The 125,016-nt window shown below is 45.9% G+C and overlaps 9 protein-coding genes, 2 long non-coding RNA genes and 1 pseudogene across 16 annotated transcripts; 8 read left to right on the top strand and 4 right to left on the bottom strand.

The window, feature by feature from the left end:
• Window positions 1–3,502: 3,502 nt before the first annotated feature.
• On the top strand, window positions 3,503–4,146 carry LOC136461546 (uncharacterized). Its single transcript, XR_010760349.1, has 3 exons — window positions 3,503–3,546; window positions 3,864–3,971; window positions 4,072–4,146. It is a non-coding gene; the product is annotated as an uncharacterized lncRNA (long non-coding RNA).
• Window positions 4,147–4,901: 755 nt separating this feature from the next.
• Window positions 4,902–6,585, top strand: LOC136461545 (protein argonaute 1B-like). The gene is made up of 8 exons (XM_066460817.1): window positions 4,902–5,034; window positions 5,121–5,183; window positions 5,255–5,318; window positions 5,403–5,538; window positions 5,655–5,728; window positions 5,812–5,906; window positions 5,995–6,026; window positions 6,149–6,585. The coding sequence occupies exons 1-8, from the start codon at window positions 5,027–5,029 to the stop codon at window positions 6,361–6,363; spliced, it is 687 nt and encodes a 228-aa protein (XP_066316914.1). The 5' UTR covers window positions 4,902–5,026; the 3' UTR covers window positions 6,364–6,585.
• Window positions 6,586–14,965: 8,380 nt separating this feature from the next.
• On the top strand, window positions 14,966–17,563 carry LOC136457451 (cationic amino acid transporter 5-like). The gene has a single exon (XM_066457477.1). It carries the CDS (start codon window positions 15,176–15,178, stop codon window positions 17,030–17,032), a length of 1,857 nt encoding a protein of 618 aa, XP_066313574.1. The 5' UTR covers window positions 14,966–15,175; the 3' UTR covers window positions 17,033–17,563.
• Window positions 17,564–22,929: 5,366 nt separating this feature from the next.
• On the bottom strand, window positions 22,930–26,392 carry LOC136457450 (uncharacterized). The gene is made up of 2 exons (XM_066457476.1): window positions 25,739–26,392; window positions 22,930–23,540 (listed from the first exon to the last, which is right to left on the bottom strand). Exons 1-2 carry the CDS (start codon window positions 26,320–26,322, stop codon window positions 23,444–23,446), a joined length of 681 nt encoding a protein of 226 aa, XP_066313573.1. The 5' UTR covers window positions 26,323–26,392; the 3' UTR covers window positions 22,930–23,443.
• Window positions 26,393–30,709: 4,317 nt separating this feature from the next.
• On the top strand, window positions 30,710–33,017 carry LOC136460131 (uncharacterized). Its single transcript, XM_066459953.1, has 3 exons — window positions 30,710–31,493; window positions 31,557–31,798; window positions 32,814–33,017. Exons 1-3 carry the CDS (start codon window positions 30,710–30,712, stop codon window positions 33,015–33,017), a joined length of 1,230 nt encoding a protein of 409 aa, XP_066316050.1.
• Window positions 33,018–37,039: 4,022 nt separating this feature from the next.
• LOC136461544 (uncharacterized) lies at window positions 37,040–50,522 on the top strand. Of its 2 annotated transcripts, XM_066460815.1 has the most exons (11): window positions 37,040–37,173; window positions 39,221–39,349; window positions 39,902–40,014; window positions 40,161–40,341; window positions 40,451–40,551; window positions 46,535–46,618; window positions 46,728–46,776; window positions 46,861–46,952; window positions 48,088–48,205; window positions 48,366–48,442; window positions 48,538–50,522. In XM_066460815.1, the coding sequence occupies exons 2-11, from the start codon at window positions 39,257–39,259 to the stop codon at window positions 50,165–50,167; spliced, it is 2,538 nt and encodes an 845-aa protein (XP_066316912.1). In that variant the 5' UTR covers window positions 37,040–37,173; window positions 39,221–39,256; the 3' UTR covers window positions 50,168–50,522. The 2 variants fall into 2 exon arrangements, with proteins under 2 accessions (XP_066316912.1, XP_066316913.1); XM_066460816.1 differs by lacking the exons at window positions 37,040–37,173; window positions 39,902–40,014.
• A 7,967-nt stretch (window positions 50,523–58,489) lies between these two features.
• LOC136457449 (polyadenylate-binding protein-interacting protein 9-like) lies at window positions 58,490–62,486 on the top strand. Its single transcript, XM_066457475.1, has 10 exons — window positions 58,490–59,143; window positions 60,044–60,157; window positions 60,249–60,293; window positions 60,632–60,704; window positions 60,790–60,902; window positions 60,995–61,054; window positions 61,216–61,263; window positions 61,381–61,449; window positions 61,966–62,027; window positions 62,140–62,486. The coding sequence occupies exons 1-10, from the start codon at window positions 58,889–58,891 to the stop codon at window positions 62,195–62,197; spliced, it is 897 nt and encodes a 298-aa protein (XP_066313572.1). The 5' UTR covers window positions 58,490–58,888; the 3' UTR covers window positions 62,198–62,486.
• A 1,268-nt stretch (window positions 62,487–63,754) lies between these two features.
• On the bottom strand, window positions 63,755–65,875 carry LOC136457447 (uncharacterized). The gene has a single exon (XM_066457472.1). The coding sequence runs from the start codon at window positions 65,151–65,153 to the stop codon at window positions 63,819–63,821; it is 1,335 nt and encodes a 444-aa protein (XP_066313569.1). The 5' UTR covers window positions 65,154–65,875; the 3' UTR covers window positions 63,755–63,818.
• Window positions 65,870–70,793, top strand: LOC136457448 (DNA repair protein RAD51 homolog 3-like). Of its 2 annotated transcripts, none has more exons than XM_066457474.1 (7): window positions 65,870–66,104; window positions 66,720–66,779; window positions 66,860–67,086; window positions 67,304–67,435; window positions 67,530–67,596; window positions 69,229–69,878; window positions 70,733–70,793. In XM_066457474.1, exons 1-6 carry the CDS (start codon window positions 66,002–66,004, stop codon window positions 69,405–69,407), a joined length of 768 nt encoding a protein of 255 aa, XP_066313571.1. In that variant the 5' UTR covers window positions 65,870–66,001; the 3' UTR covers window positions 69,408–69,878; window positions 70,733–70,793. The 2 variants fall into 2 exon arrangements, with proteins under 2 accessions (XP_066313571.1, XP_066313570.1); XM_066457473.1 differs by lacking the exon at window positions 70,733–70,793 and adding an exon at window positions 67,742–68,026 and having other exon boundaries at window positions 69,229–69,304.
• A 556-nt stretch (window positions 70,794–71,349) lies between these two features.
• LOC136457446 (alpha-1,2-mannosyltransferase ALG9-like) lies at window positions 71,350–76,622 on the bottom strand. The gene is made up of 10 exons (XM_066457471.1): window positions 76,224–76,622; window positions 74,559–74,646; window positions 74,295–74,454; window positions 73,965–74,185; window positions 73,595–73,890; window positions 72,823–72,934; window positions 72,600–72,738; window positions 72,147–72,343; window positions 71,974–72,063; window positions 71,350–71,893 (listed from the first exon to the last, which is right to left on the bottom strand). Exons 1-10 carry the CDS (start codon window positions 76,502–76,504, stop codon window positions 71,753–71,755), a joined length of 1,725 nt encoding a protein of 574 aa, XP_066313568.1. The 5' UTR covers window positions 76,505–76,622; the 3' UTR covers window positions 71,350–71,752.
• A 6,305-nt stretch (window positions 76,623–82,927) lies between these two features.
• Window positions 82,928–99,311, top strand: LOC136460129 (phytochrome-associated serine/threonine-protein phosphatase-like; annotated as a pseudogene).
• On the bottom strand, window positions 86,587–90,927 carry LOC136461543 (uncharacterized). 4 transcript variants are annotated; one of them, XR_010760348.1, is made up of 5 exons: window positions 90,314–90,927; window positions 90,005–90,082; window positions 89,135–89,205; window positions 87,403–87,512; window positions 86,587–87,323 (listed from the first exon to the last, which is right to left on the bottom strand). It is a non-coding gene; the product is annotated as an uncharacterized lncRNA (long non-coding RNA). The 4 variants fall into 4 exon arrangements; XR_010760346.1 differs by having other exon boundaries at window positions 87,403–87,421; window positions 90,314–90,924; XR_010760347.1 differs by lacking the exon at window positions 87,403–87,512 and having other exon boundaries at window positions 90,314–90,454; window positions 90,778–90,910.
• Window positions 99,312–125,016: the final 25,705 nt, after the last annotated feature.

Below are 125,016 nucleotides of genomic sequence, written 5' to 3'. Positions count from 1 at the left end.
TTGGACCTGGGTACTGATTTCGAGGCCACAGTAGCCCAGACGTGGCTCCCCACGCTGCGTTGTCCTCGGGAGCAGGAGTTGGCAGCACAGTTGAGTCATGGGCGTCCACCATGTGCATGGTGGTTAGTACAGTGGCGGGTAACCCCTGCCCAGTCCGGGCGACGTGCAGGTCATCGTGTGATGACGTCGTGGGGAGCTGTGGCTCTGCAGGTGCCGAGGCCAAGCCATCGCGGGGGGCCCCGGCGGACGTGGGTCCTCAGGCTGCCGAGCCCCTAAAGCAAACTGCCGAGGCCTTGGAGGGAATTATTGGTCCTGGGTACTGATTCCGAGGCCACAGTAGCCCAGACGTGGCTCCCCATGCTGTGTTGTCCTTGGAGCAGGAGTTGGCAGCTCAGTGAGGCATGGGCATCAACCATGTGCATAGTGGTTAGCACAGTGGCGGGTAACCCCTGCCCCGTCCTGCCTCCTGTCCCGTCAGCCATTCCGCTGTACTGTGCCGAGCGTGCGGCCGATGTCAAGGGCAGCAGTTGGCTGAGTTAATGCGACACGATGTTTTGTCGGAGGGACGGGAGAAGGAAGAGGCAGCGGAGTGCTGCCGAGCCCGCCTCGCGCAAGACGGAGGGTCAGTGGCCCGGCCGAGGCCTTTGGCGGGGAGTCGCTCGAGGTCAGTGGTGAGGGGGCCTCGGGCGAGTCGGAGAATCGGCCGAGGCTAGCGGTGAGGGGGCCTCGGGCGAGTTGGAGAATCGGCCGAGGCCAGCGGTGTTTAGCTGGTTTCGATCTTTACGAAGTCTAAGCAGTCATTTTTTGGGTCTTGCTTAGGGTACCCCTTCTCACGGTATCCGACACATTTTGGTAAGAACATTAAATAAACCTCTCATTTTACCTCTAGGATCAAGAATGAATGCAAATGAATACAACAGAGGTATGTCCTTCTAGTATTTTAGGTATTTAAGCTTCATAGGATAGACAATAAAAAATAGATTCTGATCCTTTGAACTTTCATGCAAATGAGTTATAATATCTAGCAGATGGTGCAGAATAAGTGGACTAGTTGGATAGTAAACACCAGAAAAAGTGACTGTGGAGTCATAAAAAACTTCCAGGAATTCAAGTATTTTATTAGCAATATACCAGTGACTTGCAGTTAACAACGTTGAGCCATAGTTGGAATTAATGAACACAGAAAAAACATTCTTATATGAAAGCAGGTGTTTAAGCATAAGATATGTAGCATTCCATCTAACATCCATATCCAAACCAAACTTTCTAGGTCTAACACCCTTAGCAATGCAAAAGTTCTTGAACAAAGCAATCCTTTGATTAGATGAATTTAAAAAGTTAATAGCAGTTCTGAAATCCTCAGTGTAAAGGTTTGAACCTTTTTAAGCCAGATTTTACTATCAGATTAATAATATGGCAAGCACAACGTTGATGCACAAAATGATACTTAACCTTATTAGGATCTGAAGGTGTAGGTGCAGGTTCAGAACCCAGATAACCAGCAAATATAGGTGTCAATGTTTCCATAGCCTTAGCATTGGAAGAAGCATTGTCAAGAGTAACAGAGAACACCTTGTCAAGCAAACCAAATTCTTCAATCACACAAGCAACTTTTTCTGCAATATTCTCACCAGTATGTTTTACCTCAATCAAGCAGAGACCAATTACCTTTTTCTGCAACTCCTAGTCAGCAGACACATAGTGAGCAACAACACTGATATAGTCTTCCTTTGCATTACCAGACCAAATGTCTGATGTCAGACCAACAGAAGATGCACCAGACAACACACAGTTCTTAATTATATTACGTCGTTCATTAAAAAGTTTGCCAAAATCTCTAGTGGTGGTCTGTCTAGAAACCTTAACAAACCTAGGATTATGAGCTCTAACAATGTATTCTTCCCAAGCATCAGTCTCACCAATTCCTAAAGGTAGATCAAGTTTAGCAATCAAACGACATAATTCAGATCTAGCAACTTCAGGTTTATAATCCTAGTTATAAACAGAACCATCAGGATTGTATGAAAGACTAGATTGAACCCTAGCACATTGATCAGTTTTAATCCTACATGATTTTTTGTGTCTTTTTAAGTGACCAGTGCCAGCAGCAGATCTAGCAGACAAGGTAGATTTGCACATCCTACAAACAGCCTTGGTGTAAATTCTAGAACCATTAATAACCTCATAGATCTCCTCAAAATCAGCCCACACAGACGATTTGCGCTTACTAGTGTTACCTGTACCAGCAACCGAAGGAGCAGAGCCGTTGGAGTTCGCAGTCGCCGTCGCCCCTTCGCCACCGTCTGCGTCCACATCGATCGGAGTCGGAGCAGCAGAGTCATCCCTAAGATCGATACCGAACAACGCAGCAGCGTCGGCTCGAGTGTCGTCGTCGTTCTCGCCCTCTGGGGCCAGGCCAACCGGTAGGAGGCCATCCTCGTCGGCCATGGCCACCTCTCTAGCCCCGTTCCTCGACGGTGCAGGTGGCCGCCTTGCTCGCTCTAAGCCGTAGCTAGAAGACGATGCATTGGCTACCGACCTGCGAAACAATGGAAGAAGAAGAAATTAGAAGCATACATTGAAAGAAAAAGAAGAAATTAGAACATGGTTAGGGTTAGGGTCAGGGTTAGGGTTAGGGTTAGGGTTTCACCTGCGCAGCCGGAGCCCGGTGCCGGAGAAGACGACGAGAGAGAAGACGACACTCAGTCAGCAACGACGGCAGACGACGGAGGAGGGACAAACAGAGACAACCAACTCACATAATCAACGAGATCTAGAGGGGAGATAGGGAGAGGGAGAAGGGAGAGGCGGAGAGGGAACAGGGAGGGGATCAGGTAGGAGGAGTAGAGAGTTGCTCGCCGGCGGCAGGCAGATCGTCGAGGTCACCTCACCGGAGTCGGGGAGGACGGAGACCGTGAGACCCGAGAGTGAGGCGAGGCAAGGAAATGAGCAAGGGTTCGGGCCTTTGGGGTGTGAGAGCCGCCGCGGCCGCGACGTGCGCTTATATATGAGGAGGGGGGAGGCGTCGAGGTCACCTCACCAAAGTCGGGGAGGACGGAGGCGAGACCGCGAGGGCAAGAGCCAAGAGCGAGACGAGGCGAGAGAGACGAGAGCGAGACAAGAGAGACGAGAAATGAGCTAGGGTTCGGGTGTGAGAGCCGTCGCGGCCGCGGCGTGCGGCTTATATATGAGGAGCGGGGGGGAGGCGGGGCGGCTGGGCCGAGCAGCGCGCTGGGCCACAGAGAGGCCGAGAGCGGGAGGGGAGGAGGCCAGGAGGGGGAGGGCCGAAGGGGGGGGGTGGCCGGGCCGCTGCCGGGCCGGCTGTCTCAGGCTGGGCCGTGCCGTGCTGGCCCACGGGCCTGAGCAGCGGCCCAGGCACGGCCTGCTCCCTCGGGCCGGGCCAGCCCAGGCCCGCATGTCATCGGGCCGTGCCGTGCTCGTGTCGGGCTAAAAAAACGGGCTTCGTGCCGTGCCGTCGTGCCTCGGGCTGCATGGCCAAGTATACTGAAAGTGTGTCCCCAAGAGCGTGAGAAAGACATATTGCAGGTGTGATTGCTATCATATTTCTTGGTTTGACTAAGGAATAGCAGTAGTAGTAGTACTTGCAGAAGCTGCAGCAGTGCATTTTATACATATACATTCATAAAATGAGAGTTGCTTGATGAATAAATTATTTGTGCAAAATTATATATCGCGGTGAAGACTGCCATCTATTATTATTGTTGCATATATAATGATTATATATAAGTGACATGGAATATTCTGTTTCTTTTGTTGTTTAATTAATTAGCTGTTGCCTTCACAAAAGTAAACCAATGAACTGACGATTCTAAATCTATTGTTTGCCTTACCTATCTGATCAGACTGTTCATGACAATGCCTACTCCGAGGATCCATATGCCCAGGAATTTGGTATAAGGATTGATGAGCGTCTTGCATCTGTTGAAGCTCGGGTTTTGCCTGCCCCAAGGGTCAGTGAGTTTTCATCTTGATTTAAGTTTAGCAGCACAAAACAGTTGATTTGCATCTTTGGGCATCCTCTGACCTGGTATTCTTCTTTCTGTGTAATAGCTGAAATACCATGATAGTGGCATAGAGAGGGATGTATTGCCAAGAGTCGGCCAGTGGAACATGATGAATAAGGTATGTCTCATTATGACTATGCTGTCAAGACAAAATTGCTATTTGTTTGAATTTCTTCAGCTGTACTGAGTTATTCCCCTTATGAAAATATTAGAGGTGAAAATTAAACATGATAAAGATGCAACCCAAGCTAAATAAAATCTCTAGTTTATATTTACACCAAAAGTATGAAGTTAGACCTGCAACCATGATATAGCTGCCAGCCTGCCACCCTTGAAGCATGATAGCATGCTTCCAAGCCATTGTCTGATCATTGCATGGACAATACAATAATGAGATTGTCTATGTAAGCTTGATAGCTGCTAATGACTAGTGAAGTTCCATTTTCTGGGTTCGGTAGACAACTTCATATTGTTTCTGTCATCCCCTTATCTCACAATTACATGTGCTTGTGTAGTTTTACATGGAAAATATTTTCAGAAATTTTGCATGATTTACTTGCAAAATTCTATTGTGAGCATCTGGTTTATCTGAAATTTTGCTCTTGTCTTGCCTCCGTTTGCAATCACCCTGGTAGTTAATTCGTGACTAATATTTATGCCACTTCGCCACTGAAATTGGCCATTTAGGTTATACTCCTATGCCTTTAACATTATTTTAACATAAACTTAATCGGTTTTCAACCTATTCCCTTTTGTTTTCCCCTGATTGGTCATTAAGCCCTATTGTGACAAAGAAATACCAGAATATATGTTATCTTTTTCAGTCGAAGTTTTACTCTTTTTTTCTTACTGTGTTTTTCTCCTAGGTGGTTGCTTCTCAAGACTGGCCTGAGGTTACCAAGTATGCAGGACTAGTGAGTGCGCAAGCCCGTCGCCAAGAATTGATACAGGATCTTTTCAATGTATATCAAGATCCCCAAAGGGGCACCGTCTCTGGTGGCATGATCAGGTATGATCTTTATTAAGATAAATGAGATGCATTCACTCCTACACGTTTGGATTCCTCCAGACGCATAACTTTTGTTGATTGTGCAGGGAACATCTCCTTAATTTCTGGAGGGCAACTGGACAGAAACCAAAGAGGATCATATTCTACAGGTTTGTAGCCTTTCATAAGCACCTTTTCTGACTGTGATTCCCTGTATATTAAACACTTTTATCACTTTAAGGGATGGTGTCGGTGAGGGACAGTTCTATCAAGTTCTGTTGTATGAACTTGATGCCATTAGAAAGGTAAACTTGATTTGAGTGCATTAGTTTGGTAACTGTCTTCACCTTTATTTTTCTCTGACCACCCTAGCGAAACTATGGATATAGGCCTGTGCATCATTGGAGTCCGATTACCAGCCTCCAGTTACTTTTGTCGTGGTCCAGAAGCGTCATCATACTAGGTTGTTTGCTAATAATCACAACGATCAACGTGCTGTTGATAGAAGTGGAAACATACTGCCTGGTTAGTTTTTGATGTGTCTTTTGTTACATTTTGGGCTTTTAAGTTATGTGATATCTTTTTGTGGATAAGCTACCTTGTACAATCTGAATGTCCTTAAACTGGTTTTTTTAATATAGGCACTGTGGTGGACTCAAAGATCTGCCATCCAACTATGTTTGATTTCTACCTGTGTAGCCATGCTGGCATTCAGGTTGGGTTTCCCTGTCTCATCGCTGAATTTCATTTATTTTTTGTACCACGCTAATGATGGAATTTCTTTTGGGGTCCTTTCAGGGAACAAGCCTCCCTGCCCATTATCTTGTTCTGTGGGATGATAATAAATTTACCGCTGATGGATTGCAAACTCTCACCAACAACTTGTGTTACACGTAACATTTTACTGCTCCATCCATCTGTTCATTTTTATCTGAATTCTTTTTAAGCACCGATTTCTAAACTGAAGATCAACCTTTTCAGGTATGCCAGGTGTACTCGCTCTGTATCAATCGGTAAGCCCGACCTGACATTGAGTTTAATTTCTTGATCACCTCACCACCCACCCACCGTTGAGGTAGGGTGGGGTGGTAATATTACGGAACAGAATGTTGACCGTTGTTTGGATTGCTTGCAGTTCCTCCTGCATACTATGCTCACCTGGCAGCGTTCCGAGCTCGCTTTTACATGGAGCCAGATACCACTGACAGTGGGTCTATGGCAAGCGGTGCAACGACAAACCGTGGCCGTGCACCAGGGGCACGCAACACCAGGGCTGGTGTTGAGAATGTTCCTGTGAGGCCATTACGTGCCCTCAAGGAAAATGTGAAGCGCGTCATGTTCTACTGCTAAGGTGCAGCGAGCAAGCAATTATCGTGCTTTACCTAAGACTAGAGTATTTTTCCAAGTACCTGCACTGTTATGGTGATGCTGGCACACCGTTATGCACTGCCAAAGTTAATAATCAGAGCTGTGAATTGGAGATACCTTTTATATTGTGCTACATGTATGGTACTTGTAAACTGGTTGCGGTACTCTTATTAAGATGGGTTTGTCGTGGATTAGATTGCACTATTGGAAGCCGTATGTGTGTGCAAACGTGCTGATGCTGATTGGTCGGTCCTTGTTGGTCTGTAATTCGCGTCTCCTTGTAGCATGTTTGATGGCCCGCATATGTCTATCGTGGTCAGACTCTAGGATGCGACTTCAGTCCGTTTGGATGTCACCGTCAACCTCTGAGCAGGCTAGCTATCGGGATACAGCGTATTAGTAAGTAAATATGATATGGGGTTCGCCTGATGATTTCTGCGGCTTATAAGTTTGTGAGAGAAAAAATATTATAACATGACTGATAAGTTGCCTTATTTTTGTACGTTAAGTTGTATAACAATATATTAGGCGTTCTTGGACCAGTGCCACCTTCGAGCCGTATCACCCTTATAATATGTTAGAATCTTGTACAAAAGAAAACAAAACATATTGCTATCTGTTCAGAAGTATTATTACCGAGAACTTTGTTGCAAGGCAATACACTCAAATGCTCAGTTGAAGAGATCGAGCGCGTTCGGCCGAGAGTCAATGACGACTACATACTTGGCTTCCTGGAAGTAAGATTAAAAATATTCTTTCAAACATATCATTAATACGTTAGATTCTTTCAATTAACATAGTTTTGTACAACAGAGGCTATCATGTCGTCTACGCCGTGCGGCTGGTCGTTGTGGTTGTAGGACAGACACGATGCAAGACGTGTATATTCCTTCCGCAGGCAGAGGAGGTTTGGGTTCCTCTAGTCAAGCAGCTACAGGGGACGGGGACGAGGACGAGGAAGACAACGACGACGTGGACAAGAGGCACGAGGAGCTTGGCCCCTCTCAGCTCTATGACGCTCCCTCGACTCATCCTACACCGTCTCTAGGCACTAGGCGACGCCGTCCGCGTGACCCTTACACTCCATGTGCGAACGCTCTCGGTCACAAGGGTAAGGGCAAGAGTAGGAGGTAATGAGGGATGTGGTAGTTGTTAGTATGCACTATTATGGATTTTGTATTTACTTTTCTGTAACTATTTGGGACTGTATGGACATTGTGGACTATTTGGAATGCGCATAACATATTATGTTGGTTGTGATGTTCGTTGTAGTTGCATTTTTCTCCTTGGATGATTAAATATTTAGAATATATAATGATGTCTCTGTTTATAACTGTGGATGCTCCTAAAACAATGGAAACTCTTGCGATTTTTTTCCGTAAAACATTAATCATACTACACTACTATAAATGCACAAATGTAGTACACAGATTAACTATAAATTTATTAGAATGTGTATAATTCAAACGTACCATACATAAGCTTTGTAGATGAATCTATTGTTACCAAGAAACAGTGAACGAATCTATGCTTTTCAAACAATAAAAATAGACTTTTCAGATACAAGGACAGCATCGATTTATCACCACCGTGGATTTCTCGATTGCTTTGAGGAAGCTCTTTATGAGAGGTTTCTAGTTGAGAGCAAAAGTGATTTCACCAAAGAGGCACCACTGAGAGGATACGATGAAAAAAAGAAGAGTGGCCAAAATGCATGCATGGTGAGAACTGCCTAGTGCAGATGTTTACCGAGGGAATAGATGGAGGTCATAGTTTCTTCAAATGCCCGAGAGCATGGGTAATTGCTATTACTATTTGTTTCTTCAATATATTTCTCTTGTATATAACTTACACGACATACTTATTGTAGTCTTCCTTGGGCGAAGAAAACTATGGGTTCAGTAGGTGGGTCAATTCTCGACCTATTTATCTGCATGCGGAGTACATCTACTACCTATAGGACCGTATCTTCGATTTAAAAAGGGAAGTTAGCAGCAGTTACAAGGACGACGGATAGGACGACAACAACAATAGTGCCGATTCATAGGAGGCACTCTGCAATGATCCATATTGCACCTGCCCTAACCACAACAACAAGGGGCCTCCCCCGTTACCCCCGCCACCACCACCAACAACAACGGGAGGCTACTATGGAGAAGGTGCAACATAATTTGCTATGTGGCCACACTACTAGGATGACTTTATCTTTTTCACATATCATATCTATGTGTTTGTTGTTTAGTTTAATTACTTAAGGCATGTTAGGTTTAGTCAAAGGAAACTTTGTACCTAGGTTCGGTACATGTAGTCACATCTCATTTTATGTGTTTCGTGTGTTGATTTATATAATGTCGTACGTCATTAGGTTTTTTTTGCAGCAAGTGTTCACATTTCAATACGTCCGTATCATTAAGCGGAATATTAAGACCATAAATAATGAAAATAACCACATAATGAAAAGTTCAATACTATGCCACATTACACAACATATTAATACTAGAAGTACGTGTCGACAGTAGACATAGGGGCAAATGCACTTCCAAATCCTCAGTCTGAAACATACTGAGTAAGCAACTCATCATCCGAGTACCAGTCCTCTACCACAACCCTGTTGCTGTGGCTAGGCTCACCTACATTGCTCTGACCTACCTATCGCATGTAGTAAGCGGCCTCCGCTTCATCTGCGACCGCTGCGGCCTGAGTGAAGAACATGTCGTCATTCTCCTCCGCCTATAAGCTCACCTCTACTAGAGCGATGAGCTCGCTCAGTCTGCCAGTGTCGTCCTCAGCCTCCTTCGCCTACATACCCGCATCTGCTAGAGCGATGAGCTCGCTCAGTCTGCTAGTGTCATCCTCAGCCTCCTACGCCTGCATGCCTGCCTCTGCTAGAGCAATGAGCTCACTCAGTCTACCAGTGTCGTCCTCATCCTTGTTCCCCTCATCAGACAACACAATCGGTGATTGAACGGTGCGACCAGCTCGTGATCTATGCTCATCTAACTTCTTCTCCTCATACCTTGCACGAGCCACATCTGCGGCATGTTTCTCGCTGCAACCAATCCCTTCATGTATAAAATGCAATCAGTTAGCAATGCGATTATATTATATTTAAAATCAGGCAACGAAAAAAGGCTTTCAAGCATTCACTGGTATATAATGTAGCAACATGCTTGTTCAAGACCTGCATCTGTACTCTTGTCTCCTCCCTTGCCTCATTCCTTGCCCTCTTCTCCTCTAACATCATCCGCCTCTCCAATCCCTATTTGTTAAGCCCAACATCGATCGGGTTATAAATACCGCGTTGTCTAGCAAACTCATGCATCTTTTCTTTGTGATGTTTAACGAATAGGTTGACGTAGTCAGGTCCATATCCCCTCTTCCATGCAATTAGTTGCCTCTTCTTTAGTTCATCCAAGAACTTAGCTTGACCATCATAACATTCCCACCTGCATTTCCTAGTGCTCTGTTCAAAAGAAATATTATATCATATATGTCTTAACAAAGAAACAAAATACGATTTCATGTTTACCACAAAAATAACGAACCTCAACATACTCAATCATATGGCCGCAATAATGGCCTATTTCAAGCTCTGAAGGGACTAGGCCATAGTTGGATTTAACACCACATTCGCACATGACATGAGGTGCTTTGTAGATTACTCTTTCTTTCTTCTTTTCCTTAACCCTCCGCGGTTCTTCTGGCCATTGGTTCTTAGGACCATACAACCATTCTTTGAAATGACACTTCGCCATTGAAAACACCTAAATAATGAGACATTAGTACATGAACACATATAGCTCAAGATTTGAACACATAAACTTTGCACTTACTTCATGCTTGTTTGGACACATAAACTCCAATGTATTCTCAGGGTTTATCACAGCTCGATCTCCGCAATCGCATAGAGAAGGTTCCTCGAGTCGTCTAACTGTGGCTAGGTGCTTCTCCTTAGCCGACATTGATGGAGGGTTAGGGGAGGTGGAACCCACCGCTTGAAGTGCTCACGTGGATGTCTCCCTCTAAACCAGTCGTCGAAAAGGAGGTACCTAGGATCAAACTTGTCTGCACCGTCGATTCACTGAAAGAAAAGGCACCTCTCATGGTCCTACACAACGAGATTCCAACAAAATATTAGTAGCATACTTACACAAGTAAAAAAGGATAGTGGAAATAATTTCTTACATTAAAACGACTGCATGTGTAGAAGCAACGCGCCGCTGTGTCCGGATATTTTGATTAAAAAACATGGGCCGGAAAACCACAGTCACGGTTAGGGACGGGGAGGTCAGGAGGGACGGGGGCATCTTTGCTAGACGCGTCGGGGTATAATTCTCGAGGACGACCCCGTTTTCGCCAAAACTCCTCCCGAAATATTTCTTGCATCTAACAAAACGGATGTAATTTAACACATAAATCAAAACATCACAAATAAATGTCAATGAGAACCATAACTACAATACAACTAATTTCGTTCTAAGAACCGAAAGCAGTTAACATTAAACCCTAAACCTAGGGTTTCCTATTTGATGGACAACAATGAACCAAAAGTGATGACGATTATTACGTTCAAAAATCCGACTAATATATATCGAATCGATGCAAAAAAAACTAGGAGGGGAGAGATGATACCTTGCTCTCAAAGATCTACGGATCAAATCAAGGTTTTCAAGGTCTAATATGCCGATTCGTGAAGTGGGGAGAGAGAAAACCCGAGAGGGAGGAGAAAGAAGAGGAAGAACGCTCGGGCAGGAAGGTTGGGCCGGGGTTAAATGACAGGGAACTCGGCGCCAGTGACTCTGGCGCCAAGATCTATGGCGCCAAGATCAATGGTGCCGAGCTCGGCGCCAGAGTGACTGGCGCCGAGCTCCCTGTCATGTCATCCACCGAACCCAGGACCTCGGCGCCAGGGACGCTGACGCCGAGACGTGTTAGCTCAACGTCAGCATCAATCGCGCCGAGCTAAGAATCCATTTTCTAAATTCTTTCCGCTAGGGGTCTAATTGTGAGAAACTTTTAAAAAAAATTAAATTGTAAAAAACTCGGGCGGTGCTACGACCGTGGCCCTGCACCAGGGGCACGCAACACCAGGGCTGGTGTTGGGAATGTTGCTGTGAGGCCATTACGTGCCCTCAAGGAAAATGTGAAGCGCGTCATGTTCTACTGCTAAGGTGCAGCGAGCAAGCAATTATCGTGCTTTACCTAAGACTAGAGTATTTTTCCAAGTACCTGCACTGTTATGGTGATGCTGGCACACCGTTATGCACTGCCAAAGTTAATAATCAGAGCTGTGAATTGGAGATACCTTTTATATTGTGCTACATGTATGGTACTTGTAAACTGGTTGCGGTACTCTTATTAAGATGGGTTTGTCGTGGATTAGATTGCACTATTGGAAGCCGTATGTGTGTGCAAACGTGCTGATGCTGATTGGTCGGTCCTTGCTGGTCTGTAATTCGCGTCTCCATAACTTGTTGCCAACTAGTGGGCAGTTATTACAAAATCCAGCAAACATGACTTGCTGTAAAATGAAACTGGAATTAACAAAAAAATATAGAACCAAAATTGACAAACAAAAATAGAATTGAAATTGAAAAATAGAAAATAAAAACTAAAGTAGACAAAATGAAAAAAGACTGAAATTGATAAACAATAAAAAACTAAAATTGACAAATAGAAACTAAAAACGAAAGAAGAAAAAATGAAAAAAAACAAATAACACTGAAAATAAAATTACCAAGACAAAACTGAAATTGACAAAAAAAAATGAATTGACCAATAGACTATGAAAACTAAAGTAGACATAATGAAAAAATTCCAAAGAAAACAAAAACTAAAAGTACAATAAACTAGAATTGATAATGACAACAAATAATGAAATCTAAAATTGACAAATAAGTTGCTACATGCTTAATACATGAGTTGTTACAAGCTTAATACATAAGTTGCTACACGTTTGCTAGTATATATAATTTGTTGGAAGGTTAATATATAGGTTGTTACACGCTTAATACATAAATAGTTATTACATTTATAACATAAATTGCTAGTATATCCAAACTATTTTGAAACACATCTTATTTCATAGATCTCATCACAAGGGGCTCAATAATACAAACCAGTGAAAAAAAACTGAAACTAAAATTACCAGTCACTAAAAAAGATATTAATGACCAGAAAACAAAACAGATAATTGAGAAAAAAATAAGTTATTATATAACTAATAGGTAGGATTTATGAGTGCATTCAAACTAAAAGGGTGACTAAGAACTGAAACTAAAAAACACTAAAAAACATGACTGAAAACATAAACTAAAAAAACTGAAAAAAGTTGACCGAAAACTAAAACCGGGAGGTAAATTCTTTTGTGGTAACTTATGTGTGCAATAGCTATACTTTTGTAACAACTTATACATCGTAGGTGAGGCAACTAATATGCAGGATTTAGGAAGACATTCGAACCTAAAAGGGTGACTGAAATCTGAAACAAAGAAAAAATGAAACAAAAAATAACTACCAATTGCAAAAAAAAAATTGAACCTGAAACTAAAACTGAAGCACAGAAATAAAAACATGACTTAACAGACCATGTACAGCAGAACATTTTTATGCGGTTCTGAAACTACCTCACATGCAGACCTAGTATGAATAAGAAAGACCATAGGAAATGAAGCTACCAAACACAGTTTCCAAAATAAAGACTTGTGCGCACTATCCATGGATTTGGCAAGTTTAGCTGGCCTTGGTAGATCACTAAAAAGTAATCAAATCGGCATCTTTATGCAACTTGCCACAAAAAAGATAACTTGCCACAACAAGATTACTGAATTAAATTTAATTTTTAAGTAATTTGCCACAGAAGGATAATCTGACTTGCTAGACAATATTGGCTACACTCTGTACACTATACTAAAAATAGGAACCTAGGGGATTGCAGAATCATCATCAATTTATTAATCAGTACAGATCCTAAGCTGAAATCCCATAAGTTAACACAGCTAGGACCAGACCAGGGGTGACCAACGACTTAGGATTACGATGCCCATAAATGAATACAGAAACCAGCGTAGTTTCCTCATGCGAGTGGAATCAGCCTGCGAAGACGTAGAAGGAACATCACCAAAAAGCAAAAAAGCGTCAGTGTGGAGATGAACAGAATCACTGGGTGTGAGAAAAAATAAATCGCAAACAGGAATGGAACAACGACGGTAAGGAGTAGGAAGAGGGGATCACCATGTCGTGAAGCTGGGACGCCGCCGTTGCAGGGAGCGGTGACCGGCACAGCGAAGTGGAGCTCCCCGCGGGCGCGCGCGGGGGGCTAGGGTTTGGCTGCGCGGTCGCTTCTCCCCCTCCATATTTGCACCTGCCGCCACCTCCGTTCGCCAGCTCTACTTCCGACAGCGACGGATTGGGTGCCCGACTGGATAAGAAAGGAATGACGATTTGGAATCTGGGTGCGTTGGGAGAGGGACTTGGGGGGAGGCGAAGGCCACTATTGGGCCGGCCCGTCGCGAAGGGGTGTCGCACGCACCGCACATAGCGCGACTGGTCGCCTAATAGAGATTGCGCAAAACAAAAGATGATGGTCTATGATTGTGGCTCACGGGCGTACTTTGAACCCGCCATTACATCATTGATTAGCCCTTAATTCACCGTTCACTTTATAATAAGGCCATGTTTAGTTCCCACCAAAATCCAAACTTTGGCACTATGCAAAAAGAAGATTCTCCGTCACATCAAATTTGCGGTACATGCATGCAGTACTAAATGTTGACGAAATCAAAAACTAATTGCACAATTTGGTTGTACTTTGCGAGACGAACGTTTTGAGCCTAATTAGTCAACGATTGGACAATTATTACAAAATACAAACGAAACGCTACAGTGTACTATTGTATCTACAGTAATTTTGGGGGCGCCGAATCCGCGGGTAACTAAACGAGGCCTAAGCCGGTATGCTTCTGCCGTCACACACACACTTGATAACAGTCTGTACCCGTCTTCTGTCAGAAAAGAACCTATTTATTTTCAGCATCATGGCTACTTTTAAAATTCGATTCCGCACGATCATTTTCGGCAAAATCCATCCCCGAGGGCAAGCAGCTGCAGCTCCGACGGAGTGACCGTGCCGCCGGTATCGGCGTGTGTGAACAGGCCAAAGGATACCGAGCACGCGGCGGGCAGTGCAACGGCACGGCACGCGTGATGTGATGGATGTCGCGTGATCCGCGGACGGCGGACGCCACTTGCGACGGCCCCCATGACCATGGGCGAGTTCTAGAGGCTTCCTCCCCGCTGTCCCGCTCGCCCGTGTCGGCTTCCTCCGCGTCCGCGGCCCCGCATGTGGCTCCAAGCGCTACGGAGCTCGACTTGCACTTGCCGGCGTGCACCACCTCCGAGCGAATCTGTTGACCAGCGAGCTGAGCTCGCTCGCACTGCCCAATCGGTTTTCCTGAAAAAATGCTGGGCACTCGGCGTCGCGCTGCAGTTCTGAGACAGGACATGGGGCCCAATCGGTGTTTGAATACTGTAGGTAGCTGCGTGCCTGTGCCTCCCTCCTGGTCCTGGGTGGCTGGGTATTGGAGCGCAGAACTCCAAGCCAAGACGTCCCGCTCGGTGAGGTGAGACGGTGACCGAGAGACCTGCCGAGCGACCAATCCGCACTCCCATATCTCCACCACGCTGCCGCGGCCGAGGCTGCAGCAGCTCGCCAGTCGCCACACACACTGCCCCAGCTACAGAGCTACTCCACCTCCACAAGAAGCGGGAGGGAAGGTTTGGCGTGAGTGCGGCCATGGCGCCCGCGGAGATGTCCTCGCCGGTGGAGTACGACCAGGGCGCAGGCAAGGACGCGGCGACGGTACCGGCGAGGAGCTACTGGCGGTGGCACAAGGACGACTTCTTACCGGAGCCGTCGTTCGCGAGCTGGGGCGCGTACCGGCGGGCGCTGGGCGAGACCCCCGCCCGCCTCCGGGACCGCCTCGCGGGGCGGTCCACCGACGCCGCGGAGCTGGGCGCGCTGCGCCGCCGGAGCGAGCACGAGATGCGGCGGTGCCTCACGTGGTGGGACCTCACCTGGTTCGGCTTCGGCTCCGTCATCGGCGCCGGCATCTTCGTTCTCACGGGGCAGGAGGCGCACGACCACGCGGGCCCCGCCATCGTGCTCTCCTACGTCGCCTCGGGCCTCTCCGCCATGCTCTCCGTCTTCTGCTACACCGAGTTCGCCGTCGAGATCCCCGTGGCCGGCGGCTCCTTCGCCTACCTCCGCGTCGAGCTCGGCGACGCCGCGGCGTTCATCGCCGCCGCCAACCTCATCCTCGAGAGCGTCATCGGCAAGGCGGCCGTGGCGCGGTCCTGGACGTCCTACCTCGCGTCGCTCATCAACAAGCCCGCCAGCGCGCTGCGGATCCACGCGCCGGGGCTCGCCGAGGGGTACGACGAGCTGGACCCCATCGCAATGGTCGTCATCGCCGTCACCGCCACGCTGGCCATGCTCACCGCCAAGGGCACCTCCCGCGTGAACTGGGTCGCGTCCGCCGTGCACGTGGTCGTCATCGCGTTCGTCATCGTGGCCGGGTTCATCCACGCCAACCCGGCCAACCTCCGGCCCTTCATGCCGCACGGCGTGCCGGGCGTGTTCCGGGCGGCGGCGATCGTCTACTTCGCGTACGGCGGCTTCGACAACATCGCGACCATGGCGGAGGAGACCAAGAACCCGTCGCGGGACATCCCACTGGGCCTGCTGGGCTCCATGTCCGTCATCACGGCCATCTACTGCATCATGGCGCTGGTGCTGAGCATGATGCAGCCGTATACGGCCATCGACCGCAGCGCCGCCTACTCGGTGGCTTTCGCCAGCGTGGGGATGCACTGGGCGCAGTACGTGGTGGCGCTGGGCGCGCTCAAGGGGATGACCACAGTGCTGCTGGTTGGCGTGCTGGGGAAGGCTCGCTACACCACCCACATCGCGCGGAGCCACATCATCCCGCCCGTGTTCGCGCTGGTGCACCCGAGGACCGGCACCCCCGTGCACGCCACCGCGCTCATCGCTGTCTGCAGCGCCTGCGTCGCCCTCTTCTCCAGCCTCGGCGTCCTCTCCAGCCTGCTCTCCGCCAGCACGCTCTTCATCTTCATGATGATGGCGACGGCGCTGCTCGTCCGTCGGTACTACGTGCGGGGCGTGACGACCCGGACGCACGCGCTGCGGTTCACGGCGCTGCTGCTGCTCATCATCGCGTCGTCGATCGGAATCGCCGCGTACTGGGGCACGTCGCTGGAGCGGTGGCAGGGCTACGTGGTGCTGGTGCCGGCGTGGGCGGCCGGCACGCTGGGCATCCAGCTGCTGGTGCCCGCGGCGCGGGCGCCCAAGGTGTGGGGCGTGCCGCTCGTGCCGTGGCTGCCCTCGCTGTCCATCGCCACCAACCTCTTCCTCATGGGCTCGCTCGGCAAGGACGCCTTCATCCGCTTCGGCGCCTGCACCGCCGTCATGCTCGTCTACTATGTCCTCGTCGGCCTCCACGCCACCTATGACGTCGCACACGGCGCGTGCGGCGGGGAGGACGACGACGGGGACGCGGCCGCCGATGAAGAGAAGAAGGTTGTTGCCGCGGCCGACGTGGAGAAGGCTGATGCGGCAGGCGGCGCCCTTTGATTAGTCGATCAGGCGGCTGACGCTGTTTGAACAAGATGCGTTTCGTCGTTTGTACTACCACCAACCATACGATGAGACGGCAAACGTGCAGGCACAATTACGCCTGTGAGTATGTGACACGTACCAAGCGTGTTTAGTTAAGAAAGTTAGAATTTTGGGTATTTTTGTTTTTATTTGTCAATTAGTGTTCAAACATAGACTAAACATGGACTAATTAGGCTCAAAATGTTCGTCTCGCAATTTTTTACCAAATTGTGTAATTAGTTTTTTTTCGTCTATATTTAATACTCTATGCACGGATCATAAACATTTGATAGGTATTGTAGCACTTTTTGTGATGTAACTAAACACGCGCCAACTTCACGAGTGTCCTCAATATCTCTGATCAGACTATTACAGAATGCAGACCTTCTTATTATCCTCAGTGAAATTCAATCTTTGCATTCGTAGAATCATAGGGCTAGTGTGTCTACCCTGTTCTTACACGCAGGAGCGAAAGCCAGGATTTAGATATACTAGTAGAGGACTAGGTCACAGAGTGTCCATAAAAACTATTCAGTACCATCACCAAATCCTAAGATTGGCTTAAAAAATTATCAACTTTAATATTGGCTTAAAAAACTATAATAAATCATCTTTAACCTCTTCAGCTTAGAAAAATGCTAAACGTTTAAATTGAAGATAAAAATGGACACAATTCATAGATCAACAGTTCACATCGTATTTTTTAGACATTTAATATTAGACAATCAAGAGTATTTGAGAAAAACAATCCTCAATTAGTTGAGAAGACTTATTTACTTACAGTTTCTAGTGATTTAGTAATAACTAATTATGAGAAGTACTTATGAAGACTGTGCAACGTTAGGAGAGGGGTAGGCCCCTGCCTGCATGCACCCCTTGTCTCCACCCCTGTGCATATGCATAGGCCATGCCTGAAAACTATTCTGAAACAACATTTTAATTTTGTCCTAAATCATATTATCTTAAGTTCGATTAAATTTATAGAGAAAATCATCAACATTAATAGCATAAAATAGGTATAGTAACAAAAATATGTTCCTGATAAACCTAATTATTCTTATTTAGTAATATAAATATGATCAAATTAGAATGACAATTTTTTTATGGAAATGGCACTAGAATAGTTATGCAAGCAGGTCAAGGATAGATTAGATAGCATAAATATCTGATTTAGCAAAGTAGTTGTCTCCTAGGTAAGGGTACTTTGGATATGTGATCTCTTTCACATATTCTTGAAAAAAAACAAGAGAAATTATTTTACCAAACCTTTTTAAAAAGGTTTCAACTTTATCAAAAAAAAAAACGTTTTCCTAGCGGTCAGACCAAGTCATTTTCAGAGAAACCAGAGCCCTGTTAAATAAACCGTATTTTTTTTTACAATTTGACCCTTTTTTAAAAAAAATTACGTTCAACCCTGGGAGACTTAAACTCATCTTTAGACCCTGGGCTCAGCGCCATGAGTCCTGATGTCGAGGTAAAACGTCTCGGCGCCATAGATCTTAGCGTCGAGGTGTCTAGTCGTGCACAGTAAGGAATCCTAGGTGGTGTTGACGTGGTCGGTACCTCGACGCCAGAATACATGATGCCAGAATATATGACCTCATATTTGACTTGTTCGGCTTGTTTTTTTAGCCAGAACAGCATTTTTCTTTTACAACCCGGGCCATGTTTAGTTTCACCAAAATCCAAACTTTGGCACTATGAAAAAAAAAGATTTTCCATCACATCAAACTTACGGTACATGTACTAAATGTTGACGAAATCAAAAATTAATTGCACAGTTTAATTGTATTTTGCGATATAAACATTTTAAACCTAATTAATTAACGATTGAACAATTATTATCAAATACAAATAAAATGCTATGACGGTACGAGATTTTCGGCGGCGCCGATTCGGCAGGCAACTAAACGCGGCCCCGAGCTCGGCGGCATGTATCGCCGACGCCGAGCGTGCATGGCGTGTTTGGATCGAGCCCTCGCAGGCAGATGCCTGCCACGCAGCTCATCCTGTCCCCAGACGTGGGAAATGGAACGCCTGGGACTGACGCACGCTCCAGACAAGTCCGGCCAGTCTAAAACCAAACAGACCCAAGCCTACGCTGTCTCCGTCCACTGCTGTTGTGCGCTACTGCTAGCCTACTGCTCTACTCCAGCAGGAGTAGCAGAGCGCGGGGAAGGAGGACGGGCACCATCGTGCGGTCAGCCATGCAGAATCGGGAGATCAACGAAGATGGCGTGTTTCACCCGGTTTCCAACGTCTTGGAATCGGTGTGACTCGTTTCACCGTGATGAAACGATCGTCCTCTCGCTCCTCTAGGCCTGGTTTAAATTGCAAATTGCAATCTGAACACTATAGCATATTTTGTTTGTATTTAATAAACTTTATTTGATCATGGACTAACTAGACTTAAAAGATTCATCTCGTGATTTATAACTAAACTGTATAATTAGTTATTTTTTTTATCTATATTTAATATTCCATATATATGTCTAAAAATTAATATGATAAAAAGAGAGTAAAAAAATTTAGAATTTTGAGACAATCTAAACAAGCTCTAGATTTGTTTGACGTGTCATCATTTCAGGAAATAGAGTATACCTATAGGTTATAGCTAGGCTAGTTGCTAGCTGTACTGGCCGTGCACAGCAGTATGATGTAGTCAAAGCTTTCGTTTCAAATTATTTACTGTTAGTTGATTTGATGTTTAAAAAAATAATGTTGTAACCTATTATCTATGATCGTATATGAACAGAACAGGTTGTTTGTTAGTGAGCGGTGACTATATATGATTTAAAATTAGAGCAAGTTTTGGAATAAAAAAATATTAGAGCAAGTTTTGATGAATGCAAATTTAGATCTAAACTTTGACTAATATATAAAAATCATTAATATTTATGATAAACAATAAGTATTATTAGACTAATTATTAAATATGTAATAAACTTAAAAATTTAGCTAACCCAAAGCGGGCACTTGAGCAGCTGATAGATGGGACATATGCATACTGTATCTGACGTTGGTGATGGAAAAAGGAAGTGAAAAGAAAATAGAAGAGACTGGACATGCGCACACGCAAGTGAAGCAGCCTGCTGGACTGTGCTACTTGGAGCTGTTTGTGCTGCGCTGTCCATCACAGCCTATGGGCTAGCGGGTGTTTAGAGTTTAGTAGCTGATTTATCGAATATTTAGATATATACATAAAGTATTAAATATAAATTAATTATAAAATTAATTACATAGATTGTGACTAATTTACGAGACGAATTTTTTAAACCTAATTAGCTTATGATTTGATAATATGATGCTACTGTAAATATATACTAATAATAAATTAATCAGACTTAATAAATTCGTCTCGTGAATTACTAAGGACTTATGTAATTTATTTTATTATTATTATTTGAATACTTTCATGTGATATTTTGATATGATACTCGACGTGATATTCTAAAACTTTACTTCTTAAATTTAAACCTCGCCTTAACAGAACAAGATGAAAATAGTTGTGTGGGTAACCCTTTACATGTTTTGCTTTTCTCGTAAAAGTTGAAATGGATGGGTTATATTGAGAAGCATGACAACTAGTACAGCTAGCGGGCGCAAAAAAAAAAACTAGTACAGCTAGCAACTAGTACAGCACCGCCATCTCTGGCCGCAAGAACGAGGGCCCGACCGCCATGCACCTGCAGCTGCAGGTGCATACACCTTCACATGCACGTCATCTCCACTGTCTCGCAGCATGCAAATGCCCGCCCAGTCCCGTCCCTTGTGTGTGGGTGTGTGGGCCCCACGACTGATTGCGGCTCATCGCCTCCGTCGACGGCATGTGCTCCTATTACGGTAGCTCTAGTGTAGATGCGCAGCGGCGACACGAGAGGCATCATGGTGCGACATTGTTTAGTTGGACGAAATTTATGATTTTAGTTACTGTAGTATTTTTGTTTTTTTTTTGATAAATAGGACTAATTAGGTTTAAAACGTTCGTCTCGCAATTTCCAACCAAACTGTGTAATTAGTTTTTTTCTATATTTAATACTCCATACACATATCGTAAGATTCAATTCGATAACTACTATAGCACTTTTTGGAAAAACTTTTTTTTGAACTAAACCTGGCCTGAGAAATCTTGGGCGCTAGATTTTCTTACGTCAACCTAGCCGACTCCCTCCTTTCTTTCTTTCTTTCCCAACGCAAAGTGCGCAGTCGAGCAGCACCCAGCAGGGGCAGGCAGTTCGGGCAGGGCTCGGGCTCGGCTCGTCCCCGGCTTCGATTCGACGATGCATCGGTCGCTGTACATCCGTGGTCGGCGTAATATCTGTGGCGCCAGATCGGCGCCATGTGTTCTGACGTTAAGGTACCGTTCACGTCAACACTATCTAGGATTCTCTACAGTGTACGGCTAGGCACCTCGATGTCAAGATTTGTGGCGTCGAGACATATTATCTCGGCGCTAGGACTCATGGCACCGACCCTCAGGTTCAAAGATGAGTTTAAGTTTCCCAGAGTGCCAAATATAAAGTTTCTTTAGAAAAAAAAGCCAAATAGTAAAAAAATAGGCTTTTTCAGCTATTAGAATAGTCTTTTTCTCCGACAATAAATTAGTCCTACAAATCAGTCGCAGCAGCGATGAGTCCTGGCGAATAGAGCCAGCAACCAGTGTCGTCCAGGCCTTGTCGCCGAGGCTTCAAAACTATATGGGCCTGTTTGGTTCCTTTAGTCCGCGGACTAAAGTTTAGTCCGGACCCTGTTTGGTTCCAGGGACTAAAGTCCACTAATGCAGTTGTATAAAGACAATATTACCCCTGTTGAGATGAAGATATTACAGCTGCTGGTCACGGGTGGGATGGGGAGTAACGAGGGGCAGGATTGTCTCCAGAACACTTTAATCCAGTTTAATCACCCCCTCATGGACTAGAGGACTAAACCCTTTAGTCTAAATTTTAGTCCATGTGTTTGGCATTTTAGGGACTAAAAATAAACATTTTAGTCCACATTTTAGTTTAGTCCAGGAAACCAAAGAGGCCCTAAGTAACTGTACTTTGAATTTCTGCATGAACTATTTGCAGGGAAAGCATAATAACTACTAAGAATATTGCCTATATATAATTATTGTGCATGTGTTCTCTGAACACCACATATTAAATAGGAGCCCGATATCACGCACTCTGGGAGCGCACGACCCGGCTCCGTGTCTACCTCGCGCCTACCCCGTCTTCTTCTCCCTTTCCGCGCCCCTCCGCCGCCGCCCTCCCCTGCCCTCCACCATCCGAAAGCCGGCGACTCCCGCTGCTTCACCGTGCCACCCTCCTCCCGCCCCTCGACCCCTGCCCACCCTAATCCTAGGGGAGGGCACCGGCGGGCTTTGTCGCGACGCCCCCGCCGCCAGCCCCGCCCAACCACCTTCTCCTGCCGCCCCGGCGGGCGGCGCCCCTGCCGACGTCTCACCTGCGCCGAAGAGGAAGAAGAAGGCGACCAAGGTTCTGGCGAGGAGCTCACCGGTGTTAGGGTTTCCATCTCCTTACCGGCGAGCATAGAAGGGGGATTTGAGGGAGGGGGCGGCAGTTTCAGTCTAAACGCTACAATGGCAAACGATTAGAGAGCTGCAATAAACAGGCGAGAGGATTTTCTTTTGTAGGACCAAGGGCAAGAGCAATCAACTATTCTCTAAAATATTTTTCAAAACGAAACTCATATAAACTTTAAATATGAATCTTTACACATTTTAGAAATTGCTTGTCACAGCAAAAAAAACGGTTTGACTTAGAACAAACCAAATGGACTATTTGTAAAAGGATCATTGTAGGTAAAAAAAAGGACAGCAAGTGAAAAAACAGGTTTACATTGTCTCTAATCTGTTGTGGTAGTAGTCAGTAGATAAAGGATGTATCCAGTGCAGAACTCCCGCTCTGTGCAGGGTCTGAAGAAGGGTATTAGTGGCAAGTCTTACCTTTGCTTGTGCAATACCAGAAGACCGCTACTCGAACTCAGGATCTTCCGGTCATAGGCGGTAAGACTCTACCGCTTGCACCAGTCCCACCCTTCTGATAGTAGTCAGTAGATGACTAGACAAATCTCAATTCTCAATGGGAACTTGGACCGCAAAGGGCACAATCATTTCAAACGAAGGGACAGGATAGGAAACACCCACAAACCCTTCCAGGTCTGGTCCTTCAGCGCATATGCCCGATGCAGCCTTCTAAATCCCAACTGGATTTTTCATATCAAAGGCACAAAATCCTTACAGATTCTTCAACGTTCGGTCTTTATTTGGTAATTTAAAAACAAGATGGATCTAGCAGCGAACTCAAGGATCCACGGCCTGAATCCCCGCTTGATGGCAGGATCCTCCAATGGTTCGGTGCAGCAGCTCAAGTCAAGTAAATATCAAGCTTTCAACTTCTTTGAGCGGTGCTGCAGGGATACCTTCCGTGATTTCTGCTTCAAGGCTATTCCCTTCTTCGGTGGAGAGTGTCTCACCCTCCTAATAAAAAGAACAATACCGAAATGGATCAGAATACAGCATATGAGCACGAGATACATATAGATTGGCTTTTGTTCAACGAAAGCAGATAATATAACCAATCGGAACAGTAAAACTTGCAAATCTGTATTTTCTTTAACTCCATAAGTATATAAAACACTCAACTCAAGCCTCACATGATGCCTCTCTTGCTGAGTATGAAGAGAAGAAATCCAGTTCCATAAATGCACTAATATAAATGTAAAAGTGCCCTCTTGCTGAGTATCAAACATTATAACCAGTTATCTCCTAAGATGTCAATATCAGGACCGCAACATCAACCCGATGCTGCTGCAAGAAACCACAAATTCTACCCGGCTGCATTGGATTTTGTCAAACTAAGCAAGAAAGTAATGTTCATGCCTGGGCAATTACCATAATATGCCTACCACAAAAACTCATGTTCTGTTATCACACAATTCAAACCTAAGAGCTACATGTCAAGAGAAGCTCAAGCCTGTCCTGCAATAGGTAGAATCCATTTAAACTAAGTTAATGGTTGTTTCAAGATAACACTTGAAAGAACAGCCTCAAGGATGTAAAACTCAAGTGTTACTGCCCCTCATGCAAAACTCAACCTAACAAGATGCTCTCTCCAAAGGTAGCATCATAAGACCATCACATGTCATCAAGGTGCCATTTCAAATCCAAACAAGTTTAAAAAAATGTACATCTAGTGGAGATACCATTGTCAGCTCTCTATACAACACAGCACACCAGCGTTGCTATTCAAAAACTGGTGGTACCTGCCCAGCCCAGTTCTCCAAGCTTTCCATGTCTGGGGTTTGAGTATGCGTCTAACCCTGACCACCAGCTTGTGATTGTTTAGTGTCTGAAAACTCTGACCAAAGTCTGTGGGGGCAAACAAGTCGAGGTTCTGATTCATCGTTAATGTCAGAGGCGCTATTGTGTTATGCTATTATTGATGGCTTCCAATCATCCAGTGTCTTTTATTTTGTTTGTTGATCTATCATGCTACATTATTTGATGTAATTCCAATCAATGAATTTTATTCAGGTCATAGCTCTGCTGCATCGCTGATGACCGCATAGACGGTGGCTTAGCTCATGTAATTTCTACCCGGTTAGAGGGTTCTTCTTCCTGAATATTTATTCAGGAAGACTTTGTCGTTTGTGGCTGACGAAAGAAGTGAACAAGCTTGGAACCAAATCAACTGCAAGTAAGTCGTGGTTTTCAGATTCACATCACCTTATTGTGCTTCTGATTAGTATCTATGTTTTTTTTTGTTCTTTTGCTCAACTTTATTATCTACAAAAACTAGTGCAGTTCATTGATACCTTGCGGTACACTGTTGTCTGCTTTCTGTGCTATCTTTTTCATTATGTGCAGTACACCATTGTTTGCTGACAATTTCATTTTCTAGACCTAAAGACCAGTTGATACCTTGCATATTTGTTTGGACCTGTATTTTCACTAATTATCGACAGGCACATCATGTTCTGGAATGGAAGCATTCTCTTGTCTATGTATTACAAATATCTTAAACTCTCTGAATTATGGTGTATTTAGCCATGAGAGAACAACTCATGCCGCTGTACAAAATAGCAAATCAAGCAATCTTTTACGTTTTATGATACCACGATAAAAAAAAGAGCTTATTTCTTTGTAGTTTGTAACAATGCTTCTCACACAATTCAATTACTGTACTCTACATTGCAGGTTAGTGGCAGCAAACAGCAAACCATGTCAAGATCTTGCAAGGCTGAAGCATCTATTGGCCTAGGAGTACAAAGTGAAACACTAGCTGATACAATCATGGATAGACAATATGTTTCAGTTTACTACCAATGATGATTCGATTACAAACTTTACTTGTGTCCTTCTATCTGAGCTTAAGATAATTACTATTTCAGTAACGTGTTAAGTTGCTAGGATGATATACTAATTCACATCTCCATTTGTTTGATTTGCATTTCTGATCATATTATTCACTCAAACATTCGGAACTAGTCTGATACTGTACTTCTGAACAACATTTTACAAGTGGATAATCGTCGACTGGTTTGCTTGTGCACATCAAAATACAAGTGTAAACACTTTGCAGGAGTATATATATTTCCGTAATGCCCAATCAGGGCCTAGGCACACAAACATTTTATTAATCACTGGTGAGAGTGGAGAGGTGCGGGGATCCTCACCTCGGTTTCTCGGTAGCCAGGCGCATCCCGGTCCACGGGAACTTGGCCCCCTCGTCCCCAGCTTCCTCCTTCACCTTGCCCCCACCCCTCCTCTTCCTCCCCAGCCTCCCAGGGTTCCCGTACACGGCCTTCCCGCAGCCGGCCCTGGAGAAGCCCTCCCTCTCGTCCTCCATCCAGTGCTTCCCCTTGCCCTCCCCCTCCACCTCGGCGCCCTCCACCGCCTTCCTCCTCGCGGCGGCGGCGCTGGCCTTGCGCTCCCGCTCCGCGAGGATGGCCCCGATGGGGAACAGGTCGCGCGAGACCGCAAGCGGGGCGCGGAGCGTGACGTAGGCCTTCTTGTAGTCGGGCTTGGCGGCGAGGAAGGGGCCCCGGCGGAGCTTCTTTCCCTCCATGTTGAGCGTGCGGACCTCGGCGACGGAGAAGCCGTACATGGACTCGAGGCAGCGTCGGATGTCCACCTTGGAGGCGGACGGGACGGTCCGCACGGCGAACTCCTGCACGGAGGAGAGCGGCGCGGGGGGCAGCATGAGCTTCAGCGGGAGGTTGGCGAAGTGGATCACACGGCGCCCGAGGCGGCTCCCCATGGCTGCCTCCGCCGGGCGGTGGAGGGTTTAGACGCGGCAGTGGATCAGGAGTTCCCGACTGCTGTTCTGCTTCGAATTAGTGGGAGAACTGCGAGCTGGTGCCGCTGCTTGGACCGTTTCCGTTGGTCCTGGGCCTGGGCTTGTGCGGCCTGGTGGGCCGAATAGATCCGCGAGTAAGATTTCGGCTCTCTCCCTATAATGCGCACCGTGCACGGTGCTCCCCTTTCTGAAAATCTGTTTTGCTTGGAACCACGTAGCTGATCTGTTGGCCAATAATCCGAGCTGCAAGGGCCAAGGGAGGGGTCACGGCAAGGGTGCTGGTACTAGCAGCGGCGCCACCGTTCGTCTGCACCGGAAGATGACGCTCGACGAGAGGACGGCGGCGCAGAGGTTCCTCAGCGCGGTGTACGAGGACGCGCTGCGGTACATCGCCTTGACGGAGGAGGATGTCGAGGAGGAGTACCGCCTGGCCGGGAAGCTGCACAAGTATGACCCGGACACGGAATGGATGAAGCGCTAGGATGTAGTACCCACCGCCCAGCTTCATGGCCCCAAATCTCGACGAGTACATGTGTACCTGGAGGAAGACGAACAGGACTATGCTATTGGGCTAGCCGGTTGTGTTGGTATGTTGGAGAAGATATGATATATATAGTGGGAATGTGGGATTGATTCGCATGCACGCATGCTCCAAAATCAAATAAGGTCATGTTTAGTTCGCCACCGATTCGGCGCCCGCCGGATTTTCTGGCCTATAGCAACTACTGTAGCGTTTTGTTTTTATTTAATAATAATTGTTCAATCGTCGACTAATTAGGCTTAAAACGTTCGTCTCGCAAAGTACAACCAAACTGTGCAATTAGTTTTTGATTTCATCAATATTTAGTACTCCATGCATATACCGTAAATTTGATGTGACGGGGAATCTTCTTTTTGCATAGTGCCAAATTCAGGAATCGGGGGAACTAAACATGACCTAAAATTAGATTGAGCGTCGGTGCTGGAAGAAGACGGTAGACATAGGAAAAGGGATAAGAACATAAATTTAAATGTCAGAGTATAGTGGATCTCAGTCACTGTTTTATGGATGACCCGCTGTTTCGGCGTATTCACTTCTCTGTAAAAACGGTTCTGGCTGTAGTAGTTTGGAAGCTGCAGCTGTAAAAGTGTCCAAGGCGCTATCCCAAAATTAGCTTAAGCTATGGGCATGGAGTTCATTTATAAGTAGCAAGCAACATTGCTCTTTGAAGATTCTTTTGTACTTCATTATCTTACAATTGCATATAGTATGAAGAGTAAAATGCACTGTAGGTCCTCAAACTATTGTCTCCTTCCCATCTACGTCCTCAAACTATTAAACCAACTATCTAGGTCCCTGATCTATTTCCGCGGCACACGCACGGTCCAGATGTAGCCACGTCAGCCACATAATCTGACGTGGCCGTGCCAGAGTGACAAGATGAAGGGCGAGGTCATCGCATTTTATCAACCCCCCCCCCTCCCCGAACGTTGTCTTCCTTACTTTCAACTGCAGCCACCCTCTCCCCCAATCTCTGTCAGCCGAGAGAAGGCAAGGGCAGGCCGGGGCGGCGGCGAACTCGCGGGCCGGGAGAGATCACGAGGGCGGGCTGAGGCTGCGGCGAACTCGCGGCCCCACCAACGTCGGTGTCAACGAGCTCCGCGGTGGGTGCCGCCCGGCCGCACTGAAAGGTCCTAATATGGCTAGAGGGGGGGTGAATAGCCTATTTAAAAATCTACAAATTAACTAGAGCAATTTGATTAGTATGACAAATAGCGTAATGCAAACTTGCTCTAGCTCTACAAGGGTTGCAAGCCACCTATCCAATAATTCTAGTTGCAATGATTACTTAGGCACACAAACTTGCTACTCCAAAGAGCTCAACTAGATGAATGTAAATAATAAAGCAAGCTCTTAATTCTAATTACACTAAAGAGCTTGTATCAACTAGTTTGCAAGAATGTAAACAAGTAAGTAGGGTGATTATACCGCCGTGTAGGGGATGAACCAATCACAAGATGAAGATCAAGCCAATCACCGGGAGAATGTAAATGATAAGAGACAACCGATTTTTCTCCCGAGGTTCACGTGCTTGCCAACACGCTAGTCCCCGTTGTGTCGACCAACACTTAGTGGTTCGGCGGCTAAGAGGTGTTTCACAAAACTCGTCCACACGATAGGACACCGCAAGAACCGACCCACAAGTGAGGTAACTCAATGACACGAGCAATTTACTAGAGTTACCTTTCGGCACTCCGCCGGGGAAGGTACAACTCCCCTCACAATCATCGAAGGCGGCCACGAACAATCACCAACTCGTGCCGATCCTTCACCGCTGCTCCAACCGTCTAGGTGGTGGCAACCACCAAGAGAAACAAGCGAAATCCGCAGCGCAACACGAATACCAAGTGCCTCTAGATGCAATCACTCAAGCAATGCACTTGGATTCTCTCCCAATCTCACAATGATGATGGATCAATGATGGTGATGAGTGGGAGGGCTTTGGCTAAGCTCACAAGGATGCTATGTCAATGAAAATGTGCAAAAGATATCCCTTGAGCCGGCCATGGGGCTATAAATAGAGCCCTCATCAAATAGAGCCGTTGTACCCCTTCGCTGGGCAAAACACGCTCTGACCGGACGCTCCGGTCATACCGACCGGACGCTGGCCCTCAGCGTCCGGTCGCCCGATGGACGCCACGCGTCACCTGCTTCAAACGCTGTTCGTCAGATTTCAACGGCTACGAAGCTGACCGGACGCTCCGGTCAAAACTGACCGGACGCTGAAGCCCCAGCGTCCGGTCGTTTCCAGTAAGCTCCCCGAGGCATATTTTTTCGACCGGACGCGTTTGGTCCACCTTGACCGGACGCAGACCAGCGTCCGGTGCTCAACCCCAGCGACTGTGCCGTCTGACAGCTCGACCGGACACAGCCCTTCAGCGTCCGGTCGCTGAGTGACCCAGCGTCCGATCAGTAGACCGACGCCAGCATCATTTCGACCAACTCCATTTCAACTCTAACTTCTTCACCCTTGCTTAAGTGTGCCAACCACCAAGAATTTTGCATCCGGCGCAATAGAAAATAGACATTTCATTTTTCCAAAAGCGCCGAATCCCGCCTCGCAAGCTCAGCGGGAGGGAGTGAGGGACCCAAACCCATCTCAACCCTGCAAACACCTTGTGCACATGTGTTAGCATATTTTCATAAATATTTTCAAGGGTGTTAGCACTCCACTAGATTCTAAATGCATATGCAATGAGTTAGAGCATCTAGTGGCACTTTGATAACCGCATTCCGATACGAGTTTCACTCCTCTTAATAGTACGGCTATCTATCTTAAATGTGATCACACTCACTAAGTGTCTTGATCACTAAAACAAAATGGCTCCTACATTTTATACCTTTGCCTTGAGCCTTTTATTTTTCTCTTTCTTCTTTTCCAAGTTTAAGCATTTGACCATCACCATGCCATCACCATTGTCATGATCTTCGCCATTGCTTCATCACTTGGAGTAGTGCTACCTATCTCATAATCATCTTGATAAACTAGGTTAGCACTTAGGGTTTCATCAATTAATCAAAAACAAACTAGAGCTTTCATGCACAAATTGTGGCGTGGTGGCACCATGGCAGGGCGTCGACGATTGAAAGGGGAGCTGGCTCCAACCTATGGTAAGTGCCCTAGAGCTATATCCTATACTCAATGCTATCTATGCCAGATCAATTTGGAGGCGTAGTAGTTGGTCTGGTAGGCTTGCTTGATATGCTCCGATTCGGTGCTTAATTTTAGGGTTGTTTTTTGTTCTTTAGGGTCTGACGATGAAGAGTTTTCTGTGGAAGTGCATCATAATGGATTTTTCTGTGGGTCTGGTGTTGATCGAGTGTACCTCGATGGCAAGGTCGATTGGTTCGACAATATCAAAGTGCAGTACTGGTCTTTTAATGCAGTAGATGAGATATCAGTGGTGCTAGGTTATGATATGGGTGTTCCAGTGTGGTGGTTGTTGCCTAAGCAGGACTTATCAACCGGTTTGCATTTGATTGCATCAGATAAAGAAGCACAGATAATGAAGCAAGTTGTATTTAAGGTCAAGAATTATGTGCTTTATATGAACCATTACAATACTGTTGATGGCAACAACTGGGAGGACATTGTGTACAACCCAATTGCAACCTTACCCAAAGTGATTAGTCCTTCAAAGGTGCCTGCCCCTGCTAGGACAGAATGTGCTGATGGTGATGATAGTGAATGCAGTTCAGATGTTGATTTTGTTGACAGTGACTATGCAGTTTGAGATGATGATGATGACCTTTTTTTGTGATGATGTTGATGAAGGTGTGGTTGATGAGGGTGATGCAAAGGGGATAATGGTCAGAGCAGGGAGGAAAAGATTTGGCCCAGTAGACAATGAACCAGTAGGCAAAGAATGGGATGAGTTGGACTCTGATGAAGAAGAATTAGAGCTACCAAAATCTGGTGAAGAGGGTAGGGCTGGGCAGAACATGAGAAGTTTCAGACCTGAAGATTTGCAGAACCCAATTTTCAAAGTTGGCATGAAGTTTGATTCAGTAGAGATGCTTGGAAAGGCAATTACTGAATATAGCATCAAGAATAGAGTAGAGATAAAGATGCCCAAGAATGATAGGACTAGAATCAAAGCTCATTATGATGAAGAATGTCCATGGTACTTGTATGCTTCAGAAGACAAAAGGGTGGACTGTTTTGTCATCAAGACTTATGTTGGGACTCACACATGTCAGAAAAAATGGGTATTGAAAAGGTGTACTGCAAAATGGCTTGCCAACAAATATGTAGAGAGGTTCAGAGCCGATGAGAAGATGAGTTTGTCAAATTTTGCAAAGACAGTGCAGCTGGAGTCAAATTTGACCCCATCTAGAAACAAATTATCTAGAGCTAGAAGACTGGCTTGGAACTTGATATATGGAGATGAAGTGCAGCAGTACATTGAGTTGTGGGACTATGGGCAGGAACTTAGGAAGACAAATCCAGGAAGCACTTTGTATTTGAAATTGCTTGATGGTTGTTTCAGTTCATTGTATTTCTCATTGGATGCATGCAAGAGGGGATTTTTAAGTGGATGCAGACCTGTTATATGTCTTGATGGTTGCCACATCAAGACTAAATTTGGGGGTTAGTTGCTAACTGCTGTAGGAATAGATCCTAATGATTATATATTTCCTGTTGCAATGGCAGTGGTTGAGGTGGAGTGTCTTGCTTCTTGGAAGTGGTTCCTAGAGCACTTGAAAGAAGATCTAGGAATAGAAAATACTACACCTTGGACCATCATGACAGATAAACAAAAAGGTTTAATCCCTGCTGTTCAGCAAACCTTTCCTGACTCTGAACATAGGTTTTGTGTTAGGCACCTCTACTCCAACTTCCAGGGGCAGTTCAAAGGGGAAAACCTGAAGAATCAGCGTTGGGCTTGTGCAAGGGCAAGTACAGTGCCAAGATGGAATCAAGAGATGGACAAAATAAAACTACTCAACAAAGATGCCCATGCTTGGTTAGAGAAAATGGCCCCAAACACTTGGGTTAGGGCATTTTTTAGTGAGTACCCAAAATGTGATATTTTGCTGAACAATACCTGTGAAGTGTTTAACAGGTACATTTTAGAAGCTAGAGAACTTCCTATCTTAAGCATGCTGCAAAGGATCAAGGGACAACTCATGGCCAGGCACTACAACAAACAAAAAGAAGTGCAAGAGAAATAGGGAGGGATGCTGATCTGTCCAAAGATCAGGAAGAAATTGGCAAGACATGCAGAGATGGCCAACACATGCTATGTAATACCAAGTGGGAGTGGTGTATTTGAGGGTCATGATAGGGAGTGGCAATTTAATTTAGACATTGGAGGAAGGCATTGCGATTGCAAGAGGTGGAGCTTGACAGGTATACCCTGTAGTCATGCAATTTCTTGCCTGAGGCATGAGAGGATACCTAAGGAGTCAGTGCTGCCCTGGTGTTACTCTACTAAAGCTTTTAAGAAGGCATATGGATGCTACATTCACCCATGCAATGATAAGTCCACTTGGGAAAAGGTTGGTGGCCCACAAGTTCAACCACCTGTGTATGAAAAAGGGTTGGAAGGCCACCTAAAGCTAGAAGGAAAGCAGCACATGAAGTTGGTGGACCAAATGGGCCAAGACTAACCAAACATGGAGTAACCATGCATTATAGTCATTGTGGAGAACCTGGGCACAACTCAGCAACCTATGAGAGAAAGAAAGCAGGAGAACCAGCAGTGAAAAAATCAAGGAAGAAAGCTAGTCCATCTATGCCAGATCAACATTCCAGCCAATCAAGGAAGAAAGTGTAACACAACCACTTATATCAACTTTGGAGAACCCAATGGTGTCACAACTGCAAGATGAGGCAACACCTTCTTCCTAGCTCCTAGCACTATTTTTTCTCCTTTGTAAGACTAATAATTGGATCTTATTGTTGCAGGCTGCCCAAGCTGTGAGGCAAACTGCAGTGAGGCAACCTATTCTAGATTATGCCTACATCAACTCCAATCTCCCACCAGCAAGACACATGCCACTTACAACAGCATCCAAGATTGTGAGGGCCAGCAGGGTACCTGCAGAGAAGAAGAAGAAGGTAGCCAAGGCCAAATCCAAGTCCAAGAAAGGGACAAATGGAGAGAAGTGAAGACAGTGTGGTGTCTTACTTTTGTGTAGCAGCTACTGTTTCTTTTGTACAGCAGCAATGGCTGCCTTTTGTCAAGCAGCTAAGCTTGCCTTTTGTGCAGTTATCATAGATATATAGATCATTTGCAATGCAAACAGTAGTGTGGTAGAAGGAATGGCCTAAACTATGGTATGTAACTACAGTGACTGATGGTCAAAGAACTAATGGCCTAAGCTATGATATGTAACTGCAGTGACTGAATTGACAATGAAATTCCAGTGATCTAGTCTATGTCACCATGTTATCAACTTCTGTCATTTGGTGCAAGAGAATTGCATAAAAGCTAACTGAAACATACTTGCATTGATACAAACTCATATTCCATTCATTGAACATGAACATGGTTATTACAGCTTGTAAACTGAAACATACTTGAACACATGGTTCAGTAGAGGTACTAAGCTGCCACTTCTACATGAAAAACATGGTTATTACACCAGAACAAGAAAAACAACAGCAACTACAAGGCACACTGCTACATTTTTTCCTAGGTCTACCAACTTCTGTAGCTTTTCAGTTACTCTATCACTTCCATTCTTTAGAGACACTACATCAGCAAGCAAAGGTGTCAATTCAGTCTTGTTTGCTTCCACTACTCCCTCTGAGCGTCCAATTGCAATCTTGATCTGCTCAACTTCATTCATGGAATCCTCCTGCCTAATGCCGGTGTCAGCAGTCCCTCTCTTCTCCACCAATTCCTTGGCAATCAGCAGCTTCTCATACTTGTCGGGAAACAAATACCAAGGGCAAGTTGTAGAGTCCTGCAATTTATACAGTAAGACTACAACAAGAGTATCATCGCCGTTGAACAGGGAGGGAACAATTGAAGAGGTCGGCACTTGCATCTCTCTCATGGAGCTGGCACTTGAAGAAGATGGCCCCCGGGACCTTAGATCCTGGACCCGAAGTGAGCTCGAGGATCTCCTCGCCGCATTTAGGGCACGACACAAGGGGTAGCCCAGTGCGTGCGCCCAATCTCAGGGGCCTAACCCTCTGCGCGGATGACGAACTGCCGAGCGACATCACAGACTACGTGGAGGCGCTGCGGACCGAAGAATGCGGGCGCAGGCGGCCGGACCGGAGATAGCCGCCGCGGGCAACGAGTAGCAAGCGGCGGGCGGCGAGCAGCCTGAAGAAGATTGGGGAAGAGAAGGCCGGAGTACCAACTAATGAACAGAACATTGGCGGGGGCTTTTCTGCTAAATTGGCATGACCTCGCCCTTCATCTGCCACTCTGGCACGGCCACGTCGGATTATGTGGCTGGCATGGCTGCATCTGGACACTGCGTGTGCCGCGGAAATAGATCAGAGACCTAGATAGTTGGTTTAATAGTTTGAGGACGTAGATGGGAAGGAGCCAATAGTTTGAGGACCTACAGTGCATTTTACTCTAGTATGAACGAGTAGTGTGCCATTGTCATCTCCGGTTACATTAGGTTTTTTAACGAGAAGGTAGGAGCTATGCTGCTCAATTTAGACGAGAGATTTAGTACAAAGACAAAATAAACCCGGTTAGACAATATAAGGATCTTGTAAAAGTCCTTGAAATGTTAAAGAATAACATAAAAAAACTTTTTTCTAAAACCATTGTCTGAATCGGCTATACAAGATCCACAATAGAGATGCAATAGAAACAAATCGTAAAACATCGGCAATCCCTTTCATGGCATTTGCAAGAATCAAAACATAACGTGGAGAGTCATCCCAGCCAGCAATGGCATAGGTGAACCTTAAGTCAAAATCTAATGACGTTCTAGGTTGTGTGCTTCCTCCCTGGGGAGGCATCTTTGTGGCGAACAAGAACCCTAGTTAGTGTAACTTTTTTTCTTCTCCTCCAACATATTATCAATACCTTTAAAGTGGATAGGAGATTGGGGGTGAATCTCCCACATTTGAGGGAGATGAAACTTTTGGATATATTGGCAATATGACAAGCAATCACAATAATTTATACATATTTTTAGTATTGGAAATGAGCTTAAGTTATCTGTTGTGAAGTCGCTCTGATAATTTCAAGTTTTGGATTAAAATAATAAAAAACCGTGGCATGCCATTTTTTTTCAACGGTCGCAAATTCCCCCGCACTCCACCACTGACACTTGACCTCATTTGCCACCACTGCCAATTGCAACCGGTGGGTGGTCGTGCGGGAGTTGGGGAAACGGGGACGGGGAATAGGGAACCCTATACTCGCCATATCCGATGGGGAAACTTTCTTCCCGTTTATATCCGTGTGAGAATAAAATTACAACCATCTCTGTCCTGTAATTGGGGAATTCTCTATGGGAAATGGAAACCGGGCCTATTGCCATGTCTAGTGGACGAGGGTTGTCTAGGGCGGCTAGTTGCTTGGCTGCGTGGGCGATGAAGTAAGGGTGTGTTTGGATGCCGCCTTCGCCTGAGCTTGCCTGCCAGGCAAACGATCGTAGCCCCAGACGATCGAAATCGAACACCTGAAGACGCTGCTTGGGAGGCAGCATCCAAACATGCCCTAAATGTCGCAAGATCCATTTGCTGTCGAGCGATCGATTTTTTTACAGTTGGAGGCGCATGCAAAAATGAGAAGTCAGAGAGGACTTTTGTACCGCGTGGATAAAAAGCACAATCGCGGAAGAGTTGCTGCTGGAGACATTGTTTTTTTTTACCTCGTGTCAAAACAGGTTATTGAGAGCGCATTTTTTCTGGACTTGTATGAGACGCTCTAAGGGCGCGTTTAGATGTAATTTTTTTTGGGTTTGGGCTACTGTAGCAGTTTTGTTTGTATTTAGCAATTAGTGTTTAATTATGGACTAATTAGGTTCGAAAGTTTCGTCTCGTAATTTCTCACCCAACTATGTAATTAGTTTTTTTTCGTCTACATTTAGTACTTCATGCATGTGCCGCAAGATTCGACGTGATAGCTACTGCGCAAAAATTTTTAGAAACTAAACAGGCCCTAAGGGCGCGTTTAGATGCAAAAATTTTTGGGTTTCGGCTACTATAGCACTTTTGTTTGTATTTGGCAATTAGTGTCTAATTATGGACTAATTATGTTCGAAAGTTTCGTCTCGCGATTTCTCACTCAACTGTGCAATTAGTTTTTTTTCGTGTATATTTAGTATCCCATATATATACCGCAAGATTCGATGTGACGAATACTATGCAAAAAAAAAAAAAATTGGGAACTGAACGGGCCCTAAGCAAAGCTACTACACGAGATGGCACCGTAGAGAAGCAGCCAAGCAGCGGCATAAATCAAAGCTGAGGAACAGGCTCCCAGAGCCCTTCTATGCTCTTCCAACGCAAGCTCTCCGATGAGAGAGGACGCCTTGTACAAGGCTGCAGCAGCCTGAAAGCCTGCTGATCAGAGTGCAAATCCTCGCAGTCACTTTCCCCACCCCACCACGCTACCCTCCTCCTGCCTTCAATGGAAGCCAGCCCACTGATCCCGGTTGGCGGTTGCGTCTACGCACCCGAGCCACTCACTGACAGCTGGTCCGCACAACCTTCCGGCCCCGGTTTTCAGTGGGTAATAGTAACCCCCCATCCAACCGCTTGCGTGCGGGCCTCACTCCCGAACGGCGAACGGGATATACGGATGCGCCCCGGAAACGACAAGCCATCCCTGTGTGTACGAGCACCCGACATGTGGTCCCTCCACACGTAGGGCCCCACGCCCCGCGCGAGGATGGCATGAAGCAATGCGCATCGCCCAAAAGTACACGGCCGCGTCAGATGAGAGAAACAAGAAAAGACCTGACGGCCCGCAACGGGCACCGTGGCGCCGTCTAGCCCAAGTCATCGTGAGCTTGACCCCACGCATCCTCTAGACCCACGTGTCGGCGTGCCACCCGGGGGGCCGCGTATCTCGCTCGCTGGGTGTGGGTCCGGAGTCGTGGTGCCAATTATTAAAGACTTCGTTTCTCCTTGTCTCGGAAGAAAAAAAAACAAAAAGGCCAGGACGCGAAGGCTCTCTCCTCTCTCTCTCTCAGTTTTTATTGGGAGAAGGAGGGGGGAAGCAGCGGCGGAGGGGATAGAGAGAGAGAGAGGGGGGCGGAGGACTCCGTCTCTGGAGGGAGAGCTCGAAACCCTAAACCCGCGGCGGTCCGCGGCGGCGATCGCCTCCGCTTCTCTGGACGTGAGTTCCCCCACCCGCTCCAATCCCCGATCGCAAACCCTCCCATTTCGCCTCGCGCTAGGGCTTTCCGGTTCTGGCAATGTGGGGCTCGGGGGCATTCGGCCGCGGTTTCCCGTTGTTTGGTGCGTTTCAGCGGCGGGCTCGCTGTTTTCCAGCATTGCCGCGGTGGTTGATTGCTCTAGGGCTTTGTTTGTGGCGGGGCGGGGGTTTTGGTGAAAATTTGCTGGGTTTTTTTTTTTTTTTTTTTTTTTTGCCCCCGGTGGTTTTGAGTGTGCTTTGCTGCTGAATGCGGCGGTTGGCCGCGATCACTCCCGTGGTTTTGGTCGCGGTGGAATTTGGATTGTTTTGGCGGGCGATTTTTTCTGATATTTATTGATTATTTAGGGCAGCTACGGAAGTTTGTTTTGATTGCAATATCTGTGTATTTAGGCTTGCCTGTTGACTGTTGTTAATCAGCTATTGTTTTGCTTTGTCTGCAAATCGATGCATCACAGAGAAAATGCTTCGGTTGTCTTGAGTTTTGGTATTATTTTAGTGATGGGTTTTGGTGGGACTGGTCACTGCTATTCCTTTTAAGTATATAATAAGTCTTTGACTCGGAGCATTGAAGACTAATTTAATTTGAGTACGAGATTAGTTGTTTTTTTTTGTCATTATTAAACTCGCATTATCATCTGGTTAAGAGACCATCACTAGATTTTAGAGCTCCTGTTTAGGTGTACTTTTGCTGCATGCACCTCTCAGAGTTCAGGATTTTCATATGGGCCCCTGATTTGTTGAGGGCTTGAGGGTAGATAAGCATGTGTCTTTTTGTTGTTGTTGTTGTGAATGCAGCTTACAAAGTTCTGGAACTTAATGAACCGTGTAGGAGATTCCCTGAGAGGGAAAGTACAGCACGCAACTAGCACATTTTGGACTATTACTCATGTGCATTATGATGATGTAGCCTGGTGCATCTTTCCTTCAGGCTTTTGGAGCTCAGGAACTAATGTTGCACTGCCATTAATAGCCCAATCAACGAATATTCTATCGGTGCCAGCGAACAAATAGGAGTATTTAGTATAACGGGAGTCCTGTTTTGGTACACAGTAGAAATTGTTCGTTTATTTATTGATGGAATGTAGTGCAGAGATGATTTGGCGCAATATTTTTCTTAGCGTGATAATGATTACGCCAAGAATAGATAAATGTGATCTGTTTATTCTAACAGTACAACAACTTGCTAAGATTCGTAGTTGCAGACTAAATATTTGCTTTCCTTTGAAGAAAACATCACATGCTTTGTACAAGCAAGCAATAGGTGAATAACTACAATTATTTGAAGCAAACTTTTAATATGACGTATGGTTCCTGGGGTCTCACTTATGGAATATATGCCAATTTATAGACAAAAACTTACTCAGAATATTTTGATATTATTATGGATGGAAAAAGAGCACTTCTTGGTCGAGCAGAAAGTTTATTACCATACCAAAGTTATGCCTAGCTTTAATAATTAGTTGACATAAAAGCTATATTGTCATATTCCTTGATTAAACTGACATAGGTCGTTTGTGTTCAGAAGTGCTGGCGTTTAAGTCGTTTTCTTTAGCTGCTGTGTGCATGTACAAAACACTTGTAATGTTGTTGTTTTCTCGTAATGAAATTAGGTTCTACTTCTACCGTTGTGGGAGAGAAAAAACCTTGGTTAAATTGTGCATATTTGGAAAGATACTTTTAGTAGGCGGTCCTCACATGGTTACTCACCAAAGTTACACTTGTTATTTGATAATTTTATTGCCTCATTGAACCCTGATCTTTCAAGCTTTATCATTATTCAGAATTCAGAATTGTTGATAGAAGTTTGTGCTATGCTTAACAATGCTTTTCACATATCTGAAACAAAGCCAATGATGCCTGCTGAAGTGGTAGATGCATTGCTATGGCAATCAAGCTTCATATTTTGCAACATCTCTTCGATGCTGTTGTTTAGATTAGTCATGTTCTGAAACTGTACATCCTTATACTGTATCATATTCTGGTAAGATAACTCTTCTTCTATTTTCAGTTATCTTGCTTCTTCAACTATTAAGGCAGAGTCACCATGAGCGACCAAACTAATGAAAAATGTCCACTTTGCTTGAACAAGATGGATTTGACAGATAAACAACTTAAGCCATGTAAATGTGGATATGAGGTGAACATCCAAGGTGCTTGAGTACCATTGTGTTGTGCAGACAATTTGTCTTATGTTTTTTCCATGGTCTTTATTTATTTAGATGTATTTCATACCTTCTGTTTGCTAAGACTCTTCTCAATAATTGTAAAACTACATTATTATACAGTAATTTTTTTATATGATTATATTTTCATTTCTCATGCTAAAAGATGGGTAATAAATACCTGTAGTTATGTGTTCTCTTCATGGTTTGTGAAGCTTATTTTGTATTTTTCGAAAAAGGGTAAGACCAAGAGATGTCAGTATTGCTCTTGTCCAATAAATATTACTGATGTAGTATGTTTTTAGAATTGTACTGCTGTAGCATTGAGAAGTATCTGTAGCATCCTATTTTAGATAACATGACCCGGTTAGTGAAATAAATTAAATGCTTCTTCCATTTCTACCTTCATGATTCAGTATTGTGCTTTTAGTAAATCATGGTTTAGTTAAATATGTACAGCTCAGATGATTTCTTTTCTTGTGTTTCTTGTTAAGTTAGCATATTTATAATCATCATTTTCTTGGTAGATATGTCTTTGGTGTTGGCATCGTATAATTGATGAATCTGGCGGGAGGTGCCCTGGATGCCGTTCTGTATATAACAAGGATAAGATCTTGGAGACAAGCGCCAGGAACCAAATGCATGTGCTTTATCTCTTAAGACTAGGATTCGATGTTTTAATCAGTAAAAAGTCCACTTCTTCACCATATGCCCATTTTCATTTCTCAGAATGCAATAGTAATTGATTGACTTGAATTTTCTCTTCCTTATTTTCCCAAATGCCAGTTTAAAGGAACTTTGTGCTGATAAGTCCAACTATCAAAAAGAACAAACCAAGTCTCATAAGCAAACATCTGCAAAAGTTCTGTTGGGACAGTCAGAACCGAAAGATCCAAATAGCGTTCGTGTGATTCAACGGAAGCTTGTCTATATTGTTGGTATGCCGACTGAGTTCGCCAGCGAGAAGGTAAATGCTTTGCACTGAGAGTTCAAGCATTATGACCATGGTTCTTTCTTTTTCCTGTAAGATCTCTTGATGCACCAAGATAAATTCTTACTGTATGCTACTCATGCAGGTGCTGAGACAGAAGAGTTTCCTTGGACAGTATGGAAAGATAGAAAACATTATCATTGATAAGGTTGGAGCTAACCAACAAATTCCTGACTCTGGCCGTGTGTAAGTGATTTGGATATACAATAGATAGAATTCTTCGTATCTTTGCTGTTATGACCACAAACAAAAGTTGCACAATTCGGAAATTTGCTTGCATGCCCTTCCATTTTGTAGTGATGTGGGCAATCCACCTTTGTTTGTGACATTTGATATGATTTGCTGCAAGGATTGCAGTTCTGATTTTACTTAAATCTGTTGTTGGTTCCTACTAGATACTCCCTCCATCCCAGAAATGAGTTCGTTTTGGACATGATTTAGGATACCAAGGAGTGATTAATTAGAGTCTATTTCCCCCTGTTTGCCCTCATTAAATAACCTCTTGGGCATCCATTAAACGAATATCCATCTCAGTCCTACCGGCTACCGAGGCTTGCTCTTAGCGAGTGGGCACGGGTTCGACCCCTCGCTGGCTTGTTTTTGTTGCGTTTTTGCTACAGTATTATTGTCAAGGGCGTCAAACCCCCGACAGGCAGGGCCTCGGCTACGGAGCTCGTAGCCGTCGGCCGTCTTCTCCGGTGAGGTTATACCCCTCTACCGCAGGCTTAGGGTTTAGGAAAGGAAGAGGTAGGAGATAATAATCTTGCTTAATTCCTCAAGGTGCCGAGTACAATCTTAAATAGCCATGCGGCTGCACTAAAAAAGGAAACCAACCTCCTAGATATAAGGAAATAACGAAACTTAAGGAAATTGACTTGATCTATTTCTAATCTTGGCCACGCTGTTGCTGCGGCCCTTCTGCATGCGCGGCCTGAGCCTGGCTTGCGGCGCGCTCAGCGGCCCGACGCACATCGCGTGCGCGCCTCCGCCTGGTGTATGGGATGCCGCACATGACATCTCTCCCCCCCTCGACGACCGGCTCGTCCTCGAGCCGGAAAGCAGGGTACTTGGTGACGAAGTCGGCCTTGTCTTCCCATGTAGCAGAGGATGCCGATTCCCCCTTCCAGCGCACGAGCACTTGCTGAACTCCACGAGCCAGACGACCCCGAACGACCTTCTCTGGTTCTGGGACGACCGCGCCATGATGAACCGGCGGTAGAGGAGGTGGTGTATCTGGTGCTGGTCCAATCCACTTCTTCAGAAGGCTCACGTGGAAGACATCGTGGATCTTGGCGCGTGGAGGCAACTCAAGGCGGACAGCAACCTCGTTGATGAGTTCCTGGACGCGGTACGGCCCAAAATACTTGGGCTGGAGCTTCCCTTTGACAGCGCCGGTCAGGGACGCCACTGGGCGTTGACGAAGACGGAGAAGAACCCAGTCCCCCACGGCATACGCCACCGGCCGGTGTGACTTGTCGTAGACGCGCTTCTGGGTGGCCTGGGCTTGCTCCAGGCGATATTTGACGTCCTCCAGGAAAGCGGCGCGTTCAGCCATGGTCTTGGCGACCGCTGCCACGCGTGTGTCGCCTGGCTCATACGACCTGATGGTGTGGGGATCGCGGCCGTAGACCACCCGGAACGGCGTCTCCCGCAGTGACGACTGGTAGGCAGTATTGTAGGTGAACTCCGCCCATGGCAGCCACCGGAGCCAGTCGCGCGGGCGGTCGCCGGTGAAGCAACGGAGGTACATGGCGATGACTCGATTGGCCGCCTCTGTCTGTCCGTCAGATTGCGGGTGGAAGGCCGTTGTCATGTGTAGCTTCGCGCCCATGAGACGCATGAGCTCCCGCCAGAATGTGGAAGTGAAGACGGGGTCCCTATCCGAGACCATGGACTGCGGCATGCCATGGAGCCGCACGATATCTTTGAAGAACGCCTCGGCGACAGACTCTGCAGTGTAGGGGTGAGCCAAGGGGAGAAAATGACAATATTTACTGAAGCGGTCCACCACCGTCAAGATGACGGACTTCCCGTGCACACGCGGAAGAGCCTCCATGAAGTCGAGGCCGACGTCCGACCAGACCCCGGTTGGAACCGGCAGGGGCAGCAGCAGGCCGGCCGGCTGGAGGTGCTCGGTCTTGAAACGCTGGCAGGTAGCGCAGGCGCGTACGAAGTCCCGGACGTGCCGGCGCATCTCGGGGAAGTGGAAGTCACGCCTGAGGCGGTGGAGCGTGCGCTGGACTCCTTCGTGGCCATCATCATGCACGGCAGCAAGGAGCTCCAGTAGCAGCGGTGAAGATGGCGGGATGTAGAGCCGGCCATCAAACATGACCATGCCGCCATCGACCACGGACCACGGCGCGCCACGGTGACCTGCTGCTATCTCTTCTCGAAGGGCCACCACGGCTGGATCCTCCGCTTGAACATGGCGAAGGCGGTCCACGAAGTCGAACCGAGGGGCCGATAGTGCCAGGATGGCCCCATCGTCCGTGTTGCGACGGGACAAGGCGTCCGCCACGGTGTTAGCTGCGCCCGGCTTGTATTCCACCACAAAGTCGAAGCCAAGGAGTTTCCCCACCCAATGGTGCTGGGGAATTGTCGCGAGGCGTTGATCCAGCGGGTACTTCAAGCTGTAGTGGTCGGTCTTCATGACGAAGGAACGTCCCCACAGGTACGGACGCCAATGACGGACGGCGTGGACGAGGCCGATCAGCTCCCGCTCATAGGCAGCGAGAGAGCGGTGGCGTGGCGTGACCGGCCGGCTGAAGAAGGCGATCGGATGGCCGTCCTGGATGAGCACCGTGCCAAACCCATGTGAGGACGCGTCGCACTCGACTGTGAATGGCCTGGTGAAGTCCGACATGGCGAGGACGGGCGCCGTCGTGATAGCTGCCTTGAGTGCCGCGAACGCCGCCGCCGCGTCGTTGTTCCAGGAGAACCCCTCCTTCTTGAGGAGTGCCGTCAGCGGAGCGGCGACGGTGCCGTAGTTGTGCACAAACTTGCGGTAGTAGCCCGCAAGTCCCAGGAACCCGCGGATCGCCCGAGCCGAGCGAGGTGCTGGCCAGTCGACGATGGCTTGCACCTTGGCCGGATCCATGGCGACGCCGGCCGCGGAGATGACGTGCCCGAGGTAGGCCACAGAAACCTCCCCAAAGGCGCACTTGCTGCGCTTGACGAAGAGGTGGTGCCGGCGGAGCTCCGAGAGCACGATGCGCAGATGACGAAGGTGGTCGGCCCACGAGCTGCTGTAGATAAGAATGTCGTCAAAAAAATACCAACACAAAACGCCGAAGGTAGGGCCGGAGTACGTCGTTCATGAGGGCCTGAAAGGTCGCCGGCGCGTTGCACAATCCGAAGGGCATGACCAGGAATTCGTAGAGGCCATCATGCGTACGGAACGCCGTCTTGTGGACGTCGGTGGGCCGCATGCGGACCTGATGGTAGCCCGACCGGAGGTCGAGTTTGGTGAAGAAGCGGGCGCCATGGAGTTCATCAAGCAACTCGTCGACGACGGGAATCGGGAAGGCGTCCTTGACGGTGAGCGCATTCAGCGCCCTGTAGTCGATGCTGAAGCGCCATGAGCCATCCGCCTTTTTGACGAGGAGGATCGGGGAGGAGAAGGCGGAGTCGCTGCGACGAACGATCCCCTGTTCCATCATGGCGGCGCACTGGCGTTCCAGCTCGTCCTTGTGCGCCGCGGGGTACCGGTAGGGCCGGACCGCGACTGGGGAGGCGCCCGGCTTGAGGACGATGCCGTGGTCGCGGCTGCGTGGTGGCGGAAGGCCGCGCGGCTCGGCGAAGACGTCGGCGAACCCGGCAAGTAGCTCGTCGAGGAGTGGTGCGCTGGACGTTGCGGCACAGGTCTCCAGGGTGCTCGAGGTAGCCACCCCGGGCCAGCGGACCATGCTGCCCTGGCGCTGGAAGGAGACCGAGCCATCAACGAAGTCCCACACCAGGCGGCCGAGCGTGGCCATCCACTGCAGCCCCAGCACCAAATCGTGTCCTGCAAGGGGCATAACGAAGAGGTCGACGGCGAAAGCGATGTCGTGGATCACAAGTGGGGCATGCCTGATGACACCTGGGCACGGCACCTTCTCGCCATTGGCCACCATGGCCGTGAGGCGTGGTCTGGCTTGGATGGGTAGACCGGATCGCGCCGCTGCCGTCTCGGCGATGAAGTTGTGGGTGGAACCGGTGTCAAGGAGGGCGATGAGCGGGGTCGAACCCACCATGACGCGGACCTGCATGGTTCGACCCACGGGCACGCCAGCCACTGCGTGCAGGGAGAAGATCGGCGCCTCCTGCGCCACGGCGTCCGCCGCGGTGTCGTCGCCCGTGTCCTGAGCGTCGTCGATCTCGACGCCGTCGAGGAAGAACAAACGTCGGCAGAATCTGTTGTGGCCGCGGGAGTACTTTTCATTGCAGTTGAAGCACAACCCTTGGCGGCGTCGCTCGGCCATCTCCTCCGGGGTTAGGCGGCGCTGGTTGCCCTCGGTATGGCCCTGCTGGGCAGCCGCCGGTGGCGCCGGGAGTGCCAAGAGGGGCGGTGGGGGCGGCATGTTGGCCCGGGCCGCGGGGGGCGGTGGGCCGCGCGGGGGCGCCCTCGGTGGAAGAGGCGCTGGACGCCCCAGCTCCATCAACTCGACCTGTCGGGCCAGGCTTATGGCGGCGGCGAGGGAGTCCGGGTTGTGGAGACGGACGACGTTGCTGAGCGGCGGCATGAGCCCTCCGGTGAAGAGCTGGACCCGCTGCGCCTCGTCGAGCCGGCCGGCGCGAGGTAGGAGGGCCTGGAACCGGTTGGCATACTCCTCCACGGGCCCCATGCGGCGGCACTCCGCGAGCTCGAACAGCGGAGCGGAGCGAAGGGGAGGACCGAAGCGCAAATTCAAAAGATCCTTGAAATTACCCCACGTTGGCGTGCCGTCATCGTCCTGCAGCTGGATGAACCATAACTGTGCGGCGTCGTCCAGATGATAGGATGCCATGCGCACGCGCTCTTCCGCCATGGTGCGGTGTTGGCGAAAGTAGGCCTCGCACTTGTTGAGGAACAGCATCGGGTCGGACGTGCCGTCGAAGTGAGGAAAATCCCACTTCTTGTGCTTCGGGTGGAAGTCCAGTTCGCGCGGCCCTTTGGAATGGCGGCCCCCGCTGCTCTCGGCCGTCGAGGCCTTCATGGAGGCCATGTCGGCCTTCAGGGTCGTGATCTCGGCAGACATGTTCTTCAGCTCCCTGAAGAGATCGGCGATGGTAGGCTCGGCCATGGTGGCGGTGGGTGGCGGGGTGGGCGCGGCAGCAGTAGGTGGCGATGGCTGTTGGTGGGCTGGGGCGGCTGGAAGAGATGAAGCAGGATGGGCGTGAGAGGATCGGCTGACGTGTGATACCAGGTTGTCAAGGGCGTCAAACCCCCGACAGGCAGGGCCTCGGCTACGGAGCTCGTAGCCGTCGGCCGTCTTCTCCGGGGAGGTTATACCCCTCTACCGCAGGCTTAGGGTTTAGGAAAGGAAGAGGTAGGAGATAATAATCTTGCTTAATTCCTCAAGGTGCCGAGTACAATCTTAAATAGCCATGCGGCTGCACTAAAAAAGGAAACCAACCTCCTAGATATAAGGAAATAACTAAACTTAAGGAAATTGACTTGATCTATTTCTAATCTTGGCCACGCTGTTGCTGCGGCCCTTCTGCATGCGCGGCCTGAGCTTGGCTTGCGGCGCGCTCAGCGGCCCGACGCACATCGCGTGCGCGCCTCCGCCTGGTGTATGGGATGCCGCACATGACAATTATGGTGCGTTTTTTATGGTGTGTTTTTTGGCTATTGTACTCTGAAGCGACGGTATTAATTACTTCAAGCGCATGCAGCCGTGGAAACGAAGAGCGGAAGAGTCCAGGCGGATGTTAATGACCGCATGCTTTCGAAACGAAAGGTCACGTTAATGACTGCATGTGAGGTCGCAGGAGCAAACTCGTCTCATGTCACAGTGGTCCAGCTAAAACGTTTTTTTTTTTGTGAAAACTTTCCAAACCTCCAGAACGAACTGTTTTAAGGGATGGAGGGAATACATTTTGTATGGAGCAGAAATTACTCTTAGCAAACTTAATTATTTATATATAGTATGTTTGAGATCAGATGCTTAGTTATTTATTGTGTAACTCTTTGCACACATCTCTTTAGATATGTTAGATTCTCAAAAGAAGAGGAGGCTATCAGATGCATACGGGCAGTTTATGGTTATACCTTGGATGGTAGACCTTTAAAGTAAGTTGGCTCTATATATACTGCAATTCGACTTAAATGAATCATCATCCATCTTGTTATTCGTCTTATTCTAATGGTATGGCTTGCTCTTTTTATACTTACCATATAGAGCAACCTTTGGTGTCACAAGATATTGTCATATATGGCTCAACAATAAGGTATGTCTTATATATATATTCAATTCCCTGGAGCCATTGGCTTCTTTCTTCTTTTTTCTGATAATTGGTTGTGCCTTGTCTCAGGACTGCTATAAGCCAAACTGTTCGTATGTGCATTATAAAGCCTCAGCAGAAGATATTTGTACAAAAGATGATGTTTCTGTGGTGTGTGCAAGGTATATTTTTTTAGTACTAACATTTTATTATGTAATACTAATAGTCAATGTGAATCGTCATTTGATGGAGAAAAGGCTGAAAACAATGTAATTATTAGTTACTGGAAGCACGATAGAAAGAGGGTCAGGTCAGTTATGATTAACATAGTAATTGATATCAGGACACCATACATATCTGGGCTATTGGATTCAACACTGGAGGACTTATTAGATTGTTGTGAGACATCCATTGAATATGTCAACTTTTTTTGGACCTATGTTTGTTGTTGATTAGTAGCAAATACTTAGCATAAATAAATTGGGACAACCACATTTATTCACTGGCATCTAGAGATTTTAATATCTTAAAAGATGCACTTTTGTTGTTTCCTAATCTCGCCTTTTGGGATATGAAAACTTCTTGATCTGCTTAGGATAATAGGCTGATTCGAAGATACCTATAAGGGTGCCTAACTGCGAACAAGCAGCAGACATTATAAGTATGGTGAATGTAAAGCATCGAATACCACATGTGTTTTGCTCAAACTAAAGCAAAACAAAAAGAAGAGGAAGGGTCATCCAACTGGTTGATGGTAACACTGGTTATTGCATTACCTGGATTATCTACATGCTGGTTAGGTTGCAGATTTGCACAGCACTTATTGCATAAATGCCCATCATGTTTCTACAAAATATTAAACTTCCATATACCTCTTTTGCCCATCAAGTATCTCATATCTATTAAAGCCCTTTGCTGGGGCCAACTGAGTATGAAGATGAGCAGTCCAGCTGAACATGTAGAACTAATAACTTAATAAGATCGTTCGAGAACAAATGACCTTCATAAGATTCTTTGTGCAACAGCTGTCGTTAAATTGGACTCTTGAGATTTGTGTTGCCTTGACAGCTCCTGATGCTGCAGTTAGCATGTCTGAACTGAATTCTTCAGTTCTGCCATGTAGCATAATTAGCTGAATCTGTACTTTCGAAAAGATTACGCTGTACTACAAACTCATTTATATTCAATGTTCCTATGCTCAATTTGGATTGTTAGATGCTGGTTGCACAGGCACCTTAGGGTCAAATGATATATAAATTTATGAAAACCACCCACATATATCTGTTAATATCACCTTTGTTTCTTTCTGGAGATTAGGTTGCAGCACTCGATGGGAATGAGTACCAAATGTCTCCACCATCATTCAGGACGTACTTTGCCCCCTCCATGTGACTGCAGTTCAAGAAATACAACTGGTAGTGGAATCTCCAAAGATGTAAGAATCACAATGTCATTGACATTTCTCTTGTGGTTATGTTTTCGTATACAACTTTATGGTTTTGCTGCAAAGGGATAGAAGGATTGCGTTTTGTTTATAGTTTGTATATGCATTACTTGCCCATCATTGTACTAACTGTGAGTCCTTTTATGCATAGATTTGCATCAATGATGACAGATTACTACCCAATGGTGCTAACAAGAATACTAGTTTACTGCCAGTCACCACTCCACGGTAAATGCTTCTGTTGCTAGGGCCAGATCCTAATGTATATTAACCTTCAGTCCTTCACCATTAAGTGATGACCACCCTTCTTTTATGTGTTGCAGGGACTCAAGCCTTTCTTCTGGCAGTCCTCCATCTATGGCAAATATTGTTCTTCATCAAAGAAATGACCATGAGAGATTACACAATAATCAGCAAAATTTGTCTGACCTCAAATCTCAAAGATACATACCACCTGGAGGGCGTAACTGTTCAAGTGAAATGACTACATCAGTAAAGCATATGCAGCCTATTGAGTGCGCTTCGTTGCAGAGCTCATCAAATGAGCATTTGGGCTCCAATAATGACGAATCTCAAGCATCTTCACAGTTAGGAAATGATAATTCAAATCCCGAGCAAATTATCTCAGCAGAAAATGGAACATCTGACACCTTGCAGCAAAAGCCACAGTATGCTGATGTAGTTTCACAAGGACAAGCTGCACCTGCTCGGCGTCTTACTGTACTTAGCAGGCCGTTGATTGCTTCTAGTGATCCTAGGCCTAAAGCAACAGGACAAGTTGACAATGGTACTTCAACAAGTTCCACAAAACTTACTTTGGTACAAAAAGCGCAAGGGAGCTGCATTACAGTTCCTAGAAGCCATCCAGTTTCCCAGAACAAAGAGGAACCTGCGCATCTGTTGGCTTCAGCTACAGCTAGTGTTAAATCTCATGCTGGAGTAGAGATAAAGAATGAATGCTCAGATATCAGTGAAAAGCTAGTTCTAGGAGATCATAAGCAACTACCAGAGAGCACTGTGTCACACAGATTGACTGCAGCACTGAGTATGAGCGGCAGAGTTCTGCCGGGTAATCTTTCTGCATCTTATGCCAAAACTCAAGGTTCAGCTGGACCACATAATCTTTCAGATTTGAACATAAAGCTTGTAGCACAGAATCAATCACAGCTGGTAAATCAACAAAATGCACCTGTTTCTAGTACAGGTATAGCAAGAGCAAGTTTCTGCCGCAGCACTCTTAATAAGAATGCATCTTTGACTGATGGTGAGAGCTTGCACAATAGGGACACAATTCGGTCTGGTCATATTGTTTCCTCTCATTGTTCAGATAGCACTATCTTATCAAGACCAGTCAGTGCAGTATCATCCACTGATGCGGCATCTCTGCATAGAAAGGAAAGGAGACAAGCTTGTCCTCCTGGATTTGAGAAGCCTCATCAGTATTCTGATTCAGACAAAGCTTGCTCTGGACATTGCTCTGCATCTGATGCCCTGGTACAAGATCGTGGTATTCCAGATCAACAAGACTTCACTAGCTGGGCTACAGATTGCCTGAAAGATGATGGAGATGTCACACAAAATCTAAGCACGAGCATCTCTTCGCCACCCAGTTTGACTGATACCAACCGGAACGGGAGTCAGAGTCACAGACAGTTTCCAGGCACCCTCTTTGGTTGGTCAAATGACCCTCACTATTCATTTTACCCTAGTGGCTTGTTACATGCACATCATAAGGCTGAAAACAGGGATGGAACTACCAGTAGTTACATGGCTACTGGGGGATACAATGTGTTCTCCCAGGGGACAGCTTCAGGCATGAGGGGTGGTATGGCAGGCACATTGCTCCAACAGCCAATAATGTCAAGTCATGATGGATGGACTGATGGAAGCAGAGATTCTGGAACGAACTGCCCACAGGTTGACATTTCGTACCGCATGTACAGCCTATTCTAGCACCAGGGCGAGAGGTCTGCTTCCCAGAACCTAACAACAGACATGTACAAGTTATACCTTCTAACCTAGATGGCAAGATGTTGGATGGTGGCGAAAATGGTGTTAGGGAGTGCTTCCTGTTTGTTGCTAAGGGAGTGCTTCCTGTTTGTTGCTATAGCTTGTAAAGATCAAGCATGGAGCTTCATGTACAAACGCCTTGTTCGTTGGTTGGTTTCTGGGCTGATAAGCTCGGCTGGTGTTGGTTTGTTGTGAGAGGAAAACTCCTTGCCTGAAACCAACGAGCGAACATGCTGAAAGACTGCAGGGGATGGTCCTTCAGGGAACATTTGGTAAATAACCATTGCTAAGCTGTACTGCCAACGGTGTCAATGTGCCGTCACATTGTCATTCTTTCACGCGTTTGCATTTGCTTTGCTTGGGTGAATCTGCTCTCGTTATTTGCGACCACCCTCGAGTATCTTCTTGGTTGTAGCTTGTCGCTGGTACCCAGGTGGGTGCCCGGCGCATCTCCTTTTCTGGCCCTCTTTCGTTTTTTTGTGCCCCCACGCTTTCAGCGCAGCATGTTCCAGTACAGTTCAATGTTGCGTTGTGATGGAATTTATTCGTCCATCAGCTAACAATGTGAGCCGTTGCTTTCATGGCCATAAAGATCCCTCACTCGAAGGAAGGAGGGACAAGAGCACTGCTGCACACTTCTTGACTAGATAAAAAGTGAACAGATGCTTTGCCTTTAGTCTACTGCGTGTCTTTTAGATTCCTTTTGGTTGGTCAACCAGGTTTGGGATCTTAATCATGGGCTTTTAGCAGCTTTCGGCGACAGAATTGCTGTTCTTCCATTGAAGTGAAACAGTAAGAAGCTCTGTAAGTTAAATACAGCTCAACCTTAGGTTCGGCATCAGGTCGATGCCGCCTCCAGTAGCCAAGAGATACTGCTGTACAACCAGCACTGTTAAGCTACATTACTGTTGGACAGCTGTTCATCGTCAGTTGAACAGTGGGCTCACCTCTTTTTTTTTTTCTAAGACTGACTTCAACAGAGCTACCCAAACCCAAAAATGAGTCGCACAGTGCTTTACCTATTAGTTAGACTATCTCCAACAAGATTATCCAAAATACGCCACCTTTGGGTTATGTGCAGTGAAAGCATCCCCACCCAAAACCTACCTTTCTCCAACAGCGAAGAGAACGCAATCCCCTCTCGTAGACCTCGGCGAACCGGCGCACGGCTCCATGCATAGGGAAGGAGCTCGCGCTGGCCATGGGAAGAGCTCGCACCGAGCAAGGGGAAGGAGCTCGTGCGCCACCGGACATGGGGAAGGAGCTCACGCCGCCGCTGGGAAGGACCTCACGCGCCGCCGGGAAGAAGCAGCGGCCGGTGAGGGAGCAGAGGCCCGCACGCCGCCGGGGAGGGGAGGAGCCGAACCTTGCGCAGCCGGATCTGGGACCTCGCGCGACCGGTGAGGGAGCAGCGGCCGGTGACGGGGCGGCGGAGCTCGGCCGCCCGCCTGTGAACCCGCACAACCTCCCCTTCCTGGCACGCCGGCTGGAGATGCGTCGTGGAGAGAGAATAACCTTTTTTGGGTTTCCTCTCTCTTCGTAGGTAAAATAGGTAGCTGCTTTGAGTAGTCTGTTGGAGGCATTTTTTTCTACTGTGCATCATGCATTTTTCGTCTGGATACCTTTATGCATAGGCTGTTGGAGACAGTCTTACCAGCTCCGACGGATGACCCAACCACACCCTCTCTCCTCGCTACTCAAATCTCCGAGCGGAGTCTACTGCACCTTCTTCTCCACGCGCGACCTCCACCAGCAAGCACGCGAGCACACATGAGCACGCACGCGACCTCCACCGGCAACCACCGAATCCCCCGCCGCGACCTCCACCGCAAGCACGCACGCGAGCACGCAGGAGCCTCTGCCGGCAAGCACGAGCACGCAGGAGCACGCTGGCCTTTCACGAGCATGCAGGAGCACGCAACCTCCGCCGGCTAGCACGACCATGCCGGCAAGCACTAGCAGCAGACGAGCAACGACGGGCAAGCACAAGCACATCGGCCTTCACGCGCACGCCGACAAGCACGAGCATGAGCACACCGGCAAGCACGACCTCTGCCGGCCTTCTTCTCCAGCTCGCAGGAGCCCAAATCGAGCCTCCCATCGGTCTAATCGAGCTTCCCCGCCTCTAAATTGACTTTCCCCACATCCGAATCGAGCTTCCCCGTCCCCAAATCGAGCTCGTCGTGCGGTCCGCCGCCACCTTCCTCCTCTAGCTCCACCGCGCGTTCCTACGCCCGGGCAGGGACCTGGCCGAGCGGTACGGGACGTGGGGGGTGGTGGAGGCGCCCGTGTGGGAGGCTGTGGCGCGGGTGAACGTCGAGGCCGTGGTGGGCGAGGTAGGCAGCTCGGCGGCGCCCTCGGCCGTGCGGTCGTCCTCCGTTTCGGGATGGGCTCTACATTTGCGTCGCTGTTGGAGAGTGCTGAGTCATGAGTGCGTTATCTTTTTCTGTGCATAACCTAAAATCGGGAATGGGTGTCGTATCTAGGCCTCCTTTGTTAGGAGACAGTCTAAGAAAAGGGTGCAACGCAAATACCCATATAATACATAGCCGTAGACTGTTTCCAACGACCGTGATGCAAAATAAAAGATCAATTTGTCTTTTGGGTAGCGCTATAAACAAAAAGTTCCATACTTATTTTTGGGCTTCTTCAACAACAAGACCCAAAAGATAACTTTTTCTGCAAATAGGTCTACAGGAGAGAGGATACTCAGATTTGGGTTATGCCTCTCTTTGCACCTAAAATGGGTCTTCCATATAGGTACTCTGTTGGAGACCCATTTTGAATTTTGATTCCACGACAGCTATCTTCAGCCAAACAGTGGAAATTTCAGCGCTGTACCTGTACGAATGGTATGCTGAAAAATCGAAATATCTTGATCCTGTATGTACATGTACTGCATTCGGACGGACCTGCATCCCAGTCAAACGTGGCATGATGCACCCAACAAGACAAGTTTGACACCCTGTTCACTTGCTGGTGCAACTCAAGTCCGATCCAACTTTTTTTTTTCCTTTTCTAAAACCACAGGAGACCACAATCACCCTATTCGCTTGTTGGTTTCAGCCAGCCCAAATCAACCATCAAACAGGCCGAATGACAAGGCCAAGCCTACATTTGCTTCGGAGTTGTGACGCAAAGCAAGTCCTTGAACATAGCACCGGCTCTCCCAACTTGCATTTGTTTGTTAGCTGGGAAAAGGGAAGCTTCCAGGATGCGCAAAACTCCCTGCATGGAGCGTGGCACATTGTGACACAAGCCACAGGGATTAGGGGATCCATACTCAAAGTTGTAGCCTCCTTTTTTAGAGCTGTCGCTTGCTTTCAAAGTCTCCCCACCGCATGAATTTGTTTTCCCGTCCTTCACTGGTAGACGAAAGAAACTCGTCCCCGTTCACGCGTCGTGACGGATATGATATGAGCTCTTATTGGGTTTGGCCGTTTGGGTCAAAAGGAGGCAAGGAAGTCTTGCACGGTGCACCACCACCCGTGCGACGCGAATACAAACTCGACCAAAGTTCCTGCCCGTCACGGTGGCGAAATTCGCGGAGAAAATGTGCTAGCACAATCCAAAACGTTGAGCCTCCTCGTACGCCTGCGTTGGATTCCACGGCCTTGGCATTTGGCGCTATCCCATCTATCCCAATTGCAATTGGTCTTTGTTTACTTCCCTCACGGCTGCAATATGTGATCCGTGGAAGAAAACCAAGCAACTGTTTATATATTTATATACTACTATATATATGATAAATCATGCAAGCAGTTCACCTTGTCTCCTCACTAGTAAAAAGGCACCTGATCAGCATCAGCACCAAATGACAGGCTAAACTGTCCCTGCGCGGTTGGTTGTGCTGTCAAATTGCAGCGGTGCAGATTTTTGTTTTTTTTTTTTGACACGAGGAAATACAGCATATAAAAGAGTATCAGAAGAAAGGAAAAGACCAGCCAGAATCCTTACTGCAGCGGTGCAGATGCAGCCATAAAATTTGGAGTCATGTGAGTACGGGAGAAAGTGGCCGGGAATTGGTCCGATTCCGTCGAAGACGGGGCATCGGTTTTGACACTCGTGAATTTCTTGTTCCAGCAGGCAACAGCTGAGCCGTCCGTGCGTTTTTTTTAAAAAAAAGGAAACTGGAGGGGTCTCAGCGCCTACAGCGTCCGTGCGTTTGTGCCCCAGGTCTCGCATAAACAAGTGCAGATACTGTTCTAACGCCCCCCAGCTTTCCACTCTTTGCCCTTGTTTTCCCCCAAACTCCCAACTTTGTCACTATGAAAAAAAAAGATTTCTCGTCACATCAAATTTGCGGTACATGTATGGAGTACTAAATATAGATGAAATAAAAAACTAATTGTACAGTTTGGTTGAACTTTGCGAGACGAATCTTTTGAGCCTAATTAGTTAATGTTTGGACAATAATTCACAAATACAAACGAAATTGCTACAGTATTTGCCGTCACATCAAACACGGTGCAAATACCGAATCCGGCCGGAACTAAACGCGCCCCTTGTCAAATTTGGTTTAAAGCAACCTTTGTCAAAGGAGAGAGGAATGGTCATCTAATGTTGCTTCCTCGGTCCGTTCCAAAGTCATTTTCTAGCTTGTGTTAATTTAAATTTCTCTAGTTTCAACCACATTTTCAAAAAACATTAGCAATGTTAAGTAAATGCACTATCAAAACATATATTCCAACCTCTAAAAAATTCCTAAAGAATTTAATAAAATTACTTTGATGTTATAGATGCTTGTATTTTTTTTAAAAAAATTATTAGAGAAATATTATCACAAGATGGCAGAATATATAGGCAAAACTATATCTTAGGTGAAAACAAACGGTACCTAAATGAAAATGCTCTAAAAAGGCTCTTATCATAAAAAGGGTACCCACCATGACTCCTTTGTGTGTAAATTACACCGTGCTATAGTACTTTTAGGAGTGTTTGGATTACAGGGCTAAACTTTAGTCCCTGTCACATCGGATGTTCATATGTCAATTAGAAGGACTAAACATGAGCTAATTATAAAACTAATTGCATAAGTTCTCATTAATTCGCGAGACGAATCTATTAGCCCATGTGATGCTACAGTAAACATGTGTTGATCATGAATTAATTAGGCTTAATAGATTCATCTTGCAAATTAGTCATAGCTTATGCAATTAGTTTTATAATTAGCTTATGTTTAGTCCTCTAATTGGCATATAAACATCTAATGTGATAGGGACTAAAGTTTAGTCTTGGGATCTAAACACCCTCTTGAATTTGTATGTCAGTGAATTTCTTGAAGATTCATCCCAAAATATTATGCTAATCTACTTCCTCGGCATCAAAATATTAGATATTAAAGTATTTAGAATTTATCCTGAATTATCATAAATTTTAGATGAATCAATTCATCATACTCATTTAATAACTACTCTAGGCCCTAGTCACGTACAGACCCATCATTAAAAGGGGATGTTAACGCGCAACGAAGCGCGCGACCCCTTGTCTACCTCGTGCCCGGCGTTCTCCCCCCTTCTCCCTCCCCATGCCCCTCCTCCTTTGCCCCTTCCTCGTCATCGTCCTCGACCCCGCCCTCCTTGTCGTCCTCGCCCTCGTCACCAGCCCCGCCCCCCCATGGGCACTAGGGTTCGCTGAAGCTCCGACGAACCCTAGTGCCCGTGATGGTTGCCTTATTCCCCTCCCCCCCTCTTGCCGGTGATGTCGAGCTCCAAGCTCTGGCCATGGCGCCCTCGCCCCGACCTGGCCGCCGTGACCACCGCCAGGCCTCCTTCCCCACCGCCTGGCCGACCTACCTTCCCCCGACCGGCCCTTCTATAGCACGCCAGATTTGGAGAAGAAGGGTGGGGCGTGGCCACCGAAACCCTAATGCCACCGTCTTCTTCATCTTCGGTGCGACAGATCCAAGAGGAGGAGGAGGAGGAGGAGGAGGCCTACCTTACCGATGTCGAAGAAGACGGCTCGCCGAAACCCGCCGCCGTCGCCGAAGAAGACGGCTTGCCGGAACCCTAGCCGCGTCGTCATCTTCTTCAACTCCGGTGGGTCGTGGTCCCGGGCGGTTGTGAGAGGGAGAGGGAGACGTAGGAGGGAGAGAGAGATACGGGTCGTGCCGTCGTGGAGAGCGCGATGGGTCGCATAGTAGAGATTCATATCATTAATGTCATTCTCAACCTAACCACTAGGAGCAAAAAAAAATAGTAAGCATAATATCTCTTCACGATCCTAACGAGGAAGAAGAAAAGCAAAATATCTCTCCACGATTGAGAGGGTAAAAGCTACATGGAGAGGACCCTTGATTTGGCCATCAATCCGTCGGAAACAAACAAATCCAAAAAAGAAAAGAAAATGAGATGAATATAGAGGATGGAAGGAAGGAAGGGAGTAGGAGGTAAACAAGCCAAAACCGATGAATTAACTCTGACAGCTTCAACTCCGAAGATCATCGGAGGATCAAACACGGTCAGGGTCAGAGTTAGGGATAGTGATTCAATTGGAGAGGACCAAAAGTGCCGTGACTGAATCCATCATGACCTCTTCAAAATTCTTTAATCCTGATCTTTAATCTCTATTGCGCATAATAACTGAGTTTATTTTAAGCCTGAAAGTTGGTACCTAACATTTCACTACATAGTTAAATCCACATATGTGCTTGGTCTCTTGGATCAAACCATACAGTCCTATTTTTTTCCATAAAAAAAGGAATAGAAAAATACATGTGGTTGTTCAAGCGTAACCTTCAGGTTGGACAGATATGAGCATTTATTTTCTTACACGTGTCTAATCGTTATTCTTTTGCTTATCCTGTTCATGGCTGTCTCTGCATACACATCGGATTAGACCTTCATCTAACTTTTCATGCTTTTGTTGCAAGCATGTTTTGACGAGGTAATATAAAAAAATCTACTATTTGACGGTTTTACTGAAACCACAGGTTGTGAGCAGTGAGCCTGAGACTGGGTCCACATTAGGGAAGTTTGCTCAATGACTGCACACGGCCGCCTCTGATCAAGTGGCGAGACTGACCAAATTTCTCATACGGCATATAAATTATAGTAGAAGATAAAAGGTTTCCTTTCTCTTTTTTTTGCACAAATTAAAGAGCTAACACCGGTACTTAATGATTTCATTCTTTCATAGTCTCATCTCAACATAGAATGGAATCAATTGGTTGGATTTAGGTATTTGCCTTCTATGTAAAAAGGAGGGGTTTAAATTTCTCGAAGCTGTTGCTATCTTTGGATATAGTTGTTTGAGATCTCTAGCTGTTAAAACTCTATTTAGCTACTCCCCTGTCCTTATAGTCATTTTGTCTTTTTTCTAAATATATAGCAAAAGCTACTCCCTAGCTAACTATTCACCATTTTAGTCCGAAGAAACCAGCTAATAGTTAATTATTAGCCAGATAGTAGGTAAGAAATTAGTTTTTATTAGCTAGATAGTAGGTAAAAACATTAGTTGACTTGTTAGCTTAGGATCCAGTCGGCTAATATCTAGCGGCTAACTATTAGTTACCCTGTTATCCAATAAGGGTCTCTTTGGAACACTATGATATTCAGAACATAGGAACATGAAAAAAAATATGATTGGAGTTACTGGTCACCTGCAATCCTATAGGAATTGAAATCGTAGGAACTTCTCTAATGGAGCATTTGGATACAATATAGGAGAAGCACAGGAATTATAAGAGAGATAGACACAAAGGAAAAGTTTATAAGAGGTTGGACCTAATCTTAGATTTCCTTCCAAATTCTTATGGATTAAGCCATTCCATAGGAATATTGTAGAATTTCAGGTTTAGAATCCGACAAAATCCCTCTATAAATCCTTCGTTCCAAAGAGGGATCCAAAACCTAACTGTTTAAGGAAACAAATCAGTAAATATTGTAACTCACGATTTATAACATCGCTCAAAACTATAATTAAATCTATATGTAGATAGAGGGTGAATTGAGCACAACACAACTCAGCTGGTTAAGTTCTTTACAGTGGAACACATGGTTTAAGCCTCGATTTGACATAGGTGTTTGTAAGTTTTTGGATTTAACGATGTTATTCTTTTAATGGTAGGTGACATGAATGATGATAACTAAGTCGGTCTAGCATAAAAATGTCGTTCGGCTGCTCTAGACGCCTGATCAAAAGTGTCGTTTACCGTCAAAGCAATGGTTCCGGATGCCCGTGTTGGTACGCACGTGCTTCACGCCTCCCCGTGCAGTCCAGAGACCATTAGACCATGCCCACGCGGAACCCGATCGGGCGAGCCCAGCCCGCCGGCCCTTCTCATCCTCCCCATCTCCAGTTTCCGTTTCGCTTCCTCGCGATTCTCTCTCGCATACATTTCCCACCCCTGAAATGGCCAGAACCTCGAGGCACTAGTAGGCAGGCAGTAGAACCCACCCGCGGCTCGCTCCAGCAGCCCCCATCGACGCCGTTGGCGAGCGAGCGCACAGGCGCGCGTTGCACCACGTCAGCCACCCATCCCACCACCGTCCTCAGCTCCGGTGTGCAGAGCCGAGCCGCTGGATGGCCTCGCGCCAGTAGAATCCGTCCGGCACTTTCTACCCCACCCCACCCCACCCATCCGGCCGCGGCCGGGTTTGACCGAGATCGGCAGGCGGCAGCCGGCGTCTGGCTCGATCGATCCGCCTCGTCTCAGTCCTAGGTATGGCGGCGGTGGCGGAGGGATCGGCATCTGCGGCGGCGAAGGAGGTGGAATACCAAGCGGGCGTGCAGAAGCTGGTGGACCTGCTGTCCAAGCTGAACCCGTCCGCGAAGGAGTTCGTCCCCTCGGCGGCCGCGTCGCCGCCCAAGAAGGCGCTGTCGGCGGATGCGCCGGTGTTCGATTACCACTCCATCGGAGGCGCGAATGGGGCCACCGACGCGACCTTTTACGTTGGGTTTGGGAACCAGCACCGCAGGGTATAATTCCTGATCCTGCTTTCGTTCTAGACTTTCTTCATCGGAGAGCGGGGCGCTTGGATCGGCGCTGTGGTTGGGTTTGTGTGCAGGATTCTCGATTTGATTGCTTGTCTCACCAGTTGTTTGGTAAAGTTTGGGTTTTTCCTTTCTTCTCTTTGTGTTGAATTGCGTTACCGGTTGATCGTTCCCGTAGTGCGGTGGTTGGCGTTACTCTTTGGGGAACGGTTTGCCCTCTTTTATTTTGATGTAAAGGTTTGATCTTGATGAGGTGCCACTCCGTTAGTGGAACTGATGATGCACTATCTAAGCAATTCTGTTCTTTTAAGTTGATCTGTTTTTTTCTTGTGTGCTTGATTGGACAGTGATTGTATTTTTAATCTGGTGCCGATTCATTTGATTTGATTAATATTTTGGTGGTGTCAAATCTTACTGATTCAATTTTTAGTTGAAATCACCTGTTTTTGGGAATGTTTTCTCTATTTCTGCAGATGTTTGTTTTAGCAGAATTTTATCCTACAAGGTTCGTTTGCACTCAATAGTAGCAATGGTGGACAGGTGTGGGCATTTGGAAGGAACCAATATATTTTTTACTATTTTCCATACTATATTTGTCATGGGAGTACCTCATTGACCCGTTCACTGTCCTGCAATTATGTCATTCAATTACCCATACTGAACCTTTTAGACAAAATGTTATGGTAATAAAATTCTTTTCAAGTCTTTGATCAATGTGGTATTTAGTTTTTCAACTATGTGATACTTTCCCCAGGACTGCTTCTTTGTTTGGTTATTTAATTGCCTCGGACGTACTAGATGATCAGATGTTTGCAAGTGCTAATATTGGATGAGGTAACCCTGTTGAAAAGTATGATGCAAGTGTTTTTTTTTTTTCATCTTCAGAGGGGGAATGGATACATCAACCAAGGAAGGAGGAGGACAAATGATAGGGTGAGGCGTGCAGAGAGAGAGGACAGCATTAGGCGAACTGTTTATGTCTCTGAACTTGACCATACTGTGAGTAGTTGATGGTTGCCTCAGCACCCATTACTATATATTATATATTCTTGAGTTGATATAAGATCTAATGATGTTTGCCATCTGTTAGGTGACAGAGGAGAGACTTGCCGATATCTTTGCTACCTGTGGGCAAGTAAGTTATTTCATCTGAAAAGACTGATTCTTACTTGTACTTGTATGCTCATGTGATATTTGAGCACTTTCAGCCTGTTCGTTTGGTCGTAAACGATCGTGGATTATAAGCCAGAACAATATTTTTCTCTCACACCAAACCAGCCAGCAGTAATAATCCACGATCGTTTCAGCCGAAACGAACAGGCCTTTTATTGCTTGTGCTGATCAACAGAAGTTATTAAGCAGAGTCTATTAAGTGATCATGTTTAGTGTTCTATTCTGTCAACATGATCTTATATTCTGTCAACATGATTAACGATGTTTTTCCTAAATCCTAATGAACTTTCTCTCTCTTAGGTCGTTGATTGCAGAATTTGTGGTGATCCCCACTCAGTTCTTAGGTTTGCATTTATTGAGTTCTCTGATGAAGGTATTACATATTGACCTACTACTCAGATGCCTTTTTCTATAATCAATTTTCTTTTGATGAATTTTGAGTTCCATTTTCTCTGTAGAGGGTGCAAGAACTGCACTTAACCTTGGAGGCACAATTTTTGGTTTCTACCCTGTTAGAGTTTTGCCTTCAAAGACAGCTATCTTACCTGTTAATCCAAAGTTTCTTCCCAGGGTGAGCAGTCTTGCACTTGTTTCATGCCCTGATATCAGTATTCTACTATTCCACAGTATGCTAATACTGGTGGTGTTGGGTTTGTCCCGTAGACGGAAGATGAGAAGGAAATGGTCATGCGAACTGTCTATTGTACAAACATAGATAAGATGGTACCATCTCTTTTCTATGCCATAAAGCTTACTGCCTTTCACTTATTTGTTTTTTCATTGATGCCTTGTATTTTATGGTCCTAGATCTTGGGTGCAAGTTTCTGAAGCTAACACTATCAATTAGATGCTTGGTGATCTCATTTGCCATCTTCATCATGTAGGTTACTCAATTAGATGTAAAGAAATTCTTTGAAGAACTTTGCGGTGAGGTAAGCATTCAACTCTGTGGTTTGCCAAATCCACCATCAAATATACTATTTGTTAAGAGTAATAAAATCTGATTGATATGTTATATAATTTGCCTGCTAAATATATTTCCTTTGCAGGTCTCTCGGTTGAGACTTCTAGGGGATAATGTACATTCCACAAGGATTGCTTTTGTTGAGTTTGTCCATGTAAGAACAATACATTTTTTTTCTGCACTGGTTAGCTCCTATTTTTATTGTTAAATAATGCTCTAATGCCTACCTACATTTAATTTACTAGCAAGTGATGTTTCCTGGTTAAATCCTCTAGCACAATGAGCTAGTTTAATTGGTCTATTTTGCATTATATTTTTAGCGTCACAATACTGTGGCACTCATGTCACTAGTAAACTCTTGCTATGATGCTATCCTAGAATGGGCATGCTGCATATTGTGCAGGAGCTTTGTTTGATACGATCAACTTGTGCATGTTTGGTAATTTCTTAATAGCATATGCATGAAAGGTTCTTGTGATACATTCACTCCAATGAGTGATGACAATAAGTTGATAAGTTTGTTCAAACAATTGAGATTTTTTCCCAGTGCTTATTGCCTTTTTTTAATTGTATATTGACCTGCAACATGATTGTGCTCATACAGGCATGTGTTATATTTTGTTCCTTAAGATGGAGATTCTGATTGTAACTATTGAACTCTGAATCACAGGCTGAGGGTGCCATCATGGCTCTGAATTGCAGCGGGATGATTTTGGGAACTCTGCCTGTCAGGCATGACCTCCCCCCACCCACCTCTTCTATTTCTGTTTATTTATGGGGTATCTAGACTGAAAAATTGAACATTTGGTATTTGCTAATGCTGATCGCACTGTGGAATGTTCAGGGTGAGCCCTTCTAAGACTCCGGTGAAGCCACGTGTAAATCGAGTGGGATCTTACTGACTCTGCGTAAGCTGAACTGGATTTGTTCACGGGAAGGCATCGCCAAAGGCTTCCGCGGTCCAGTGCATCATGATGCATTTGCTTCCATCCTTACAAACATTCTCTTTGTACCCTTTTGCAAACCTGTTGGAAGGGAACTGGTTAGATCAGGCCCTTTTATAGCCAACATTCGGTTCTCTTGTTTCATTCGACATGATGGAACCATTGAGAATGACTATTCGGCAATCAGCCATCAAGTAACTTATGTTAATGTTCCTACTGTTAAACTAATTGGTATTTTGACGCCTTACATGTGAATCATCACAGTTACTAGGCCTTGTTCGGTTGCAAATCAATCTAAGGGGGGGTTGGAGGGGATTGAGGGGGTTTAAATCCCTAGCGAGTCAAAATTTCCCCTAATCCTCTCTAACCCATGGAGTGGGGAATAACCGAACAAGTGTATCCTGAATTCCTTGTGCACACATGCGCTCCAAATCCCCTCCAACCCCCATGGAACGGGGAATGACCGAACAAGTGATATCCTGAATTCCTTGCACACATGCATTCCAAAGTTTTTTCTTGGCCGGCTGTGTCAAACAAGCGGTCCCCCGTGGCTTCTCTAACATATAGGCCATGTTCGCTTGTTTTATGAGCCGTACTGTTTCAGCGCCATGGCTTTTCAGCGAAGCGAACGTGGCTAGTTGTTAAAAATCTGTAATGTTGTACGCCTTTACGATCTTAACTAACAGGTCTGATACTCTGATTCTACGATTCTAATCAGTATTGATTCAAATTAGAATCTACGATATCGACAACCTGATTCTCCAAGTGAGAATGATATAAACACACATAATTCATATGCCACTTAATCACGGTTATTATATATATATTCATTTAAATTATAAGATGTTTTGAATTTTTTAGATTCACAACTTTTTATACGCACTTAAATATAATGAAAACGTCTTATGATTCTTCTCAAGTGAGAATGATACGACGTACGAGTAGGAATGGCAAGTGGAGTTTCCACGGATCCAAACCCGAAACACGAACTCAAAAACTAAAACCGCTCTGAACACCAGTTTAGATGATAATCCAAACCGAAAGCCAAACCTGGTGGATCCCGGAAACCCGATTGCTGATTGGTTATCCGATACCCGAAACCCACCACTATATGACAATAAAAAACAATAAAGAATTTCTAGTTACATATGCATGATATATTTTCTATATTCACATTTATAAACAAGAGGCAATAAACAATACATAATTTCATGTCTCAACTTAGAACAAACTTAACAGCTTGTTCGGCTGGCGGTAAGCCGCTGGTGCTGATTTGTATAGCTGATTTTTTGAGAGAGAAAAATACTGTACCATGACTTATAAGCCAGCGAATAAGCTGGCTGATAAGACCAGCCGAACACTCTGTTGATATCTTGCATAAAAATTTTATTAATAAAACACATGAGTTTTTATTCAATTAGAATCGCAATGCTAACAGTACATAATGGTTATGAATTACTCTGTTACGAAGTAGGGAGCAACTCATATGATCAGTTAATGGCGTAGAAGTCTTTTTTTTAGCCCATGGCGTAGAAGTCTTTCAAAGAGAAAAATTAACTGCGTAAAGAACGCATCAAATTCACAAGGCCAGGAGATCTCCAAGGCCAGCCAGTTGGTTGGATGATTTGTCCGCAGCCGCACCGCCCGCGTCGTCATCTCCGGCGACCTCACTCGGCGCCACTGCCTTCTTCCCGCACTGGTGCCTCCTGCACTGGCACGAGAGGGTGCTCACCGCGCTCCCGAGCCGCGCCAGCGCCCCGCTCCCGCCTCCCTCCTCCTCCGCCACCACGACGGAGCCTCCCCTCCCACCGCCGCCGCCGCAGCCGCCGCCGCCGCCGCCGCTCATCCACGCCTCGCACAATGCCTCCTCGTGACCGTCCGCGCCGCAGAACGAGAACCTTACCACGGCGGGTGTGGCGGGGGCAGGGGCGCAGGCCGCCTTCGCCACGCGCCACGCTTCGCGCACGCCCTCGGCGCGCTCCCAGATCAGGGCCAGCGCCACCGCGTCGTCCAGCGCCTCCGGATGCTGCGGCGCCACGCAGTCCCTGAACTCGGCGAGGAGGCCGTCGACGAAGGCGGCCTTCGACAGCGCGTCGGGGACGTCGACGCCAACGCCCGAGCACCGCCGGAGGACTCCCTGCAGGCGGAGGTGGAACCGGTTGACGGCCTCGCCGGGTCCCTGCCTCAGGGCGGCGAGCTCGGCGCGCGCGCGGTCCGCGGCGCCCGGCGGGCGGAAGAATTCGAGGAAGGCGGCGCGGACGGCGTGCCACGGCGGGGTCGGCGAGTCGTCGTCGGAGCCGGAGACTCTGAGGTCGTACCACAGCGCGGCGTCGGCGTCGAGCGACGCCGGGAAGATGCGGGCGGCGGCTGCCAGGGTCGCGGCGCCGTTGGCGCGGCGGACGCGGTCGAAGCGGGCGAGGTGGGCGTCGGGGCACTCGCCGGGGTCGCCGCGGAATATGGGGAGAGGCGCGATCGCGACGTAGGAGCCCATGACGTCCCCGTCGTCGTAGTCGTAGGGGACGGGGACGAAGGACGGTTGCTCCAAGAATGAAGCGCCGGTGTGAGAGGGGCTGAGTTCTTGGGAAGTTTCGTCGATGGAGGAAGGGGTTGGTGAACGGTGGCGGAAGAAGTGTCGCCGGCGGCGCACAAGCGTGCCGTGGCCGGAGGTGGAGGGATCGGCGGATGCCAGGCCCATGGCTGACTGTGCGCCGGTGCCTGTGTGCTTGCGCGCGCGAAGGAGAAGGACAGGGCGATGGGCGTTGGGGCAGTTCCAAAATTTTGTACTTCCGCTTCCGCCGTTTCGCGTGGACGCAGTGGCGGACCTACAGGGTGGTCCCTGTGGGCCGTGGATCACCCTGCGTCTCGGCCCAACTAACAGAGGCCCATAGAGATCCAGTCTCGGACGTCTGCCCATCTCGCCCCCTCTTGCTCTCCGACGACTGGTGGGCCGCCGCCGCCCTAAGCAAGGTAGGTGCTGAGGCTTTAGCTGGTCTCTTCGCCGGCGACGAGCACCCACCAGGTACTCCCACCCCTTCTCTTCCCTTCCCTTCAAGCTGAGCACCGAAACCCTAACCGAAAGCTATTTAGCTATTTGATTGACAAGCCTCCTAACTTCGAAGTTTTTGCAAAAATTATTGGGTGTACATGTGTACACCCATGTCCCTTTACCGGATCCGCCCCTGATCAGCACCACCAACTCCAAGTGGCAATCACCATGGCAGAGCAATCAGGCAGAGTTTCTTCTCTGCTCACATTGCATTCTCATCTTTTGCTTGTATGTTGTGGACATCTTTGGTAAAGATTTAAAATCTATGCTTGTTGAACTAGTCAATTAGTTTTATTGTGGCTTAGTTTTAGACTTTGCATATGATCTACGCCTTCAACTTTTCAAGTAGTAAAGGTTATGAATCAATTAGTAATGGTTATCAGGTTATGCCAAGGTTCTGTGTAATTTTTGCAAAAAATAGTTAAATGGCATGGCTGCAGCTATCTCCGGCTATAGCTGCACTTAGCTGTTGTGGAGGACAACAGCTAAGAGGCTTAGCCAGAGATTTAAAACCTTGGTATATACATTATCTATATCATAATCCATACCCACTCATATCGAATTTTGGCGAAAGAAATATTGATGTACACCCGTGTCCTAAACTGTGTCCCGCCCTTGTGCTGCTTTATTTGATGTTCTGAAGGTTCTAGAAATGGACCACAACAGAAGTCGTATCCTGATGCTGTTACATTTCAGGGGCCCAGAATGCTTGGGATATGCTCTCTGACGAGCAGTCACAGATACACATCACTACTGGTTCTGGTGACCTCAATGGCATACTTGGTGGCGGGATTCACTGCAAAGAAGTTACTGAGATTGGTTAGTTTACTTTCTAATACTGTTCCTAGCGAAGGGTCAAATAGGAGCTATTGGGAATTTTTTAATCAATTAGCTAGGTATATGTAACCTGTGCTTCTTTGTTTGCTTCATGTCTACTAGTGATGATCTCTCAAACTTTTGTGCTATTATGAAGAATCATAGAGCTTAGTGTGTCTCTTGTTCTATCATGCTTCGCTCCTCGCATTCAGAGATCAGAAAATGCCCTTAATTTCCCTCTATCAAGTAGTTTACATAATTTTGATTCTCTCAGTTGATGTATGAAGGGCGGGCTTGGTGCAAGCGGAGTCTTACCGCTTGTGACCGGAAGGTCCCGGGTTCGAGTCGCGGTCTCCTCGCATTGCACAGGCGAGGGTAAGGCTTGCCACTGACACCCTTCCCTAGACCCCGCACAAAGCGGGAGCTCTCTGCACTGGGTACGCCTTTTTTCTCAGTTGATGTATCTGAAGCAACTGACCTAATGCACAACACTAATTTTATTCAGATGGTGTCCCAGGGGTTGGTAAAACTCAGCTGGGGTATGTTGTGCTTACTAATCAATACAAGTACAGCAGATCTCCCTACTAAATACGTACTTTTTCTTCTGGATTCAACTAGCAATCAATGTACAAATCCCAGTGGAATATGGTGGCCTTGGTGGGAAAGCAGTTTATATCGGTAAATAGCTTCACACAGGAATACATATCATCTAGTGCTTTACTGAGAAAGCGTAATAGCAGTTGTCTTCATCATAATAGATACAGAGGGCAGTTTCATGGTTGAACGTGTCTACCAGATTGCTGAAGGGTGTATCAGGGACATACTGGAGCACTTTCCGCACAGCCATGAGAAGTCCTCTTCTGGCAAAAAACAATTACAGCCTGAGCATTTCCTGGTGGACATCTATTACTTCCGAATATGCAGTTACACCGAACAAATTGCAGTCATAAACTACCTGGAAAAGTTCCTTGGAGAGCATAAAGATGTGAGTTTCTTCAACAGTTGACTTCTCAAGTCTAACTTTAATACAACTATTTCTGTTGTGTTGTCAATCTTTTTTATCTTGATACTTTACCTTTTCTTTGCAATCAGGACATTATAATGTACACTAGTTTTTTCTCTCCCAGTTATTTTTCTTTGTTTGCAACGTACAACAACTGACCTAGTGTTCAAAAGTAAAGATTTGGCTATCTACTTCGCAGGTGCGTATTGTTATTATTGATAGTGTTACTTTCCACTTTCGACAAGATTTTGAAGATCTAGCATTGAGGACCAGAGTGCTAAGTGGATTATCATTGAAGTTAATGAAGATTGCAAAGACATATAACTTGGCAGTAAGTTACGCATCATGCGTATGAAGGGTATTAATTCTGATCGTATGTTACCTATTTGATGAGGCTAACATATTTATCTTGTTCTGCTGAGCAGGTTGTCTTGTTGAACCAAGTCACTACTAAATTTACTGAAGGGTCATTTCAATTGACTCTTGCTCTAGGTCAGTTTTGTGTCATACAAGTATAATCCTCCATTCCTTCTTCATCTTCGAATCAGTACTGGATGCTTGTGGTCTTTATTGTTCACAGAGCAGCAGGAAATTAGCAATAAGAATTTCCTAATTATGTGCTTATGTTATCTGTTAGGTTTCATGCACCAACCAAGTGAACCCAAAAGCTTAAGCGATTGGGAAGAGGTGGGCAATCCACTAATACTTCACAACACTCCCACTCACGTGCAGCCAGAACAAGATGCAAACGCGGAAATAAAGAAGGGAGCGGAGGACTTAAAAGATGCCTCTACCAGGACTCGAACTCGAGACCTCTAGCTTTGATACCATGTTAGGTTTCATGCACCAACCAAGTGAACCCAAAAGCTTAAGCGATTGGGAAGAGGTGGGCAATCCACTAATACTTCACAACATTATCAAGGTTGGCTTTCTGTTCTAGTGCTGGCACACACTTCCAGTGACTAAGTCAAAACGGCTGAAATGCATATGGGCAAGCTTTTACTGATTGCAGCCAAAACTTTGGTACCGTGATAATGTAGGGTGGATGAAATTATCTAGGCAAATCGTACACTAAAAGCTGAAAATATTGTTGTGTTTTTTGTATAATTGTAGCATATGTAATGTGCATAACTTTCAATCTATACCGCAATCTTGTGGCTCTACTACAATTGGTGCCACAAGCTGTGCCAAACCTTTTGCACCAGCCATACACCAGAGGTCCCCTTCTTAAAAAATTCTTCTAAGAACAACTTGGACACTTGGTGCAGCACCATTAAAAACACACTCATTTCTATGTCGCTTAATCATCCATGCTCCCAAGGAGATCAACGAGTTTACTCCACTTTTCCAATGTCCTGGAATTAAAGTATTAATCCGAAGCCACCAATCACAGGATACCTCATCCCCGACTCATGGTGAGAGGTCCGGTGAACCAGATAGGTGCAAGAGTAAATACCAAACTTGTCTAGAGAAGACACAGTTTGTCAAAATTTGTTGAATTGTCTCCTGCTCTTGATCACATAAAGGGCACTGATTTGCATGAGGCAGCCCTCTGCGGGCAAGTCTATCAGCAGTCCAACACCTATTATGAGCGGCTAGCCATAGGAAAATTTGACATTTCTTAAGTGCCCATGATTTCCAAATAAGCTCCCATAGGGGAATGGAACCCCCCCCCCCCCCCCCCCCCCCCCCCCCACACACACACACACACACACCTGGATATATGACTTATATATAATATGATCTTGTCCAACAAGATCCACGCCATGATCACCTTTGCAGTAACCCTATTCCCGTGTATTCATTCCTCTGTTTTATAAGAAACTGGTATTATGTTTCAAAAAAAAAAGAAACTAGTATTACAGGCTAAGTTCCAATAAATTGATAAACTGGTTATAGTTTTGACACTGTCCAAGTTATGACAATAGCTACAATTTTTTCTCCAGTGGGGTTGGATACTTGGATGGATGTTTGCCAAAAAGGGGGGGGGGGGGGGGGGGGTCAAGTAGATGGGTCACTGTAGCTTATCTCTTCTGTTCAGTGACGTATTTCTTCTGAATATTTCATTGGCGCTGGACACTTGAACCGATTATTCCAAGATAAGATGATGACCTTGTTATGCAGGTGACAGCTGGTCCCACTCATGCACGAACCGGCTGATTCTGTACTGGAATGGGAACGAACGATACGCACACCTTGATAAGTCTCCTTCACTTCCAGTAGCCTCAGCACCGTATGCAGTGACAGGCAAAGGGATTAGAGATGCTGTGAGTCCAAACCACAAGCGAGCCCGAGTAACATAGCATTCTTGGTGTCAAGCACTTGTATCTCCACTATGCTCTTGCAGCTTTCTTCACCATGGATCTTTGGGGCAAGTTAGGTGAGACTGGAGAATCATACCACTTTGCTGATTCTCAATTGCTTTGTGCTGTTAGCTACAAACCAACCTTAGAGAAGTAGATGCAACAGAACAGGCTACTATAGTGTTTTGTATCTGAACATGTGGCACATCTTACATTCAGTAAGCCTATAACAACTGGCTTATATGTGCTTCTCTGTTCACCGATCAGCAAATCAACATTGTTATTAGAGAAAAACAGCTGCAGTGTGGGAATTGGCATGGACAACAGTTAACAGGACATGTGTGGAAGAATGTTCTAAAGTGTAGAATATGATGGACTGTTGCTCAGTTCCCTATTTTTCATTGCTTTACGATTTGTGGGCATATCAAGATTGTTCGTCGCCTGCACATGGAAGCCACTGCGGAATCCATGGTAAGTCTCTTGTTAATGTTCCAGATCCAACTGTAGTACTCTTGTTAGAGCAAGTATAATAGCAGGCTGTAAGACGACTAAATGCTGAGGTGGAGGAGAGAGGGGGAGGAGAGAGAGGAGAAGCGGGCTGTAAGCTTACAGCCGGCTTGGGCACAAGAACCAAGAAAGTCTGTGAGAGAGACAAGTGGGCCATGTATTAACTGTAAAGAGCTAACTACTATATGAGTGGGCTGAGAGAAGGCTGCAAAGAACCTTACAGCCTGTAAGCCGGCTATATTATTAGTCTTGCTCTTAGTGCTTTTGAATCTTTTTAGTATAGAAATTTTCTTCTGTGCAAGACACTGCTGCCATACTTTAAGTGTGATGTGGGGGCGCCAATACGAGAGGCGTCCCAGGGCTCGAGATAGAGCCAGGGCGGTATCAAGGGGCTGCAGACACAGCAGCCGCCTGTAGTTAATGACAATTAGTGAGTTGGTTGAAGGATTAGAGTTAATGAGAAGGAGAGAATCGAGGAGCCAAGGGGCTGGGCGCCAGCCAGAGGCTGGGCACCTCTATTTATATGCTGTAACCTGTTTTGAATGAATCAAGCAATATCAATTACCTCCAGACTCCAGTCCTATCTCTTCAACTCTTAATCTCACCTCCTTCTACCTTGGTCGACCAGGCAAAAACCCTAGCACCATTACCTGGCCTTGGCTATGAACTGAGGAGCCAAGGCCCTCCTACCTTGGGTGCCAACGCCCTTGACATTAAGTAACAGTTCTTGCCAGACTTTTTTAGTGTCATCTTTGGTGAGAACATTAACAATTTCTGCCATTTACCTTCAGATCCTGAATTACTTTTGTTTTCTGCAGGAATGCTGTTTGCTATCAACATGAAGCCCTGTACACATTCTGCTGCTGTGATTAACTGTTTCTTATCTGCTACATTTTGCATGTGTGAATGCTGCAATTTTTCGGTGTGAAACTGAATATGGATATGTAGTGCATGTGTGAATGCTGCATTTTTTTTTTGTGTGTGAAGTCAGTTACCTAGTGCCTGAGTGAGTGCTGTCATTTTTTACGTGTGAAAACTGATATATTCAGCTATACACACACACATGAAAGCACAACATCACATGGCTACATAGTAATACGGCGCATTTGATCGCAACATAGTGCAAGGATTAAATGCTAAAACTAGTCTATGAAACAGTGAAATAAAACTATACATTGAGAGACACCGTTTTATTCTCGGTGTCATGTCTTGAAAACTATAAAATCTCCTACTGAGACTGGCAACGATTTCCAAGAAAACCGCGAGGGAGGCGGTTGCTAGGATGGGCCGTGCACCCGTCCCTGGACCGGGACCGTGTCGTGCCCGTTGGCCCATTCACCAGGTCTTGGTTACACTGCAGAGCATATTTGTAGAACGACCTGTACCTCTGACCTGGGCTTGAGGCATTTTACCGTATCAAAAAACTCAATATAATAAAAAAAGTATAAATCTCAATGATGTTGGTTCTCATGAATTAATCGCTATTCCATCAGTCTGTCATTGGCCTTGATTCAACAAACAATCCAAACAAGTTACAACTGGCAAAAACAGCAGTTCCAGAACACAACTGACCAGCGCCCGCAACATGATTCTCCTCGAACATCACTACATCAGCAGTTCAGATCTCTCATCCTCGTCGAGGGGCTAATTCAGTTATACACCTCGTAATTTCGTTCTGTATTGTATGGTACGACGAGTGGGAGAAAAACGGTTTCGCCATTACCCAATAGGAAAACCCATTCGGATCAGAAAATCTAAAGCAGTCAAATTTTGCAAGCTGTTTGTTAAAAGAAATCACGTGATTAAGCTCATTGAAGCAAACCCCACACGTCTCTTGATCACGCATGGTCAGGATGCAACCTCCTCAGTAGCTTGTACAGGCCGAACACGTTGTTTTGTTGCCATCGGTATGGTATAAAGAAGGACCGGTATAATGCAGGGGAAAGCTCTCTGTCCAGGAACTGTAGTGCGGCCAATGCCTGCAGTTTGCAAAGAGTTGTCAGATTGTGAAAACACATGTGCGTTTATATTCGGATTATGTGCGTTACTGTCAATCTACCTCCCACGTTGACAAGTCACTCCCACGTGAGGGATAAGGCCGTCTTAGGTCAAGTTCCACCAGTAAGGTACATGCTCCAATGTCTTTAAGCTGCACCGAAAAATAACAACAGGTTGCACTCAGTGTATTATTAGAAGATTGTATTGTTGAAGTTCAGTAAGAAAGGAAACTACATATTGCCCTTCAGCCGCCTTGTTCTTGTTATTGAAGTACGACGGAGCTGCAGTGGTTCCACCCAGGGTCTCGTTGAAGGGAAATGGAAGTAACCCACGGAAGCCATCATCTATCCACCGGACTTCACTGATATAGGAGGGTATGAAGAATGATGATGGATAGTGATGCCACTCACTTCCAACACAGAGAATAGACCCTGTAAACAGACAGGTACACAAATTTAGCTACCAACAATACCTTCAAGCATAATTCTTTCTGATGGTATATCTGTTTAAGTCAATTTTGCATCTTCGTTTATTTATATATAAGTACCTTAACAAGAAAAACGCAATCAATGACACAAGACAGTACTCTGGGTCTCGGGCATGTCTGGCATTACAGGTGTAATCCTATAACATACTAAGCAAGAACATAATCAACTGCCATGACAGGTATAGATTGTAGAGCATTACCGGGCCCAGTGTCGTCATGATGTTCTAGATGCTGATAGATCTGCAGGGGAGCACCATATCCATTTAACATGGAAAATGTTCGGCTGTGGGAAGCACACAAAATAAAACCAAGGATCAAAGGACGCAGACCCTTCGCTATCTGTCACAAGCATTATGAAACAACTTTACAACCATTCCCAATTAATAAACAAGGTGTAAATGTCATTCAAGTCTCCAAGCTAACCTTTTCAAAAATAGACTGATCAGATGAATATTTGTCATGGAAAAAATCAGGTAAGCTATCAATAACAGCAGCAGCAGCAACACATATCAATGTATAAATTGGATAGAGAAACCTGCACAAACAGATAAGGCCAGTCAGCATCAGTATGTTCCATCTGTACACAAGGAAAGATTCTTCAAAAGCGAGTTGTTATTCTTTTCATACCCTATTACAACACTACTATTTTCAGATAATGGTGAGGACAACAGAAAACCTGGCCATTACTCTTAGCATTATTCGGTAGCAATAACTAGTCAAAATGGTTGCAACATAGTGCAAAGGATACATGGCTGATTTGGTTGTAATTTAGTCTAATTTAAGTGGATTTCAAGGCTATCCTATTAGAAATGCTGTGAATTCAATTTATAAGTGAAACTTGCCAGCAGCAATACAAGTAAGCTAAACAAAACAGCGACTTAGAAAATGTAGGTTAAAACAAAATACAGGGCGCCTTATATTTGTGTTTAAAGTCTAATATAAAAAAAATCAAACTGGTTAGTTGAGGGAAATAATGGAGTATAAGGTAGACCAGAGAGATAATGTCAACTAGATGCAAGTATTTAATCATATGCTAGGTTCATAGGCAAAGAGAAATAACATTTCTAGCCTCTACATAATCTTCATGCGTGAAGATGTTCTGCAGAAAAGATCAAAAGAAGACTTTTTCCTATATTATATTGCATGTTCGAGTGTTCAACTGATCACATGTGCATATTGCGAAATTGCTTCATACCTTTCTTCTTTGTGTGCCTGCAAAGACATGAAAGCCAACCAGATATAGACAGGAGAGACAACTATCAGCAGATCAGGAGCATATTTCTTTCTAGCAAATGGTACAACCCCCAAGAAAAGAAGAGCCAGGATGAAGGCAAAATTGAAATTATTGAATCCATTCCTGAAGTAAAATGAAAGCCCCTCGGTTCCATACAAGTGACTTTCGCCACCACCAAGAACGTTATATTTCAGAAGATTGAACACCGAGAATGTCAATCGACCATAGCAGTAGTAATCAGCAACAAACGAAAGAACCTAGTATAAACTTGCCATGATCAGTCAAACTCATACATATTGTAAAACAGTGAATTTGTGAGGGATTTACTTACAAGAAAGCACAGTGAAGTCAAAAATCCAGATAGAAAAACGCTTCTAAAAGATCCTCTGATTAGAGAATAAACAGTAACAGGGAGGAAAACCAAAATTGAGAAAGGCCAACCAAGGATCACTCCAGCAGCTGCAACTGAGACTGCACCAGCATATTTCTCAAGAAGGAAGAGTGCAGACGAAAGTGTTACTGCATACATGGAGAATGAACTTGGCAAGAAACCTGGAATAGAGTATAAATATAATTAAGGTAGCACCCAGTTGGAGCAACCACACATCTGCAATGTAATTTCCAAACAACAGCAGAAAACTGAATTTACAAAGATACATACTGGTACTGGCAAAGAAGCAACCGCTGGATAAGCATAGCATTGCAAGAACATAACAAGCAAGTCGCTTCCCATATCTTCTTGAAAGAGCAACCACCAGAACAGTTTCGGTAATAGTTGAAATGAGACCAAGAAAGATTCTCACTGAGTAGAACACACGAACCTTCACAGGAGAATAGATGAGATATCATTAGTAAGCACAAATGGGTAAAGATATAGCCAGCATATAAGGATGTCAAGAAACCAAAGGAGTAAGAGACTACGAACCTTATGCTCACCAAAGAATAGTGAAGCAGGCCCAGCTACAAGAGCATGAAAGAAAAGGTACAAATATGACCGAAGAGCAAAGTCGGAACTGCAATAGACATTTTTGCAGAAAGTCAAAATCAAACAACAAAGCGTTTTTAGTCCCAAGTTAAAATCGATGTCCTATTTACTAACCTCTTGTGCCATGCAGAACATAATATACAAAAAAATCATTGCAGACAAATTATGTTATTTAATGGGTTTGGTTTCCCTAAAAGGCTGGAGTCTTCCAGGATGCTATGAAGAAAACATCAAATCAAGATGCTATAGTAGCAATACTTGCAAGCTGAATCAATTTGGAACTAAACTAAAAGCCTAGGCCAACATTCAACATAAGGTAGCTAAGCATATAGAATAAACCGCTTAGTCCTAAGATGTGGGGGGGAAAAACAAAGCATACTTATTAATTTGAAAAATAGTTTCAGCAACAGTTACAGAAGACATGCAGCTGTGTTATATATAGTTATATCACTCTTCCAATCCAAACCACAATAATACAGCAATCCCCATATTGGCGAGAACTAAAACGAGCCTCGTTACTCCTAGAAATGTTACTGAATATCATAATACATGGTTTCCAGCAGAAACTCAAACGGGATACAGAGTATCTGAATGTCAAACACAGAAAAAACTTCCACAATGAAATATCATTACTATATATAATATTATGACAGTATATACTAGCATAAATGACATGATGAAATAAATAATCTATGGTAGCTCAATCCAAATTTAAGTCATCATGGTACAATTGCACCAACTGTGACTCTGACTGTTCTAAACAATGGCATGCAGAGAGATAGGTAGGTGGCAATCAGAAGCAAGGCAGTACGGTGGAGCCTAGGCAGGCCAGGCAGCCTACTTTGAAACAATTAATGACCTTGATTGCAGTGGCGGGCAATAGTACTGAAGTTGTCTCTGGTGTGCAAATCTCTATTACTTCCTAAGCATCAATTATTGACATCATTAAGAAAATTCAATTGCAGGAAGGGGGCACTTTGTCCTACACGTAACTCTGCCACTGCTTGATTGTAAACAAAACAGATACAAATGTTAATAACCTACCTTAATTTTTAGAACACTCGCATTGTAAACTTGTCCAGCCCCAAACCTCACCATCATCACCCACCCCCATTCCCCAAGGAAAAAAAACAGTCATACACCAGCAACAGAGACACTCCCACTGTTTCACCAATCCATCAAAATCATAACAGAGTGTGAGTGTTTTTCACCTTAAGACTTGTTTGGCTATATACCTCCCAATACTTATGGACTGAAGGGGGATAAGCAGTGTTTCCAAATAAGCCGCTAAACATTCAAATCATTCCGCTAATAAACCTACAACATACTCCCAAGCCAAGCCACCCTGCGTGTAACCTACAACCTAAAGCAAAACACTGCTAATAACGGTGTAGATCTTCAACCCCCCCCCCCCCCCCCCCCCCCCCCCCCCAAAACCAATCACTATTGCTTGCCCAAGCTAAGGGCAGAAACCCTCTCCTACTCCAAATCAGAGCACAGGTCCAAACATTCATCCCCTTCCAATACGCACAGGAGTATCAAGCGGCGGGAATGGCTGACACAGGTAGGGTTTATCATTTATGGGGGTGAGGTCGGATAGGTTACCTGTACTCCCAGGTCTGGAAGCCGGAGCGGTACAGGAGGAAGTGGAGGGGCTCCCAGTAGTTGAAGACCTCGTCGCAGTCATGGATCAGGTTGGAGGACGCGCTCATGTGGCGGAGGAGCCCGAGCGCCAGGAACGGGAGGAACCACTTGATACCCTCGTCCTCGCCGTCCCCGTCGCCGCCGGGCCGCCGCCTCCTGTCCTTGGAGTCCTTGGCGTACCCGTCGTCTGTCGGTGGCGACGCCGCCGTGGCACGACGCTGGCGCGCCGACGAGAGCGACATGGCCGGAGCCCGAGGCGATGGGTTGATGGTTTGGTCTAGAAGCTTCTGGATGTTTGAAGCTACGGGGATTTGGGTCTAGTGCGTGCGTGGTTCTCTTTGCTCGCGCGAAGGAAAGCATAATTACAGATGGGTCCTGAGTAGCTTTTACTCTTTTTTAAGGAAAAAGTCCTTCGTGCCTCAGTCACTCCCTCCACTTTTTTTGGCTATTTTCCATTTGAAAACTTGCATCCATCTATACACTGTTTGCTTGATCGTTTACGTGGCTTATAAGCCAGCTGATGCTGTTTTATTGTGAAAGAAAAACATTGTATCATGACTGATAAGCATGACTGATACGATCTAGCAAACATGATACTAGTTTTGAGTTAAAAGTGGAATACTTCGATCATAAGCAATGGTAGCATTGGACTTCCGTAGTCACTTCATACTTCAAACATCCAAGAAGCTTTTAAGTTTCTCGTAGCGAAGGATTTTTCTGCTTAGGGCAGCCCATATGAAGGAAGCTTTTAAGCTGTCTTCTCTATATCACAGGCTAGTCACTTCATCTATTGCTGATATCACCATTTCTCTCTCTATGCAGACACCCGTTAGCTTTTCTTCCAAAAGCAGTGGCTTGCACTTTTTGTCAATTGAAGCATTCGCATCCTCTGCAAGATGTGATGACATGCTGCGAAGCTGCTATTCAAGATGACATGGATGATTTTTGCAGAGGTGGGGGCTAGGACTACAAGCCACGGAGGCGCGTTGGAGAAGGCCTTAGGTGACCACAAAAAAGCGACACACATGCATGGTAATAGAATGACCGTTAGCACTTGCGGTAATTTCAGGGAAAAAAACTCATTTGGCATGGCTCTCGGTGGCTCTGGCCTATTTCGGTATGCTACGTTGTGCAAAGTTCTTCGACTCCTTTCAAACAAAGGAGACAAAAGGAAAAGCCCTCAAAGTTAATATATTAGGGCTTTCTCGGCTCCATGACAGTAGCACCGTAGCGTTGGAGTTGGGCGGAGCCCAGCCAAATGAGGCCTACCCATCATATCCTAGCTTATCGGTTTTCTTCATGTGAGAACCCTACTCATTCATGGGCAGGCCATGATGGCTCATCTAACATTCTGACCCTTTTGAAGGCGCCATCGTGGGAATCTAGTATCATGTTCAGCGTCCGTCTACCGACAATGGCGCCATTTGCGATCTATTGGAAGTCAGAGCTGCTACATTGATGTGACGGCGAGCTCTGCAGCAATGGCTCAATGCCATGCTTGGCTATTGGTGGTGGTTAGCAAAGATAACCTTGGTGGTAGTTTTCATCTTTTGTTGTTTTTGGATTTGGTGGTAGCTTGTACACGGTTGAGTTTTGTCTCGTGAAATCAGACCCAAGGTGTACCTACATTTCAACTGGCAAGATTGACAATGCTAAGAGCAACTCCAACAGACTCTTTATATCCTTCTTTATTGTTAGCAGTAGAAATTTTGGTGAAAAAACACACCCTCCAACATGTTCTTTAATTGGTTATCTAAATATAGTCGTCCTCTACTCTAAATTTCTATCTAGCCAAGATAGCGAGAATGGCTTTGTGGAGTGGGCACAAGATATAGAAAAATTGTTGGAAAGTGAAAAGATGTATAAAGCGATTTTTATGCAAATGACTCTGTAAATGATGATTTAGAGAGTGGGTTTTAGAAAGACTCTTTGGAGATGCTCTAAGAGTTGACGAGTTTCATCACCTATTGATAGCTATATGTAGAGATGCATGGCGTAGTTGTAGATAGTAGTTGTATGTTTTTTTCTTTTTGACAGGATTTTCTCATAAACTATGTCAATTCTGTTCTTATTAATATATGCTAAATAAAAGTTTTATTATAACTTAAAAAATAACAAGTTTGTTCGCTCGTGCTTGTCTTTTTCAAACTTGGCTTTTACTTCAATTGCTAACATGTTGTTGCTTATATTGAATTTCTTAGCTTCTAATAGGCATCGCATAGCATTCTGCTGATTCATGATTATGATGCGCTTTAAGGCCTAATGGCCCCATTCGCTTGTCTTAAAAATGGCTTGTTCGGCTTCTTTTTTTTCAGCCGGAACAGTGTTTTTCTCTCACAACAATTCAGTCGGAACAATGTTTTTCAGCCAGTTTCAGCCAAATTTCAGACCAGCGAACGGGGCCCATGTGTTGTTGCTCGTAATTTTTCAGGTGTTTGGTAAAGCAGAAGGTCAAGCCCGTGGTTAAGGATTAATCCGGGCCTCTGGGTGTGGCAAAGCCAGCAACAGTTGTCTACTTGTCTTAAGGCCTCAGCGCCATTACTCAAAATGGAACATGTTTATGCAACACCGAAAGTCATGACCAACGCATGTCAATTGTCAAGCACTCCTCATCCATCGAACTGAGTTACTTCTCCACATTTTAACCATCCTTTTTATTTATTTATCTATTCAGAAGAAAGCTTGCAAATCACAGCTTACCTGCACAAGAATACACACTCCTACACGGCCTACAAGATCGGAAACCGGCGACGCCGCTGCGCGCAGTGAGCCGGGGTTCTGCATGCCGCAGCGATGCACTTCATGGTGGGATGGGTAGCCCAGGGTCGTACTCCGGAACTCGTACTCGTCTGCGTCCACGCGACGATCCACGGGATGGCGCGCAGCGACTCGATGCCGCCGCCGGGCTTGCGCTTCGACGGCCGGCTGCCGATGTTCATCCGCCCTCCGTCTCCGGCGTCCGCGGACCGGAAGTACTCCACGAATCTCGGCTCCTGGAAAACGATGGATCTGTACTCCTCGGTGGACACCGCCGCCATGTCGTCGAGCAGGCACCGCCACTCGGGCTGCAGCGTCCGGAATGTTGGAGACACCATGCGACAAGATCTGCCGAGCACGATTGCAGGCGTTGTACAGCCTGTCCCTCACGTAGCCGAGCACGATCTGGTAGGGCTCGCGTGGAGAAATCTGTTTCCAAAACTCTGCCGCAGATACTGAAGCCACGGTATGAGTCTGTCTGGTCTGCTTCACTGTTCGTCAGACAATTGTGGTATAAGACTGCCGGTGCAGCTCGTCGGCGTGGGCTCGAAGCTCGTTGTTGCACCGCCACATGATGGAGAAGTTCGTCATGGGAATTGGGAACAGGATAGCAGGGTGAGTCAGAGATGCAATGCTTATGTTATGTGATGCCCTTGGGCTGATGACAAATCGCAGTCTGTGTACCTCGAACATCAAATCCGCCATTTTTGACAAGTACATGTTGGCAGTCATCATCCTGGCCAGCAAGCACACGTCTCGGGTGACCTCAGGCGTGACTCTCGCGTTCCCTTGCGCGTGACGTACATACATTCAGAGCAGAGACGCTGCTAATGACCGTGTTCAGGCTTGTGAGCACCTGAATTTCAGGACGGAAGACTTGCCTCTCTCTGAAGGGCCTCTTCGATCTCCTGCCAACGGATGCTATCAACAATGGAGGGGACGATGCAGACATTTGCAGAGGAAAGAAGCGATCTTAGGGGAGAGACCCATGGCTACACCATCTGCGAGCAAGCGAAGTAGGGGCGATGCGTGAGAATGATCTGACTAAGCAAGCGCGGCCATCGGCCACCTGCCGTGGCGAGGCAGAGTCAGAGGGTCTCGTGGCGATGGTGCGGCAAGCTATTCCGTCGAAATCGATGGTGGAAGGAGACTGTGAGCATGCGCGATATGCAAGACAAAGCGGGGCTGCCGGCGGAAGGATATATCTATGGCGGATGGGTTACGTCGACATATGGTGCTGATGGTGCAACGTCTATGCATGGATCAGTGGAGCTCATGGTGACACCTGAAGCCAGTGACGAAGCCAGAAAAAAATTTAGGAGAGGCTGAACAAAAGAATAGAGGTTTTTTTATCTTCTCTTAACCTTAGCGCCTCCTACCTAATACATGTATGCATAAAAATTTAAGAGATAACTTAGAAAAACTCCACGTGCTCAGGATGGGTAGGGGGGCTGAAGCCCCCCTAGCCCCACCGCTGGCTACGTCCCTGCCTGAAGCCAAAGATGTCCAAACTGCAGACAACTCTTCTCATGTTCCAGGTGGGGAAAGGGTAGATGGAGAGCATAACTTGCAGCTGTGGACTCTACGAAAATGCAACATAACTCCCACACACATTAGTCCACGTTCAAAAGAAAAAAAACAGGCAACAGACTGTCGTTGAAACCCCCTCTACTGGAGCAGTGATCGCGGGACTTTGCCTGAATTGCCCTTAAGCTGTACGATATCAATGGTCAGCTTAGAAGCGATCGCATCGAAGTCGACCTGCAATAGAGCAGAAAAAGAGAAGCCACCTGAGTACAAGATACTGACCGATACTAAAAACATTCATATTGGGATCCAAATAAACTTGCAAGATACTAAGGGGAGGTGGTTTTATGGCCAAAATGACTTGAAGCTACCAGATCTTACCGATTCGAGTTTTGGATTAAGGTCAACACCATCAAAACAGCGGCAAAAAAGGGCGCACATAAGACCGGTTCTATTCCACCTGCATAGTTTTCAAATAAGCAGATCTGGTAAGACAACGTTCTTTAAAAATGAGACAATCCATAATATAAAGATCTTTCTAACACACTCACCCAGCTAAAGCTGTGTCGGGACATGATATAATTCACATAGTGGCGGATGTCCAGCCATATTGCCAGCCATGAAACATTGGACCAACAACTGTATGCATAGCTATCTTCGCTACGCCAGATTCTTACTGTAAGAACGGGGGCATTTTTACTGTAGGGGCAGTTGGGCTTGGGGGCGCCCCTACAGTGGGCGTCCTCGGGCTCCAGCAGCCCAGCCGCCCCTACAGATAGCGCTGTAGGGCGGCTGGTAACCTGAGCCGCCCCTACAGTTGGGGTTGATCTGTAGGGACGACTCAATCACCAGCCGCCCCTGCAGTGCTCATTTGTCTTTTTTTAAATTTCAAAATTTGAAAGGTTCAAATTTAGTCAAATGACAAGATAACCAATATAAAAGTTGTAAATATTGATGAGTTGAACAACTTTTGTATTCATCACTTTTACATCTGAAATCATTTAGGGTTTTAAATTTTGGTTTAAACTTGTCAAATTTTAAATTTTAAATTTTAAAATGTGTAAAACATTGTCACATTCAAGTTTGATCAAACTTAAATGCTGAAGCATGATTTTAGAAATTTTTAGGAAAAAAACCATCACATTTGGAGTTAGTATGAGGGAGAACAACTAGTTACAAAGTTTACCCACAGATTAAAAAAAGAAATCACACTGTTCTAAATGATCCTTACATGATCATAATGGACAGTGTGATTTCTTTTTTTAATCTGTGGGTCAACTTTGTAACTAGTTTTTCTTCCTAATACTAACTCCAAATCTGATGATTTTTTTCCTAAAATTTTTTAAAATCATTCTCTATCAATTTATTTTGTTGGTTTTGTCAATATATACATATGAAAAGTTTGAGCAATTTAAATTTTGAATTTCAAAAAAATGCAACTTCAGACAAGATTTTGGTATCCCAAATAATTTCAGCTGAAAAAGTGATAAATACCAAAGTTGAATAACTCATCAAGATCTATAACTTTTGTATTGGTCATTTCTTCATATGACACATCGTTGTCTTAGTTGTTTTGGCTGTTTTTCTATTGCTAGTTGTTGTTGTTGTTAGGTCCTTTTAGGGTTTTGTTGTTTTTCTTCTCTATCAATATGCCCGACATGGTCTCGTTGATGGTCGTAAAAAATAAGGAAAATAATTTTCAAGAATACATCGATATATTTAATGAAATGTTATTTACTACTATCTTCGTCATGTAATATAGTGCATTTTAGCATTTAAATTTTATCCTCAAATATAATGCATTCTAGAGTAAAAATCAATTTGACATTAAATACTTTTTATTTATCAACCAATCATCATTAATCATGTTGATGATAGTATCTTATTAGAAAATAAAATGAGGGTACATGTCTCTTATGTGCTCTCTTAGTTTGTCTTAAAATTCTTACAATACACTATATAACATGAGTAACTGATAAAAGATTTCAAAATTTTGATTTCAATGTTGTCAAAATGTCAAGTTTTTACTTACAAGGATACAGTACTTGACGTTTCGCGCCCAAACATAATTCCATCCAGAAGAAAATGCAAACTGAAGAAGAGGCCCCGTCGCCTCGTGCAGCCGCAAGCACGAGGCTGTGAGCGAGCCAGCCAAGGCGCTCATTGACTCCAGCCAGCTGCCCAAAAAACCAGGCGCAAATCACAACCTCGCCTCCTGCCCCCTCCCCCGCTCCTCGTTCCCCTCTCGCCGCCCGCCTCCCCGCCGCGATCGAGGAGGCGCCAATAGCCAGGAGAGGGTTTCCTCCTCCCTCCACGGCTCCACCGAACCCCCCGGCCCCTCCGCCCCTAATCGCTCTCACCCGGTTGGCCGCCGCCCCGCCATGGATTTGGATCTGTGGATCTCCAAGGTCAAGGAGAGCCAGCACCTCGCCGAGCACGAGCTTCAGTCTCTCTGCGAATACGTGAGCTCCCTACCCTTTGAGTAGCTCGTTCCGCCCCTTAGGGTTTTTATCACCTCGTTGCTATCTAGGGCGGTGGCACGCGAGCGCACAGCTTGCGCGGCTGTGGTGCTAGGGTTCTTGGTGGGTGGAGGTAGATGGAGGGGGAAAACGGTTTCCTTTGCTGCGTTTGCTGGTGGTGTCTGTGTGTAACCACAGTCTGCTTTACTGGTTGTCCAGGTGAAGGAGATCCTCATCGAAGAGTCGAACGTTCAACCGGTGAACAGCCCCGTGACGGTTTGCGGTGACATCCATGGGCAGTTCCATGACCTGATGAAGCTCTTCGCGACGGGTTCTTGATTGATTGACAATTGACTATTCATACCCTTTCGCACCTTGTTGACTCACTTTCTCACATTATCTTTCCTGGATTATTGGCTGCTCTACGGATCAAATTATCTTTTAGTTTATCATGCAGTTAAAACTTAAATAATGTATGCTGTTTTGATTTCTGAAAAATACAGATAATATCCTGGAGTTGATCTGAATACGTTTAACCATGGTTGGCACTGTCCACCTAACATATGTGGTAGCTGAATGAGTTTACTGTGTTTGAACATAGAAACAGAAATTTCCTCCCCTTTTTATGCAGCATGAACTGCAAGTGTGAAAAGAAACATCCATTCTCATAAGTTTTCCCAATGAACAAACATTCTGATGAGATGGCTTTGATTCATAATTCTCATCGTTACTTCAGTTCCCATGTAGAATGTTTCCAAGAATCGTCACTATCTATGGCTAATTCTTGCTGCTGAATGTTCCGATTGCCGTTAGGTATCCTGCACACATAACCCTTTTGCGTGGAAATCATGAAAGGAGGCAGTTGACGCAGGTATGTTCTTGTATGTGAAAAACAGATAATTGTACACAGTTCATAGTTTTTCTGATTTAGGCCACTTCGGTTGCAACTAAATGCCCTGAGTGGCTGAGTCCAATATATGTTCCCATGATTCTTGTGTTCTGCTTTTTACTTGTGAGCTCAAAAGGTGTTGTATTCATCTGGTTAACCCTCCACTGTGCTCTCTTAAAGCACTTTTGGCCATCTGTGGGAAGCATGATATTTAATTTTTTGGTAGTATGAAACAAATTCAGTACATGTTGATTTTATTCTAGGGGAAACAGTGCTCTTACTGATACTGTATCTGTGATTTAATCTTGGCTATGTGAATCTAGGAATGCAAGTTACACATCCATGATTATTGAAGTCTTATGCCTCTCAAGATAACATTATCTGGTAATCAGCCTGTGTGTCATGCTTAGGTTTTGTTTAGCCAGTGTCTGTCAAACTACCTGTCAACATGGCTCTTATTTTATGTGTTTTTTCCTCTGGTTGTGACTTCAAATGGCTATATCTTTTAGCTCTCGATTTACATTGCATGCTTGTATCCATACTGTACCACAAATAGCCGAAAATGCTTGACATGTTTTAGCTTATCATGCAGGCATACTAATAATACTGTGACTTATCTTTAGGTGTATGGTTTCTATGATGAGTGTCAGAGGAAGTATGGCAACGCCAATGCATGGCGGTACTGCACTGATGTTTTTGATTACCTTACACTATCAGCAATCATTAATGGCCAAGTAAGTTCCTCTAGGGAAAAAAATATAGGTTGTCATTTCGTGTTATTTCGGCAAGTCATACTTAAATTATATGCTGAATTCAGGTCCTCTGTGTTCATGGTGGTCTTTCTCCCGATGTACGTACTATTGATCAGGTCCGTGACTTCTCTTCTTTAACTTTCTTATAACCATCTGTGAACACATCTGTTTATGAACCCTTATGACCCTTCCCATTTTATGGGATTCTGAGTTTCATGTCTTGTAGGTTTGCCATACTTGGTGAATACAAAAGTAGAAATATTTTTCACATGGACTATAAAGGATATGCATAGCCTTAAGAATTACAGCTATTTGAAAACTTCACTGTTATCAGTGATATAAATAAAATGCTTCAGTGGATATATGCTGGAAGTTTGGAAATGTTGAATAGTAAACAACAGAAGGGGTATTTATTATGTTGTTTTCAGTTATTTTGTTTTTTCTGTTCTTATTTTCAGCTGGTTGTGCTCACTGTACTTTTTTGGACATGTTTCTGATAGAATTTCCTTTGGTAGTAAGAATGCTTATCATCAATGAACTAGCATTGCTGACTCATTTTGTGAAGAATATTGAGCACATGATTCTGGGGTTGATTCGGTCCTTAGCATTTCTGACACATTTCTTGAAGAATAGTAGTGTATGATTATGTGGATGATTTTTATTTTGACTAAATGTTTCAATGAAATTGAAGCTTTGATTATCTTTTCACCAGATACGAACGATTGATCGCAATTGTGAAATTCCCCATGAAGGTCCTTTCTGTGATCTTATGTGGAGTGACCCTGAGGAGATAGAGACATGGGCTGTTAGTCCCCGTGGAGCAGGTTGGCTGTTTGGATCGCGAGTCACAGCAGAGGTGTGTATACAATAATATTATTTTATTATTCTGGACTGTTTTTTTATTCGCTCCCTGTGAATGTCATCTTTTGCTATGCAGTTCAACTTTGTTAACGGTATCGAGCTAGTTTGCCGGGCTCACCAGCTGGTTCAGGAAGGTTTAAAGTATATGTTCCAGGAGAAGGGCCTTGTAAATGTGAGTTCTTGTTCACATATAGATTGACACTCAGATATTGGTTGTATCGTATTATAGTAGTATGCATTTGTATTTCAGTGTGACCATATTGAATTGTTATGATGCCCATATTAACTTCTCTTTTCTTCTCCAGGTGTGGTCTGCACCTAATTATTGCTACAGATGTGGCAATGTAGCTTCTATATTAAGCTTCGATGAGAAGATGGTATGATAGTTCTTTTGTCTTTAAGGATTTGCTTGAAGCATTTTACACACCTGATTACTCTTGAGTCAATTTATACAATAAGTTTAACCCAATCCTCAGAAGGTTTTATTGTGCATTTGTACAAGCAACTTTTGTGATGATGTTCTAAATAATGGTCTTGTGTTTGTGGATGTATATATGTATATTTGTGGCGGTCAGATTCGAATTTGAATTATATATATATTTGTGTTTTACAGTGAATTATATATTTGTACAAGCAACTTGTGTGTGTGTGGTCAGATTTGAATTTGAATTATTATTATTTTTTTTGTTGAAAAATCCACTGTAGTGACGGTTCTTGATTGAACCACCCTTACAAATACACACAGCAGGGGCAGCTGGTGATACAGCACTACAGGGGCGGCTGATATTACCAGCCGCTCCTACAGAGGGCACTGTAGGGGCGGCTGGTGTTCTGTAGGGGCGGCTGAAAACACCAGCCGCCCCTACAGAGGGCACTGCAGGGCGGTCAGACCCCTACAGAGGCTCTAGAGCCGCCCCTACAGAGGCTCTAGAGCCGCCCCTACAGTTAAATTCTGTAGTAGTGCTTGAGCATATAGCATACCTGTTCATGTGTGTCAACCCTGCTGTCGGGTACTGGGACACCATAGCTCGGATCAAATACGGATATGACATTGTCATGCAAACGCCAGGCATAGCAGACCCATCGATGTTGGAGCAGCGCGGGGAAAAACAACGGTTATGGAGCAGCGCGGGAAAAAAACAAGTGCATGCAATTTGAGATAATGTGAAACTAATAATTGACAAGCAAAACGTGAACACATGTATCTATCTATATGTATGTATAGTACTAGTAGATTGGCGCGCGCATCCGTGCGCCTGTGTGCCTGTAAATGGAGATTTTGTGTAACAATGGGCGTGTTAGAAATCTGAGTGAACTGAAGTATAAAGTTGAAAGCAGTACAATGTTCAAGTGCGCAATACATGTATGAAACTGAACTGTTCCATGGATTTAGTATATTATGAATTGAAGACTTAGAAAAAAGTCATCTAGCCCTGAATCATTTATCCTTTACTCGTCCTTGACACAACAAAGCAGTACAATGAAGAAAAGCTAGCTGATCTACATAGAAGAGTCTATACAATAGTAGACAATATCCTGGTCATACACAAGGCCCTCAGAATATGTTCAACCAGCTACACAAGCATATCTCGCTTACATTTATGGTTATGGAGATCATGGTGGTCTCCTCTTCAGCCTTTTTGGGATCAGTTCATGGTAATCTTCTTTTAAGACTCCCTTGGATAAGTGCACAAAAGTATAGAAGAAGCTGAGGAGCCAAGTTATATATACGTAAAATTGAACGCAGATGTTGATCAATGGCTGGCCATTTGTTTGGGGGCTTCAATGTGTGCCCTCTTAATGAGCAGCCTGTGTCCTGCAACAATAAATAATGGATGACCACAACGTCCATAATCTGTGTAGTGTTGACGTTGTTTAAGATCGATATGACGAACCGGACAAATTGACATCAATCTGAAAATGAAGAGCAAGCAAATTTGAGATGTTAACGCCATTGAAGTGCACCCTTAATGTGTTAGCTGTCTATGTATATTGTATGTATACCCTACAAAAGTAAATGGAAATGGCAGTAGATACCTATGTCATGAATAGAACCTAGAATTGTATATGAAACAACACTGCTAAAAAAAAAACAGTTTCCGATGTGGGCAATCTGATTTGCCTTTCTATCTGCAAGGATAGCTTGGGAAAAACTTGTCTTCTTAACCGCCTTAGAGTCTTAAGCAACATGTCAGAGTTCCTATGAATTCCATTCGAATCCAAGAGGTTTTCATTACAGAAATTCTTAGTATGTTCCTCTAATCAGTTACATCATCAGTTAACTGAGCTATATTATCTTATGATACGTGTACTATATATAACATATCAGGCACGGATCAACTTAACTACTGGTGCATCCAGAATATGGAGAAGGAAAAATAAGGCAAAGATGAGGTCAGTAAAGCAGCAAAACAGCACTAACCAAAGCTTTTTTTTCCTGGACACTGCATTGAACCTTAGTGGAACTTACTTCGATATAGACAAGGTTCCTCCTTTGTAGCTTCATTACTAATCTTTTCTAAATGTAATTTAGAGGCAGACATGGCAGCACATTCTTTAACCAGTTGGACATTTTAAGTGAGAGTGTTCAGTGTAGTTGAATGGTGCTCATAACCAACTATATTTAAGATTAACTGGAAGCTGCAGGTTGGGCCTAACTATTTTGCAGGAGTCACGCTGTTGCAATTAGACCTCTTTTTGCATAGTAGTGCTGTGAGTTCGTCGCTGTGAGTTCGTCAACACGAGTTCATAAGGAAATAAATGGGAAAATAAACTATTTATTACTTTTTCCCCAACCGTGACCAACAACAGCATCACTGAAACTATAAAGATTTTGTATTGTTTCCAATAGTCACCAACAACAGTTTTCTAGCAGCAGTTCCATCTATGACTATTATCTAAACCGAACTATAAACTGCTGAGTCCACTATCATCATCATTAGTTGAATTATAAACTAATAACTTCTATCAATATCTGTAATTACTACAGGCAAAGCTATATATGCAGGATGATCTGCTTAATTTTCTATTAGCACCAAACCCATGATTGATGGCTGAAACTTAACAGAGTTTATCAAACTTGGTGGCCCTTTCAGTCCACTTAGCTAACTAAGGTTCCTGAGGTAGTTTTCTATCTACATGCACACATATTCTATACAACATGTTGTAGGAGTGTCAAACATTCGTAAATAAACTAATCCATGAGCTCTAGGATCTATCAAAGTCAAAGGCAATGGATTCTGATGTCCCAATTATTTAATAACCAAACAACTCAACTGAAATACATGGAGTACGTAAATTTAGAGCAACAACTAATGTTGCTGATGAATCGATCATCAGCTGACTTCCCCTTATCTAGCATATTTTCTTAGAAACTATGCCCACAAAACATGTGCAGCTCGGCTGTAGTTTGCAAACATCATGTGAAGCAAAACGAAACACAGAGATAAGTTAGAAAATAAGTTCAGCTAGGGAACTCATACTCATTTATGTTGTACATCATTTTGGGATAGGGAGCAGAAATAGGAAGTTGAAATTATGACGTATGGAAGCAAACAAAAGACCTCCTATTTGGAGAACCAAAGACACATGTACTGAAGTAAATTAAAAACAATAAAGAAAATTAACCTTTAGGCAGCAGGGTAGCAGCTGACATCTGTGATCAGCTAAACAAACCTTGAGCGGTATATTGGAGGAAGCTAGAAAATAAAATCAGGAGCTCATTAGACCTGTATTTATGAAAACTCTAAACATTTCAACTATACTACTGAATTCGAAGCATATGTGCTGTAGTAGCCGACGAATTTTTGGAAATGTTGTCGCTCACAACAGAACATTGATTCAATTATCATGTAATAAAAACGCTATGCATGGCAACTGAAAAAACAAGTAGATGTTGGTTCTGTCCTGCATGGAATGGCTAGCCTGTGTGATGTAATAAACTGGAATGATTGTAAGGTAATATAATGCATGATAAAAGAAAAAGGCCTTATAGCTGTTTGACTTTATCGGACAAATAGAACAACGATGCATAGTGGGTCCCTTAATGGCAGCATGGTTCGTTCTAGATGGTCAAAATCCTATAGCTCACATTGACGCAAATTTGCAGGAAAGCAGTGAGCTATAAATAAACAATAGTGGTACTGTTGTACAACTATTTATACAGCGTATATGTTGAGATAAGTCATAAGTGGGTCGGCAGCGGCAAGGAGCATGTACTGCACGATAGTTAGATAAGCATATTTGGACTAGCTCAAACTTGATACCATCTTCAATTAGAGGAACTGGAAACTACGAAATCCAATAAGATATCCAAAACAATTTGGAATTTGATTCTGAATATCTTCATGCCATCTGAACACATATTACACCTTATTTGAACACAGAAAACAAAGGAAAGGACATATATATGAGTACATAAGTAGGCAGCATTTCGATCTATTATTATGAAATAATCTAAACTAACATCTAAGGAAGGCAGGAAAGAGGATAACGTACCAAAACGATGAACTGAACCCTAGGTGTCCTCCCGAGGATTGAGTAGGTGTTCCCCCTGGATGATTAAGGGAGCCCAACCTACAAAATAAAGCCATATTAGAATTGGCGTCGAAAAATATGATGACGCAACAAATCTCTTTTGATTTCATTTTGTGCATTTTTTGAGGTACACGATAGAGCGAAGGACTAACTGGATAATTAGTCAATTTCGTTGCATCATCTTAGACAGCAAGCAGTTGCATAGAACTTAGAATTTACGAATGTATCGGGAAATAGGTAGAACTGATAAAGGAGATGGTGCGAAAATACCAATAATCAAGAAACATGATCAATCTTCCTCTGAAATCATCAAATTCTCCAATAAAAACCGGCATCAACAAATCTTGTCATGGAGAGACCTGCGTTGGCAGCTGCCACCTGAGAAAAGGTAACCACATATTACCTGAGAACCTGAAGACAAAAGGAAGGTGAACTAAGACCATTAGGAATTGATAAGCTAAACTTTGGGTGGCAAGCATGTAGCTTATCAAGCTCTCCAGAGTATTAGCACATATATTGAAAGTTAACTTCTGAGGCAAATATGTGGACTGCTATATCTGGAATGACCATAGGCATGAATAGTGTAGCATGGCATATACAAAACTCAGGATGTTAGTAACAGTAACAACATGCTATTAGTATGATTCCCGTATACAAAAACCAAATTTGATAGCGCAAGATTATTGACATCTCAGTGTTATAATATGTCTGCTTCAAAAAACAAAAACACATACACTGGCACTGATATATGCAGAAAAGAGATTGAGACTGAATTTTCTAGACTCAGTATCTGCTCCATGCACCGAAAAGAAACATTCCTTATTATAAATGAGGCATCTGGCAAGTTGCCAACCTGTGAAGCAACTGTGTTATGGTTTATCCTAACACAGTTCTGTTTTTAATCTGCACTATTTTCATCCAGCATCATAGTTTAAAGGGAGGAGGGTAAGGCACCTGCTGGCGGAGATCGATAGCATCTTTTTCACCTTGGCTGCTCCGTTTGCATCCATAGAAAAAAGAAGATGGAGTATGGATCTACAGAGAGGAGAAGATAGAGCACCATAGAAATGCCCCTGTTCTTGCCCAATCCAGAACCCTAGAAATCAAAATCCCCAAATATCAGTGCATCCCCTAACCATAACGCAAAGAGATAAGGCCATTTACTTACCTAAGATGTCGACGGACCAGTGGATCATGTGATTCCAAATATCCTGTGGGGGAACTAACGGATCCGGCCATGGAGGCACTGGATCCAGTCATGGAGGCCCCCGATGAACCCCAGCAAAGGTGGACGACAAGCACGCAGATCTCCGGTTGACCCCAGTGCCAGAGTGTGAAGGAGAAGAGGAGCAAGGGAGGGAGGCCGCCTTTACCTGGGGTCTGCTCGCGCCGGGTGGTCGCCGAGCCGCCCGCGCCGGCAGACGCTCGGCGGCCTCCACACCGGCGCCCTCGCCAGCCACGCGCGCGCTAGGGCTGTGCTCCGCCCGCACCCCGCGACCAGCGGCGTGGCCGTAGCCGGTGCATCGCCGTGGGAGAGAAGGAGAGGAAGGGGAGGCGCGAGCGGCGGCGGCGGCATCCGTGCGAGCCACGGGAGGAGTGGGGGAGAACGGGGAAGTGATGAGGCCGACTCTTTTTTTTTCCTATAGAAGGATCTGGACCCAAAATCGGAAGCCGCAGTATATATTTGATGGATTGGCTCCAGAGCAGAAGCCGGATTACGCTGAGAGAATTACACGGATAAAGAGTGGTCGAAGCTGAGAAGCTGTTGCAGAAGCTGTTGCTTCGAGTGATCTGGGCCACCGAACGCGTGATCGGACGGCCGAGGCTATTTTGGGCGACGTGGAGGGTGGCGCAGGCAGAGGAGCTGGCCATCTTTTTGGCTTTTAAATGACATACAAGCTTGCACTTGGTTAGGTCATATGGGGTGTAACTAGCCACGAGCTGATCACACAACTTGCTCTTAGTCAGATCAAACGCGCCAGCCACAACTGCAGACGCCCTCTTTGTCGAGTGCTGGGGGCACTCGGCAAAGCCAGCCAAGCACTCGGCAAAGGCTTTGCCGAGTGCCGCACTCGGCAACGGTCTCTCGGCAAAGATTTTGTCGGTAAAAATTTCTTTGCCGAGTGTCAAAAATCGACACTCGGCAAAGTCTTTACCGAGTGCCAAGCCCGCACTCGGCAAAAAAATAACTGCCGTCAACATTTGACGCCGTCTTTGCCGAGTGCCTAGGGACTGGCACTCGGCAAAATTTGAATTTTTGCCGAGAGCCAGGGCTCAGCACTCGGCAAAGAAACAAATTTTTTTTTAAAAAATCTTTTTAAAAATAGTCTTTGCCGAGTGGTACCATCTGGCACTCGGCAAAATTGACCTCTTTGCCAAGTGCCAGGCTATGGCACTTGGCAAAATTGGGGAAGTGGCTGTTTTTGCAACATTTTTTTCCAGCTTTGCCGAGTGCCACACCCCTGGCATTCGGCAAAGACTTCTTTGCCGAGTGTTGGCACTCGGCAAAGCTGGAAAATTTGTAATTTTTTTTGTTTGTTGCTTTCCTTCGAAAGCAAACACGCAAAACTCATATATAATACATGAGATAGCACACATGCATTTAGCATCACACAAAACGCATACATAATCCATCACATACATCCATAATACATCACAAGCACATCCAACATCCATCACAAGCACATCCTCCTGCATAATCGATCACACGCACATCCAATGTGCAAATCCATGACAATATCTAAGAAGTCTTCATCCAACACAAGTCCTAGATCAAGAAAAGTCAATGAAACATGAAGGGGCACCACCTACTGCCACTGATCCCAATGGGAGCCTGAAGGGGCACCTCCGTGCGATGGTGGACCTGTCCAGCCGGGGTGTGTGTGCTGAGGCGAAGGAGTCGGGTTCGAACCCGACGACTGTTGCACAAAGGAGAATTGAATTCATTAGTATCTACACAAGCTAAAGGACTTGATCAACCATATATATATATACTCACCGGAGTGCCTAGAGCTAGAGGAGTAGGAGGCACAACTGGAGCGAGCAGCGACTGGGGCACCACCACACCCGGGAGAGTGGTGCCGAGGCTCGACATGAATGAGAACATGTCCTGCATCCTCTGCACCTCAGCCGCCCTCTGGGCCCTCAGGACCTCCCACTCGGCCCTCTCGGCCTCCCTCTGGGCCCTCTCCCTCTCCCTCTCGACCCTCTCGGCCTCCCTCTCGGCCTCCATCCTCTCCACAGTGGCCTGCAATATTCAATCACCAACGTTTAAACAATGCAAATGCAAGGTACATGTGTAAAAGTAATGAACGGCGAATGAAATAGAACTAACCTGGAGTGCCGCCATCTGCTGCAGTGTGCTCGCCTACCGAGGTCGAATGGGGATGGAGGAGCTCGTGCTCTGTGCTCGGATCTGGACGAGGTTGGGCACAGAGGTCGAGTCGACCATGTTGGAGGCCATCCAGTACCGGCCGTGCTGCTTCCCTCCTCCGAGCCTCATCACGAGGTCGGTATCAAGGGGCTGGGTGGCGGGGTCAAAGTCCTCCCCATGCCGCTCGCGGGCCGACGAGGCGTAGTCGGTGAGCTTGCTGTGGACGCTCGTGTTGCTGTACGCCTCGGGCCCGTCCTCTGGGTTGTAGACGGTGTCCGGGGCTATCGCCTTGCCCTTGTGTGCCATGGCGTACGCCATGAACTCGTTGCATTCCTGGCCATCATGCGACTGGGACTGCGAGGAAAACACAAAGATGATTAGAAGTAATGAGAATTGAGCGTTAGAACAAATAAATAAATAAGTGCGTAGCGTGTACCCAGGCCTGGGCATACGAACTGAGGGGCCGGTTGCCTTGGTGGTGCGCCGGCCCACCCATTTGTAGGCGGCACTCTCGACGGAGGGCGTGCCTCTCCCTCCACTCATCGGAGACCCACTTGTCCACGATGGCCGCCTAACAGTCTCTATGCCTGGCGCACCAAGAAGGACACATCTACATGCCATCAAGTATTGTATTAGAAATGTTAGAATATAAAATGAAGGCTACCTATTCTTCATGGAATGAGTCAGTAACAATGTTTTATAACTTACTGCGAGGTACTGCTCCCTGGTGAGTGTCATGGTCCTAGCCACGCTCTTCCTCGGGTACCGACCAAGGACGTCGCACGAGTGGTTGATGTGGCACTGCAGCCTCACCTCATAGTACAGGTCTGTGACTCGGTCCCTGCATGCCCTGTCTTGCACCTTCGTCACCCAGGCGAGGTCATGCCCCTCCTCCAACGTGAAGAAGTCATGCATACAGACATCATGTGTCCTTTCATTATTTCAAGAACGTCTAATGATTTCATAGTATTGATCAATGTAGTGTGATGTAGACTCACCCAGAACTCACGCCTGATCCGCTCCTGTACGGTGCCATACACGGCGTCCATGGTGGAGTTGAAGTGGCCCCACGTCCAGGGAGGCGACTCAACCTGGGCGCGGGTGACCAAACCAGGGTAGTGCAGGCGGATCAGGCCGTCGAGGATCCCATTGCACTGCCGATGATCGCCCCCGGACACAAGTTCCCAGTTCCTGCAGGAGTCAGTAAGAAGAATTGTTAGTCCGCAATTCGGTTTTCAGCATATGAACAAGAAGAGATGCAAAATGAACGGATACTTACTTGTCGCCCTTGGGATGAATCACCGGCCTCCTCTGAAACGGGATCGGCCGCGTCGGGAGCTGCGAGGACCCACGCAAGTACGGTGCCGATGAGGTGCTCGAAGTGGAACCCCCCGCCACCCCCTAGAGGAAGTGTCACCCCCCGCTACCCCCCCAGAGGAAGTGTCACCCCCTCCTGTCTAGGGGGCCAGCTGCTGGTCCTCGTCATCAGTGGTCGTCGTCCAGTCCTCCTCGGGCGGGGGGACGACAGACGACTGCACCGCCCTCCTCGGATGGCCGCGGGGGCGGCGGGCCGGACGGCTCCTCGCCGATGCCTCCACCTCCGCCTCCGCCTCTGCCTCCGCCTCCGCCTCCGCCTCCGCCTCCTGAGTCGTCCTCGTGTAGAGCGAGTTGCAGGTCCGGGTCCGCCTTCCGCCCGGCATTTTGTCGAGTGCCTGCAAATACAAAGAGTAAACTAGTTAGCACAATATAGACAAATATAGAGATGCAAAATGAATGAAACATAACTAGAAAATAATAATAATATAGTATTACATGAATTAGAAATAATCTTTAGGATCGGCAGCGGCCGGATCATAAGTGTCGTCATCACTAGCAATATTGTCTAACATTTCCGCCTCATCTCCATCATTGTCATCAATGGCAACGCCAAACTGTAATCGCTCAAGCAGTGCTAAGTCTTTGGCATTTTGCACCTCTTCTCCATCGTCCTCATCTCCATCGTCCTCATCAATGTCATTGTCTACTTCCATGCCCATCAGCGAAAACATGTCTATGTGAAACATGCCATCTAGCCCCTCGGGTTGATAGAACTCCCCTGTATATGTGTTTGGGTCAAAGTTGTAATCCTCATCGTTTGGGATAGGCACTTTGCCATGCGGTGATACCAACTGCGCAAGGTACCAACCCTCAAGAGTGGGATCTTTTTGGCACGCCCATGGAAGATAATAAACTTGCATGGCCTGTTGAGCCACAATATAGACATCGTCTCCATAGAGGAAATCTTGTCAAATTTCAACTTGTCCAATCTCAGGGGCTCTTCTGATGACATTGGGATCGAACCAATGGCATTTGAATACGACTGGCTTATGACCTCCGCGAAGCTCAAAGTTGAGCTCGTATATTTCTTCGACTATGCCGTAGTAGTCGCGGTCATCGGTGCCGGGCGTACGAACTTCAGTATTTGTGGTTTTTCGATTGGGCCGACTGAGCTCGTGGCTTCTTGTGTGGAAGCGATAGCCATTCACATCATATACGGTGAATGACTTGACCCTATAGGGGAAGCCTTTGACAACCTATTTCAACTCTTCATCCATTTCCGCATCTGTGCGTGCCTGTAAGGTGAGGGCGGATAGATCATTACTCGCTCGTAGGAGCAAAGTGGGATGTCACAGATGGAACGATGTAAATTGGATGGTACCTTCTTTTCGAACCATGAAATGAAATCGGGCACACCACCTTTGAGAAGACTATCTTGTTCTTGAGGAGAAGGATCCCTATTTCCTGTCCAGTATGTATTCAGAAATTCCCTGAAAAAGCAAGAGACAAGGGGGTTGGATAGATAGACGATAGTGACGGCGTATGTAACAAGCTCATTGAGAACTTACTACACATAAGGGTTCACTTCGTCAAGGTTCAACAACACATACAACATGATAGTGCGCCACTCATCATTCCGCAAGGTCTTGGTGCTCGAAGCGCTTGCCCTGCCAAGTTGACCTTTGAAAAGGCTGAGATTTGATGACCTCTCGTCGGTGTTGTAACGAGGGATTGGATTGTGCACGCTGGGAAGGCTATCCTTATAGTATGATGTTGTGAAGTTTGACACCTCTTCAAGAATGAATGCCTCTGCCATGGATGCCTCAATTCTGGCTTTATTTCTATACTTTTTCCGAAGAACCTTTAGACATCTCTCGATTGGATAGCACCAACAGGCTTGCACGGCCCCCCCATTCGTGCCTCGTGAGGCAGGTGCAAAATCAAATGCTGCATTGAGAGGAAGAAGCCGGGTGGGAAGATCTTCTCCATCTTACAGAGCAACTGTAACACCCCTGGTGTTAGGCTTGTCTAATTGCACTTGCATTTCATGAACATGAGCATCATTCATCCATTCATGAGCATATATCACATGAAACACTGCTTCGAAATATTTGAAACATGTGTGAAACATAAATGTTGCATACACCTGTTTAAGAGTTGTTTTGCCCTGATTTTGCTTGCTAGGTTAGTAAAACATGTTTGGCTACTATTGTAAATCATCTAGCAATGTTTAGTTCAATTTTTGGAGCAAGGTTTGTATTCAAATTAATTCAAAATTTTGCTTTAAAAGTAATTTCCCAAAAATTAGGGTTTGGAGTTAAACATTGACTTTGATTTTATAATTCAAAATCTAGAAAGAATTTGGCTTTGGTCATAACAGCAAAGTTGTAGAGAATTAAATTCTAATCAACTTTCATTTTTGGTACATTTTCAAAAGATGTCATTTTCTTGCTCAAAATTGTTTGAAAGTTGGCATTTAAAAATTCCTTGAAAATACAAATGAAAAAGGGTTTTTTCTCCTTCGCGGGCCGCCGCCTCGCTTTCGGCCCACGACCGAAGCCGGCCCAGCCAGCCTCCCGCCGCGCCGCGCGCCTCGCCTTGGCCCAGCCTAGCCCAGCGCCGCGCCCGGCCTGCCTCTGCGCGCGCCTGCCTACTGACGCGCCGCGCCGCGCCCGACCGCGGCAGAGCTTACCCGCCGCGTGGCGGCCATGCGCCGTCAACGTCGCCGCGCGTCGCAGCCGGCCTGCGCCCGCACCCACGCGCCTGCCTACTTCTGCTGGAGCCAGTGCGCTCGCTGGCTCATTCCCGCGCTGCTTCTCTCTGCAAGCACCGCGCGCACTCGCTCTGCCTCTCGCCGCGCCACCGCACCCGTCGGCGAAATCCGCCGTGGCTCCTCCACCTCGGCTAGCAATCACGCGCCCGCAGCTCTGCCTCGCTCTCCGACAAGTCGTGCTCACACCTGTGTCGCCTGCTGAGCCCAGGTAGCGCCACCTCGAGCCTCGCCATCGTCGGCCATGGCGCCGCCGTGCTCGGCCGCCATGGAAGACACCTTCCTTCTCTTCTCCAGCCCCACCTAGCTACCCTCCCGCCTTCGCCAGCTTCTCGCGCATCGCGTGCTCCCGCTAACTCGCCCTGTCACGGTCGGCAATGGCCGCCGGCCTCGTGGCCGAGCCGCGCCGCCGCGACGTCGCAGCGCCGGCGTGGCCTCTGCCTCAGCCGAGCCAGGCCGAAAGGTCGTGGGCCGACGCCCTGTCGGGCCGCCTCCCCTTTCCCCTTCGCTCGGGCCGCGCAGGCCAAAAGTGGCTGTGGGCCAGCTAATTCCAGCGGGCTGGCCCAGTAGCAGTAGGATGAATTGTTTTCAATTTATTCTTTATTATTTGAAAACAGAAATGGTTTGAAAAATGTTTAGATACTGAAAGTTGCTCTAAATCTGTCGAAATAAATTTGTCTAGGTTCCTTATCATCAGATCTACTTGGGAAAATTATTGCATGTCATTTTTGAGATACTTTGCTGTAGAATTTTATTTAATCATGTATATTGCTGATAACTTGAAAAATATGTAGAAAAAATCTATAGGCTTCAGAAAAATATGATTTCTAAGTTTGTTAATCTTCTTATGTAATGTACTTCCTAGGAAAAATATGTTTCATGCATGTGCTGTGGGAAAATTTTGAGGTGTAGTTCAAGTATCTTTAATGGCTAATTTTTGTTATTTTTGCTAGAGAACAAACTTTGTATAAAACATGCATGTGATAATTTTTGTATAGTCATTGTATGCTATGAAGAACCTTGGAAAAATACTAACTCTGCTGTTTGACACTTTTCACAGTTCAAAGTATTTTTATGTTCATAATCATGCCATAGCTTGTTATTTTTGTGTAGGCTAATCCACTCATTTAAATACCATGAAAATCTGATAGTAGACTACTTAGGATAGTACTATGCTATAGTAAATTTCTAAGATTTTTCTAAGCAAGAAAAATAGAGGTTGCTATTCAAACCTATGATTAATTAGGGTTTAATCAAGTGTTGCTTTTTGTGGGATTAAGAAATTAGTAAAGCTTTGGTATATCTTTAAAGCATTTAATAAAATGTGTTGACTTAACATATTAGTAGTAGAAGAGAATGCAGTAGATGATATGTGCTTGTAGTATATTTTCTTGGATGATGTTGACTACCTTGCATTCAAACATATCCATTGTATTCATCTCATCCTATGCACCGATTGTATAAGTACTTACGCACATTGCATCATACAGGATCGCAAACCGAGAACCCAGTCGTCATACCCGAGGAGCCTAAGGAGCAGTTCGAGGTGCAGCCGCATGAAGTGCCCAAAGCCGACGAGGAGGACGTTGAGGAACTTTCGGAGTGCCCCGATCACCGGCCGAGGTCCTTCGAGAGAGGCAAGCCCCGGAGCATTTTCTCCCAGTTTGCAAATTATTAATTCAATGCTTTACTTTAATTGATGCATTATGTTCAGGAGTTGTTTGCAACCGTTGCTGCATTATACCTTGTTTACCTTTGTTATACTATATCCTTGTTACCCGGGTATCCGCAGTCGAGTCAATGCTTAGCTGGCTTAGACCGGTAGAAGTCGGGTGATTTCCTGTCACCTACGACCTATAGGTGGCCGCCATGGAAGACACCTTCCTTCTCTTCTCCGGCCCCGCCTAGCTATCCTCCCGCCTTCGCCAGCTTCTCGCGCATCGCGTGCTCCCGCTAACTCGCCCTGTCACGGCCGGCAATGGCCGCCGGCCTCGTGGCCGAGCCGCGCCGCCGCGACGTCGCAGCATCAGCGTGGCCTCTGCCTCAGCCGAGCCAGGCCGAAAGGCCGTGGGCCGACGCCCTGTCGGGCCGCGCAGGCCAAAAGTGGCCGTGGGCCAGCTGATTCCAGCGGGCTGGCCCAGTAGCAGTAGGATGAATTGTTTTCAATTTATTCTTTATTATTTGAAAACAGAAATGGTTTGAAAAATGTTTGGATACTGAAAGTTGCTCCAAATCTGTCGAAATAAATTTGTCTAGGTTCCTTATCATCAGATCTACTTGGGAAAATTATTGCATGTCATTTTTGAGATACTTTGCTGTAGAATTTTATTTAATCATGTATATTGCTGATAACTTGAAAAATATGTAGAAAAAATCTATAGGCTTCAGAAAAATATGATTTCTAAGTTTGTTAATCTTCTTATGTAATGTACTTCCTAGGAAAAATATGTTTCATGCATGTGCTGTGGGAAAATTTTGAGGTGTAGTTCAAGTACCTTTAATGGCTGATTTTTGTTATTTTTGCTAGAGAACAAACTTTGTATAAAACATGCATGTGATAATTTTTGTACAGTCATTGTATGCTATGAAGAACCTAGGAAAAATACTAACTCTGCTGTTTGACACTTTTCACAGTTCAAAGTATTTTTATGTTCATAATCATGCCATAGCTTGTTATTTTTGTGTAGGCTAATCCACTCATTTAAATACCATGAAAATCTGATAGTAGACTACTTAGGGTAGTACTATGCTGTAGTAATTTTCTAAAATTTTTCTAAGCAAGAAAAATAGAGGTTGCTATTCAAACCTATGATTAATTAGGGTTTAATCAAGTGTTGCTTTTGTGGGATTAAGAAATTAGTAAAGCTTTGGTGTATCTTTGAAGCATTTAATAAAATGTGTTGACTTAACATATTAGTAGTAGAAGAGAATGCAGTAGATGACATGTGCTTGTAGTATATTTTCTTGGATGATGTTGACTACCTTGCATTCAAACATATCCATTGTATTCATCTCATCCTATGCACCGATTGCATAAGTACTTACGCACATTGCATCATACAAGATCGCAAATCGAGAACCCAGTTGTCATACCCGAGGAGCCCGAGGAGTAGTTCGAGGTGCAGCCGTAGGAAGTGCCCGAAGCCGACGAGGAGGATGTTGAGGAACTTCCGGAGTGCCCCGATCACCGCCCGAGCTCCTTCGAGAGAGGCAAGCCCCGGAGCATTTTCTCCCGGTTTGCAAATTATTAATTCAATGCTTTACTTTAATTGATGCATTACGTTCAGGAGTTATTTGCAACCGTTGCTGCATTATACCTTGTTTACCTTTGTTATACTATATCCTTGTTACCCGGGTATCCGCAGTCGAGTCAATGCTTAGCTGGCTTAGACCGGTAGAAGTCGGGTGATTTCCTATCACCTGCGAGCTATAGGTGATTACCTGCATCTGTTTGAATGACTATGAAGTCATGGTATAACTAAATGTTAAATGAAGTTGAGACCGAGCGGAGACTTGCAGAGTTTCGGACTATAGTGTTTCCGTCTCTGTCGATTAAGGACCGACTGTTGTTGGGCCTCGAGTCATGTTGAACGCATGCCTTACATTTAGCTGGCCGGATAAAGTACCTTCCGACCGTGAAGCTGGGAGATTTTTTAGGCCGAGTAGATTGCCCACAACGCACTATGCCGGAGCAGGTGTGGTAGGACACGGGGGCGAGATGATAAGACCAAAGTGCAGTCAGTCGGCCCCCGGGTACATGTGGTTCCTGGCAAACTTGAGATACCTAGAAAGTTGACTCGGTGATCGATATCTCACTTTAGCGGGTGAGTGAGGTTTGTGTAAGGAATAAATCACCAGCTGGTTAGGAATCGATTCGAATCGCCATCGCTCCTAGATAGTGAGCACTTGACTTGAGTTACTTCATCGTAGTAAATGTTTATGGAACACTTGGATAGTTATAGTGAATATGACATGATGGAAGTTGTTTAATGATCATTGGTTATCATTATCTGCTTAATCATATGTTTGCTCTAGTATAGGTGCAAATCTAGTCGACAAGTTAATAATCATTAAATTGACAATAATGCTTTTAGGAAGGTTCTTGAAAGGCTAAAAAGGCTTCTTTTGCAAATGAGTCAGCTACCCTACTATAAAGCCCTTCATAATTCTTGGTGTCACTTATTTTCGGTTATGTCGGGTAAGTCTAGCTGAGTACCTTCTCATACTCAGGGTTTTATTCCCACTTGTTGCAGATGGGCAGATGTATTACGGCTACTGTATCAACTGCCTTTATCCTGCGATGGGTGATTCTTAGGACCATGGGCATGGTCATTCCTTATGTCTCGTTTGATGCTTTTGTTGGAGATGATCATTCGCTGGCACTATATTTGAACTCCACGTGAGTGTGTGTGTGGTTTGAACAAATGGCTTCCGCTACTTTTATTCGAACTGGTTTTGTAATAACTATGTTGAAACTCTGATGTATCTGAGATTGCGAACTTTTATGTAATATGTGATGGTGACCGCTAAACTTATTACGATCTTGGATGGAATGTAAGTTGGTTTGAAATCCTTTGTGATTTCACGGACTACCGGGTTATACGGGCTTAAGTTTGCTAAATCGTCTGCTCTGGCAGATGATTTTCTTACTTAATTTCGTATAATTGGTCGGTTCTGTTACAGCAACACAGGTGCCACTTCCTCTAAGTCATCAATCATGGCCCGAGATAGCTCCTTGGCACAAAGCTGGCGGAAGAAATAGCTCAACTCTGCCAGGACACGCCACACATGCTCAGGGACGAAACCTCTGGTCATCACTGGAAGGAGCCACTCAATCCATATGTGGAAGTCATGACTCTTCATCCCTAACACTCGGCAAGTGGACACATTCACTCCCCTCCTTAGATTCACCGCATACCCATCAGGGAACATTAACGACTGAACCCACTGACATACTTCCCTCCTTTGGTCCTTCTTCAAAACAAAATCGACCGAAGTCCTTTTCCATTTCTTGCCAGGCGCGGGAGTCTTCATCACTTGCTTTGGTCTATCGCACAGTGCTGCCAGGTCCACTCTTGCCTTAACATTGTCCTTTGACTTTTCTGTGTCCATGAGTGTTCCCCAAAGCGCCTCGGCGATATTCTTCTCTGTGTGCATTAAATCAATGTTGTGTGGAAGAAGAAGATCGTTGAAATAGGGAAGCCTAGTCAAGCCCGATTTATGAGTCCACATGTGGTACTGACCATATCCATCAAAACGATCTTTCTCTTTATCAACTTTGAGAGCCTCTATCTCAGCGCGGATCTCGGTAGCGGTCATCATCTGAGGTGCAGGATCGATGACTTCAACACCTTTCGTGAAGTTCTTGATGTCTCATCTGAATGGATGGTCAAGGGGGAGGAACTGACGATGTTGGTCGAACGAAGAAAACTTGCCACCACTCTTCAGCCAAGTGAACCTCACACCTGCCTTGCATATTGGGCATGGGAACTTCCCATGAACACACCACCCGCAGAATAGGCCATACGCCAGGAAGTCATGCAGGGAGTAGTGATACCACACATGCATTGTGAAGTTTCTCTTTGTAGCTCGGTCGTATGCCAGTACCCCCTTTTCCCAAGCATCGATCAAATCATCGAACACAGGCTCCATGAACACACCCATATTGTTCCCCGGATGTCCAGGAATTATCAGCGACAAAAATACGTTCTTGGGTTGAAAGATGACACCGGGGGGGGGGGGAGATTCAGGGGTATCACGAACACGGGCCAACAAGTGTATGGGGCCGCGAACAATCCATACGGGTTGAACCCATCTGTTGCCAACGCTACACGTACGTTGCAAGCCTCCTCAGCTTTAACACAATGTATGCCATCGAAATGGGTCTAGGCGTCGCCATCCGATGGGTGTACCATCTTGTCCGAATTGTACCTTTTGCCATTTTTGTGCCATGTCATCTGTTTTGTGGACTCCTCTGTCATGTACAGCTGTTGGATCCTCGGTATAAAAGGAAGGTACCGTAGGACCTTCGTAGGGATACTCAGCTGTTCCTTCTTGCCATCACTAGTGTTGACCTCCAGGTACCTAGAGGATTTGCACTTTGGACAGTGCGTTGCTCCCTCGTGATCTTTCCTAAAAAGGACGCATCCATTCGGACAAGCATGGATCTGCTCATATGGCATCTTAAGTGCACAAAGAAGTTTCTGTGACTCGTACAAGTTCTTCGGCAGGATGTGATCCTCCGGAAGCAGGGATCCAAAAACTACCAACATACCATCGAAGTTGTCCCGACTCATGCTAAACTGCGACTTCAACCCCATGATGCGTCCAATTGCATCGAGCTGCGATACCGTTGTCTTTTCGTGCAAGAGCTTCTACGCTGAAGACAGCATATCATAGAACGTCTTTGCGCTTTCCTCTGGCTTCTCCTCCAATCCTTCACCGAACTGTGCCTGCTGAATGTCATCCATCCAGTCTGCTATCCCGCCATCTCCATCATAATCCTCGAGACGCTGTCTCACCACCTCCTCTCTAATACGATCGGCTTCACCATGGTGGATCCAGCGGGTATAGTTTGCCGTGAATCCATACTTGATAAGATCTTCCCCCATGAGCCTCTTAATTTTTCTTTTCTTGTTGCCACATCTGCTGCACGGACACGGCATCTGGGCTGACCCTTTAGCAGCCTCGCCAAATGCATGCTCCAGGAAAGCATTGGTCTTGGTCATCCATTCTGGGGTCATACTTGCGTGGCCCATGTACATCCACTCATGGTTATCCATCCTCTAGCACATGCATATGTAAGCGAGTAATAAAAACTGTAGGTAAATCCACAAGGCGTTCCTACTATACATCTAATAGGTGAAGGATATGTCCTAATCCCACCTGAGGATGCGTAGATGAGGTTGGCTTCCATGGTCCGCTTCTATCCAAGACAGAATTTCGGCAGCACCTCCCCGTTGTTCTCCCGATACACGTCCTGGCAGGGAGATTGTGTATCAGGAGAACAACGAGAAGGTGGTGCTGAAACTCTGTCTCGGACAGGAGCGGGCCACGGAAACCAACCCATCTATGCATCCGTGGGCTGTCCAAAAAACGTGGACAATCCGAAACAGGTACGGAATTTGGTATGCAAAGATCTGCATACCAATGACCGTATCTCTTTCGGACGGGAGACGCCTAACTGGGGTTACACGAGATACAAGTATGCAAGATGGGTTATACCTAGGGTGTCGGTGAGGTCAGGCTAGTGGGGCGGTGGCGAGTCGCTGCAGTGGCGAGGCGACACGGTGCAGGCAGAACCGCAACGCCAACGAAGACGATCGGGGTCACCGAGTGCCTCCCAACGGTCCTCGTCCTGCAAAGAAAAGACAAATGGTTAGACTCCATTGAAAATTTCGGCAGCACCTCCCCTGCACGGAGAGGTTCCCAAAACCTACAGAAAACATTGGCATGAAGGCCAACAACCACATGTATACCAAACATAGGCACGAAGGCCATCAACCACATACATACAACAATAACTACTACTAACACTAAAACTATGAACAACAACTACAACTACTACTGTCACTACGACTTACTAACTAATACTAACACTACTAATTAACTACTACTACTAACACTACTACTTACTAACTAATACTAACATTAGGGCAAACCTTGCCAGCGAGAATGCGAAGACCGAGGGCCGGTGACGACAACGGGGACGACCGCTACGGCGTGAGGGTCGACGAACTGAGGCGGCACCTTTCTTCTCCTCTTCTCCCCTTCTCCTTCTCTCCTCCCTTCTCTTTCTTCTTCTTCCTCCTCCCCTTCTTCTCCTTCCTCCTTTCCTTCCTCCTCTTCCTCCTACCTCCTCCTCCTTCCTATAGCGGGCGCGCGGGGAGCCGGCGGCTCCGGCGGCGGCGGCGTAGCGGCTACGGCGCGCGTGTGTGTGCGTGTCTGGTGTGTGCGTGGTGTGTGTGCGTGTGTCCGGTTTTTTTTATATTTCAAACCTCTTTGCCGAGTGTCAGATCCGGGGCACTCGGCAAAGAAAGTATTTTGCCGAGTGCCCCCGATCTGGCACTCGGCGAAATAAAAAATTAAAAAAAATCATGTCCTGGCTTTGCCGAGTGCCTAGGGCTAGCACTCGGCAAAATATTCACTTTGCCGAGTGCCAAACCTTGGCACTCGGCAAAATAATTTTTTTTTTGTTTTTTGCCATCAACTTTTTTTCTTAGAGTTGTATTTGTACCATGAACAACATGTTCAAATTTGGCACAATTTCATTGTTGTTTGCTATATTTCTTCACTTTATTTCGTTTTCTTGCAATTTTCCGAAAAATGTAGGTTTGAACTGCAGGTGCATCGAATAATAGTTTTGATCCATTCCAAAAATGTTATTCTTGTTTGTTAGTGTCACTTTATGCTAAATCTAGGAACTGTCTTCAAATTTCGATCAACGTGCTCACGGGGCAACGTCGCGAACTTGCGTGCGAGTGGTTATTTAATTCTATAAAATTCAAACGAATCCCGAAAATCATGAAACTTGGCGAGATGTCGTGATATCACATGCATATGCGGTGGTAAAAATTTGAAAACGTTTGGAGGACGTCATCACGTATGGTGTTCACAAACCAGGACGTCATCACGTATGGTGTTCACAAACCAGGACATCATCACATGGTTTGGCACTCGGCAAAGTGAATATTTTGCCGAGTGCTAGCCCTAGGCACTCGACAAAGCCAATATTTTGCCGAGTGCCAAACAGAAGGCACTCGGCAAAGAGGACGGCGTTGTATACCGTTATCCCCAGGCGCCTCTTTGCCGAGTGCCCAACTTTGCCGAGTGTCTGGCACTAGGCAAAGTTTGGATTTGCCGAGTGCCTTATTTTGCCGAGTGCCAGACACTCGGCAAAGCCCTATTTGTCGAGTGCCAAGTTTCGCCGAGTGCGGCATTCGGCAAAGGTGGCCTTTGCCGAGTGCCCGATATTTGGCACTCGGCATCCCGGTTTTCTGTAGTGAGCTGTGATCGACGCCTGGCAAAAATAATGTTATGTGTGGATCGTAACAACAGTGATGGAAATGAAAAGAAAATAATGTAGTTGGGTATCCATACTACAAACACGCTCTCAACATGACAAAAAATAAGAAGGAAAAAGGTATATAGCCCACAAGACATTCACAATAGAAAAGAGATACATAACATCTTGAATACATTTGATGTAGTGAAAATAAATTATGACAGGTGTTAAGTCATATACCATGAAATCAGACTCAAAGAAATGTCTCCATCTCAGATTAGTGACGGATGAGTACAATACATCATCATCCTGTTTGATCCGCCGAATAATTACATAAAAAAGATCCATTCCGATTTCATATTTCCCTAGTAACTGCGAACGAACTGCCCTAGACACACTTATGTACTTGGGGGTCATGTGTCTAATGAATGGCCTGCATAAAAGGCGATAGGGCGAGAATATGAAATACAATAGATCAAATTGCAATAGGTTGATAAAATTGCAACAACTAGATAAAAGTGCAGAAATTGATCAAAGGGATTAGTTATGCAGTGTGCCATACCCTTCGTCATCATCTCTAACACTATATAGGTTCTCCAGAGTCGTAGAGATATTACCCTCGTTAATAGCCCATGAATATCCAAGTTCCCATGGGGTTTGGGGTTCGGTACATGTGCTTGGAAGTGATACTACACAAGCATTAGATGCATGCCTATTCTCCCAGTCAAAGGCATTAAGGTCAATCCCTGAAGGCAACTTAACGCTTCTGACCCAAGCATAGAACTGCTTCATCTCGGTTGCTACGCGTAGATCGACATTAAGGTTGTGTGACATGCCATCAAGGGAAGACGAAATAGAATTAAAGGGCCTTTGCTCGGAATCCCCAATACTGGTGTGTTGGAACATTTGGCTGCCTTGTTCACAAGTAGATGCCTCAAACGAATTGTTGCGCATAATCGGTGAAACATTGGAGTCATGACCACAACCCTTATAGTAATGACATCTCTTCCCCCTGCCACAGTGTCTGGTCCTATTTCGAATGGGAACCGATAAATGTCTAAGACCATTTGAAAGTGTAGATGGAAATTTTGCGAGACCTGCTTCAGCTGAACAAAACAAATGAAAAGAATATCAAAACATCATCATGAAGTGTCATTGAAGAATTATTAAAAACAAAATAAAAAAAGTCGTTCACATTCAGTACTATGTTTATATAAGAATGTGGGAATTGCACATAGCATTGCTTTTTACTGTGTGGAAAAAATATACAGGTGGATTCAGAAAGTGTTATGCGCAATGGAGAAGGCAATAATTGTCATGGATCAGTAACCTTTGAGCCTTGGAGAAGACTCTAGAAAACTTGGGCTCCAAATAAGTGTAAGGTTTTTCTTTGGTTGGCAATTCGTAATAGGTGCTGGACGGCAGATAGACTTGAAAAGAGAGGGCTGCCTCATCCTGAGCAATGCCCCCTATGTGATCAGGAGGATGAGACAGTACAACACTTGCTAGTATCTTGTGTGGTGGCAAGACAGGTTTGGTTCAAGCTTTTAGCACCCCTGAAACTGGGTGATTGCATTCCAAGGCAGCGGGAGCGCAGCTTCGCCGAATGGTGGCGCAAGGTTTTGAAGAAAGTGAAAAAAGAATACAAGAAGGAGGTAAATTCCCTAATAATTTTGGGTGCTTGGATGATATGGAAGCATAGAAATGCCTGTGTGTTTGAGGGGATGGCTCCCTCGGTCGATTCCATTATGAGAGACCTCAAAGACGAACACAACCTTTGGTATCTGGCTGGCGCTAAGAAGCTGCAAGGCCTAGGCCTAACTGGTGTAATTTAAACAGCTAGGTCAAGTTTTGGTCATGTACTTTTCTGTTTCATAGGCTAGTTTTTGTTCTGTTGAACTATCTCTCATATTTGGTCCCCGTATGAGAGAAGGGAGTTGTATGTGGACCTTTTTCTCTCTCTAATGCAATGAAGCGTAGCTCTCCTGCGTTTTCTAAAAAAAAAAATTGTCAGAAATATTGCAAATGACAAGGGCAAGTGATAACACTAACCTGCCTTGTTGCCATCATCGTCCATACTGAATTGGTAGCTAAATCCATTAGTGTACGGCAGCATGATAGACACAAGAACAGTCATGAACTTGAAAGCTTTGATGCTAGATACACGCAGACCAGAATTTATCTGATCCTGGAAGTCTGCTGCAGCAAAGAACAAAGGGCCGGCAGCCTGATTGGGTGGTGATCGTGTACATATTAATATTTCAACATAATAAGATAATAGTAAGCACAAATATAGTATTGTATCTGAGTATGCAAAATCAGCTGTATAAGTGCTAGGACAAGACTACAACAAGGGGAAACTAGATAGGAGTGGGCTTGAGTAGCAGTGAAATGAAATAAAAAGTTGAGTACAATACAATATGTCAATACCTCCATGGGGATCTTTAACAGATGAGCCATGGCGACTGAACTCTCCCAAATAGCTAGCAAACATCCGCTCCGGGACCCATCGCTTTCTGGCTGTAGCAATGCAGCCCATTGATAGCAACAGTCCACTGCATCCCTGATCTGGCATCATAGAAAAAATCAGGATTAGTAACACAATCAATCATGTGTGTTCCATTGTCTCTTTATTTCAAAAGGAAACTGAAACGTCTACGAAGGAATAAATAGTATGAACAAAATCATAAAAAAGAATAGTGCTGAAGGGAACCTTGCAATGACGAGTATTGTCATTGCCCCATTCATGTCTGGCAAAATTATTCTGTTCGGCTGCAATCATTTCACGCATCCTATCATATGAGAACTCCCTTATTCTAGGAAATGAGTTGTGTTTCATGGACAACACACCAAGATCAATACTGTCTAGATATAATACCTGAGCAAATTGAAACAACATATATCTGTAAGAAAACCTACCAAACGTACAAATGCGGCTACTATAAAAAGTGGTAGAAATAAAATGGAAATACCTGTAAGAACAATGAGCAACCAGTGATGATTGGGAATTTTATACTACTTGAAACATCTTGCTTCAGCTTAGTCACTGCATCCAACAACCTGGTCATTACATATTCGGACCAGTCATATTTGCTTATTGAACTGGGATCTTCCAGCGCGTTCCAATAGTCTACAGATGCATAATCATGTTTTGCTGACGGGGACAAGAGGGTGGATACGACAAAGACAACAAATGCAACCCTGAAAGCATCTTCTTCTTGCTTAGACATTTGATCACTGTATGCACGATCGATGATTTCCTGAACAGCTTTTATACTTCGTTGTTCCTTAAACTGGCACCCTAGGTACTCATGTATTACCTTGTTTTTTGCATCACGACTAGATATCCGATTATCTAACACTCTCTTCCCGCAACTCGGTATACCAAAGACAGTCCGAATATCATCTTTAGTGAACTTGATTCTGATGTGATCACCAACAACTATTGTTTCTGATGACTCATCAACACAGCCCATAATCCGCAGAGCAAACTTCCTATCAATCTGCCTCATAGGCGGGAAATGTAACATGCCCCCAAACCCTGTGGACTTCACAAGCTCTCTCTTCTTAGGATCAAACTTTGAAACTACTTCATGCATTAATCTAACACAGCACCTGGACGCAAAACCACCATCAGGCCGTGGATTATCCATTTCACCACGACAGTAAACCTGCAGCGAGGCCAAAGCAAATCACATAAATAACATAAAAATAGAAACCGCATTGCAAAAATAAAAAGAGAACTAGACCTATAAAAAATCCTCGACAAAATAGATATACATTCCAATTGTGTTAAGTAATCTGCTGCTCACATCTGAACGCACGGCAAGAGCAGGCGCTGAAAGAGCTCCCCTGCTGCTGCACTGTAGCCGCGGCAGGAGCAGGCGCCGAAAGGCTCTCCTGCCGCACTGTAGACACAGCAAGGGCAGACGTCAAAATCAGCCCTGCTGTCGCATCTAGTCACTGTAGCAGCATGGCAGCCTGACATATCTGTGTACTAGAATTAGATGGGTATAGTTGTATTTATTGTTTCCCACTGCAACTCAGTAAAGAGAGCGGGTTCAGTTTTACCATCTCTTCTACAGAGCTCCGGTCAACGCTGGTACTTGTGCTGTGTGTGCGCGCTCTGTTCTCCCTCCCTTCTTCTACCTCTAACCATAGTGACCAGTCGGCAACGACGGTAAGCGGTCGGCTCACCCGTGCGGGAGATCTAGGGGCCAACAAGTGGTATCGGAGCCGTACAAGCACCGTCGCCGGACTAACCGCTGGTGATGATGGACGGTTTAGACATGGACGACAGCAGCGGCGTTGCTGTGGCTGCCCAGCCACTACAGGAGTCATCGTGCGCACGGTGCAGGAGGTTAGCGGCACCAGTTGGCCGACGCTGACTCGCACCAACTATAGCGAGTGGGCGGTGACCATGAAGGTCAAGCTCAGAGCCCGACGGCTCTGGAATGCTATTAACAAGGGCACCGACAACGAAGAAAACGACATGTCAGCGTTGGAGGCTATCCTTGCTGCTATGCCAACGGAGTACAGGGAGCCGTTAGGGGCGAAGAACTCTACTAAGGAGCCGTAGGAGGCCATTGCAGTGATGCGTGTCGGCTCCGACCGCGCAAAGAAGGCGACGGCCCAGCTGCTGAAGCAGGGGTACGCCATCCTTAAGTTCAAGGATGGTGAATCGGTGGAGGACTTCTTCCTCCGCCTGCAGTCGCTCATCAGCAAGTTGAGGAGCCACGGCGTCACCATCGATGAAGAAGAGACGGTCTCCAAGTACCTCCACTCCATGCCGATGAAGTACATCCAGATCGCTCTCTCTATAGAGACGATGTTAGACTTGTCCATCCTCACCATTGAGGATGTGATAGGCCGTCTGTGGGCGGTGGACGAGCGCATGGAGCAGGCCACAGCAACGACGGACAATGACAAGCTGCTGCTGATAGAGGAGGAGTGGGCAGCCCGAAGGAACTTTGGGGAAGCCTCCTCCAACTGCAGTGGCGACGGCAAGTGCCGCGACAAGGCTTCTTCGGAGAAGAAGAAGAAGGTTGACCCCAACGCCTACCGGCGCTACGGGAAGACAGGCCATTGGGTAAAGGAGTGCCCAAATCGCAAGCAGCAGAAGAAGGCTGAGGCTCATTTAGCACATGCTGATGAGGATGATGAGGCCACTCTCCTGATGGCGACGTCGCACGCAAGTGAGCTGTGTGATAGCTACCTGGTCGGGAAGCAGAGGAGGCTGTCGTTCCCAAAGGTGACCAAGTATCGCACGACGGACGCTCTCGAGCTCATCCACAACTATCTCTACGGGCCAATCACGCCATCCACAAACAGTGGTCAGCGGTACTTCCTCCTGCTCATGGATGATTGTAGTCGCTATATGTGGCTGCAACTCCTAACAAGCAAGGACGAGGCGGCAAAGGCGATCAAGAAATTCAAGGCACGCGCGGAGACGGAGAGCGGTAAGAAGCTGCGCGTGCTATGGACTGATCGTGGCGGTGAATTCACTTCGATAGAGTTCGCTGCGTACTGCACGGATCAGGGTGTGGTGCGACACCACACCGCGCCACACTCGCCATAGCAGAATGGCGTGGTGGAGCGGCGGAACCAGACGGTAGTTGGCATGACTCGATCCATGATGAAGGACAAGAGCATGTCGGCAAGGTTCTGAGATGAGGCGGTGACCATGGCGGTGTTCATCCTCAACCGTGTTCCCACCAAGGCCTTGAAGGGCAAGACGCCGTTCACAACTTGGTATGGGCGCAAGCTGAGCGTGTCCTTCCTCTGGACATTCGGCTGCATTGGCCACATCAGGAAGACGAAGCCAGTCCTCACCGAGCTGGAGGACCAGAGCACACCGATGGTGCTCCTAGGCTACGTGGAAGGTACCAAGGCGTACCAACTTTATGACCCACGCGGAGGCAAGGTGGTTGTCTCACGCGACGTCGTGTTCGACGAGAAGGTGGCCTGGGACTGAAACAGTCCAGGCACAGGGGAAGCTGGCGGCTTCACCAGCACCTTTGTCGTCGAGCACTTGGTCATCCACGGTGGTGGATGTTGATCCCTGGCTGCCCTACATAGGTAAGCAACTAGCTTACCAGCACACACACTTACTCACTATGGCTAGAGGTAGAAGAAGAGATTGAGAATAGTGCATACACACACTCAGCACAAGCATCAGTGTTGGCCGAAGCCCTGCCCTTTGGTTTGTGGCAACTGAACTGAGTATTCCGTTGCCCTTTGGATGGAATATATACAACTCCAGCTGTACCTCTACCAGGTACATAGTTGTTGGCCAACTATCTACTCCTAAAATAAGAGTACACCAACTATCTACTCCTAAGGTACATGGTACACCAACTACCTACTCCTAAGGTACAAAGTATACAAACTACTCCTAGCAGTACAAAGCTTACCTCAGCCCACTACCAAGACATGGTTGATGTAATAACTACTAACTAATATACTAGAGATGGCATATTGCAATACTGCTACAGCTACAAGAACTGGTCGGCAGAGCCGATTAGTCCCCAACTCCCAACAGGGAGTGGTCAGCCGAGCCGACCAGTCTCCAACCAAGGAGAGAATGGGGAGCAGCAGATTATGTCTAACAATTCTTCCCCTAATCCTGCTGCTAGCCCGATGCCTTGACCTCATCCATGCCAATCATCTTCCTCAGCTCCATGAACCATAGGCGTTCGAGTGACTTGGTGAGGATGTCAGCGAGCTATCTGTCGGTCTCGACAAACTTGATGACAATCTGCCCTCCATCGATGCAGTCCCGAAGGAAGTGGAACTTGATGTCGATGTGCTTGCTTTGGTCGTGGAGGATAGGGTTCTTGGCGAGGGAAATGGCGAGCTGGTTGTCCACCATTAGAGCTGGCAGGTGAGCTCCCTCGCTGGTTAGCTCACCCAGCAGCCAGCATAGCCATGCAGCCTAGCACGCTGTCGTGGCCGCTGCGACGTACTCCGCCTCACACGTCGATGGCGCCACAATCATTTGCTTCAGCGACTGCCAAGCAATGGGGGCCGCTCCAAAGAAGATGAGCATGCCGAAGGTGCTTCGTCGCCCATCAATGTCGCCTGCCATATCCGCATCACTGAAAACAGTGAGCTCTGGCTCACCTTCCTTTGCCTTAGGGGTGCCTCACTAAACATCGTGAGCCGCAACCCTCCCTTGCCGCCACTCTTGGGGAAGATGATCGCTTGATCGAGCATCCCCTTGATGTAGTGCAGCAACCTTTTCACTGCCGACCAATGATCTTTGCGTGGGTCCTCCATGAAACGGCTGACATACCCAACCACGAACGCAATGTCCGGTCGGGTGTGAGTGAGGTAGCGCAGCCCGCCGATGATACTCTGGTAGCGTGTTGTGTCCACCTTTGTAGCAGTGTTGTGCTTGCTCAGCTTCAGTTGCTCCTCCATCGGAGTCATGCATGGCTTGCACTCTGTCATGCCACTGTGCTCCAACAACTTCTCCATGTAGGCATGCTGACCTAGGGAGATGCTCTGCTTCCCTTACCTCACCTCGATGCTGAGGTAGTAGGAGAGCGCACCAAGATCGCTCATCTTGAAATGAGCTGCCATCTCATGCTTGAAACCGTCGATGTCCTCTGCTTGTGCTCCGGTGACGATTAAGTCATCCACGTACACGCCAACGATGAGCTCCTCCTTCCCCCATCGCCGCATGTAGAGCGTGTTCTCTGTAGCGCAGTGAGTGAACCCAAGCTCGCCCAAGGTGGTGTCTGAAAGGATCAAGATGCCCAAGAGGGGGGGTGAATTGGGCTAATTCTAAATTTTCTTGCAATAATCAAATCCTACGGATAGCCCAATTAACCCCTTGTGACTAGAAAAGTGTTTATATCAAACTAACGCACAACAACCTCTCAACCTAAGTTCCAAACTTACTCTAGCAAGCAATTCTTATGGAAGTAAAAACAAGTATTGAATTGCTCAAAGTAAATGCTCAAAGTAAGTGCTCAAAGTAAATAGAGAGAGAAAGGAACGCGGCGATGTTTTGCCGAGGTATCGGAGAGTCGCCACTCCCCACTAGTCCTCGTTGGAGCACCCGCGCAAGGGTGTAGCTCCCCCTTGATCCACGCAAGGATCAAGTGCTCTCTACGGGTTGATTCTTCGACACTCCGTCGCGGCGAATCACCCAAAGCCGCTCACAACTTGAGTTGGGTCACCCACAAGCTCCGCCGGGTGAACACCAAACTCCCAATCACCACCAAGCTGTCTAGGTGATGGCGATCACCAAGAGTAACAAGCACGAACTCTCACTTGACCATGCGAAGCCTAATGAGAAGATGGATGCACACTTCGCTACTCTTGATTTGCTAGTGAGGCTACTCTCTTGGATTCTCAAATCACAAACACCTCACTAGGACCTTGCTCTTCTTGGCACTCACAAACGTGTTTCTCAGCTGTTGGAATGAGCAAAAGATACTCCACTCACGAGTGGAGCTTCTATTTATAAGCCAGCCTAAAAAACGAACCGTTATGAGCCTCTGCGGGATGACCGGACGCTCCGGTCGTGATGACCGGATGCTCCGGTCAGTTCAACCCGTGAACCAGTTTTCAAGTGATGACCGGACGCTGTCAGGGTCCGGTCAGTACCGACCGGACGCGTCCGGTTGCTCTTGGATGCTTACTGTAAACGACCGGACGCTGGATACACAGGGTCCGGTCACACTGACCGAACGCGTCCGGTCACTCTTTCCCAAGTCTGGACCCTTACTGGAGTCGACCGGATGCTGGCCCTCAGCGTTCGGTCACATGACCTCCCAGCGTCCGGTAACACCAGACTTGATCTTCACGGTCAAATGAACTGATCGGACCCTGCGGCCAGCGTCCGGTCGCACCGGAGCCAGCGTCCGGTCAGTGTTTGACCCTCCATTCACTTCCAACTTCCGAACATATATGAATGAAGTTTGCTCCAAAAGATCTTAGGCATTCATAGGAGCTACCTAGAGCTAGTTTTAACAAGTGTGCACCACACCTAACTCACTAGACTCAACTAGGTCAAGCTACCCGTTCATACCCCCCTTCATAGTACGGCCAAAGGAAAAAACAAAGTCCTAAACTACTCTAAGTGTCTCTCCAACTCCAATCGACACTTAGAACTAGTTATCCTTAACCTTGTCGTCCAACCTTTGAAAACCGAAACGATTTCCATCGTAGGGGCATGACAACCTCGATTACCCAATCGATCTCCATTACCATGACCTAACTTAATTGTTTCTGCAAAACACACGTTAGTCATAGTAATCTTGTATTGACATTAATCACCGAAATCCAATTAGGGGCCTAGATGCTTTCAATCTCCCCCTTTTTGGTGATTGATGACAATACCACCTCAAGTATGTTATGGAGTGAGGTTTTTGATGGACTTGGTTCATATAAGCTTTTATCAATGAGAACAAAAGAGTTAGTCACGCTTATATGACCCAAGCCAACACAATGTACTCAAAGAATATGAATTAAGCATGAGTACTAATAACAAAGCTCATTTGCTTCGAAGTATAAACACGGAAGCAAAAGCAAATGAGCATTCCACAAATGATATGACATATAGATAAAGCAAAGTAGGAATCACACATGTCAAATATCACAATCACATAGATAGCACTATCACATATATATAATAGTATGCATGAAAGTAAACACACGAATGCATAAGTAATAGTGTATCACACAAATAAAACTCCAAATGTATATAATAAGCTAATACTAGATAACTAGCTCCCCCTGAAACTCGCTCCCCCTAAGTCTACATACTCAAACCCTCTCCCCCTTTGGCGTCAAACACCAAAACCTAAGGGTCAGTCGGTGGGGCTGCAGCGGACGAGTCGGGCGCTGAAGTACGTAGAGCAAGATGGAACTGGGCGCCATCATCATCTGACCCTGAGCTCTGAACTGACTGACCCTCTGAAGCAGGAAGTGTCGCTGAAGCGGTCTGGGTCTGAGCTGGGGCTGGTGCTGCCTGTGAAGCTGCAAGTATGTCTATCGTAGGATCTGACGAGGCGATAGATGAGGGGAGCCTCTGAGTAGTCATGATAGCTGGAGCTGCTGTAGATGGACCGGCAGTATGCATGTGAGGCGGAGTAGGCATGCCAGTCAACTCGCTGAAAGATGCTCCAAGACTCCTGGAGACGGACGACTCAGGCACGAATAGTGAGGAAGTCTGCTCTGGTGAGAAACCCGTGTGATAAGGAGTGAACTGCGGGGCTACACTAGGTGAGGCTAACCACTGGGACACCTGTATAGGAGGTGACGGAAACTGAGCTGGAGGCTGTCCCTGACTCTGAAGCCCGATGGGCTGTACTGCTGGAGTCGTCGAAGTGGTAGGAGGCTGTGCAAGCTGGGGCGAAGTCTATGGCAGTGGGATCCCAATGGTTGTCACTACATGCTGCATGAATCCCATGAGCTGCTGTTGCATAAGTAACTGCTGGTGCTGAAGGAGTTGCTGCTACCGCTGAAATTCGTCCTGACGAGCCTGAAACTGTGCGAAGTTTGTAGCTGTCTCCTGTGCCTGTCGTATCTGATCCTGCTGCATCCGCTCAAGAATAGCAATGAGAGCGGGGTCTGTCTGTGGAGTAGGTGGAGCAGAACTAGAGCTACCTGCCTCTGCATCGTGTCTGCGTGGAGGCATATGAGGTATAGGCTGGTAGTCATCGTCGGAGCTGTCACTGTACTCACTCACCTCCTGCTGTGCCTCTAGCTCCTCCTCCTCAGTGGCTGCAATCCCTCTGATGATCTTGTCCTACTAAGCTGCAGACTCTGGCACGTCGGGGCGACGGCTAGGCTGACTGGGTGCCTAAGGAGTGGCGTGTCTGATCCTCTGTGATAGGTTGTAAGCTGGGAACTCTGTAGTGGCACCTGTATACTCATCCATCATGCCAGGGGGCTTATCAATCACAACTCTGTGGATGAGGAACGTGATCCAGTGAGCATAGGGAAGCTGCCTGTGACCCTTGAATCCCTCAGCTATAGTATCCTCCATCTCTGAAAGAAGGAGGTCCTAGATGTCAAACACTGTCATCTGCATGATGGCATTGAGAAGCCAGAGCTGTAAGCGAGTCAGGCCCTCCCTGTATCCCAACCTAGGAAACAGTGTCCTCCTGATGATGGCCTCTAGTATCCTCGCTGTAGGAGTCAAGTCACTGGGGTTCCTGCTCGACCCCTCACCAAAAGGCTCCTTGAAGCAATGCCGCACTAAATCTGTAGGGGGCACCTGCCCTCCATGAGGACGCCTGGGAGGCCCCTGCTATCCATAGCAAACCTCATGCATCTTTACAGGCTGCTCCTATAGTCTCAGTATCTCCCTGGCTCTGCCACTAGTCACTCTGTAGTCTTTGCCGTTGAAGGCAAAGTGAATGAATCTGTGATGAGGATCGATGTAGAGCGAGGCATAAAACCGACGGACCCAAGAAGGTACATATATCCCTGTCCATCCAATCAGATCTGACAGTCCTGGCAAATATGACAAGTATTACTGAATGCCCTCTCCGGCTGCTGCCACAATGGACTCTATCTAACAGACCCTCTGTGATCTGAACACTGCCCCACTGTTGAGATATGCATTGTAGAAATCCTCCTGCAGTGGCGTGTAGAACCCCTCAGCTGCTCTCTCATCCCTCCTCGGAGGAAACCAAACCTCAAACTCAACAAACCACAGCTGCTGAACCTGCCTGGCTGTAGCGGCCCTTAAGTCGAGGTGAACCACTAGAGGCGGACCCTGTGGTCTGGGCGGAGGGCGTGAACCCCTGCGCTGTGTAACTGGCCTCGGTGGAACTGTAGCACTGGTACGACTCGAGCGGCGTAGCTGAGGTGCCGGCTCGGTCTCCTGACTCTCCTGAGTCTCCTGGGCTGGCTGAGGCTCTGCTGGTGGGGGCTGCTGCTGTGCTGACGGACCCTCCTCAATGGCAACCCGTCGTCCTGCAAGCGTGGCAGTCCTGGCTGGACTACCGTGATGACGCTCAACCTCCTCAATTGCAGCTCTGACTGCGGGTGAAACTGGCTGATCTGCAATGACAACTCTGCTGTGGGTACCACCTCTCTCGGCACGCTCTACGGCCTCTGCAACAGCTACTGCTCTCGCTGTCTCTGCGTCGGGGTACTTCCGCTTCTTGGATGTTACCTGCTTGGTTGACTTGCCTTTAGATCCGGCTGGCTGGCGAGGCGGGGGCCTCCTATCATCATCACCTGGGCCACCACCAACATTCTTGGTGCGAGCCATCTGAACTGACAAGATAGTGAACTGCCGCTGATGAAGATCAACTGTCAAACTGCCGCTTTTGAGGCTTGGCCTCGATCCTTACTCGCGAGCTTGGCTCCGAGTTGACTGCCAACTGCCAGACGAAACACAACGGAACTGACTCGCTGCACGATAGAATAGATGGATATACAAATAAATACCATATGTCTAATAGATGCGAAACCCTAGCAGAGAAAGCAATGTAGATGCGAAATTGAATCGAATGGCTTTCTACCTGACGACCAGCGAACCGAGAAGAGATAAGATGTCACGTGGGGGATCCTCGGAACCGGGCTAGGGTTAGGTCAAATGCCCTAAATGCAATGGGGAATCAGTGCATTTAGAATTGATCTAGGTCACAATTGGAGATCAAGAGTGAAACGCAAAACTCGCCTTACCAAACAATGGGAGGATAGGGCAAGAGCACTTGGCGAAGATTTGTAGCCTTGGCAATGGTGGAACGATGAGCTTGGGCGCGAGGAGGCCGGCGGCACAACCGTGCGGTGGCTCGGGCTGCGGCAGTGACTTGGGCGCGGGACACGGCGGCGCTGGTTAGGTCAGGGAAGAAAAACTCAAAGGCCCGTATAAATAATCCCCCAAACCGTGACAGAAAAGGAAACCGAAAAAGGGTCCTGAAGACACGCGAAATCCACTGACCGGACGCTCCGGTGGTAGCGACCGGACGCTACCACCCAGCGTCCAGTCGATTCCAGAGAGGTCTAAATCCTCTAGAATCGGGACCGGACGCGTCTGGTGGTCCATGACCAGACGCAGGCAGGGTCCGGTCAGTACAATTTGATCTTCCTCCGATCGACCGGACGCTGAACCCTTTCTGACCGGACGCACAGACGCAGCGTCCGGTCACTCCTTCAACAGCAGTTCACCTCCTGTGAACTGACCGGACGCTGAACAGCAGCGTCCGGTGCACCTTTTCCAGCAAATCTTCAAACTTCCTTCGCGCTGCCTGTTCCCAATCAAGTCCTAACTTAAATAAGATCCAAATAAACACCAATTGGGACTGATGTGAGTGACCTCTCTCAAACCCTCATATTTTTTTCAAAATATTTTGCCTTAGGCTATAATTCTTTTTAAGAAAATAGGCAACAAGAGAGCAAATGGAACAAAATGACAAAACAACATTCATGCATATGTAATACTTGAAAGTAAATCTAGTTGCTTGTCAAGTTTGATCCAAGGTTAAGCTTCTTCACACGCTTTTTGGCGGTTATCTTAACCATGTTAGACAAGCCCTATATGCATTTCCACAAATTAAACATGTTGTATATTACAATGAATGCAAGGGACAACACAAGCTCAAATTTTTGTGAAGTTACTAAAATCAAGTACATTGAGCTCGTTCCGCAATCTACAAAATGTAGCCTCATCTAGCGGTTTAGTGAAGATATCCGCTAATTGATCTTTGGATCTTACACCTTCTAGTGATATATCATTTTTAGCTACATGATCTCTTAGAAAGTGATGGCGGATATCTATATGCTTGGTGTGAGAGTGTTGAACCAGATTATTTGCAAGTTTTACCGCACTTTCATTGTCGCACAAAAGAGGTACTTTCTCTAGAACTACTCCATAGTCTAGTAAAGTTTGTTTCATGTATAATATTTGTGCACAACAAGCACCCGCGGCAATGTATTTCGCTTCGGCGGTGGACAAAGCCACACTATTTTGTTTCTTGGAGGACCAAGACACAAGTGATCTACCAAGCAAATGGCACCCTCCGGATGTGCTCTTTCTATCAACTTTGCATCCGGCATAATCCGAATCGGAATAGCCAATTAATTCAAATAAAGCTCCTTTGGGATACCAAAGGCCAATGCTTGGCGTGTGCTTAAGATACCTAAGGATTCTTTTTACGGCAATTAAATGTGTTTCCTTAGGACTAGCTTGAAACCTAGCACACATACACACACTAAACATGATGTCAGGCCCAGATGCGGTTAAATATAACAAGCTACCAATCATAGAACGGTAGAGAGTTTGATCAACCGAGTTACCTCCCTCATCTAGGTCGAGATGTCTATTGGTAGGCATTGGGATCTTGATTGGCTTACATTCATCCATCTTGAATCTCTTGAGAAGGTCTTTTGTGTATTTCTCTTGAGAGATGAAGATGCCTTCTTTCATTTGCTTGACTTGAAAACCAAGAAAGAATGTAAGCTCACCAATCATTGACATCTCGAACTCCTTAGACATCAATTCACCAAATTCTTTGCATGAGTCTTCATTTGATGATCCAAAGATAATATCATCAACATATACTTGACAAATGAAGATATGCCCATCAAGCTTCTTGGTGAATAGTATGGTGTCGACCTTCCCAATGGTGAAGCCCTTCTCAATAAGGAAATCCCGAAGGCGCTCATACCAAGCTCTTGGGGCTTGCTTAAGCCCATATAGTGCCTTGGACAACCTATAAACATGATTAGGATATCTAGGGTCTTCAAACCCGGGAGGTTGATCAACATAGACTAGTTCATTAATAAAGCCATTTAAGAATGCACTTTTCACATCCATTTGATATAGTTTCATTTCATGATGTGATGCATATGCAAGAAGGATACGGATGGCTTCTAATCTTGCAACCGGTGCAAAGGTTTCTCCAAAATCTAAACCTTCAACTTGAGAGAACCCCTTTGCCACTAGTCTTGCCTTATTCCTCACAACAACACCTTGATAATCTTGCTTGTTGCGGAACACCCACTTTGTTCCAATCACTCTTGCACCTTTTGGTCGCTCTTCAAGATTCCATACTTCATTGCGAGTGAAGTTGTTCAACTCTTCATGCATGGCATTGATCCAATCCGGATCTTTTAGAGCTTCTTCTACCTTGGTAGGCTCATAGCAAGAGACAAAAGAGTGATGAGCAATAAATGAGGTAAGTTTTTGAGATCTAGTCATCACCCCCTTTGTTGGACTCCCTATGATGAGATCTTGTGGATGATCTTGTAGGAGAGGTGTATTTCTTCTATTGACCACTTGAGGAGGAGGTTGTGGAGCATCAACATCTTGTGCTTGTACCACCATTTGCTCATGGGAGATATGAGTATCTTCATTTTCTACTCTCCCAACTTTTTCACCATCTTGTGGTACATTTGATGAAGAAGGTTGGTTAATGACTTGTACATCATCTTCATCATCTTTTGGCTTGATGTCTCCCACCGGAATATTCTTCATAGCCTCCCTCAATGGTTCATCACCTACATCATCAAGATTCTCATGTGCTCCTTGGGAGCCGTTAGATTCATCAAATTCCACATCATATGTTTCTTCAACCAAGCCGGTGGCATGATTAAATACTCTATATGCTTTGGACTTCAATGAGTAACCAACAAGAAAACCTATATCACAATGCCTTTGAAACTTCCCTAGGTGTTGCCGCTTCTTGTAGATGTAGCACTTACAACCAAACACCCTAAAGAAGGAGACGTCCGGCTTCTTCCCATTGAGCAACTCATATGGTGTCTTGACAAGGAACTTTTGAAGAAATAGGCGGTTGGATGCATAACATGCGGTGTTGATTGCTTCCGCCCATAGAGCTTCGGGGGTGTTGTACTCATCTAGCATTGTCCTTGCAAGAGTGATCAAAGTCCGGTTCTTCCTCTCAACTACACCATTTTGTTGAGGAGTATAGGTTGCGGAGACTTCATGTTTGATTCCAACTTTATCATAATAAGCTTCTATGTTTGTGTTGTCAAACTCTTTGCCATTGTCACTTCTTATCTTCTTGAGCTTCACTTCAAATTCATTTTGTGCTCTCTTGGCAAACTTCTTGAAACAAGATGCAACTTCGGATTTGTCATGAAGGAAGAACACCCATGTATATCTTGAATAGTCATCCACAATCACAAGACAATAGAGATTTCCTCCCAAACTCTTGTATGTTGTTGGTCCGAATAAATCCATGTGTAGGAGTTCTAGCACTCTTGTGGTTGACATGAAAGCTTTGGTTGGATGAGTGTTTGCAACTTGCTTGCCGGCTTGACATGCACTACAAAGCTTGTCCTTCTCAAACTTCACATCCTTCAACCCTCTCACCAAATCATTCTTCATAAGCTTCTTGAGTGAGCTCATCCCAACATGAGCAAGTCTTCTATGCCATAGCCACCCAAGTGTTGTTTTGGTGAATAGGCAAGTCTTCAAGTTTGCATCTTCGGAGGTGAAGTCAACTAGATATAAGTTGTTGTATCTAAATCCATTGAATATCACTTGATTGTCATCTACCTTAGATACAACCACCTCCTTCTCAGTGAACAAGCATTGGAAGCCAAGATCACACAATTGACCAACGGATAGCAAGTTGAAACTCAATGAAGCAACATAGAGCACATTTGAGATGGAATGATCATTTGATATTGCCACTTTGCCCAATCCTTTGACCTTGCCCTTTGAATTATCTCCAAATGTTATTTTCTCTTGTCCATCTACCTCTTCATCTAGTGAGGTGAACATACGAGGATCACCGGTCATATGTTGAGTGCAACCACTATCAATAACCCAATGACTTCCACCGGTCTTGTAGTTCACCTACACACAAGAGATTCAAGCTTTAGGGATCCAAGCTTGTTGAGGGCCCTTCACCTTCTCAACAAGTGACTTAGCCACCCAAATTTTCTTAGGCCTACTCTTGTTGGGGGGACCTAAGAACATGACTTTCATCTTTCCACTCAAATCTTTTATGAGCTTCTCATTGTTACTCTTGAGCTTGACATACTCATTATAGTCATTGCATTCAACCACTTGCTTGCCCTTGCTACTAGATCCATGCTCAATGCTTTCATCAATTAAATCATCACATGAGGTAGCTATATCAATCTTAACAATATGGTTAGTAGCATCATGTGGCTCATTTGGTAAGAATTCTTGTGCAATAATAAGGGTATCATAATTGATCTTTAGAGTTGCATATTCATCTTTTAGCTTATTGTGACTAGTGATAAGCTCATTGTGTACCCACTCAAGTTTATCATTTTTATCTTTAAGCTCTTTCTTAGAAGATTTGAGCTCCTTGAGTTTGGATGATATAGAATCATTTGTTTCCTTGAGCTCATCATTAGCCTTTTCTAATGTATCACACTTAGCTAAGAGTGAATCATTTTTAGCATCAAGCTTTTCATTTGTAGCTCTACTCTTTCTAATGATCTTAGTATATTTTCTTAGTATTTTGACAAGATCATCATAAGTAGGTGAGTCATCATCATCGCTATCACTATCATCATCACAAGCATGTTCATCATCACTACTATCATCACTCTTAGTTACCTTGTGTTCACCTTTGGCCATAAGGCATAGGTGTGTAGAGGATGATGGCGATGGTGGTGGTGAAGATGCAAGATCAATAGCAATGGCGGCCACCTTTTCATCGTCACTATCATCATCGGATGATCCACTTGATGAATCAATATCCGTGAGCCAATCACCGACAATATAGGCCTTGCCACTCTTCTTCTTCTTGTAGAACTCTCTCTTTTTGCCATATCTCTTCTTGTATGGCTTGTTCTTTTTCTTTTCATCTTCATCACTTGAATCATCTTTCTTGCCCTTGTTCTTGAACTTGTCTTTCTTGGGCTTTGTGCATTGATGAGCTAGATGACCAAGTTCGCCACAATTGTAGCAATCCATCTCGGAGATTGGCTTTCTTCTTGAGCTAGTGAAGAACTTCTTCTTTTTGCCATCAAACTTGATGCCACTCTTGTTTAGCCCTTTTAGCATCTTGGTGGTCTTTTTCACCATGAGGGCAAGGCTTTCTTCATCATCTTCATCACTTGAGCTCTCATACTCAAGTCTTGCTTTGCCCTTGTCTTGGCTAGCTTTGAATGCTAAGTCTTTCTCTTTCTTCTTTGTAGAGGATGAGCCATCTTGTGGTGTGATGTGCATGTACATCTCATGAGCATTGATCTTTCCCAAGATTTGTGTCGGTGTAGCGGCGGAAAGATCACCTTGATGTAGCATGGTCACAATGTGCCCATATTTGTCAATGGGGAGGACACTCAAGATTTTTCTCACAACGTCGGATGGTGACATTTGAGTGAGTCCAAGCCCATTGACTTCCTCTACAAGAACATTTAATCGAGAATACATCTCATTAGCACTTTCTTTGGGAAACATCTCAAAAGAATTTAGCTTTTTAATCACAAGATGATAGCGTTCCTCACGCTCACTCTTGGTTCCCTCATGGAGTGCACAAGCGTCCGACCATAGTGCATGGGCGTCTTTGTGCTTCCTTACATGATTAAAC

This window comes from Miscanthus floridulus, chromosome 6 (assembly GCF_019320115.1).
Source record: "Miscanthus floridulus cultivar M001 chromosome 6, ASM1932011v1, whole genome shotgun sequence".
Classification (NCBI taxonomy): Eukaryota; Viridiplantae; Streptophyta; class Magnoliopsida; order Poales; family Poaceae; genus Miscanthus; species Miscanthus floridulus.
The sequence above is the reverse complement of the archived record's forward strand: the minus strand, read 5'-3'. Positions and strand labels throughout refer to the sequence as shown.

What these genes read in the sequence shown, in the direction of transcription:
- LOC136461544 (XM_066460815.1), top strand. Translation starts at nt 39,257, where the DNA reads ATGAGCGACCAAACTAATGAAAAATGTCCACTTTGCTTGAACAAGATG. An exon ending in ACAAGCGCCAGGAACCAAAT is followed by an intron (nt 40,015 to 40,160) that starts GCATGTGCTTTA and finishes CCCAAATGCCAG; the next exon opens with TTTAAAGGAACTTTGTGCTG. An exon ending in TTGGATGGTAGACCTTTAAA is followed by an intron (nt 46,619 to 46,727) that starts GTAAGTTGGCTC and finishes CTTACCATATAG; the next exon opens with AGCAACCTTTGGTGTCACAA.
- LOC136460131 (XM_066459953.1), top strand. Translation starts at nt 30,710, where the DNA reads ATGGTCAGAGCAGGGAGGAAAAGATTTGGCCCAGTAGACAATGAACCA. An exon ending in CATCAAGACTAAATTTGGGG is followed by an intron (nt 31,494 to 31,556) that starts GTTAGTTGCTAA and finishes TTGCAATGGCAG; the next exon opens with TGGTTGAGGTGGAGTGTCTT. An exon ending in AGCGTTGGGCTTGTGCAAGG is followed by an intron (nt 31,799 to 32,813) that starts GCAAGTACAGTG and finishes TTATTGTTGCAG; the next exon opens with GCTGCCCAAGCTGTGAGGCA.
- LOC136457446 (XM_066457471.1), bottom strand. Translation starts at nt 76,504, where the DNA reads ATGTCGCTCTCGTCGGCGCGCCAGCGTCGTGCCACGGCGGCGTCGCCA. An exon ending in TATTCTTTGGTGAGCATAAG is followed by an intron (nt 74,455 to 74,558) that starts GTTCGTAGTCTC and finishes TCTCCTGTGAAG; the next exon opens with GTTCGTGTGTTCTACTCAGT. An exon ending in GTGACTTGTCAACGTGGGAG is followed by an intron (nt 71,894 to 71,973) that starts GTAGATTGACAG and finishes TGCAAACTGCAG; the next exon opens with GCATTGGCCGCACTACAGTT.
- LOC136461545 (XM_066460817.1), top strand. An exon ending in AAGAGGATCATATTCTACAG is followed by an intron (nt 5,184 to 5,254) that starts GTTTGTAGCCTT and finishes TATCACTTTAAG; the next exon opens with GGATGGTGTCGGTGAGGGAC. An exon ending in TACTCGCTCTGTATCAATCG is followed by an intron (nt 6,027 to 6,148) that starts GTAAGCCCGACC and finishes GATTGCTTGCAG; the next exon opens with TTCCTCCTGCATACTATGCT.
- LOC136457451 (XM_066457477.1), top strand. Translation starts at nt 15,176, where the DNA reads ATGGCGCCCGCGGAGATGTCCTCGCCGGTGGAGTACGACCAGGGCGCA.
- LOC136457450 (XM_066457476.1), bottom strand. Translation starts at nt 26,322, where the DNA reads ATGGGGAGCCGCCTCGGGCGCCGTGTGATCCACTTCGCCAACCTCCCG. An exon ending in CTGGCTACCGAGAAACCGAG is followed by an intron (nt 23,541 to 25,738) that starts GTGAGGATCCCC and finishes TCTTTTTATTAG; the next exon opens with GAGGGTGAGACACTCTCCAC.
- LOC136457449 (XM_066457475.1), top strand. Translation starts at nt 58,889, where the DNA reads ATGGCGGCGGTGGCGGAGGGATCGGCATCTGCGGCGGCGAAGGAGGTG. An exon ending in ATCCAAAGTTTCTTCCCAGG is followed by an intron (nt 60,903 to 60,994) that starts GTGAGCAGTCTT and finishes TTTGTCCCGTAG; the next exon opens with ACGGAAGATGAGAAGGAAAT. An exon ending in TTGGGAACTCTGCCTGTCAG is followed by an intron (nt 62,028 to 62,139) that starts GCATGACCTCCC and finishes TGGAATGTTCAG; the next exon opens with GGTGAGCCCTTCTAAGACTC.
- LOC136457447 (XM_066457472.1), bottom strand. Translation starts at nt 65,153, where the DNA reads ATGGGCAGACGTCCGAGACTGGATCTCTATGGGCCTCTGTTAGTTGGG.
- LOC136457448 (XM_066457473.1), top strand. Translation starts at nt 66,002, where the DNA reads ATGCTCTCTGACGAGCAGTCACAGATACACATCACTACTGGTTCTGGT. An exon ending in TGGGAAAGCAGTTTATATCG is followed by an intron (nt 66,780 to 66,859) that starts GTAAATAGCTTC and finishes TCATCATAATAG; the next exon opens with ATACAGAGGGCAGTTTCATG. An exon ending in TCCTTGGAGAGCATAAAGAT is followed by an intron (nt 67,087 to 67,303) that starts GTGAGTTTCTTC and finishes TCTACTTCGCAG; the next exon opens with GTGCGTATTGTTATTATTGA.